The sequence below is a fragment of the Copadichromis virginalis genome, linkage group LG12, assembly GCF_057382275.1.
Source record: "Copadichromis virginalis isolate Kocher_CV1m ecotype Utaka linkage group LG12, C_Virginalis_male_GT1.1, whole genome shotgun sequence".
Lineage (NCBI taxonomy): Eukaryota > Metazoa > Chordata > Actinopteri > Cichliformes > Cichlidae > Copadichromis > Copadichromis virginalis.
The window spans coordinates 20901413-21045591 of NC_140629.1; the positions used below are offsets into that span (position 1 = coordinate 20901413).

Below are 144179 nucleotides of genomic sequence, written 5' to 3' on the forward strand. Positions count from 1 at the left end.
CCCAAATGTGTCTCAGTGTATCTTGTAGTGCTGATTGAACCGTTGGCACCGCCGGTGTTGTGGTAAAAAAAAATAAAAATCTCCCCCTTCATTTGATGGCAGTCAAGGCTGCAGTGGTGCTGCACCCAAATCACTCACTACTGATGCCTGTAAATGAGCCCACGGCCCCACTCCACCCTCTGCACAGGAGGATGAGATAGATCACAGTGGAAAAAAAAAAAAAAGAACAGCGAAACACATCCTGTATGATGGATGTACTCTCAAGCAGAAGCTACAATTAAAGGAGGGAAAAGAGAATCATCAATCTGATGATAGGTGGATTTTCTCACAGGGTTTAGTGTCAAACCGCGGTTTACTCTGAGACACTGTGGTTGACTACATAAAACACATGCAATATTATCAATGATTGGATGAATGCCCGTGATAATTAAAAGTCATCTGGCTGAAATGGGCAGACAATAACTTAAGTGATATTACTTCAAAAAGGGAAACTGGAGCTTTCAAAGGGCACCAGCTTCCTCCAGGGTATCCATGCAGAGAAATACTAGCGTGATAACTACAGCTCTGCCCATACGAATATATATATATCTATATATCTATAGATATATATATATGAATCTGTTTATAATTAAGTTAGAAATAGATTCTAAGCAGTCAGAAGATGGAGCCACCATCCTGGACAAAAGAAAGAAAACCACTGGGAATTTCTGTCACAGGTACTTTTTGGTATTCCTGTCTTATTGCTCCACACTGTATCTAAAACTTTTCTGTTTCATGACAGTTCTGTGAAGGCTGATCTGTTTATGCCGAATTATTCCAGTAAAAATATTTTGACTGCTGCCACTGTGGCCCACCTGTTTGCACAGAAGACCTTTAAATCACTTCTGCAGGGGCCATCCCAGACCATTTCCTGGGTGACATTCCCATTACACTCAGTCTCCAACTTTCCTGTCCAATAGAGCCTAAAAATCCTAAAACACACCTTTTTCTTTTTTTCTTTTTTTGAGTAAAAATAAAAAGTTAACCAAAATTTTGGGAGGCTTGCATCAGTGTCATGCTGATGGTATTTGAAGATAAAGACTGTCTTGGAAATGCAGGGCTAAATACTTGGACTCATGGAGTGTAGGGGGAGAACATGTTTTATGAATTGTGGTTTGTAGCAGAAGCTGAAGGTTTACTATTCTCAAACTTAAACAAAAGGCTCAAAAATTTGGGAGGATCTTCCTCCCAACCCTGTGTAGGTCCACCCTTTTGTGGAATGTAGATTTGGGGTTGAGGGAGAAGCACAGGCTTCTTAAAATATGCATAAATCAAGTTGACCAGCAGTTTTTAATTTCTAGGGTAATCTACTTAGTTCTTCTGACTTTAGATTGTCTCTTTGCAGACTGTACATTTTCTTGCAGGCAAAACTGACCATTTGTAATAACTTAAATTTTTTACAGATTGTAATTTGTAATGTGTTGAATTGTTTTTCTCATGGTCCAAAAGCTGTGCGTGTTGAGCATGAGCTTGCTTTGGTGATAGTGGTTTTTGGTAGTATTGTGATTGTGATCTCGGCTTGCTGATTTTTCTTCCTAAAGTCTCACCAACTCCTCAAATCAGTGTTTTAACCCCACTTGTATTCATGCGGCAAAGAAGCAAGTCTGTGGGAAGAAAAAGTACAGAAAGTATTTTCTTTTTCATACCAACATCTGCAGCACAATCGTCCTAACTAACTGTAAACTAAAACAGCTGCTTGTGTCGTCTTCTATTCACGTCCATATTTATGCAAACCAAAGCAGCCTTTGTACCTCTGGAACTTTTATTTTCATGTTTTAAGCCTAAAATAATTTAAAACATATTTTCATACACATATACCACTTGGTGACAGTGTGCTGTAGTGGTTAGCACTGCTGTTTAATAGCAGGCCTGGGGCATTTACTGTGAAATCCGTATGTTCTCCATCTGCCTATGTGGGTTTCCTCCAGGTGCTTGTGTTTCCTCCCACAGGCCAAAGCCATGCATGTTAGGTTTATTGGTAATTCTAAATTGACTGTAGGCTTCGAATTGATAGTTTGTGGTTGTCTCTATCTTTATGTGATGGACTGCAGTTGCCAACCACTTACCCATTCAGTTTGACTTAGTATGGATGTGTGTTTCAGAAAATTGATGCCTGGGTATATATAGCCTTAAGATATTGTTAATGTGGTCTAATATGTAGTGACACAAGTGGCTTCAGGAAGTTTTCTATAGCAAGTCCTCTATTTTTGACCAATTTTAAAGGAGCACTTACACTATGCTTTACATTAATGTCAAATGACTATTGATAAACATGGATAGCCTGGCTTCCCCTTAGATTTTAATTTATTAGTTCTCATTGATTTGTGTTACTTTCTCATATCTTATATATGATGCTTTGTGGATGTCAAAACACTTAGTTTAAGATTTTAACTAGACCTTGAGATCCATTGAATGACTTCCATCTTTTATATACAGTTTATGATATCTCAGTGTCTTTATGCCTCACATGAGCAAAACACAGAGTTGTATTCAACCAGCAGCCCATCACAATCTTCAATGAAAAACAAGACCAGCCCCCCCACCTCCCCAAAAAGGCAAAAGACTGCATTGACACCACACTGCCATTTATTTAGATCCCTGTGCAGTATTTTATCAGTAAGCCATGCATTAGTGCGTATCAGACACCTTGAAGGTTGCAGGATAATTATTTTTTTATGTTAGTAAAATATTTTTTTGTAATCACTCTTAACCATTTTTTGCTTTAGTTATTGAGTTATAGTGCCCTTTTCTTACGTTGCATAAATCACTGTGGCACATATTCACCCCGCTTTATGCTGTGATAACCTCCAGCTTCATAATTACCAGACAAACTCAAGAGTAATGATTCGATCATCTAACATTTGACAAGAAAGAGAATATGTGCATTTACCAAAATGTTGATCTGCTTCCAAAATATTTCTAATAAACATCAAAGCCTAATACTACAAATACAAAAATCTTCATGGTGAGACTCAAACCGCAGAGCCAGATTTGTTGAAAATCAGTTTTGTTGACCTGAGTCAAGATGCACGAGTGATTGCCAATGAATATCAGTGTCTGTTTGAAGCACATCCAAAGCCACACAGACCACCAACAACAGACAGAGTCATAAATTTACAACAGATAGCCCTGCAGTCCAGGCCAACTAACTAGGAAGCCTGCCGTAACCAAGCATCCTCTCAATTTATCTCTGTTGGTGTTTTCAGAGGATGACTGTTGCTTGTGTTTATGAAGATGGATAGAGCAGGCAACATCTAAAGCGCCTCCTTCCTCCCTCCTTCCCTCCTCTTCTCTTCTCCTCTGCACAGCGATGGGAGACACCATCTGGTGGTGAAACGTATCAGTGCGACTACAGTCCCCTCAAAAGCCTTCATGTCACATCCACAGGACAGAGAGCAACAACTAACTCGCTGCGGTTACAGCAGAAAATGTGGCAGCTGAACAAATGCACTTTGTGTAGCAGAGAACAGGGAAGATGCAATGCTATTTTTAAGGATTTAAAGGATAAAAATCTGCCCTGTGACCTGAAGGACTCACACCTGCAGTGCTTTGCTCAGTGATCCACTTGAGAGATCAGTGCAGGAATTACTGCAGCTGAACGATGGTTCGGTGTGTGTGCGCGCTGGTGTGTGTGTGGGGTGCAAACAGAAAATAACACAAGAGACATGACAAAGTGCGTTCTGCATGGAGCCGGCCACTGTTGCCACGGTGACAGTGTGACTCAGAGCAGTTTGATTTAGGTGCCCTGTTTTGTGTGTGTGTGTCTGTGTGTGTGTGTATAAGCATTTTCCTGCGTATACAGTATGTAAATGTTTTCATATACGGTTGCAGTTTGTGTGCTTTGTGAAAGACGGGGGGGAAAAAACTGACAAAATTTCCTCTGTGCTGAGAGTAATTTCCACCTCTCATGTCTCCTTGGTCACAGTTAGAGTCTTTGTTAGCAGATTGGCTCTGCCTGAGTCTTATTAATGATGCCAACACTTAGGTAATGTGCCTTTTTGATGAGAGTAGGCCACTTAATCTCACTATTTAGACTCCATCTCTCACACACACACGCCTCCCTCTCAATCCTCCTAATAAGCCTCCTCTTGTCTCCTGTAATTTGGCAGATGAGTCTATTATATGATACAGTCATATTTTATTAATGGACCCCCATAGTGAACACATACACCCCTTAGTGGATGAGATTATGTGGCGCACGGGGAGTGGTGTCTCAGTTTTAAAAAATGATTTCAACTCCTCTGTTAGTTTTCATCTGCGTCGCCCGTCTGCTGCGTTGTTAGTGTTGGGCTGGAAGGCAGAACCACAGGCATTCCTGCTGAAGCTGGCACTGTTCCTCCACACTTCATTACACTTCCATCAGCCCCGTGATAGCACGGAACAGCGCAAGCTTCAAAAGGCCGAAAACAGCAAAATAAAAGACAACATTCAATTATTAACTTTAACATTTCTGGGATTTAAAAAAAAGAGAAAGAAGATTTTTGTTCCATGTCTCTGTGTCTCGTTGTCTCTCCCACTTCTGCAGAGCTGTGCAGATAATTCATACCATATGTTTCAACAGTGCCAGGCAATTCGAGCAACAGTGGTGAAGCACGCTCATCCAAGACAAATTTTCTCCAATGCTATATTGCTTCAATGATATATTGTCTTACAAATTTGGGAGTGCATCAACTTTTCCTCTATGTGACTAAGTTCATTTAGAGTCTATGGCCACACAGAAGGCCTCTGTGTAAGTGTGCTTTGCACCAAATTGTAGTGTCATCAACCAAAGTCATGAGAAAATATTTTCTTGATATTCTTGATATATCAAATTAAACATTTCTAGAATTCAGAATTTGTCTCAAATGCTATCAAATGTTGGTGATATTTTTAGTAGTTTATGATATACAGTTGCTAAAAAGCCAATACAGAAAGAAGTGAATCTGAGAGCATTTGCATTACAGCATGCATGCACGCAATCTGCATTCTGAACGGTTTATTCCTTCTTTCTCATTTTTTTGGGGTGGTTGTCTAGTCCTGTTGGAAGTTATGAATAGATTAAGGTCTTTATCAGGCACTCATTCCCTTCTTCTGAGATAAAGACAGGCCTGCAGTGGCTTGTCTTCTGCAAACAATGACAAGGATAAGCCATCTGATTGCTAAATTCCCAGGAAACGGTAAACCACATCTCAGCAACAATATCTGTTTGTATGTTTGTGCGTGTAATGTTATCTGACTAAACCGTCACTTTTGTGAACGCAGCCGTGCAGATTTGCATTTGGTGTCAGGAGTTACATGCTGAGAACAGGCATATGATTAAAGTCACTGGACTGGAACTGAGTGGCTGCTCATTAAATGCATGGGACAATGTTTGGTTACGTACCGACATATAGAAACATTTTCAGGCAGTCGTTAGATAAAAACACCTGTGCAGACGCTTCAGTCTGTCAACACAAGAGTCTGTGACAGAGAAGGATAGTTGAAAACAAGAGCTCTACTCATTTTGATTTCTAGGCGAGATTTGGATATTATGTCCCCCTAACATTTGGATTTATAGTTCACAGGGTATCAGTATGACCACCGTGGGAATCCCCATTACTGTTGAGCTACTGACACACTAACTCATACAAATTCAGACTTGCACATACCAATATTATCCGCATTATAAGTTATCACAGAGTGGATTATATTACACTAATGCTAGTGGAGAACGTCAGAAACCTGGTTACTCATATGTTAATCCTCCTAGCAGTGTTAGCAACTGAACTGCAGATCAAAAAGCTTTAAATAACTCCAGGATATTTCAGAACCAGTTCCCCTCAGACACTTTTCCTTCAGTCTGTCTGCATTAGCTGGTTATTGTAGTGTAACAATGTGTGGTATGCACAGGATGTCAGCGGCAGACTTTCAAATGTCAGATTTATTAATCCCTAAGGAAATTACGTCTGTATGTATGATTAATGACAAAATACTTTCTCTCCTGTTTAATGCCCCTCCAGCTGGCGATGCCCTAGGTTGGCTGTCTAGTTAGCCTATAACAAAAAGTAGCCACACAGGGCAACATTAATGTGCAAGCAATCACGCAACATGAAAGAAATCATCCAATGCATCCAATGTTTATGGCTATTTCTGCTCTTTTTCAGAGATTCAGATTTTTAAGAAATGCATAGACTTTCCATAGACGGATGCCCATGCACAGGATGATAGGATATGAATCAATGAAGGTAAAATACATTTCATAAATAAAATGAAAACATTTAACTCAGACAATCCGGAGCACACACTTCCTGGATAAGCTGTTGTTATGTTTAAACCACAAGGGCATGTGTCAGATAATTAGACTGAAAATAATCTTAAAGGAAGAGCATGGTTTAAAGCTCCAGACAAAAACCCAGACTTCTGCTCACCCCGCAGTCCAGAATGAATGGGCGCTTTAGTGGGTGGCTCTGAGTCAGAGGATAGAGTGGTTTGTCTACCAATAAGAAGGCCGTGGTTCAATCCTCGGTTTCTCTAGTCTGCATGTAGAAGTGTCCTTGGGCGAAATAATGAACCCCAAGTTTCCCCCAATGCAATCATCTTAGTGTGAGTGCATGAAATGCTTCAAGACATAGAATAAACCACACTATGAATATATGTTTGGATTGGTGAATGTGGCTAGTGGTTAAAAAAAAAGAGCCCTCTGAGTGCTCAGTTAGAGTAGAAAACATCTGTGTAAGTACCAGCTCACTTACCATTCAACCCCAAAATCAAAATTTCATGGTCCAAACATGTTTTTGAGACAAAAGATGTTTTGATTTCAGGCATGAGGCTGTCACCTGATAGCAGTCACCTCTGTCCACCACAACCAGCTGCTTCTTATACACATGTGTAAGTTTCATCTGTGTTTATCTAATGTTTCAAACGTCCAGTTATCATCTGCAAACTGAAGCTATTGAGGGAATGTGTATAAATCATTAACCAAAAAATAAGCAGAATGTTGGTTTTCCTGTAAGAAAATCTCAAATGAAACTAAATATCAAATCAAAAAGCAGGTGTATATATTTATTGTATAGCTCCACTCACTCTCTTTCACTGATGACTCTCTAATGAAAGCGCTCTGCTGCAGTCCCAGCTGAATTGCAGCAAATTCTGCGACTGTGTTATTAATTAGGAAGTTGAACGACTCCTCTAGCCTGGCTCTGACGCAGTTCATTGAAAGCTAGTGGTAATAGCCACCTGTCAGTCAAAGCTGCAGAGGACCTGATTAAGCACAAGTTTAAGTCTAAACTACATTTAAACAGTTGTTTTAATGGGGAAAATTAGCAGCAGAGACCTAGACCTGTTTTTTTTTTGTTTGTTTGTTTGTTTTTTTGCTGTAAACTTAACAGTGGAGTCTCACCTGTGGAGCCAGCCTCAAGTGGCCCCTCAAGGAAGTGCAGTTTCTGACAGTTTTGCACTACCTTGTTATTTTTCACCTTGGAAATTATCATGTGGGAATGAATTGTACAACTTTTGTTCCTCAATCCTGCAAAACTAGTTCTCACTGACTTTTTGGAGGATGGAAAGGAGGTCAAGGGGTTGGAAATATATGAGTGACACTGCTATAGAAAACAGTAGGTCCAGACTGACCTTTACTGCCCCAATCTGTGTAACCAGAGGTGTTTTTCCTCCCTCTTTGCCTGTTGCAGTTCCAGCCCTCCCGGGCACATTACATAACTACACTATTATTTTTCCATCCCCTGCCTCACTCTGTCTGACTGACATAGCGGGGGAAATACAGATCCAAACAAGGCAATGATAATGACTCGCTCCTTTCTTTTGATCACACTATTTGTCACATGCTCTGCTTTCTGCCTTTCTCTACTTTCTGCTATACCAAACTTTCCTTGTCTTGGTCTCATCTCTCTCATCTGTCCCACCACAAGTTGGTATGCCTTTGCACCCAATGTGGTAACGTTGCTTTCCATTAGTTCATTTCCCTTGCTTTGAGAATGCACTTGCATGCTGTGTGTATGTGTGTGTATGGACTGTCTTTGTGCATGCATGCACACATGTGCGTGTGTCTCCAGAGTCTCAGAAAAGTATTATTGTAAACATATCATTTGATGGGGAGAGTGGTTCAGGTTGTTGGCCGGCTGCCCTGCTTTCATTTGGAACAGAGCTGCCAACATCTGGACTGTGTCAACACTCACTGACAGTGTTTGTGCATACGCAAGTGTGTGTGTGTGTGTCTGCGTGTGTACTGGGGTCCCTGCATCAGCCCCAGAGCTGTCAGGCATTGGATGGGGAACAGATTTGCTGAGATTAATCAAAGGTGTAGCATTAATAAAAGGAACCCTCTGTCTCCATGCCTCCAAGCGGCCATTTTAAGAGCCTGGGAGAGTAGCCTTACATCCTCCAGGATGAGCAGCAGACACAGGCAACCTGTGCTTTTATCCCAAACAGGTAAAATATAAGATACAAATGTGAACACTCCGGAGGTGAATGCAATCTTTTGTTTATTTGTGGTTATTCTTTGGTGCTCCCTCTAGACAGTTTGTGGCCTCCAGCCCCACACACACAAAAATTCATCTGCAACACAAGTGTCATGTATTATTTGTTATTTATATGGTAAAAACACGCACAACCTCCCTCAATGATTTATTTAAATATAGGTCAGGATGTGCAGCCGATGCACACAGACTCATTTCTCCTCTCTGAACTTTATCTCTGGCAAATGTTTTTTTTTTATGCTTGTGTTCATTGCGTTCATGCATGTGCTTCTATATGTGTCCCCTGAATATGTGTGCATATAGAGTGTGAGAAAAGCTGCTAATCTCCTCCACAGCTGAGGCGAAAATCTCTGTCCAGCCTTCAGTCTGGGCTGCTGGCTCTGGCTAGCCATCTGATCTCTCCTCACTGGGCTGAAGATATTTGGGTGAAGCGAGCGCTGATGTTATTCCTGAGCTCTGGTTAGAGCTGGGCTGGGATGTATTTGGGTTGGCTGGCTGAGGGATGAAGCCTGTTTGCCTACCGGGGCCGAAGACTCTGCAGGGGGCCCTGCCTAATCTGCTGCACCATCCGACAGCTTAATTAGTGTTTCACTGCTGCACTCACTTACAGTCTGCACACACACATTTCCTCCTTTTCCACACGCACACACACACACACACTAGGGCATAGCTCATTAGTCTAATAAAGAGCCATTAGAAGGTTAAATGTGGGTCTCATTAAAGATTAGTCATTTACTACCATGCATAATAAGACTCTCTTGTGTGATTGTGTGATTCTGATAACTGCTCGTATTGCTGTGAAAGTGAAGACCACAGTCAATGTTAATTTACCATGCCATAGCCTGGGATTTGGCTCGTCTCCTGCTGAGAGTATAAACACCATGAGAAATGGATCCAGTCACTTCCAGTCAGTGTCTGAGGGCTTAAATGTCATTACATGATGGTGTCTTTATGTTGCGGCTATGCTCTACACACTGTAAATTGTTTGAGATGATTTTGACGAGCAGTGATCCAAGGAGCTTAAAGAGGAAGAAGCTTGAGAAGGATAAGCTGTATGAAGAGGGGTCTAGATTAGCTTGAATGGATTTGGAAGCCCTTGTGGTAGTTCGCACTAAAGGCTGTATTGAAATGTCAGAGATAATAATTTTAGTTCTCTTGTTCCTGAACATCCAAGTCCTAATACCGCTGCCATCTGTTTGAGAGCAGAGAAGAGGACATCCATCAGCGCAAGAGAGCAAGAAAAAGAAATGTAGAGAAAGCCGCACGGATTCATAGTTGCTCTTTCCAGCCCTCATCAAGCTTATCTGATCCAAATGGCGCTTTTGTCTTAACTCGGACTCTAATAACATTATAGTCTTGGTCACGGCCACATAAAAAACAGATGAGCATGAGGCATAAAGGGGAAAAATCAGTTTTCAAGAAGGAATTAAAATATTGGAGCTGCCAATGTTTAGACTTAGTGGATAAAGCCCCCAGGCAACTGGGGATGGAGGGGGAGAGAGCAAGAAGCTGTGAGAATGTCAAACAGCAGACGGCTTTACTGACTCAAGACTTGGATTAGCCATCCGAAGCCTTGTTTTAGGAGTTACAGTATCAGTGAACAGCCCGTGACTAACCTTCAGTGTAAGACAAAGTGTTAGCTGCATATCAATTAGAGAGATTTTCTTTGTAGACTCTAGAACTGAAAATGAGCTGTTAAACTGGCAGACAGATTTACTTTTCCACCTTTTATTTCTTCTTCTTTGCCTTCCAAGTAAGAAAAAAAAAGAAAGACATGTTCACACTTGTAAAGCCTCCTGCTCCCTGTGACACTGACTTTGAAAATGCTTATGTCACACAGCAAAAGTAGAGAAGACACGACTGTCGGCTGCTCCCGTATTCACAAGAGGTCACCACAGCGGTGGCAGTTTTTACACTGGATCCCCTTCGTGATGTGGCCCCAATGAGATTTGTGTCTCTTCCCAGGACTGAACCAGGGATCCTCTGCTTTTAAGGCAAATTTTGCTGTATTTGCTTTAATTTGTAGTTTCATTCGTTGATAGACATTGCAAAACTTTTCTATATGTTTTAACAATCAGCTCATGGATCACACCTGTCCAGTCCATTCCTTCAAAAAGGGAAAGTAAGGGACAAACAGCAGAGGGAACAGATGGGCAGGGTTGCAACCAAGGAAGGAAGGAAGGAAGGAAGGCAGGAAGGAACTAAAAAAATGATCCCAGGGCTCACAAGTCATGGAACCGCATCCTCTGGAATGAGCTACTGGCACAACAGAGAGGCTGGATCCAGGGTAGCTTGCACCTTGCAGCAACGAGAGCAACAACCAGTGATCAAAGTTTCTGCTGAGACTGTTGTAGCTGTTTATTTAGTTTTTGCCTGCCAGTTGTTGTTTTTTAGAGTTGTAGTTTAACGCCTTTTAATTGAATACATTTGATCCTAGTTTATTTGGAATACTTGGTAACCATCCCCCTTTCTTGCTGTTCTTTACCCGATCAAAAAGGGACTTCCTTTTTACACCTACAAATAAAAACCCCCCAAAACCACAAACAAAGAAAAAAAACCTGTCCTTTAACTGGAAATGCCAAAGTGTCATCCTGAGAGCAATAAGGGGGAGCTGTTCAAGGCTGTGATGTTCTGAGTAATACAGTATTCAGCGATTTAATATTAGTTTCATTTTGGCAACTCATCTGTCTGCGTGCATGACGAGCTAATTTAACACTGTCATAACTGTTTGGAAACAAGCCCACACGAAAAGCAGGCTGATTTTTCCGTGTTTCTGTTTTTTTAAAATACAAATTGAAATGTCTGTCACCTCTTAATTAATCTTAATCGATTATTTGCAGCATTTTGTAGCAGTGCCATTGTTAACACGGATCTTCTTCGACTGTTCGCCATGTTTGTTTTCTTTATGTGAGTGTGATGTGTGGGGATAAATTATTTTGACTGACACGATTCACTTGCAGGCAAACTTGCTAATTTACTGTCTCTCAAACAGATGTCACATCACGCCTCCTGCAGTCAGATCGTCGCGAGCGTATATCACATCTGCCCATATGTGCTTACATCGACTGTCAGAGAGTCTTTGTCGCCGGGAGTTTGACGTCTCCAGCTGAGTTTCAACAACTCACAAGAGACTCATTACAACAGCATATAAAAAAGTTTTAATCATCAGCTAACTGTTTTCTGTCTCTATTAAACACAGACTATGTTCCTATTACTGAAGTGAGCTACTGGCCTAATATCATTCCCTTCATAATGCAGACGCTGGTTATCTGCACCTTAGGGGGAGATGAATTGCCTGGAAAGTCTCTGCTGCAAAGATACATCTCTAACAGAATTATTTTGGCCCCTCAATCCTGCAGGCGGTATAACTGCATTTTATTTATGTTGCACACCTTCAGCACTGAGCACAGGAAGGAATCTGCTCGTTACTGAGAGGAACAGGTCATTATTGCAATCTCACGAAGGATTTTTCACATTGAGCAACCGAGCATGTCACAGTTCCTAACATATATTGTCACAAACTACCGAGATCTAATGTTTATGGTGCACAACTCCCTCGAAAAGTGTGTGAATGTGTGTGTGTGTCTGTGTGTGTCTGAATAATATGAAAAGTTGGTTTGGCCAGGTGCCATGCAGCTGGAAGCCATCATAGAACCAATTACTTTCTGTCTTTTGCTCTCCTTTGCTCGGCCTCTTTCTCTTTTTTCCTTGCTTTGTTGTCCTCTTGATCTCTTCCTTCTGCTCCCATTTTCTCCGTCTGTCTGATTTTAATTCTTCTGCATAGTCTTAACTCTCATCCTCCTTGCCCCGACAGATTTAACCTCTCCAGCACCACCAGAGCATACTTCCACTCATGCTTTTGTTTTTCTTTTAATCCTTTCTTGCATGAAGACTACTTCACCTTCCTCACTGTTAGCTTAAATGCACTTTCCTTAGGTGTGATTCTCCTCCTGAAACGCGAAATGTTTGTGAGTCGCATGCTCCGCCAACACGGCAGACAAATTTACAGTAACATGTCGGAGCTGCAGCTCATGCCATGACGAAGGGCGTCAAGAGTGTAAACACTGATTACAGATTGTGGACTAAATGAATCGGAGGTGGGGGAGGGGGGCAGTGAAGGATGGAGGAAGTGAGAGACTTAACAGTGTAAACAAATGAGGAGTGTAATGAGGATAAAGTACCGCTGTGAACAAGCGAGCCTTTGTTTTCCCTTATACCTGCGGCTGTCCCTCGCTCTCCAGCTGTTGAACACACACACACACACACACACACACACACACACACACACACACACACATGGCTGGATCATGTCTGGGTTTCTGGGAACTGCAGTTTATTGAATGTTAAAGAAAGCGAACAGCATCCAGAATAATGTTTGTTTTGTTTTTGTTTAAATGGAAACACCAAAGTACTGGTCAGAGATTTTTGGAACAACAGATGAATTCATCCAGTCATCCAAAAGTCATTTATAATTCATGTTGCACGGCTGTAGATACAGATATTTTGTGGCAGAATGCAGATTTAGTTTACGTTAACATGCTATTTTGTGTTTATTATTCACTTGACCAGTCTGAGCGCCCATAGCCTTTGTTTTTTCTTGAATTTAATTGTTCTGCAGTGTTAAACAATTTGCACACACTTACAGTACAACCTTGCACAAGCTTTCTCATAACTCCAGTGTGCACACAGCTTTGGGTTTAAAGTACACTAAATATCTGCATAAGTGTTTTTCAGACTTTTCTGGAGTGAAAACCCATTTCTATCAGAAGACAGAGTTATTGAGGTGTCCACCCCACCCCCAAATTAAGTGTCTACAAATGCTCTCATAGCTTGTGCACTGTGCAGTGATACAACACTGAAGTTGTGTTCTTGACAAAGAAGGGCTGGAGGTTTTTTTATACAAAGTGTTGTCAAGTTTATTGTGCTAACTGCTTCATTCATTGCTTGTTTGCGGTCAGGTATAGTACTTTTAGCCTCAAGGCTTGTCTATGTATGATGCCACACATCAGCACAGCTAGCTCAGAGCATTGCAATTCTAAGTCTAAAATAGCAACACACTGCTCACCCAACTGTGCATTTTAGTAAAAGGTCAGCAAAGCAGAATATTCGTGGTAATCTTTCATAATCTAATCTGCCCTTAAACAACATATGCTTCTCAGACAATATCTGTGGTCACATCAAATTGTAAAGAAACACACCACACAGCAGTATCAGTGGTATCTGATCTGCTCTACCTTTCCCACATAGATAATAAACAAGCCTTGAATGATTTCTGCAGGACTCATATTTGACCAGACATTTTTCACGGTGTATGTTATGTTTTGCAAGATCCTCAATAACCTGAAGAGCAAAATGTTTTTCTCTCTTAATCTATTTCCACATATTCTTTTTTTTGTATTTTACTGTCAGCATTTTAGGATTTTGAGGAGTCATTTTGGTCATTAACCATAAAACTATAAATCAAGTAATTTATGCCATCATTTAAAAAAAAACTATTTTCTGCAATTAATTGCAAATTAACTTGCTTTAACACCCTTTCCTTGACCTTCTGGCTTTGTCTCAGACTCCCATGTTAACTCTCAACATCAAGCCACGGATCATTAGGATTATAATATAACAGCTTTCTTCAAGTAAGAACTCATTCCCTTGCAATTCCTCAAACTATTGAGTTAATCAATAAATACAACAGTCATGCACCTAAGGCTTACTGTCACATGATGGCGCTGAAGGTGTGTTACAGGTGTGGAAGGGAGCAGGTCTCTGATACTGGAGGGTTTTAGTGACAACAGCTCTAAAATTAAGATAGAGACTCTACACTCTATGAGAAGTTATAGCATGTTGTGTATATGTTAATAATGCATGCAATTAAAATGAGAAATATCTGTGCTGCAAGAGAAATCCAGTAACAATGCAGTTTTTAAAAACAGTCCATGCACGAGGTATCAGAGCTGATTTTTGTGCAACATGAATTTATAAAAGAAAGGATGACTTACCTGCAACCAGTGGTGGCGATGACTTTTAGAGAAATGCAGGTAGAGATAATAACTACTATAGCTGAATAAATATTTACTATATTACCAAAGAATAATTATTATTAGCTAAACATGACAAAGTAGGTGTTCTCCTAATGTTTTATTGCTTCTTTTTCTAAAGGAATGGTTTGAAAACATTTCTCCACTCACTACATATGAAACTGAATTATGAAAAGTTAAAATAATTATAATCCAGAAAAATGTTCCCCATTAGTGTTAAATAGATTAATATTACTGCTGCATAACTTTAGGGTTGAGCTCATTTATTTAAATATAAATTTACTATATAATTTAATACTATAATTGAGATTTTGTTAAATGTCCAGCATTATATTTTATAAATCATATGCCTGTGCTGTCCAGTGAGGAACATATATCTAGTAAAAAATAGTTGTTTGTAAGTTTAGAAAGACAGACCTACATTTGATTTTTTAAGGTATATTAAACTGTGTTTATTTAAAAAAAAAAAACCTGCTGGTTAAACTTATTACATTCAGACATTCTCACAGATGCTAATTTGAAACTGTTGGCTAAGCCTACACCTGCTCAACTTGCCTGTTTTATTAGATGGGACACGGTCAGAGCTGCTGTCCCCACGCTGTCATGGTTATAATTATCCTGGTTGATGGCCAAGCACGTTAGCAAAAGGAAAACTCGTCTGTTATAATGTTAAATCACTGAAGCTTGTTTAGTTGCTAATGGTAGCAGAGTTTCCATATTAGGCGCAGATTGTAACTGATCTCAGAGCAGCAAAAGCTGAGCCAGTGGCAGCTTGCCTCACCCTCCGGTTTTCCCTGGCTGTGTCCCAATTCAGGGTCTGCACGCTTGAAGTACGCATTTTAAGTGCGATTACGTCACCACCACGCGACGACGGCTGATTGAAAATGTGACGTCATTCTGGGGTAAAACCGCAAAGGATTCTGGGAACTCGTGTCAAGAGGTACTAGCGCACGCAGACTTTCAATTGAAATCAGTTACACAGCGATAAAAAGAAACACAAAAATGTCAAGAAGCTGTTGTATTATTAACTGCAATAGCCGGTCGCATGACAGCCACGGGAAGCCGACGGGTAAAGAGATCGGTTGTTATCGGATTACGTCGTTGAAGAGAAATTGTTCGAGCCATGTTTCTGAAGTAACAAAGAGCCACGGATGGCCTGGATTGCAGCCATTCAAAGACCAAATATAACGTCCCAGAACACTCCAGCTCACATGTTAGTCTGCTCCAAGCATTTCCACAAAGGTCAGTGTTTTGTAGTAGTTAATACGTCATTTTTATAACATAATTGGTGATATAGGTTACAAGCAAGTCTGGCGCTGAACAGAAATTGTCGCGCTATTCTCCTTTGTTTATTGTGCATAAATAGTGAATTGTCCTGACACAATATTGCGTTTCACTTCTGTTATTACCATGGTACACTGACAAAAACATATACTTTTATTCACAGGATAAAACAGTTTTTTTGTATCACTAATTGCACAGTAGGATTACAGCATCCAATATTATTGTCACTGCTACATTTCTGTGATGCTACCAGAAATTATTTCCACTACTAATTAATTACCGTTGAGCTCAAAGGTCCTATTAATAAACGGTTAACGATTGTGTATTTATGAAGACGATTTGTGAGGTAAACTTACCTTTGTTAGTACGATGGTCTTTCATTCTACACGGTGCATTTCAAGGTCCTGTACCCATCCGGCGGTAAACTGTACCTGGGCTTGTTGCAGTGACCTGAAGTTACTAAGCTTCATGAGTGTATGCACTCACTCCAAGAACTGTATAATTATAAATATGAGCGTGGTGAAAGTTGGGCAGCACGCTAACGTATTTTGTCCACTCTGTGTGCTCGTAAGGGTCTAAACCTTTCACTCCTTTGATTTTTTCCTCGTATCTTTTCTTTGCCTTTTCATCAAGTCTGTCTTTGTACGGACTGGCATTGTTCTCCTTCATTTTGTACATAGCTTTTTGGGGGGCAAAGAAAAAGCAAAAAGGGATTGGAACCGGAGAATGAACGTTTTGCGGTGCTGCAAATGCTTGCATTTGATGCGGTACTTGGATTGTTTTGCCACGAGTTCCCGGCATGCAATGCGCGAAAGTCACGTAGTCTGTCAATCTCTATTCGAAGTGTACTCCAAATGCGCTGTCGATTTCCCCAAATATCAAGCGTGGTCCGGTGCACGCTTCGTGGTCCCATATATCCCACAATTCATAGCACGGCGGTCGGTGTGGATAATTTTGCCTCAAAATATGGCAGAAGGGAGCGGCCGAAGAGTGAACTGTCAAAAGTAAGTACTGAATATGATGTCACTTATTTATGTGCGAATCTTTAATAACGAAGAGCATTAAAACATTGCTGTTGGTCACGTGTCGGCAAAGTTGTGTGACATTAGTGATGTTTGTACTTTCAGCGTTAACTTGGTTGTAAAGCCTTATACACACACACACACACACACACACACACACACACATATATATATATATATATATATATATATATATATATATATATATATATATATATATATGTATATATATATCATAATAATCTGACAATACTATAATATTGGCCATATTATATTTACATTACCACAGTGAGATGATTTTAGTCTCATGAACAACATTAGCTAATTGTTATTTACTAACTAATCTTAAATAACTGTTCAGCACTGAAATGAAGCCTAACAATCATGTTTTACAGTCCCGTGGTCTCAGCCTCAGATACTCAACTAATCACAGTGATGTCATGACAAAAATGAATGACCAACAAAACATTTTTCTCCTTCATTTCTGTCACACAAAGCTGTATGTAACGTTTCTCGCGGTTAGTATCATGGTTGCTTGGCAACCTGAACAGCGCGACGAAGGCTAGACCGTCCCGTTTCACAAGCCTCTCACTTCCGCACTTCTCGTACTTATAGTACGCACCGTACGTAGTACGCGTAGTGTGCGTACTTCAAGCGTGCAGACCCTGAATTGGGACACAGCCTCTGTTTCCTGTCAAAGGCCTGTTTATCCATGATGCACGGGCAAACCACCAGAAACAAGATGCTGCTCAGTTTGCCTAGCTCCAATAATTGTTAACACGAGATGGACACAAGACCTCAGAGACAAAGACAACAACACTTTGCTATAAGATTGAAATAAGCACAGACGTCAGCAACAATATCCAAAAGCGGTTTAAAGATGGCAGTAATGTCAAGGACGGATGCACATATTCATTGACAGGTGAGGAGCTGTAAGACAGTGCTGTCTGAGATGAAAGGAGAGGGTTCACTTTACTTTAGTATGTTTTAATTGACGTCTACAAAACGTACCAAAACACTGCTTGCCTTGCTTGTCCTCATGAAACGTCAATACAAAGAAGTAAGTAATAAATTAAATATAAATAATATTTTTACAGTCTGGTAATTGAGTATTTGACATCCTGAGGATGAAAACTGATAACTGTATTGGTTTCACCTTGATAAAAACGGTCAGTATACAGGATTTTAAATGTTTTTTGTTTTTTAAAAAAAATCTGGCTTCACAATATGTCTTTTTCCCCCCTGACTCTCCTGAGGAGGCGAAGGAGCTTAAATATTTGACCATTTTTGTCCTGTTATGTCTTTTTAGCACAGCACAAATATGTCAGGAATGCAGAAAGTGCTGGGAAGTTGTCATGAACACATACACACACATTTGCACATTTTTCAAGTGAGTGGTGCACCATAAGAATTAGAGGTGTCTTTCACTTTAGAGCACATTGTACAGACTTGCAATTATTCGTAGCAAAACTGTTTTCTTGGCTAGTTCGACTTGGAGAGAACTCATGCAGACATGGAGAGAACATGTAAAAACCCAGGACCTTCATGCTGTGAAGCAACAATGCTAACTACTGCAGCTGTCAGCATTGTTTCTGTTCATTGAAGTTTCTGGACATTCATTCGTCTTCTCTTAAAGTCCCACCACAGCATTTCAATCAGGTCACCCCTCCATCACTGTGTTTGACAGCTGGTCTGAGGTGTTTGTGCTGATATGGTGTTTGGTTTTGCATACTGTGCCTCTCGGCATTATGGGCAAACGTTTTCACTCCAAATCTATATTGTACCAGAATTCTGGTGGTTTCCTCAGATGCTATTTTGCAAACCTAAGCCCTGCTGTCATCTTCTTTTTAGAAAGAAGATGTCTTGTTTTTTTAAATTGTACAGTCCTGAACTTTTAACATTTAAGATAAAAATCAGGGCCCATAGAGTCGAAAATGTGACTCCTGGATTTATTAAAATTTCTCTGGGCATTGTGCGATCTGACCTTGGGGTGAATTTGCTGTTCATTCTTGGGAAGATTATGGCAGAGTGAGCCAGAGGAGCAAAGTGCCAAAACGGTTTTTATAGATGTGCTCGCACTTGCTGCTGATCAGTTAATCAAGTTTGATTAGCAGCTCATGGCTGCTACTTACCCACTTAATTCTTATGGAAACAGCCAGGCTTTTTCAAATGATCGTGGATAACACCAAATAACAGTTAAAGTTAGGATAGGTGTGTGTAAGCGAGTGAGTGAGTGAATGGCCTGTTTGTGTGTGTGTGTGTGTGTGTGTGTGTGTGTGTGTGTGTGTGTGTGTGTGTGTGGGTGGGTGTGTTTGTCTGCGTGTGTGAGAGAGTGTGCATGGCTGTTGGACGTAGTCAGAGAGGGAGGGGTTCACCCTCCCCGCTGCTGCCCCCCCTGGGATGCAGGTGCTTGTTGGTTCCAGGGCGCATGGCTGTCGTGGTCATTGACCTGCTCCCTTGGTGGTCCAGGGTGGCTTGGATCTCTTCCATGTCAGAGGGGGTGGCTCTGCAGGGTACTGGGCTGCCTGACACCCCGGGACCCTGATCTCGAATTACACTGGTATGGCCTGCCTCTAGTGGAGATTGCTACCCATGGCCGCTGGTCTTCTGGGAGTCCCACCCTTTGGTTGTGGCTGCACCATCTGGGGATTCCTTCTTTCTCCTGCTGGGATGGGCGCACAGATGACACCAAGATATGTGGCCGCAGGTCTTCGGTAGTCTTGGGTGCTGTGGATGACCCGGTTCTCCTGGATCCATGTCTGTCTGCCTCTGCAGCTTCACAGCTTTTTTTTCAAATACATTTCATGACAAAGACACAAGCACACTCACACTCTACTCTCTCTCTGTCTCTCTCACTCACTCACTCACTCACACACACAGTAACTTTGTTGATTTATGTACATCTGCATTTTCAAATTGTTGTGTTCCAGGTGTTGTTTATTTTTCTTACAGGTGCGGCAGATGGTGATATATTGTGCATTTCTATTTGTACTCCGTTCTTTTATTACATCTTCTCCTACCCCCTCCTTTTTTCTCTCCTTGCCTGTCTTTCCTTGGACATTGTCATACTGTATACTGCATATAATGTAATAACTGAAACAACACAAAGAGAAATGAAGAAATAAACAGATAAAAGAAACACCTGAACAAGAGAAGCCTATAGAGAATTTATAGAGCTGATCTTGGAAAAGCAAAATGTTTGGCACAACAGTGCATTCAGATCATAATTGTGATTGCAGAAGCTGCCAGACAGCACAGGATTTAAAAACAAAATTACAAAATAAATAGAAATAACCTTTAAGTTTGAAGTTGCATCACTTTATACAAGGTGACAGAACCAATAGAGGCCTGCAATAATATTTTATAAAGTATGAATATGGCTGTTTATGTTAGTCCTCTGTTTAGTCATAATTTAAAAACTGCCATACCTCTCACCATGAAATAACACTTACATACCTTTTAAAGGGAATTCTTCTCAATTCTTCTCAGCCATCAAGAGTCTGTTTTGTCGCTACAACTCTACTATTTGGCTTAATTTCCTTCCAAAGCATTGCAAATAAAAGGGACAGTGTGTTAGCAAAAGACTGAGGCCCTGTTCATGCTTACTATTAAAATGCATTTTCAGTGATCTGATCAGGAGCGAACAGCTCTCACTAAACAAAAGAAAAACAAATCGAACAAGCATCACACAAAGAATGTCTCCCTGTGCTGAAGGGGCCACTCATGAAAAGGGGGCAAAATAGTAACAAGTAACACTCTCATGCACACACAAACACACACAGATGGAGATGTGGCCGGGCGTCGGGCCAGACGCTCCGAGAGAAGGAAACTCACATTCTTGTGATGAGGAGTCATCAAGTATCAGGTTCCATAGACTCTGGCTGAGGCTGGAGCCCCCTCACCACCTCAGTGCGTGCACGCACGCACAAACACACACACACACACACACACACACACACACACACACACACACACACACACACACACACACACACACACACAGAGAGAGAGAGCGCGACAGAGATAAGTCAAAGAAAATAATAAGAAGAGATAAACACGCGCAAACACAGCCCACACCATTGTGTGTAGATAAAAATGCGCAAAAATCATGAACTGCTGCTTCTTGTAACCTTTTAAGACCTGTCTGTAGAGACATTAGGATAAAATGGTAGATTTAGTTATAATAGAGAAATGTTTATTTTTCTCTTTGAGTGTTTATACAATTAAAAAACAAAACAAGACCAAAGTTAAACAGGTTGAATGAATGCAGAGGAATGTGCCGGGTTGTTGCAATGGGAAGCATCCAGGTCAAATAATCATAATGGAAGGAGGAGGTAGAGTAACGAAGGACTGATGTGTGATTCAACTTGGTTCCACTAGATGTCAATGTCACTCTGTCTTTTGCTTTAATCAGTCACCAGGTTGAATTCTTTAAGTGTGTAGTGTGAGTGTTTCTCATTAAATGAGTCCTTTTATAAAAGATTTTGTACACAGTTAGGTAAAAAGTAAAAGATTTGGGGGATAGTTTGGTACTGTCCATGGATTTGGATGATGTCTAACATGTGCTATTTAGTTGTATTTTAATCTCAGAAACAGCAAATTTTGACACTTTTTTTTTTATAATTCAAGTATTTATTAGATTTTGCATTTTATAACAGCAAATACAAAGATGCAGCAACCAAAAGCAAGAAGCAAACAAACAAACAAAACAAAACAAACAAACAAAACTTCCCTAATGTATAATCCATTGTTCGACAATGTAGAATCCCATGTACCTTCATCCATTGTACGCCCTAGATCACTTTCCCATGCTTTTTTCAGGCTCTTATTTATATTATTTTTAATTCATGGGCAAATATTATACCATTTCGCAGCTGTGCACAGAAATGGGGGTAGTAGCATAAAATTCTCTATCGGGTTACTTTCACATGTTATTGTAACTCCTCCTTTTAAATAGTTTCTTATTTGTAAATACTTCCAGAAATGACTGTTACCCTCTAAACAAAACTTATTTTTAATATCCTTATATGACATGAAAACACCCCCTTCAAATAGGTCACTAACAGTTCTGATACCTCTTCTTAGCCATTGTGTCCAGTAAACAGTCTGCTTACCAATTTTAATTCTAGGATTATACCACAAGGGGGCATACTTCTGTACATATGGCACAAGTTTATATTTCTTATGCCCCTCCCCTCCAACCATACCATTTTCGACAATTTCAAAATAGGGTTTTGCGTCTTACCGTGATTATTCACTTTTTGTGATAAAATATCAATTGGTGTGAATGGAGATGCAAGCTCTTGTTCTAATAAAATCCAATCTATATTGTTTTTCCCTGCCCAATGTTTGCCTAATCTAGCCATTTCAAAAGAGATGCTATAATACTCTATATTGGGCAGGGCTAGCCCCCCTTCTTTCTTAGGTTGGGACAGTCGATTAATGTTAATACGGGGTTTACCACCCTTCCAAAGAAAATCTTTTATCATATTATCGTGCCCCTCCCTTCCTTCCCTCCCCATCTCCAGCTGCCTCCCTCTTCCCGCTCCACCACAACCACCCACACATGCAGGACTTTGGAGTAGGGGTATGTCACCAGGGTGCAGAGGAGGCTACCCCCCCTCTGTCCCCTTCTGGCTGCCTCTGCCTCAATTTTATCCCACAACTTAGACATTCACATTACTCACACTCTCATTACACATACATATAGGATCTTGGGGGTGGGCACGATACACGGAATCCAAAGTACCATCAGGGTGTACACCCCACCCCTGGCGTCGTTGCCCACCTCTCAAGGTTAAATACACGTAGACATTGAGGGCTAGCAGGAGGGACCATGCGCTTACCTGCTGCTCTCTGGCAGGTACAGTGGGGCAAAAAAGTATTTCAGAATCAGAATCAGAATCAGAATGGGGTTTATTGCCAAATGTTGAGCAGGTTTACAACATTAGGAAATTGCTGCGGTGCTTCAGTGCAAACATGGTGTCATAAATAACACTTAAATAGACATGGAAAAAATAAAAGTGGGGATAAGAATTAAAAGTGCTACGTGGAAAGATATGTGCATGAGATATACATGAGATATATACATGAGAGTAAGAATTAAGAGTGCTACGTTGAAAGATATATACATGAGTGCAGGTGGTGATCAGTGCCAAACATAGAATGATGCAGTGAACACAGCGTAGGGTCATGTGTTAGTGGCGGGGACAGTCATATGGTTATTGTTCATGTGTCCAACAGCAGAGGGGAAGAAACTGTTCTTATGGCGAGAGGTTCTGGTGCGAATGGACCGGAGCCTCCTGCCTGAGGGGAGCAGGTCAAACAGACTGTGTCCAGGGTGAGAAGGGTCAGCTGAGATCCGACCTGCACGCCCCAGTGTCCTGGAGGTGTACAGGTCCTGCAAAGATGGGAGTCTGCAGCCAATCACCTTCTCAGCAGAGCGCACAACACGCTGCAGTCTCTGTTTGTCCCTGATAGTGGCTCCAGCGTACCACACGGTGCTGGAGGAGGTGAGGATGGACTCAATGATTGCAGTGTAGAACTGCATCATCGTCCGTGTTGGCAGGTTGAATTTCTTCAGCTGCCTCAGGAAGTACATCCTCTGCTGGGCTTTCTTGATGACGGAGGTGATGGTGGGCTCCCACTTCAGGTCCTGGGTGATGGTGGTACCCAGGAAGCGGAATGAGTCCACAGAGGTGATGGGGGTGTCAGTCAGGATGATGGGGGGGAGTGGGGCTGTGTGCTTCCTGAAGTCCACAATAATCTCCACTGTCTTCTGGGCATTCAGCACCAGGTTGTTGTGGCTGCACCAGGACACCAGACGTTCAACCTCCCTCCTGTAGGCAGACTCGTCCCCGTCCGAGATGAGTCCAATAACGGTGGTGTCATCTGCAAACTTGATTAGCTTGACAGACTGGTGGGTGGAGGTGCAGCAGTTGGTGTACAGGGAGAAGAGCAGAGGAGAAAGAACACAGCCCTGAGGGGAGCCGGTGCTGATGGTCCGGGAGTCCGAGACATTCTTTCCCAGCCTCACATGCTGCTTCCTGTCCGTCAGGAAGTCAGTGATCCACCGGCAGATGGGATCAGGCACATTCATCTGGGAAAGCTTGTCTCGGAGATGGTCTGGAAGGATGGTGTTGAAGGCAGAGCTGAAGTCCACAAACAGGATCCTGGCGTAGGTTCCTGGGGAGTCCAGATGCTGCAGGATGAAGTGTAGGGCCATGTTGATGGCGTCGTCTACAGACCTGTTGGCTCTATATGCAAACTGCAGGGGGTCCAGGAGGGGGGCCGTGAGGGTCCTGAGATGGGAGAGAACTAGGCGCTCAAAGGACTTCATTACCACAGATGTCAGAGCCACGGGTCTGTAGTCATTTAGTCCAGTGATCCTAGGTTTCTTGGGGACAGGGATTATGGTGGAGGACTTGAAGCAGGCAGGCACATGACATGCCTGCAGTGAGGAGTTGAAAATGCCAGAAAACACTGGGGCCAGCTCGTTTGCACAGTGTCTGAGGGTGGCAGGAGACACGCCGTCTGGGCCGGGAGCTTTCCGAGCATTCAGGTTCTTAAACTGCTTCCTCACATCTGCTTCATGAATATGAAGAGTTGTGGTGGGAGGAGGTGGTGTGAAATCCTCTTTTGTGTGGGGTGAGGAGGGGGGTGTTGTAGGTGAACGGTTTGAAGGTGGTGATGGCTCTATGGAGGGGTGAGAGGTGGGGGAATTAGTGTCCAAAGTGTCTCTATTGTTGGGGCCATTGGAGGTGTGAAGGCTGCCTGATGGCTCGTCAAAACGACAGTAGAAGTCGTTAAGGGTGTTGGCCAAGAGCAAGTCATCATTTAGTCAGCCACCGATTGTGCAAGTTCCCCCACTTAAAATGATGACAGAGGTCAGTAATTTGCACCAGAGGTACACTGTGAGAGACAGAATGTGAAAAAAAAATCCATGAATTCACATGGTAGGATTTGTAAAGAATTTATTCGTAAATTAGGGTGGAAAATAAGTATTTGGTCACCTCAAGCAAGAAAAATCTCTGGCTCTCACAGACCTGTAACGTCTTCTGTAAGAAGCTTTTCTGTCCCCCACTCATTACCTGTATGAATGGCACCTGTTTGAACTCATCATCTGTATAAAAGACACCTGTCCACAGCCTCAAACAGTCAGACTCCAAACTCCGCCATGGCCAAGACCAAAGAGCTTTCGAAGGACACCAGGAAAAGTATTGTAGACCTGCACCAGACTGGGAAGAGTGAATCTACAATAGGCAAGCAGCTTGGTGTGAAAAAATCAACTGTGGGAGCAATCATCAGAAAATGGAAGACATACAAGACCACTGATAATCTCCCTCGATCTGGGGCTCCACGCAAGATCTCATCCCGTGGGGTCAAAATGATCATGAGAACGGTGAGCAAAGATCCCAGAACCACGCTGTTTTTCTGCCAAGGGGACAGGATGACTGATCCGTGTTAAGGACAGAATGAATGGGGCCATGTATCGTGAGATTTTGAGCCAAAACCTCCTTCCATCAGTGAGAACTTTGAAGATGAAACGAGGCTGGGTCTTCCAACATCACAATGATCCAAAACACACCGCCTGGGCAACAAAGGAGTGGCTCCGTAAGAAGCATTTGAAAGTCCTGGAGTGGCCTAGCCAGTCTCCAGACCTCAACCCCATAGAAAATCTGTGGTGGGAGTTGAAAGTCCGTGTTGCTCGGCGACAGCCCCAAAACATCACTGCTCTCGAGAAGATCTGCATGGAGGAATGGGCCAAAATACCAGCTACTGTGTGTGCAAACCTGGTAAAGACCTATAGTAAACGTTTGACCTCTGTTATTGCCAACAAAGGTTATGTTACAAAGTATTGAGTTGTATTTTTGTTATTGACCAAATACTTATTTTCCACCCTGATTTACGAATAAATTCTTTACAAATCCTACCATGTGGATTCATGGATTTTTTTTTCACATTCTGTCTCTCACAGTTGAAGTGTACCTCTGGTGCAAATTACTGACCTCTGTCATCATTTTAGGTGGGGGAACTTGCACAATCGGTGGCTGACTAAATACTTTTTTGCCCCACTGTAGCTCCATGCCCTCCTGGGTTTTAAATGCACCTTAGAACACACATGCATCAACACTACAATGAGTGGGTGGAGGGAGGTTTGGAGTCTTCACTCACCCCCATTCTCTGCGACCTGCTGGAGCGGGGGGGCTAGGAGGAGGAGTTGGCCGTCCGACTGCGGTCTGGAGTGTGGGGCCTCCCTGCTGCTGCGGAGTCGGGGCGGTCTGCCTCCCCCCACCGCAGGGAAAAGGGTAACACCACCTGGGTCTGGGTGCAGTTCCCCCCTCCAGGGGCAAGGGTACCTAGACCCGGTTTGTAGAGTACGCTTGGGGAGTGTGATCGTGTGTACAGCGTCTCTTTATGTCTGTCTCCACGTTGGTTGAGTGTGGAGTAAGTGCATATGAGAGCATGAGGGTGGGAATGGATGTTTGTATATGTGTGTGCCTGTATTTCTGTGTCTATATATCAGGTTGGGTGTCAGGCGCCACCTCTCTGGGGACATCTTAGGCCCTCCAAGGTTTGGAGGCCTATCTCCCCCTACCACCACTTCCCCTGCCAGTGGCGGACTCCCTCAGACATCGGTGCGTTGGTGGTTCTTTGTGTCCAGGGATGGGCGTCCAGGTACACACCGGCTCACTCCTTGGCGGCCGCTTATCGGGGCCTGGAGCCTGGGGCTCGCTCGGGCCACTTCGGAGGTGGGGTGCCCCCGGCCTCTCGGCCTGGGGCTCGGTCACTCAGGCACGGCTGGCTGCCGGCGGAGCTCACGGGCGCGTCACTGCAACTCCCCCTGGCTTCTGCTCCACGGCTGCTGAGTGAGCCCTCATCTGGGACTCTCTTCAGCTCTTTCTGGGACAGTGGCGCGGCTGCCCCTCTGTTGGTCTTCCTTGGTCTCTTGTGTTCTGGGGGCCTCTGGATGTCTGGAGTTTTGATCTCCTCCATACCTGCTTCATGCCCTGGAGGACGGGGCTGTGCCCCCCCACACCCTCTAGCAGATCATTACATGAAGGAACCTTTAAAAAAAACAAAAAAAAAACAAGCGCGTCCATGCTCACAGGTGTACACACGGGTGATCACACCCACAAACTACACCCTTTTTGGCTCCTACCTCAAAGCACACTGTGTTCTGTTGATCTTATGTGCTGCACAATAATGTTTAATATTTAGTATTTACTGTCATATTCCCATATATCATTGTGATGTTGTTTAGTCTATTACTCTTGTTCTCTTCTGCTTGTTTTCTTTTTTCTTTCTCAGCAGGTGATCCAGGTGATTGATATATGCATTTTTTTTTTCTGCCCATTCTGTTGGTTTTTGGTTTTTGCCCTTCTCCCCCGTCCCTGTTCTCAGCTGTTTCTCTTTCCCTCTTTCTGTCCCGTATTCAGTAAGTGAAAATAAAATAAACAATAAAAGGTGAATCAAATGGACTATTACAGCAAGGCTGGGATGGTCAATTTGGTAAAGTCAATCCGTTGGGCATCTTTCTTTGCCTTTAGACAACAATTCTGATGGCAAAAGAGCCAAACGGGACAGGCAAAAGGAAAAAAAAAAAGAAGGTTGGGACAGTCGATTTTTTGATTTAGAAATCAAAAAATAATCTATTCGGGAATATGTCTTATGCGAATGAGAGTAAAAGGTGTATTCTCTTTGCATAGGGTGAAACAGCCTCCAAATATCTACCACACTGAGATCTTCTTTTAAAGCATCTATCGCTGTCCCAGTTCTAGTACGAAGTTGCATTAATGGCACTTCTATCAATATATTCGTCCATCACATTATTAAAGTCTCCACCTAACAAGATCTGGCCCTTCATGTTCCCTAGCATCTTGTTAACCTCATCCATAAAATTAGGTTCATCCCTGTTTGGGGCATAAATATTGCACAGAACAACCTGAACTCCATTAATGAGAGCCTGCAGAGCTAACACTCGCCCATCTTCATCCCGGCTTTCCTTCAACAATACAAAGTTTAGTCTTTTATTAATTTTTTTTTTCTTTTGTGTCCCGTTTGGATCTTTAGCCATCAGAATTGTTGTCTTAAGACCAAGAAAGACGCCAAGCGGATTTATTTTACCAAGTGGATCATCATGGCCTTGCCATATTGGTCCATTTGATTGACCTTTATTATAATTATGAATTTATTTTTATTTTCAGTTGCTACAAACGGGACAGACATGACTGGGGGATAGGACAGAGAGAAAGAATGGAAGAAAGAGAGGGAGAGAAAGAAAACCAAAGGGGAGAAGAGACGGTGAGAAGGGGGGGATCAAAACACCTGGATCACCTGTATGGAGAAAAAAAACAGAAGAGAAAGCAAACAACAAAGAGCAACATAATAAAAAAAACAGCACCATCACAATAAACTAGCTAGCAGTAGATAACAGTAGATACTAAATAATAAACGATATTGTGCAGCACGCAAGATAGACAGCGCACAATGTGCTTTGAGGCAGCAGCCAAGAAAGGTGTAGTCCGCGTCTGTGAACACCCGTGTGTACACCTGTGTGCATACCTGTGTGGATCAGCATGCTTGTATTCCAAAGGTTTCTCCATGTAACGATCTGCTAGGGAGTGTGGGGAGCCACAGCCCCGTCCACCAGGGTATGAAGCAGGTATGGAGGAGATCCAGGCCCCAGATATCCAGAGGCCCCAGAGTACAAGGACCTGAGAAGGACCACCAAAGGGGGGGGGGGGGAACCGTGCCACCCTCCTGGGAAGAGCTGAGTAGAGCCCCAAAGGAGAGGTCACCCCGCAGCTACGAAGCAGAGCCAGTGGCGTGCCCGCGGGCTCTGCCGGCAGCCAGCTGTGCCAGAGAGGACCGAGCTTCAGGCCCAGAGGCCAGAGGCCTCAGTAAACCACTCTGAAGTCAAGCGTGCAAGTGACGGCCCAGCAAAATCTTTGAAAATGGGGAATAAACAAGTAAAATTAACACCTGATGAGGAATGGTTAGAAAACAACAAACCGAAGCAGGTAAAATAAGTGCAAATAGGTGGAGAAATCCTTGAAAAGCTAAAAACTGAAGTGGGAAGGGAAATGCAATCCCTCAGCTGTTACCCAGCTGAGAGCTGCCCTGATCAACAACAGCCTGTGCTACAGATCATTAATTTAACCAGTTGTTAACAGTAATCTGCATTAAGCTTACGGTTGCTCAAATTCAGTACAATGACATATGAGATGAAGTAAAGTAGGCAAATATTTAAACTATCCATCCATCCATCTTCATCCGCTTTATCCGAGGCCGGGTCGCGGGGGCAGCAGCCTAAGCAAAGAGGCCCAGACCTCCCTTTCCCCAGCCACCTCCTCCAGCTTATCCGGGAGAACACCAAGGCATTCCCAGGCCAGCCGAGAGATATAATCTCTCCAGCGTGTCCTGGGTCTGCCCCGGGGCCTCCTCCCGGTGGGACATGCCTGGAACACCTCACCCAGGAGGCGCCCAGGGGGCATCCTTGTCAGATGCCCGAACCACCTCAGCTGGCTCCTTTCGATGTGGAGCAGCAGCGGCTCTACTCTGAGCCCCTCCCGGATGGCCGAACTTCTCACCCTATCTCTAAGGGAGAGGCCAGCCACCCTTCGGAGGAAGCTCATTCCTGCCGCTTGTATCCGCGATCTCGTTCTTTCGGTCACTACCCACAGCTCGTGGCCATAGGTGAGGGTAGGGACGTAGATCGACCGGTAAATTGAGAGCTTCGCTTTTACACTCAGCTCCCTCTTCACCACGACGGACCGGTACAGCATCCACATTACTGCAGCTGCAGCCCCAATCCGTCTGTCGATCTTCGGCTCCCTTCTCCCATCACTCGTGAACAAGACCCCGAGATACTTGAACTCCTCCACTTGGGGCAGGAACTCATCCCCGACCCGGAGTGGGCACTCCACCCTTTTCCGGCTGAGAACCATGGCCTCAGATTTGGAGGTGCTGATCCTCATTCCCGCTGCTTCACACTCGGCTGCGAACTGTTCCAGTGCGAGCTGGAGGCTCTCACCCGATGAAGCCAACAGAACCACATCATCCGCAAAAATCAGAGATGAGATTCTGAGGCCACTAAAGCGAAAGCCCTCGCCACTTGGCTGCGCCTAGAAATCCTGTCCATAAAAATTATGAACAGAACCAGAGACAAAGGGCAGCCCTGGTGGAGCCCATCACCCACCGGGAACGAGTCCGACTTATTGCTGGCAATGCGAACCAAGCTCTTGCAACGGTTGTATAGGATTCGAATGGCCCGTAGCAATGGGCCAGACACCCCATACTCCCGCAACACCTCCCACAGGACACCCCGAGGGACACGGTCGAATGCCTTCTCCAAGTCCACAAAACACATGTAGACTGGTTGGGCAAACTCCCATGCACCCTCAAGTATCCTCGAAAGGATAAAGAGCTGGTCCAGTGTTCCGCGACCAGGACGAAAACCGCATTGTTCCTCCTGTATCCGAGGTTCAACTAGCGGACGAACTCTCCTTTCCAGCACCCTGGCATAGACTTTCCCAGGGAGGCTGAGGAGTGTGATCCCCCTGTAGTTGGAACAAACCCTCCGGTCCCCCCTCTTAAAGATGGGGACCACCACCCCGGTCTGCCAGTCCACGGGTACTGCCCCTGATCTCCACGCAACATTGCAGAGGCGTGTCAACCAGGACAGGAAAAGAGATCCGTTAGAGCAGCACAACATAAAGTCAATGCTGTCAAGAGTTCCCAGTCAGGTCGCTGTGTTTGCATCGTAGTGCACTCAGGTTTCTCGACAGCAGTTGTGAAGCACGAGGCATCAAATCACATTCCAAATTAGACACAGAGCCTTCAGGAACTCGGGGCGGACCTCATCAACACCAGGGGCTCTGTCACCAAGGAGTTATTTAATTGCCTCAGTGACCTCGCCCCCGGAAATTGGCGGGTCATTCCCCTCATCCCCAGACTCTGCTTCCTCCTCGGAAGACGTGTCAGTGGGATTAAGGAGGTCCTCGAAGTATTCCTTCCACCGCATGACAATTTTCTCAGTCGACGTCAGCAGCGCTCCGCCAGCACTATACACAGTGCAGGTAGAGCACCCCTTTCCCCTCCTGAGACGCCTGATGACGCCAGAATCTCTTCGAGGCAGTCTGAAAGTCTTTTTCCATGGCTTCTCCGAACTCCTCCCACACCCGAGTTTTTGCTTCAGCCACTGCCCGAGCCGCATTCCGTTTGGCCTGTTGATACCTGTCGGCTGCCTCCGGAGTCCCACAGGCTAACCAAGCCCAATAGGACTCCTTCTTCAGCCTGGTGGCTCCCTTTACCTCTGGTGTCCACCATTTGGTTCGGGGATTACCACCACGGCAGGCACCAACCACCTTGCGCCCGCAGCTCAATGCAGCAGCTTCAGCAATGGAGACGCTGAACATGGTCCATTCGGACTCAATGTCCCCAGTCTCCCTTGGAATGCTGTTGAAGCTCTGCCGGAGGTGTGCGTTGAAGATCTCGCGGACTGGGGCCTCTGCTAGACGTTCCCAACACACCCTCACTACGCGTTTAGGTGCACCAGGTCTGTCCAGCGTCCTTCCCCGCCACCTGATCCAACTCACCACCAGCTCAGCCCCTCTCTTTACCCGAGTGTCCAGAACATATGGTCGCAGGTCTGGTGATACGATTACAAAATCGATCATCGACCTACGGCCTAGAGCATCCTGGTGCCACGTGTACTTATGGACACTCTTATGTTCGAACAAGGTGTTCGTTATGGCCAAACTGTGATTAGCACAGAAGTCCAATAACAAAGCACCGCTCGGGTTCAGATCAGGGAGGCCGTTCCTCCCAATCACGCCCCTCCAGGTCTCGCTGTCTTTACCCATGTGAGCATTGAAGTCTCCCAGCAGGACAACAGAGTCTCCAGGTGGAGCACCTTCCAGCACCCCCCCCCCCCCCCCCCCCCAGGGACTCTAAGAAGGCTGGGTACTCCGAACTGCCACTCGGCGCATAAGCGCAGATGACAGTCAGGACCCATTCCCCGACCCTAAGGCGCAGGGAACAAACCCTCTCATCCACCGGGAAAAACCCCAACGTACCGGCATCAAGCCGAGGGGATATTAGAATACCCACCCCAGCCCGCAGCCTCTCACCAGGGGCAACTCCAGACTGAGACAGAGTTCAGCCCCTCTCCAGGAGACTGGTTCCAGAGCCCAAGCCATGCATAGAGGTGAGCCCGACTATATCTAGCCGGTACCTCTCAACCTCACGCACTAACTCAGGCTCCTTCCCCACCAGAGAGGTGACATTCCATGTCCCAATTGCCAGTCTTGGCAGCCGGGGGTCAGTCTGCCAGGGCCTCCGCTCCTGGCCGCCACCCGGCACACAATGCACCCGACCCCTATGGCGCCTCCTGCGGGTGGTGGGCCTGCAGGAGGATGGGCCCATGTCTCCTCTTCGGGCTATGCTCGGCCGGGCCCCGTGGACTAAGGCCCGGCCACCAGACGCTCGCCCTCGGGCACCCTCCCCGGGCCTGGCTCCAGGGCGGGGCCCCGGTAACCCTATCCCGGGCAGGGTAAACTGTTCCCTCGATTTTCTTTTCATATTTAAACTAATGAAGTGCATAGAGGCACTTGACCTGTTTGAAAGACTGTTATCCTAATATGAGCCATTGTTGAGATGTAGAGCACACCTACAAAACAACTAATATGCTGAACCCTGTATAAAACGGCTAAAACTACATGATGGAGAAGCTGAATTGAAAATGAAAGTGCAAGTCTTTGCCACTGTGGGCAAAGCACGCAACCACTCTGTGAGGTTGCGTTGTGGTGTCTTCTGAGCTGATGAGCAAGCTACACATTATCAGATCGAGAGCTGGCTGAAAACTCATAAAAGAGAGGGGAAAAAAACTATGATAACTATGATAACTGGAGTGTGCAGCATTTCTGTGAGCAGTTTTCCTGTATCTTGACTCATGTGTGTGGAGTGTTCATAGCATCAGCATCATGTTCTTGCTTATTTGTTTCGTTGGGTTGAAAAATAATTAAATAAACTTGTGATCATACTTATGGATCACCATGGCACATATCATCAGCCATGTGATTTATTTATGCAGATGAAAAAGTGAGTGTGAATGTGCCTGACGTCGCAGTGTGTGTGTGTGTGTGTGCGCTGTGTAAAAGTAATGGTCTCCAATTGTGAGAGCGGGGATTCTGCAGGTCACCATGCAAAAAAAAAAAAAAAAAAAGAGGAAAAAATTTACATTGTGGATGAAAAATAATAGGAAAAAGGTTTTGTGTTTATCAGCCAAGAACAACTACAATCTCATTTTCTGCTTTTAAGAAAGAAAGAGAGAGATGTGTGTGGTTAAGCAGTGATAATAATAATGAAAATGTCTTAGTTTGTCATTTTCAGGTGAAAAGCAGACCTGAATCAATTTTCCCACATGCAGCGGTCGGAAGAAAGTTATAGTTTAACATCATTGAAAACGTTCAGTCCGAGTTTCTGGCTGAATTATTTATAGCACCATGTGTCCCTCAACCTCACAAGCGAGCTCTCACTCCTCCCTGAAGACAAGGAATGCAGTTCCAAAGAGCAATAACATGGCGGATAAAGAGACAGCAGCAAAGTACTGAGCAAAGAGTCCCAGCAAGCAGCAGCAGTGTGGACAAACAGCATCAGAGAAGAAGAGCAAACCCATCATCCTGACTGATTGGATAAATAGCACTGTGTTTCCAACAAGCTGCAAATTCACTGTACATGTGAAAAGAACTTTTGAGGAGAATTGAGGAGACTGTTTGGAGTTTGACATTTGCCACTTTCAGAGTAAAATGGCAAGAAGAGACAGTGGAACACAGGACAAAGCTGAAGGAGAACTGCCGGCTATTGGACTGTTGAAATAGGAGAGGACAACAGAGTGAGAGTAGGTAGAACACAGAGGAATGCTGTTGTTTAATGTGGGAAATCAAAATTTGGGTTAGCAAACCTGGGAAAAACAAAACTGACTGATTAAGTGGGAAATTGTGAAGGAGTCTGAAACACTGCAAAAAGAAACATACAAAATCACACACACAAGCAGAACATGCATTAACCCTACTAACACAAACACAAGAGAGCTCATGAAGATTAGACAGCATCTTAAGCATGCGAGTCTGTTTATCATCTTGAACAAGTCACTTAGTGTGATGAAAAGTGATGCAAAGACCAGTGGACTCATAGCACATTAGTTAAGAAATGATCAAATAATAGCAGAGAATTGTGTAGGAAAGACAGCTTTAAGAAAATGCCCTGCTGGACATGCAGCTCCACAGACATCCATTAAACTCTGACAAAGTGTGTATACATCTGCGCAGCGCTAACATTTGCATTTTCTTTTCTACAGCAGATGTTATGGTTAACTTTATGGCCTTTTTATAGCACCTCTGGAACCTGTCAATACGTTCCTGATCACTAGGATTGTCCATGTGTGTTGCTAATGTTTGTTTTTTCTAAGAATGCATGTAGAGGATTCAGCAGAAGTGGACAAGTGACATGAGAAAAACAAATAAGAGATGCAGTGTTTATGGAATAGTTTAATATGGAGCTCATTAGCTGGCCACTATTGAGCTCCTAGTGATTGATGAGTTGAGTGACTTTGCTTAAGGGGAGTCACCGATTACATTAATGTTGACTGAGTACATGGGATGATCCATGTCTGAGGCAAATTATGGAAATAATTGTACTTTACTGATTTGAGAAAACCTGCACATGACACTTGTCTTGCTGGTAGAGATGGACCGATCCGATATTACGTATCGGTATCGGTCCGATACTGACCTAAATTACTGGATCGGATATCGGAGAAAAATAAAAAATGAAATCCGATCCATTAAATATCACGAAAGCACCTCACAAAACTTGCAAAACGCCGTAACTCACCTCAGAATGTTAGCACGTCGGAGCAGTTTGCATCACGTGATAGAGCGGCTGTGGCATGCAGGACCTGTCGGTGGTCTGGATAGCATTTGGAGCTTCGCTAGCAACCTGGCATTTCATCTCCGACAAAGTTATCCCCGAGAGAAGTAAAGCAAGTGTGTAAGTCCATCTCTGAATGTTTGTAAAGCATTCCCACGTTAAGCTTAACGAGCGACTGCCTCTCGCTCTCCATCGTGAAACTGCTTAAATGATCAGCTGATTGGCTTTTCTGTAGCGTGTCCGTCTCTCGTGTTTGTTTTTGGTCCACTTTGCGCCAGAAAGAGGAAACCAGGGGCTGAACAACAGCAGCACGTTTAAGCTTGATAAGCTGTAGTTAGAATTTATTTAATATTACTTTCTACACCAGGATCCTTTTCTACGTAGCTGACGGCTGGTAACTGTGCAGGGGCGGATCTAGCAAAGTTTAGCCAGGGGGGCCGATAGGGCATGAACAGGGAAAAGGGGGCACAAAGACATACTTTTCTTTCTTATTCTCATTTAAAATGTCTAGCTTTTAATAAATAATTATCTGACACCCAAAGTTTTAATTTGATGTAAAATGAATAGAAGTCCATTACTGTATATAGTAACTATTAAGTCTAATATATATACCCTAGTAAGCTATAGTACTTTTTACTTTGGGAAGGTACCATCTGTGCAGTCTGCAATTTTGTTGAAGAAAGATGTTGAATCTATTTAATATTTCTTGAAAAATAATTGATTTCTGTGCATTTTTTTTCACACTGCATCAAATTAAGGTTGATTACGTCGATTAAGCATCATGAGGTGGAGCGTGAGGGGTGGTTCCCTATTTTTTATTTATTTATTTTTGTTGTTGCTGGGAGTTGGAACCCTATTAGTTAGGTTGCTTAATATTTACGCTAAGTACTCTTTAAAATACCAGAATAGGGAGGATGGTGTAGGTCTAAGTTTATTAGATTGATCAGTATTGCTGAACTATGAAATATTTTTTTTGTATACAGGTATAACAGAATAGCTTTAGTGTAGTTGTTGTTTTAAACTTGAGTATGAACTTGCAGACTTGCAAAATGCAGCAAGATATTTTAAAAAACAGTTTTGTTGATTAAAAAACACTATATCGGATTCATATCGGTATCGGCAGATATCCAAATTTATGATATCGGTATCGGTATCGGACATAAAAAAGTGGTATCGTGCCATCTCTACTTGCTGGTGCTGAATACTTTATTACTCTTATGATACAATTGTTTATAAGCATGAAGTTCACTTCCAAATCTTGTTTTCCAGGCCATGATGGTGTGTATGCAGGCTCCTGGCGGAACCAGTTTTTAAGCAAACTTAATATGCAAAAGACACTAACATCTCTTATTGCAGGATTGTAGGTCCGGGGTGGTGCTGCTCTGGAGGAGGAGACTCCCTGATGTTGCCTGGGATGTGATCTAGCTAACCTTTTTCTTTCAGACAGGAATCTGGTTTTGATGAGTTGACTCATGGGAGTGTCCATGCGTCAAGAGGAGGGGGTCCAGAATTACATGAATTACATAAAACTATGTTTTCTAAACTATGTTTTTATGGTTGTTGCAGTGATTTGTGTGATTAACAGTTCATTAACGGGTATTAAACCTATACAAGTGGTGCATCCATGTTTTGATAAGGCTTTGATGGCCTATAAGTGAAGTTCATTGAACTAAAGAATATGGTTTGATGATTGTTGACATGCTTTCCAAATAGAAGTTTTTCCTCCTAGCAAGGAAATACAGGTGCAGCAGTCAGAATATTGCTGAAAGGAATCTCCTGAGAAATCTTCAGAGGCCCAGTGAGAAGCGAGAATCATTCCAGCCATAGCTGACAGCCCAGGCAGTGGTTGAGGTCAAAGGTCAAGCTGTTTGGGCTCATCATGAGATCAGATTTCGGAGCCACAGCAAGGACAATGAAGCTGCGTTAGAATGAGAGCTGTGCCAGTGAGCTTTCCAGAGGCCAACAGAGGAAATTGTGGACGACAGACGGGCACCTGGAGGATGAGGGGAGCGTGCCAAGCTCCATCGACAGCGCAGGGGAGCTCGAGGACGAACAAAAAGCAGCACCATCAAAAGAACAAAAGCAATGGCTAAAACACGGAGCAGTACTAGACACTGATGATATAATGAAAATAGCAGGAAAACCCATTCTTCCCAAATCATTACACAAAACAGCCGCTCTAGTGAGCCATGGTTTAAGCCATGTCTCAACCGGAGGGATGATCTCCATAATAAATCAACAATTTTATTTTGAAACTTCAGCAAAGGAATATGTGAGAACATGTATGACCTGCCAAAAACATAATACCCAAGGTTGAAGCCAGGTGATTGGATCCTTGTCAGAGTACTCCAAAGGAAAATTGGAGCTCGCCACGGTGCCAGGGGCCATACCAAGTGCTTCTGACCACTCCAACTGCCTGCAAAATAGCGGAGAGACCCTCCTGGATACATCAGAGCCACTGCAAAAAGGTTGAGGTCCCAGAGGATTCCACTTCCTCCACAGAAATCAACTAGTAGGGGAAAGTTTCACCCTCACTTGGTTGCTTCAGTGGTGAGGGGGAAATGCTGATTGAGCATTGCTTGCACTTCAACCTCCAGCCATTGGCCAACTCTAGAGTAACCAAGTAGTAGGGTGTGACGGACCTGTACGTAGCCATGGGAAGGTGGACCCTCCTGGTTACCTTGACTACGACGCTCACCCTTACAGGACCCCAGCTGATGCCGGAAACCGTTGAACCACGAGGCAGACAGAAAAGATGGACACACGACAACTCCCACCTAAGAGACATGACACAAGACCACATCCATCCGTGGATGAACAATGCCTGGTACCGTTATATCCACGACAGGACAGAGGCAGAATCGGCAAATACAGACTGTTATGTCTGTTCTCATATGCCCAGCACGTCAACACACCCCACACTATATGTGTTCCTGGACCAACTCCCAGGGAAGAACCACTCCATGATACTAGCAGAGAAAGAGGGACTTTGTGTCCTCTTCAACAACACCTGCTGCACTTACATACCAGACAATATGCACTCATCAAACATGACTGACGCCCTGAATGCCTTGAGAGAGATCCAGCAGGCCCAAAATCAGGACTAAGTAAGTGATACAAGTGACTGGTTTTCTTGGCTTTACACTGGCTCCTGGCTACAGGTGCTAAAAAGACTACTCATTGGAGTTGGAACATTTTTACTTTTATCTTGTGTCTTTGTAACATGTATCCTGCCATGTCTAAAACTCATGATTAACTGCATAATATTTTCCACTGTTGCTGCATACATAGCCGTGACAAATGATGACTCCGACCTGTTGAAACATAGTTTAATAGTTTAGTTTAATAGTTTAATTATTTATATAGCACATTTAATTACAACAGGAGCGTTGACCAAAGTGCTGTACAAGAATACAACATACATAATAAAACAACTTAGAGTATTAAAAGCAAACACCAAATATGAATTAACAAATAACAAATAACTCTCATGCTGTATTAAAAGCCAGTAAATAAAAATGCGTTTTAAGATAAGATTTAAAAAGATTGACAGTAGGAGCCTGTCTGATGTGTAGGGGTAAATTATTCCACAGCTTAGGCGCTACGACTGCAAATGCTCGATCACCTCTATGAACCAGCCTCGACCTTGGTACAGCTAAAAGCAAAAGATCACTTGATCTAAGAGATCTAAGGGGGGTATAAGTCTGCAAGAGGTCAGACAAATACCCGGGAGCCTGTCCATTCAGGGCTTTGTAAGTCAACAATAAAATTTTAAAATTAATTCTGAAGCGGACAGGGAGCCAATGAAGGGAGGCAAGTACCGGGGAAATGTGTTCACATCTTTTAGTACGTGTCAGAAGATGAGCTGCAGCATTCTGGACCAACTGCAGCCTTGCCAGGCAGGTCTGGCTGACTCCAGCATATAAGGAGTTACAATAGTCCAGCTGGGATATAATAAAAGCATGAATCGCTCGTTCAAAGTTTTTAAAAGATAAAAATGAACTCACCTTAGATAAAAGCCTCAGTTTGAAGAAAGACCGCTGTACAACTGAGCTAATTTGTTTTTCAAAGGTGAAATTGCTGTCAAGTATAACCCCCAAATTTTTGGCATGTGATTTGACAAAAGGCTCAAAACTGTGCAGGTTAAAATTAGAAGTGTTGGGATTACCGCTTGGTCCAAAAATTATCACTTCGGTTTTGTTCTCATTAAAGTTAAGGAAATTAGAGGCCATCCAGGATTTAACTTCACCGAGACACTGAAGTAAGGGTTCTAGTGAGGCAGGACTGTTTCCCTTCAATTGAAGATAGATCTGAGTATCATCGGCATATGAATGAAAACAAATGTTGTATTTTCTAAAAATTTGACCTAAAGGCAGCATATAAATGGAGAACAATATTGGCCCCAGTATAGATCCCTGGGGAACACCACAAGAAAGGGGAGCTGAGGAAGAGATAAAATCGCCAAAGCTCACAGAGAAGGTCCTGTCAGACAGGTATGACCTGAACCACTCTAATGGGGTGCCCTTTACGCCACAATGCTCCAACCGTGAAATTAAAATGCTGTGGTCAACAGTATCGAAGGCAGCGGTCAGATCTAAAAGCAGAAGCACAGCTGAGTCACCTGAGTCAGTGGCTAATAAAAGATCATTAAGAACTTTTAAAAGTGCAGTTTCTGTGCTATGAAGAGTTTTAAAACCAGACTGAAACCTCTCAAGAACATTGTGCCCATTTAGAAAAGATTGCAGCTGAACAAACACAATCTTTTCCAAAATTTTCGACAGGAAGGGGAGCTTTGAAATAGGCCTGAAGTTAGTGAGGACGGAGGAGTCAAGATTAGGTTTTTTAAGTACAGGCTGTACAACAGCATGTTTAAAACAGGCTGGCACAACACCTGAGCTAAGGCTGCTATTAAAAATAGCTAAAATGTCAGAACTGACAACCTTAAAAATCTTTTTTAGAAGATGTGTTGGAATAATGTCATTTGGACACGATGATGTCTTTGTGCCACTACATACTTCCTCCACCTGATCAAGACACACAGGCTCAAACTGATCAAAAACAGCAGAGCAGGTGAATATTTTAGACACGTCATGTGAGGGCAGGGCGATCATAGATCGAAGCTGTTTTATCTTATTGATAAAAAACTTCAAAAACCTTTCACAGGTGTCTGAGGAACTATTAATACAAGAAGCTGGGGAAATATTCAGGGCAGAGTCAATAATTGAAAAAAGAACCCGAGGATTATTGGAGCTATTCTCAATAGCATTAGAAAGAAACCTTGACTTTTCTGCTTTAACAATGTCCTGATACCTGTACAGACTGTCTCTCAACATGAGAAAGGACACCTGCAGCCCATCTTTTTTCCACTTACGTTCAGCCTTCCTGCACTCTCGTCTGGCTGAACGAGTGGCCTTATTTATCCATGGAAACATGAAGACTTTGTGTGATTAATGACGATGTGACAGAAAATGTACAAGGTGTTACATACTGATATCTCACTAAAAGTTATACTGACAACAGGAGGGAATGTCAATAGAAAATTGTACTTAGTAGTCAGTATAATCTTTTAATAATATAAATTTGCATATGGTAGTGATAGGATGTGCGATCCTTAACAGTCTGCAAAGGCTTTGTGTGCATTCCAGAGTGCTCTGGCATTCACACCCACATCCTGGGAGCATGGGAAAGGTTGTACCCTCTTTTATTGTTTTACGGTAGGATTAACGTAGCTATGTCAGTTTTAGTCTAAGTGCCTTTTTTACATATAGATGAACTGTTGGATTTTCCAGACCAGCAGGTTTAGGGAAGTCGTTTATGGGGTCACACTCTGACACACACACCTCCACATTCCAATGTAAGGAACAAACACCCACTGATGTATAAATAAAGACCAGGGCAGTCTCAGGGCCGCGAGTCTCTGAGCCCTCACTCTCTCGTGCGAGCACTCTGGTGACTGCCCTTGCTAGCAAGAAAACCTGTGTGTTTCTCCTCTCTGATTCTCTGCTGAAGAAGTGTTTTAGAATATATCTCTTAACAAGCATTATGAGACTTGAGGTAGCTAAGCACTTTTTTTCTTTTGACTGGTGTGCCACAGCCATTTATATTCCATGACACAATATTAACGTCCACATTCCCCATGACTATGCCATGTTAAGGTATCTATAAGCCTTATATCTTACAACCCATAACCATTTAACCTGTGCTGATAACCCTGCTTGAACCAGAACATAAGTTTAAACAAGAACAGTACCTCACCTATAGAATCTCTACCAAAAAAATAAAAAACAACGAACATAACAAAAGAAATAGCGCCGTCTAAAAAAGGAACATGACAGAGCAAAAGCCCCGTGGGCAAAACCGTCTCTGGTCCGTGATGGTCCCGTGGACAGTGAACTGCTGTCCTCCTGCTGTCCCGTCGACACCCCAGGGAGCCCGCCCCCATCTTATGAAATTATTAACGATGCGCTCCCATACACATAATTTAGCTTACTAACCCCTTACTCCACCACTTCCTGAAAGTTCTCACGCACGAATTTCTCTGCCGCCTCAACGCTGTCAAAGCTCTTCTGTTGGCCTTTCCATGTTAATCGAAGTTTTGCTGGATGTGCCAGGGTGTGCTTTATCTGATGCTGCCATAGCTTCTTCATTACTGGGGAGAAAATATCTTCATAAAATGACAAGCGGCAGTTCTCCCACAGTATTCCTTTCTTCTGCTTAGCGGTCATGAGAACTTTTTGTCGTGCAGTGTAACGGAGAAATCTCACCAGCACGATTCGAGGTGGCTGACCAGGTCTCGGCCGTGGTCTCGTACTTCTGTGGCATCTTTCCAGCTCATATTCCTCCCCTCGTAGACCTAGGCCATCCGCGAGTATATTCATCACATAATCATTTATGAGGCAGCACGGTGGCACGGTGGTTAGCACTGTTGCCGTACAGCAAGAAGGTCCTGAGTTCAATTCCAACATCAGGCCGGGGTCTTTCTGTTTGGAGTTTGCATGTTCTCCCCGTGTTTGCGTGGGTTCCCTCCGGGTACTCCGGCTTCCTCCCACCGTCCAAAGACATGCAGCTTGTGGGGATAGGTTAATTGGATAATCCAAATTGTCACTAAATGTGAATGTGCGAATGAATGTGAGTGCGAATGGTTGTCTGTCCCTGTGTGTTGGCCCTGCGACAGACTGGCGACTTGTCCAGGGTGTACCCCGCCTCTCGCCCTATGACAGCTGGGATAGGCTCCAGCGCCCCCCGCGACCCTGAAAAGGATAAGCGGAAGCGGATGGATGGATGGATGGATAATCATTTATGCTGCCACCACTTTCCAGGCCCTCTTCCAGACTGATAAGCTGAACATTCTTTCTGCGGTTTCTGTTTTCCTGGTCGTCTACTTGGGCCCAAAGTTGTTCAAGCTTTTTAGCGTTTTTGCCATTATCTTCTGTTATGCTCCTCATTTTGTCTTCCACATCTGAAATGCGGCCCTCATCTTCGGTCATCCGTATTTGGATTGCACTCATAGCGCTTTTAAATTCGCCCACGTCTGACTTGATGTGAGATACATCGGCCGCAACACTAGTTAGGATAGTTCCAAGCTTAGTCATTTCGGCAAACAGGCCGCTTATATCCATCTTTGGCCCTTCTTCTTGGCTAGCAGGGCTAACCTTGGCACTGCTAGCATTACTTTCCCCCGCCGCCACCGTGGAGATTCGGGTTTGCACGCTCTTCTTCTTAGTTCCTGTGGCCATGTCTCTCAATAAATTCGAGGACACTGATCTAGCAAGTCACCGCAGTGAGGAAATATATTATTTGGGAGCGTTTACTTCGTTTTAAAACTAATGTAGGGTCGACGGGGGTCAGAGACTCTCTATGGCGCGGCCATTCCCAAATGCTCCATCCGCAAATTTTGACACTTTAATATCTTTCGAGTTCAGTTTTAGTTTTAGTTTAGGTTTCCATTATCGAGTGACAAAGATAGATTACCATTACATTTTGAATTGGCGCCTGGGCCCTATTTCAGGAAGCCGGTTTAGAAAACTTAGAGTGAAAAACGATACTCAGGGTTGAGTAACCCCGAACTGTCCAACTCGGAATATTCGGTTTCAGAATGGCTGATAACAATTAGTTCAATCAACGCGGAGTTGCTTTAACCCCAAGTGAAGCGCGCGCACGAGGATACATAAAGCCCTGATAAGCGGAGCACAGAGTAAGCGAGTCACCATGGAGACGGAGGGAAAGAAGGCGCGGTCAATGTATTTTACAGCGCTTGAGGCCGAAATTCTGATGGCAGCATATGCCGATAACATGCAAATTTTGCAGAAAAAAAGGTAACACAGCCTCAGCTGCAAAAGAAAGGGAGCATGCATGGCAAAACAAAGCCGACAGAGTCAATGCGTGAGTGTTAATATAAACATTGATCTAGGGATTTCCACCCATTTAACACGTTATTTTATCATATGTTATTTTATTTGTTATTTTATACATTTTATGTTGTGATGTGATGTGAGCGCAGGTGCAACCCAACAGGCCCCAAACGTTCCTGGCAGCAAGTAAAAATGAAATATAAAAATATAGTCCAAACAGGTAAGGTGTAATTGTATTATGAGCCATAGTGCTTGGTCTGTTTGTCCGATGTAAATCGATTGCAGTTAGAGGCTACATTAATTTTCTTTCTGTAAGCACTTATTGAAATTATCTGAGCACATTACAAGTACATATTTGCTTACTCTGTATGCTCAAATGTGACCCGTTATAGCCAACAGAAAAAAAGCGGAGGCCCGAAAAACAGGTGGGGGTCCTCCACCACCACCACTCACAGAGGCTGAGCAGTTGGCCCTCAGCCAAAACAGTGGGCGCCCTGTGGCCGAAGGCATCTCTGTGGGGACATCCTCTGAGTCAATAACCCCGCAAGACACAAGTGCCGACATAAGGGGTAAATTCAAAATAATACATGATGTGCATACATCCTTTCTTCACAGTCACCTTTGCAGTGCTACTCATTCATTTGATAAACTCTTCACCATAATGAATTTGTTTGTAGTGAAGTTATTTTCCTACTGATTTTGCCTTCCCTCAGTCTTGGTTGTCTTTGAGAGCATAATGACAATGAAGTGTAAGCTGAGTGCTATATGTTTGTTAATTGCCATTTGGTCCCTTGTAAGTTATAAGTGACCTGTATAAACCTCATATTCTATCAGTTGATGGTGATGGTGTACTGCATCTGGTGCAGCCTCCTGTTGAGCCAGACCAACATGCAGTTGTGAGTAATACTCCACAGATTATATGAGTTTACAGTAGAACAGCAATGTTGTTTATTTCTTTACTGCAGGAAAATAATGAAGAAACATTGACAGCTGTTACAGAGGAGGAAGCAACAGAGACACTTTATGAGGTTTACATCTTTTAATACTTTGTGTACAGGAAATACAGGCGACCAATAAAGCCAGTTGAACAGAAAATCTGTTTATTCGTCTTTCAACATGTTGAGGTGATGGGTCAAAAGAAATGATTGTGACATATGGTGTCTCTGACTGCTCTTCCATCTTGTATGTCCGTGGGAGGGTCAGGATGTTCATGGTTTGGATCACTGCTGTTTGGTTCAGAAGGACAGTGTTCTCCTCTAATTGTGGCAATGTTGTGAAGAATCACACATGCCACAATAATGTCACATGCCCTTTCTGGGGTGACCCTGAGTCTTTGCAGGCACTGGAACCGGGCCTTAAGCATTCCGATAGTCATTTCAATTCTGGCTCTTGTCCTGCAATTAGCCAGATTATATCGCTGCTGTGGGCCCGGTTCAGGGTCAGGGTAAGGGGTAAGCAAATAGGGTAAACATGGATAACCCCTATCACCAAGCAAGTAGCCAGTGAACTCTCCTAAGACAGAAGGATACACTTCAGTTCAAATGTCCCTGTAGCAATTGGTCTTTATATATTTTAAAGTATTTTCAACTCACCATGTCCAAATTTTGTGCTCAGTGTACATTCACGGAATATTTGTGAGTCATGGACAGAGCCTGGCCACTTGGCTTCCACATTTGTGATAATGTTGGCAGCATCACATATGATCTTCACAGTGCAGAGAACACAAATTAGCATCCATTACTATAATGAAATAATTTGTTAGTTTGAAATGCTACAGGGAACTATGTACCTGTACATTAATGCTGTGGAAAGACTTCCTGTTCACATAGTCTCCTTCATTTACTGAAGGAGCAATGATTGGAATGTGAGTGCCATCTGTACAGCCAATCACGCCTGGGAACCGTGAAAATAAATGTAAAATTTATGTAGTAGTCCAAGCATCACCACATCATAAATTAAGTTTTGGTCATCCTGATACCTGCAATTTTGTGGCATCCCTCTTTGATAAATCTTGTGGGTCTATGACCGGGGAACACCACAAACCAGTACAGGAGACGTTTCAGTGCAACTGTAACATTCCTGACTGCCCGACAGACGGTAGCCTTGGAAACGTGCTCAGCGTCACCAATATTGTACAGAAAGCTCCCGTTTGCAAAGAAACGGAGTGCGGTACAAAGAATATGTAATGGACTGAGCGCATGTCCGCGATGTGTCACATGCGTAATATATGGCCTGAGGATGTTATCCAAATAACTTATTGATTGTGCTGAGAAACGGTAACGTTCGCACAGGAAATCATCAGGTAATGATAAAATGTCCAAACGCGCTCTGATCACTCTCTCCCGGCGGAGAGCTCTGCGGAGTATTTGGGCTTCAAGATCTACTGGCTCTTCAAGGAAGGGACACGCCATGTCTGACACTTCCTACTGTCAGGTTTCCGACAAAGAGGCGGGGACAGTCAGGGTTAGTTGTAGTAAACCTGTTAGGGGGCAGGTTAGCTTCACGGAGTGTGTCGTCATAGTGACTCACTCAGGCTTCAGCTGAACTCGCTTTGTGAAACCGAAAAACCAGAGTTTTCGTTAACTCAGGGTATACTTAGTCAGACTTGGCACTAAACCGGCTTCCTGAAACAGGGCCCTGGTCCCTAAGTTGCGCGTTTTTTTCCCTATACATAAAGACGTGTACCACAAGTCGACTGTCCTGTAAATCTGAAATCATGCTGACCTGCTTGTCACAGCCCACTGAAGCCGTTACAGTACATGCAATAACAGGTCCTGAAACGACAGATGAGATACTGATGGAGAACAGGGTGATCTGTCTACTGCTGACACAGATTCCTGTAATGTCACCTTACTCATTCAATATGAACATTTAGTCTGAGTAAACTCAATGAGCTCAGAGCTGGAAAAACATTGAGCTACTTTAACATGGTGGGAAATAGTAGAAGCAGCTGTGGGTGGACTGGCCAGAGTTTCAGGTTTTTTTGTTGTTGTTGTTGTTTTTGGCATTAGATTAGAAGATTAGCCTATATCAGAAAAAAGTACCAAACGAGCATTTGAATAACCATTCCTGGAAAGTTCTAGTGTGTTCTGTTTTGACCAAAATATTTTACCAAACCTGTTTGTTGTTCATTCATGCCCTCATCATCAAACTCGTCTTTCATCTCCAGCAATGCGTAAAACTCTGCGGCGGCAATCAGGGCTGCTAATCATCTCTGCAATTACATCATAATTGTGTTTAATGACAAAATAAATGCTGAAGGAACAAACAAACAAACCGATCTTCAGTTCCATCATTCATCTTTAAGTGTATGTGTGTCAGCTGGTTGTAGTAATGCTACTTGGATACGCAGTGACGGCGCTAAAGTGTAGCAGATTAAACTTAATCAATTCAAGCACAGTGGGAGTCGTGCTGTGCTTATCCTTAAATTACTTTACATTACAAACTCTTGTTTTTTAACTTAACTTTTAACAGAATGATCTCCTATGTGTGTTATGGCCCATTGCCAGTCATTCAGGAAGGTGGAGTACTGTGACTTAAAACAGTTTTGTTTTTTTATTGTGGAAATGTTACAGAGTTTTTCTTCCTTTGGAATTGAGGACTGTTTTTAAGCATGTCCAGGAAGATATGAGTGAGGCGGTGACTATCACTGCTGAATTCCAATGATTCCTGCAGAGGATGCACGTGAGATGAAGAGATGGATGTGAGGGAGAGATGAGGTGGAGTTTTCTTTAGAGCCTGTAACTACAGTATAAAAGCCTTCAGCTGAAGGATCTCTAGAGCAGCTCTAGAGAAGCTGGGAGCCGTCTCTGCCTCTGCCTTTTCTGGGACAAATGCCTGGACCGAACTGCACAAAGGTAGGGGCACTGGTGTTTAGCAAAGCCTCTGGAAGTCCAGCAGGGCAGTTAATGATTTTTCTTTATGAGATTAACAAATATCTGTGGAAGATTAGCGGTCTAGTGTTAGCTCAGTCCATTTCATTAATTATAAGACAAAATTGATCACAAACTCTTGAACAGAATGTGAAATATAGCAATGTAAAGGCACTTTTATTGCCAAAAGAACAACGAATCATGTGGTAAAAAGTAACAAAATGTCACGGCTGCTGAGGCGAGCCGTGTGGTGTTGGAGGAAAGGAGAACCCAAAATGCAGGTGATGACTGATGATTCGAGTGATGTTTATTTACAGGGTGGTGTAGTGGCAAAGAGGCAGTGAGGGATGACAAGGAACTAAACAAACCTAAACTGGAAAAAACTAAATAAACCTGAGAACACACGAAACAGGGAGTGAGGCAGACGCGGAACAGGACACCGTGGAACACAGACGAACCGGCAACAGGCAGGAGAACACACAGGGCTTAAATACACACAGCAGTAATCAGGGGATGAGAGACAGGAGGACAACACACCTGGAAGAAGTCAGAGGTGACGGGACAGGGGAAGCGTAAACTGAACACACTCACACGAGACAGGGACCTTCAGAATAAAACAGGAAACTCAGACACAGAACCAGACACTGAACTAACTAAACAGACAGAGTGACACCATAAACAGAACACAGAAGTGAGACCAGGGTAAGCACAGAACAGAAACCTAACAAAATGTAAATCATAACAGAATACATACTCAGGATAAACAAAAGCATAAAGAAACACAAAACACTGAGTCGTCAGACTCAGGACCATGACAGTCAGCAGGAGGCTGGACGGGCTCCTCGGGTCCCCTGGCAGGAACAGATCAGAACCAGCAGGCACACGGGCCTCTGGCAAACACATAGCAGACTGCAGCTGCGCGGAGCATTGACTCTGCTCAGGCAGCGACAGCCGGGTGCAGTCCTCAGCTGGCTTCTTAAGTTCCAGGGGTCCAGAGTCAGCTGGGGGCTGAAACCCAGCCTCTGGGGAGGCCCTGGAGTGCATCACAGTCTCAGATCTGGCCAGTAGTGGTGTGTGATACTGCATATTTTGGTATCGATCTGATACCAAGTAAATTCGGGCCAGTATTGCCGATAACAATACCGATACTTTTCAATAAATAAAGTGGATGCCTCATTGAATTGCTAAATTGCAATTAATTTTCATGCCTTTAAGTGTTTTTTGTGATTTTTCCTTTTGTATTATTAATTACTTAAAACCCAGGACATAATTAGGAGAAATAATTTATTTATAATTAAATAAAAAATGCTTTATTATTGTGGCGGGCCGTGGTCTGTGATGCTGCTGCAGATGAGATGGACTCACCTTCACTGCATCTACAATCATGCCTCACCGGCTTAAAACCTGTGCGCTGCTTGTGCTGTTGTTGTTTTTGGTGTTGATGTGTACGGCTGCCAGCGGGAGAGCTGCAGCCATTGAATGTACTGTTACAGCAACCGTGTGATTATTGTAAGAATAAATGATGTGGCGAAGCATGAAAATGCCATGGGGTCTGCCGTGGTGGCGCTCTTTTTTTTTTTTCCCCTCTTTTTTGTTAATCTTAAGTGCAGGCAAACCAGTAAACAAATTAAAACAAATACTGTTGATAAACTATAATACAAAAATTACAATTAAAATTCTCAACAACAAAAACAATTGGTAAAAATATATTTAATATGTAAACTTAATAACCCCCAAAGTGTCTAAGTCACGTGACGTGTCAGCGCAACACCGAAACATAAGGGGGGGGGGGAGGGGAGGGGAAGCAAAGTGTGCCTGCTCTCCGCTGACACAGGAGCGGCGAGTCCAGCGACCTGGCTGTTTCGTTTTTGCCGAAAGCACAGCATAGCAAACAAGCAGAACTCCAAGTAAAGAATCGATCTAACCAGGCTAGTATCGATCCGATACCGATCCCGACTTGGGATCGATACTATCGATCTTCTGCCAACTGAGCTACAGACTGGGCTATGGACTGTAGCATAGTCTGTAGTAAGTCTGGCTGTGACTGTAACTGAGCTATGGGTAGTGAGGCTGAATGTGGTGGAGGTGGCGACTGGGCTTCAGGCCGGGCGGCTAACAGAATAAACACAGCCCCAGAATTAACAGTCCCAAAGTCTGGTGAAACAGAAAGAGTGTCTTTCTCACTCACCACAGCCGGCAGTTCTGAGGTCCCACCATCCGGCTGTGGGGTGAGGCGCCTATGACTAGGGATGGGTATCGTTTAGGTTTTATCTGATACCAGTACCAAACCGGTACTTTTGAAACGGTGCTCGAACCGGTGCTTAAAGAATGGAGAACACAAAATTGGTCCAAAAACCTCTTATGTTTAGCTGTTTTTTGTAAAAAGATAACAATGTTAGCCTTTTCCACAGCTATAGGGGATTTATGGCATCACTCTTGGCTGGAAGCAGTGCTTCAACCATGGAAAAAAAAAAACAAAAAAAACTTTATCCAAAAACCTCTCATGTTTAGCCGTTTCCCTCTTTTTCTTTGGCCATCTTAGCCTTTTTGGCCAGGGTGAAGGGAGTATCTGCCATCAAACAAGAAGACAGCCGCATGTAGCTATGATGGTGTTTGCTAGTTCACCTTGCATGCATTAATGTAATAACGTGGTTAGCCTACTCAACGTAAATTACACACGAACAACATTAAGCTACTCACGCAGAGAAGAACGGCTGCTGCTGCGATCATCATCGGTCATCATTTGTGCTAGACTGGCAGGGCTAGGGGCCAGGACTCTACTCTTCGGGTTTTTGGGGGATGTTGCTAACTCCAGGTCAGATAACAGGCAACCCACGCGCAGTAGACGTGCGCAGTGTGAGGTCTCGCAGCAAGTTATCAAATACGGCGCATTTCTCGGCTTTTAACAAAATGCTATATGTCGCCAGGTGTTTCATCAGATTCGAGGAGTTACCTCCTTTGCACAGTATCACCTTAAAGCACTTATTGCAGGCTGCTGAGTTTGAATCTTTTGCTGTGAAGTACAGCCAGACTTTGACCACTTTGTCTTGGGCATTTTTAATCTTTAGCTCTGCTCTAAAAGAACGTAGGTACCTGGGCCCGCCTACTACGCTCGCGAAGGTAAAATGATTGGCTGGAATCCAAACTGTATGACATCTCAGGAAAAAAAAAAAAAGCACTGAAATGTGCGCTGCTTTTCGGTCTGGTTACTACCATTTGTGTCAGAACCGGTACCCATCCCTACCTACGACGCGAACGTTGCTTCCTCCTCGGAGATCGCTCCAACGGGCCAGGTAACTCCAAATCATCCTACCGTTGTTAATAACAGCTACACACATACTCTGACGGGCAAAATGAAGTGGCAAACCATTCTGGCTGTATGCATATGAGCTACAAGCATACTCTGATGGGCAAAGTTAAGTGGCAACCCATCATACCTACTTAAATTGGTGCTAGGATTACTCTGTGACAGCAGAAATGTGCGTAAACTACTTACGGTAGGACGTTTTGCCAAAGTAGGATGGTTTGTCAGAACAGGTGTTCTTACTGTCACGGCTGCTGAGGCGGGCTGTGTGGTGTTGGAGGAAAGGAGAACCCAAAATGCAGGCAATGACTGATGATTCGAGTGATGTTTATTTACAGGGTGGTGTAGTGGCAAAGAGGCAGTGAGGGATGACAAGGAACTAAACAAACCTAAACTGGAAAAAACTAAATAAACCTGAGAACACACGAAACAGGGAGAGAGGCAGATGCGGAACAGGACACCGTGGAACACAGACGAACCGGCAACAGGCAGGAGAACACAAAGGGCTTAAATACACACAGCAGTAATCAGGGGATGAGAGACAGGAGGACAACACACCTGGAAGAAGTCAGAGGTGACGGGACAGGGGAAGCGTAAACTGAACACACTCACACGAGACAGGGACCTTCAGAATAAAACAGGAAACTCAGACACAGAACCAGACAAGACACTGAACTAACTAAACAGACAGATTCACAAACAGACAGTGTGACGCCATAAACAGACAGAACACAGAAGTGGGACCAGGGTAAGCAAAGAACAGAAACCTAACAAACTGTAAATCATAACAGAATACATACTCAGGATAAACAAAAGCATAAAGAAACACAAAACACTGAGTCGTCAGACTCAGGACCTTGACACAAAAGTAAAGACACTGCAAAAAAACGTATTGTAATCCCCTCCAGTAACACTCAAGTTTAAATACAAATTTAAAATAAAGGGTTAAAAGGGCTGCATTTAATGGAGCATGTAAGGAAAGAAGGCATTGATATATATTAAAATTTCCTAAGATATGAGATTGCATTTTTCTTTTTTTACATGTTTTGATAGAACAAAGGTACAGACACAGTAATTAATCATTTATTGTCCCTCAGGGGATATTTCAAAGGCCACACTTAATAATGATGTAGAATGACTTTGAAGCACAGAAACGTGACCGCCACCAATATAACAGTAATCATACTGAAAAACAAAACACATTCACGAGTGGTCAGTATGTATACCTATGGTGTACCTTGTTATATATAAATGGAGGAAGAGTGTGTTTGCTCCTGAGTAACAGCTACATCTCTGCACTGTCAGGAAGTTCAGAAGATTACCAGCAGCTCCAGTTCTGATGTGCTGTCCTCCAGTGTTTCTGCCACCACCTTCACTGTTAGTCAATATTCATATTTCACCTCAACTTATCATGACTCAAACTGTAATTCTGAAATTAATTACTGAACATGCTGCTGACTGCAGGAGCTCCAGCCCCTGATGGCACACCCTTACTTACCATCTCAGAATGGGAACTCCCAGGAGGACAGGCAAGAGGACCGAGTGCAACCTGCAGGAGCAACAGCCCTGCAGAAAGCCAGGGCCCGTTTCCTCAAAGGAGTGTCCTACTTCTCTGGAGACATGGAGGTGTTTGGAAAATGGATGGAAAGTAGGTTAACATCAGCAGCTTACTTCAAATTTAAAGTTTGGAACTAAATAGAAAGTAGTTTTGCCAACAGTGCAGGTGGTATAACAATCTGGGACATAAGATAGTTGTGTTAAGTAAAAAAAAATTTGGTCATGCTATTTTGTAGAAAACTTTCTCACTGCTAATGCCGCCTTTTCATAGGAGCGTGCATGAGTCAGTTAATCAGCGTGTGGGTGTTGAAACTGGTAGGATTACCCAGTTAGCTTCTAAAATAGTGAAAAATACCAACTGGCATAACTGAAGTACTTAAATCAGAAAACATCAATAAAGCACTACCATGAAATTCCATGTATGACAGTATTCCCCAGCAGTGGCAAAAATCATGACGGGAACTTGAAAATGTGCCCTTGAGACAAGCAGCACTATCGAGTTTAATGTGTAACTACAGACAATGTGTAACTATTTCCCTCCATACATGTGAGAGTTTGCATAGAAGAAGATGATTATGTTAGTAACCCTTTCACAGCCTTTGAAGATGTGAAGTGTTTGCTGGCAGTCAAATATCTCTCACTGTCGCATCTTTCAGAGCAGTTCTTCCTGCTGCGGCTGCTGGATTGGGTCTTGCGCGGCGCGGCCCAGGTGATGTTTGTCAACAACCCCCTGAGTGGCCTTGTCATTTTTGCCGGCCTCATCCTGCAGAACTACTGGTGGGCCCTAAATGGCTTTGTGGGCACGCTCTTTGCAACCATTTCCGCTCTCCTATTGCAACAGAACAGGTGTGAGCACTCAGGTGTTTTTTTCCCCCCCTAACTGATGCTATCTTTAAATACTGTCAGTCTTAATGCCAGAAGGCGGGCCGAGAAGTCATTCTTGATGATTATCTGCTTGGCAGTAAAAGAAAATTTATCATTTGGCTTGAGCTAGAAAAAAAAATTGATTCAAAAAACTTTCCTTCAGGGGTGCAATAGCTGCAGGGCTGTACGGCTACAACGGGATACTGGTGGGTCTGCTGATGACCGTGTTCTCTAACGCAGGAAACTGGTACTGGTGGCTTCTTCTGCCGAACATCTTTATGTCCATGATGTGGTAAGACCGAGAAATGGTGAAACTGTGCACTAGGTTTGCATCATAAAAAGTGAAAGGTAGATAAAGAAAAGTAGATAAGCCAGTCACGAATCATGAATGCCATCAGTTGTCATTTTCTGTGTCATAATAGGTTACGTATTGTTCTGAGACATTGTAATAAAAGCAAACAAATGAATGAATAAATAAATAATACAAATTATTTGCTGTAGTTAAGTAGACAAAAGAGACCATATCAGTCATATACAGATCTGTCATCTCTGCTCCTAAAAGCTGGAAATGTGTAAAAAGAATGATTGCTCTACATCGATGAGTCATAACAATAAAACTACAGGATGTCTGGGTGCCTCCTGTAGTATTTAGCACTGGGATATTAAGAGCACTCCCTGGTATTATGGATCGGGCTTGTTCCAGGGCATCACGTTTGATCAAAGTGCAAAATCTTTGTCAAACTCTTCAAAGCATTCCTGAGTAGTTTCTATAATGCAGTGGGGTGCATTGTTCTGCAGTGAGAGGGTGTTCCTGTCAGGGTGTGCTCCATCTACAACAATATTTTGGTGGGCGGTATGAAGGCCAGGACCCAAGGTTTTTCCAGAAGAACAATACAGGTGTTATTTACGCTGCCTTTCCGTGATTTTAACATTAGCGCAGACTGGTGTGATTGAACATAGATGTACTTGGGTTATTTTGTAAATGTGAGTTAAATGTGGAGCAGATTTCTGATGTGATGCCTTTTCATGTCCAGCCCCATTGTGTCCAGCGCCCTGGCATCTATCAACAGTCGTTGGGATCTTCCTGTTTTCACCCTGCCCTTTAACATCCTGGTGTGTCTCCACATGGTCGCCACCGGCTACTACAACAACTACTTCCCTCAAGTCCTCATTCAGCCACGCTCGGAGCTGCCCAACATCACGTGGGCTGAGCTTGACGTAGCAAAGGTAGCTGAAAGGAAATGATAACATGCAGATTTCGCAGCCTTTTTAACTTCAGAAGTCATGGTCTTGTAGCCGAGGTTTTAGCACATGCTTTCAGCTAACAAGTTAAAATAATGTGGACCTATGTTGTTAACTATATATGCAACTTTAAGTTGTTCACAAGTTAAATACAGCTGCACATCCAATAAAGCGGGCTTTACATTTCTGCCTGTACACTTTCAGCTCTTCATGTCAGTGCCAGTAGGAATAGGCCAGGTCTATGGCTGTGACAACCCTTGGACTGGAGGCATCTTCATCATCTCCCTCTTTATCTCCTCCCCCATCACCTGTGCTCATGCTGTCCTGGGATCTGCAGTGGGAATGGTTTCAGGTGAGAGGATGTCACAGTGTCTAACCAGGCATCCGATATTGTAAAAAAAAGGACATGCCATGTAAAACTTGTTCTGATCAGGAGGGTTTTAATTTACTAAGATAAACCAATCTTTGGGTGAACTCTTCTCTGGTAACAGTAACGAAATATTTTGCAGGTCTGGCCCTGGCGGCTCCGTTTGGAGACATTTACTTTGGCCTCTGGGGGTACAACTGTGTGTTAGCCTGCATTGCTATTGGAGGAATGTTTTATGCTCTCACCTGGCAAGTGCATCTGCTTGCTATCACATGTGGTGAGTAAAAAAAATTACAAAAATGCATTCTCTTATCTGCAAAATAAGGCCAAATGACAAGCAACCATGTGCAACCTTACCAAACAAAGGCAGTTATTTGTAATCACACTTTATCATTTACATCAAACAATTTTTCCCTCCTCCTCTGCAGCTTTTTTCTGTGCATACCTTGGCTCAGCCATCGCCAACATCATGTCCAGGGTAAGTACATTTTATTCTCACTCCTATTTTTATAAAAACTGTTAAAAAAACATTAAAATATGTTTCACAACTGTTTTTTTTTTTTTTTTAAATCCACAGTTTGGTCTTCCAGCCTGCACCTGGCCTTTCTGCCTGTCTGCCCTGACTTTCCTTCTCTTAACCACGGGGACCGAAAGAATCTTTAAGCTGCCACTGGCCAAAGTGACGTACCCTGAGAAAAACCTGAGATTCTTCTGGAAGCTGAAGAAGCAGGAAAAGATGGAAAAGGCTGAAAAAGAGAGGAAAGAGAGAGAGGAGCAGCAGAGAGCTGTTGAGGAAGAAGTGATAATAAACGAGAAAGAGCAACTTAAGATAGAGCTAGAAAGAATGGAGCAAGGGAAAACAGAAAATGAGGCTCAAGAGGTTAAAAATGACTTGACGGAAGTTGAAGTACCTTAGACAGCCGAGGGACCTGGAGATGAAAGAAACACGGAAAATGATTTGATCGAGGTCACGCTCACTGATTATCTTTAAAGCTAGATTTATGTATGAGTAATGTATGAGTAAATATGCGGTAAATTTCATTCAGAGATAATGTATGTTTCAATATTCTGGTGGTTCTTTGCAATGTTTATACAAATATGTGTGGTTTTATATATTTAAAAGACCTTTTTTTAAACTAAAAACCTGGTGTGTGTGTGTGTGTGTGTTTCATTCAGTGCTTAATAAAAACAGAAAAAAACGCCCTAAAGTCACATCAAATATACTCAGGTTTTGCATCGGTCAATCCCCAACTGGCTAAATACATTGGTCAAGTAACGAAGCTGTTAAAAAAAGAAGGACTTCTTAGTTATTTTTCTCCTTTTTTAATATAATGTAAAGAAGTTCACCCACCTTCATTTCAAGCTGTTAAGACTACAATGATCTAGATGACTGAAAATCTATGCAGACATAAAAAAACTGTTTTTCATACAACAGTTGTTGGAGTTCAGCTTTTTAGAGTAGTGTGTTTGATCAGTTTGAACTGTACTCCAGCGTTTCGTGATAAGAACTACTCTCTTATCACAAAGCACTTCCTCTGCTCTCTTAAAGTTTAATGGAGTTATCTAGGTTTAAGTTAAATATCCACATTAATGTTAGTTTCAGAGCAAGTAAAGGCTACGCTGATCTCCAGGGTTCACGGCAGATTTGTGGATTTGCTGTTATCTCGTGTCTGCTTATGTAATTGGGTTACATAATGAGCTTTAAGCATTCCAGAGCTTAATGAAGCTTGCAGTTCCTGTGTTGGACTGTTGTACTTGGACAGTAAAATCTCCATTGATCTGAGGACGCAGCATGTTGCACTTACACGTGATTTAAATGACAGAGGTACTGGTGCAACTGGTTATAACCCTGGTAAAATGTCTGTTAATGCAAATCTGTTAATGCAGAACCCATGTAGGATTGCTGGTTGGGCCAGTCAAAGCAATAAATAAGTAAATTATTAATTTCCTGACACTATTAAGACTAGACTAATTGAAGGTGGTTTATTAATGTCCTTATGAGGGGAAAAAGGGGGAGGGGAAAAGTCAGCTGCAAAATATAACAGAAAAAGGTGGACTGATCCATGGTGGTAAATAACTTCCAATGAGGAAGTTATTTACCACCATGGATCACTTTTACGACACTTTTTATGAGTAAGGTCGCAAAATTTAAGTAGTATTTCAAACTACAGTCAAGGTAAAGAGAAGTATGCCTTCAGTTATTTCCAAAGTTTTACATATCAGAATATGAGAAAAATAACCTGGTCCTTGGCAAGTCTTAAGCTTCAGCTGTCAGACAAATGACCTTGCATTTGACTCTGGAATACTTTGATAGGAAGAGGAGCTCATGGTCAACTCCAAGGTGACCATGTCCAAGGTCTCCAGATCCATGCTTGATAGTTGCAGATATGGTGCGTTTCGTCTTCACCAAACACGGTCTCATCTGTCCAAAGGACATGGTTCTGTGATGATGAGATTTCTTTTTAGAGAGAAAATGCATTCTCATGGCAACCCTTCCAAAACAGCCTTTTTCTAAAAGAATAAACTGTCTGCTACTTAACCTTCTTAATTCCTATGGAAGTAGTAAGGCTATACCACTCCTGTGTTTACACTTGCTTGAGATTGTATTTACCTAATTACATTTTTTTTTTAATTTAATTGTACTTTTGTAGTATTATTTTTGTTTTGATAGCAAAACCCTGCAATTTATTGAGGGTGTACTTTCGTTTAACCTGAGATTATGTAACTTTAACCTTTCTAGAAGCTTCTGGTGCGTTCTTCCTCGAGCCAAGAATGTGAGATCAAAAATAAAGATAGTTCTTAAAAAAACATCAGATAGCTGTAGGCATGTATGCCTACTCGGATCCTTTCAGCAGTCGGTCCAGAACACTGATAACAAAAGTGCCAAGTCCCTTATCTCAAATTCAGTGGAGCCAAATATGAGACGAACAAAACCATCTCAGGAAGATTTGACTGGATTGTTTTCTGTTAAATATTTGTGATTTCAAAGTAATGTTTTACATCATGGCGTGATCGCACTGTCACTTTAAAAAAAATCTTGTGCAGTCTCAATCGGCGTAGTATTTTAACAGTTGTTTGTTTGTCTTTTTTTTCTTCGCTTTTGTCTAAAGATTTTGCAAAAGTAACTACTACTGGAATGAGTTACTCTACATAAAGTGAAACTATCTAGAGGTGACTGAGCGTGTTTGTGATGCGGGTTTTGAAAAACAGCCCTCGTGACTTTGTAATTACATAATTTTATCTGATGTGGAACATGATTACTGTGATCTGAAATGACTGCTCTTGCTCATCTGATCTACTGAATATTTCCACAACATTTCCGGGTGTCTTTTAGATGACAAATGAGTGTTTGTCAGTGTAATTGCACGGCATGATCTGAACATTAAAATCTTTTTATTTTAATGTACTGTTAACATGGCATGCACAAAAATGTATTTGCTTACCAAAACAGAATCTTTACACCACATTATTAGGTACGCCTGTTCAGCTGCAATTTGAAGAAAATATCTAGTCACCCGATTATGTAGCAGCATCTGCATGCAGGCATTTAGACATGGTCAAGATGATCTGCCGATGTTCAAAATAAGCAACAAAAAGAAGAAGAAAGGTGATTTAAGTGACTTTGAACATGGCATAGTTGTTGCTGCTAGACTGTAATTCAGTAATTCAGAAACTGCTGATCTACCCAGCCACCTGTGGGTTTTACAGAGAATGGCCTAAAAAAAGAGAAAATATACACTGAGTGGCAGTTCCCTGCATAAAAATATTTTTATGCCAGAGGTCAGAGATGAATGGCAAGACTGGTTTGAGCTGATCAGAAGGAAAAAGTAAGTCAGATAAAACCAAGTACGCAGAAGAGCATCTCTGAATGTCAAATTCTGAAGCAGATGGGCTAGAGCAGCAGAAGACCACACCAGGTGTTGCTGTTGCAACATTCAGCTGGCAGGGTCACAATTTAGTGTAAACAACATGAAAGCATGAATCCATGCTGCTTTGTATCAACAGTTCAGGCTGCTGATGGTGGTGCGATGGTAAATGGCCTGCATTTGTATAGCGCTTTACTCAGTTCCTAAGGACCCCAAAGCGCTTTACACTACATCCAGTCATTCACCCATTCACACACACATTCACACAATTTGTGCCATCGTTTCTTGGCACAAATTGGATCCCTTTTGGATACCAAATGAGGATTGTTTTTAAACCCATAGCCCTACAGTTCACCAATCTCCTGATGGCTGATTATATCATTCCAACTGAGCACCTTAGGGATGTGGTGGAACAGGATATTCCCATTATGAATGTGCAGCTGACCAATCTGCAGCAACTATGTGATGGTATCATCTTAATATGGGCCAAAGTCTTAAAAGGAATGCTCCCTGTTGAATCTATGCTATCTTTGATTAAAGCAGTTCTGTCATTTTTATTGTGCAGTTTATTGAAAGGCTTTTAACATTTTATTTCATCTGCCTGTTCAGGGTAAAACCTCCCACAGCATCTGCTAACACCTTCTCATAAAAACACATTATTATTGCATCCTGACCATGTGTGTCATCTGAGTTCAGGAAGCTGCTCTCAGATCACTGCTTCCTTGTACTCTAGTGTAGAACAAAGAAATGCTAAAACTCCTTCATTCCCTCGGCTATAACACCTTCTTTGTTCAATTTTAGTTTTTGTTATTCTATTTAATTATTGTATTGTTAATTTTTATTCTTTTTTAAACATTATTGTTTGTTGAGCTTTGCCTTGACATGCTACAGTAGTTATTGCTTGGTGTCTAAGGACTCTAGATTGTGTGAGTAAGTTGTGCAGGTAACCTCCAAGCAAATTGCCTTTCTTTGGGATTAATAAAGTTATCTGAATCTGAAAATGGGGTTCAATCCAGTACTAGCAAGCTCTACCTAGTGACTGAGTGAAATCTAAAATAGTTTTGTCTCTGTTACTCTACCTTATTAAATGTGCTAATTTGCCATTTAGAAATACATCAATTTAGACTGATATGAAGAGCGGCATAGTTACATAATTGTCAATGAAAGTCCCCAGATACCAACATAAAGCTTCACATGTACAGTTCTTCATGAAAAACAACATATCGCCATTATTCAGCAGTGATCTGACACCAAAAATGGCAGTTTAGACAAACACCCACATTAGATGACGAGTCTTTGCCATTGTCTCACTGAATGAGGACCTGCAGCACCTGCATCCCCGGTTGATGACATTTTACATTCTCAAAAGCTTTCAGCAACTTTCAGCATCTCTGCTGCTTTGATTTCCTCACCAACTGTCACTCAGCACTGGATCCTCACAGGGCTGCATTCTCAGCCCCCTGCAGTTTGCCCTGCACACATATGACTGTACACCAATCCAACCAACCAACACCACCTTCAAGTATGCCGATGACACCATCGTAGTTGGGCCCATCTCTGATGGAGATGAGACAGCATACAAGGTGGAGGTAGAGAAGTTGTCCTGCTGGTGCTCAGAAAATGGCCTGAAGCTAAACGTCCGCAAAATGAAAGAACTCCTCATGGCATCATGGCAACACCATGGCCCTGGTAAAGAAGGCACAGCAGCACCTGCACCACCTGCATGTGTCCATTCAGATCAAGTCATTTCTTCGCACTAATTCCAAGCACTTTGCAACCCTTTACTTTTAATGTGTGCCTTTTCTATTGTTTTGTGTATATTCCCCTTGTTTTGTGTATATTCCTATTGTTTTGTACATATACGTATAATTTTGTATATATTCCTGTGGTTTGCTATTTATTCCTTCTGTATTACTATTTATATTTTATTCCTGCACAGTTGCTGTGGAACACTCACAAATTCATTGTACATATACAATGACAATAAAGAGATATTTGTGAGAGGATAAGGCTCACTTGTTAAACATAAAAACAGTAGCAGTCACAAATTCTTCAGAAAAGAGCAACTGAGAAGAAAAACAAATAGATGCAGGTATTAAAGAACAGAAGTTTGGATAATTAGCAATAGTTTGAACGTGTCTGCTTGATAGACTTCTGATCAGTTCGTTGTGTTGCACACGTCACTCACATTTCCGCATTCATAGATCATACAAGAGATCAGAGTTTATCTAATGTTTTCTCGTGAGTTATGTAATGTTTCGAAGTGCTGATTGAACTTGTGTAACGCTGATCCGGTGACTGCATCAGCCTCTCCTTGTCCTCAGTTGGGCGTCATTGGTCACAAGGTTGCTGTGCTTTTGAAAGATCAGATAACCTTTTAAATAAATGAAACATATGTGGTCATGTGACCTGATAGTCATCTTTGGTCTGCATCTGTGCATATGTTGCTTTGATTGCACTTTATGTATCAAAACATCAACAAAAAAAAAAAGTCACCTGGCCCACCTGGGTCTTAAATTTTTACATAATTTAATAAGCCAAAATGCAAAAGCAGTGTGTGAAACAAATAAGTGCAACCTCAGTGCTTCCATAGACATCGGGAGGGTAAAAAGCATCTAGGTTGAGCGTATCAACTGCCTCTATAAAAGCTTTTTCAGATGTGTGTTAACACAACGCCCAGAAAGAGATCAGAAGTGAACTTAGTGAAACAATTGTTGCTGCCCATCAATCTGGGGAGGGTTACAAGGCCATTTCCATATATATATATATATATATATATATAAAAGAAAGATTTTTCACAAGTGAAAAACATTCAAGACAATTTGCAGCCTTCCCAGCAGTGGTGTTCCAGCAAATTCACCCTAGCGTCAGGCCTTACAATGCTCAGAGCAACTACATCTCACATTCTACAGGCCTTACTTAGTATGTTAAATGTTAAAGTTCATGACTGTGCAATTAGAAAAAGACTGAACGAGTCTGACTTGTTTAAAAGGGTTGCCATGACAAAGCTTCTTTTGTCTAAAAAAGGACATGACAGCATGACCTAGGTTCACAGAGTTGCATAAGAAAAAAACAACGAGACTTCTGGAACAATTTCCCTCCTATAGAGGTGACCAACTTGGAGAGGTTTTTCCTACATGCACCGCAGAAATGTTGGTGAACCCAAACACAACGTGTCAGCACAAAAACCTCATACTAAATATCAGCACGGTGGTGGAGGAATGATGATTTGGGCTTATTCTCCAGCCTCAGGATCTAGGCACTTTGCAGTTGACCATAAACTCCTCAGTATACAAAAATATTCTAGAGTCAAATGTTTGGTCATGTGTCTGACAGCTCAATTCCAACAACACCATGAGCCAGTCAAAGCTCGCAAACCTCAATGAATGAAGCAACGTTGTGTAGAAGAGTGGGCCAAAAATCCTGCACAATAATGTGAGACACTGACAAAGTCATACAGAAAACAATTACTACATGTAATCACTGCCAAAAATGGTTTTACAAGCCACTAAACAACTGGGTGCACTTAGTTTTTGTGTCTTTGGGCTTGTTGGATGGATGGAAATAATGACACAGTGTGTGACATGTGTTCACCTGAAGTTGCATTTGTCTAACTGTTAGACCTGGTAATGGATGGATCATTTTTCATTATGTTCTGATATATAAAACCACAAAAATGACAGAAGCTGCATTTTATTTTTAACCATGACTGTATAACACAGAAATACTTCAAATCTAAAACTTTGCAGTGATAGCTGTTTTGTTTAAAACACTTAAGCTTCTTTTCATTTGTGGTATGAGTACTGCTGTATAGAGAACAAACTGGAACACTAGTAGCTTCAACACAAGCACTGTAGGTATGCAGATTTTACAGTCATGTGACCTGATTAACCTCAATCCTATCAAACTGGGTACACTGTCAAACCCGCATTTCACGTGTTCTTTATACTACCCTAAAATCAAAAACATACCTATAATTTGCGAGTTTGGGACCTATTCAGTTCAATCGGTATCACACAGTATATCGATATGCAAGGTACACCAAGTTCTCGAAGAATGCTTGATTTAAAATAAAAATGACAACTGAAGTTTGAATGGCTGGATTTATGCCAGTTATTTTATATATGGAGCCAAACAACCAAACAGTCCTGTTTTACCTTCCCACTGTAAGGATCGGGCATCTGGGTTTTACATGAATACATCCAAACATAGTCAGTATCAGTATCAATCAATCTCGGACTGTAAGAGCATGAATTAGGGCAGGTAGAAACATTTACAGCAGAGCTATGATGGCCTCTGGTGGTGCAGCGGAGAAGTATCATTGATGACTTCCGGTTGTTTAAAGCTTCCAGGTTTCCAGGCTGCTCTAGTGCCTGCTGTTTTCATACTGCCATTCGTCTGCACATCAGAGAACATGCACTGACTCAGAAACCAATTAGATCAATGTTCTGCTCATCCACAAACCCTTCCTGGTCGCCGGGCAGACTTTAAGTTTGACTGTAAACAGATCTTATACTTTTCTTAATACTGAGCGAGCTTTAGTGCGATTTTATATTCTATTCGGATCTGTCCCTACATAACCCTAAACTGAGAGATTCTCTTTTACCTAAGCCATGTACGTAAGACTCAATGGTGCAAGCTTATTTCATAGAGTTACTTTAATTAAATTCACTACAGCTGTCAGTGATGGTCTGAAGAGGCGTATTCACAGAAGGATGCACAGACCTCTGCAGGCTAGGCACCAGCACCCTGTCTGCCATTAGGTTTCAGGATGAAATCCTTTGATTGTCATAAAAACTTCTGAGTATCATTTGGTTTTGGTTGTTTGACTTTATGTAATGATTTGGTATCCTTTTATTACTAACACATTACCCGGTCCATATCTGCATAGATATCCAGCATGCTTTTCTTTTTAACCACTGAGATCTGATGTGTTTTCAAAGTGTTTCTTAAACGTTTTTAAACAGTATATAAACTATACAAACCTTTTGGAGGAAGAAAAAAAAAACCCTTTATTATTTATATTTTTATTCAAATGAAGAGCAACAAAATGATAAAAGCATCTACAGCATTTCATTAATGTGCAACAAAAACAAAGACAGTCTGACTGGCTTTACTGCACATGTGGTCCTCTACAGTAGCCCTATCATCACATACTATGATTGCCAGGACTCTGACAGAAAATGAGACATGAAAATCAAACTCTCCGGCTAATGTAACAAGATAGTAAGGCCTTTCTAAGGAAAATGAGCCAAAATCATCAGGAGGATAAAAATGCAAGGATTCCAAAATATTTCTGTAAAGTCATTATAGATATAATGGAATAAATAAAGGGGGAAACTTTACTGGTAAAGTGTAACCAAATCGGTACCATCTCAGTTCTTCACAGTGCCGTACACCATCGTTCTCACCTGTTCACAGGAATAGTTGCATTCTCCGAAATAAAAAAAAGGCCACCATTACCAGCAACTGTGCACAGATGCCTTTGTAACAACAGTCTGTTGTTACTGTTTTGGACATTGGGTTTTTTTTTTTGTTTTTTTTTTACACATCAATGGAACAAACAATATTATGACCACCAAAAAAGAGATGCAGGCCTCCTGAATGTAATGATGATCACATTTCACCTGCCAATCATGGCAAGCAATAGAGTGAATAAGTACCGCTTTGGCTGAGGGTACAGCTGTACTTAAATAACATCTTGTTGCAAAACTGGAGGAGCTATCTCAAGACAATAAATAGTGAACATACAGAGGTGGTTAACACTGGACCAACTTTAAACATTCCTATTTTTGGCTGACAAGTAACAGCTTACTGAGCAAACTATCAACATGGATTGTTCTTCTGTATACTTTGGATACTTAAATATGCACATTAGCCCTTAAAACACAACATTCATGAGCAAATGACCTCCAGGTGTTGTCTCAAATCAAGAGATGCAGTAAAACACTTTAACCAAGACTCCTGATCAGGTAGATGTGTACAGTCACACACACACACACACACACACACACACACACACACACACACACACACACACACACACACGAGAAAGCTAATTATTAAAATGTTTAAAGTTTAGATGTTTAAAATGGTACATCCAAAACGGCAAGGGAAAAGGCTTTGGGGTTGAGCATATCTACACTATAATTACAACTTTACAAGCGGAAAAAGCCAAAGAGTGAGTCTGTAAAGTGACTTCATTGCAGGAAAGTGATCCAAATTTAAAAAGAAAAAAAAAAAAAATTAAAAAATTGTTGATTAAAGCTTGGCTGGGATTAAAGTTTGGGGGAGAGATAGAAAGGAAGGAAGAAATGAATGTTTAGCTCCAGTGTGCACTGCCTGCTCTCACCTAAGACACAATGGCTATCATTTTAAACCTGCACTATTTTTTGTACATCATCTACAGTACACAGTGGGATATTTTTGTCAGTACATTCATTCAATACCAACACACTGGCATCTACTCATCAACGAACAAATCTTGTAGCCCAACCATGACTAGTATAGCAAACACTTGGGATCGCATGAATAATTAGTACAGGCTGACAGGTAGATATTCTTCCAACAAAAAGACACGTGGTTACTTTAACTCTAAGGATAATCCTATCTATCAAGTAACATTAATTTAAATTCATCATTGCTGAGAAATCCCTGACAGCTGCATCTTCACATACACAGTAATATTGACATTAATCATACTATTGAGTTTATTTTAAAGTGGCCGTTTTACAGCTCACGATGAAAGGTGCCTGAGAGGTGGTTGGGCCAAAGGAGTGTGGGTGAAAGCATGATTGTCTGCTCAGGCGTGAGGTTTAGATGAGAACTGCGGAAGAGGTTTGGTCAACAGCATAAAACATGAGGAGTGTGTATTGCATCTGACGACCCCCTGTCACAATCACACACACACAATCAGATCCACCCTGAGCTATCATGTACAACTTACAGGACCAATCTCAAAAATTAAAACAACCTGTCCAACCAGCTAGAGCACAACCACTGATTAGCGCTCTGGTCTGGATGAGGGGAGGTAAAGGACACAGTCCTAAGATAGTGCAAATACTGTTGTTGTCTCAAAGAAACAGCCCAGTTGCTTGTTACTGGGGTGGAGACTTGTTGGAGCATCTGTGTTACAGCCATTTTCGGAGTGTAGGCAGGTTCCTGTCCATCCAGCGCTGATTCAGCTTTATGGTTTCCAAAGCTTCCTGCACGCTCCTCATCTGAGAGCCACGCTCCTTCAGACCAGAGAAGAAAGCCTGCACCTATAAGACATCAAAACACACAAGCTCAGCTCACGAAACAAGTACACTGAGAGTCAAACAAATGCATTCTCATAAGAAATGACTTAAGGACATACTTTATGAAGTTGTGCCTGTGTGGAGGACTGGGAGGTAACAGATTTGATGATTGCCTGGATGGCAAAGGAGCCAATAGGGAACCTGCAGCCCAAAAGACAAAATCGTTGAATTTTCAGGTGAAATTATCTCAAAATGCTATACAAAGGGAAACTCTGAGACTAACTTACTTCTCTATGAGGCGGTCCCAGTTCTCTTGTATGAAGTCCCAGGCAAACAAACAACCAGCAAAGCTCTGACACATAGTGCTGATAACCAAAGGCAACTCCTGAGTCTGAATGAGACTTCCCCTCAGACCAAACGACAGAATCCTAGAAAGAAACCAAACATGTCAAAAGGACCCTGATTGTAACTACACAGCGTGGGGATCAAACAATCTTTAGTATAAAGAAGTACATTTTGAAAGCTTTAAGTTGAGATAGAGGAGAATTTTAAAAAACTGAAGCCATAAACCAAAGTGTAATGCTCTTTGCCGCTCTCCCTTAAAAATGTGCCAGAAAACAGAACATAGCATTACTTCAAAATAACTGGGAAGTCTGTGGTCATTACAATTCCCAGATCAATGTGAAAATGCACAAAATCTTCATTTGCTGACTTCTTGTTGAAATCTAGAAACATTTTTTATACTTTCACTCCTGTATACTAATGCTGGTATTATCACAAAAGGCTTAACAATACATCCTATTGAAAATTCAGGGGAGTTAATGACTTTACTGTAAAGCCATCCAGTGGGTCGAATTGGACCCTTTGGTGTTTGACACACGTTTGACACCACTGCCGTACATCTCAAAGGTTTATAACTATTATATTAACAGGTTTTAAAACAAATAACTTCTAATATACAAATCTCAACCTTTTAATAACAACATTTTCACGACTTGTTAAATATCCATGATAAATAAATGCAGATGTACAGAGAGACAGGGCAGTGTCTAGCAGATGTTGCGATTCACCAGTCACATCAATCTATGATCTATGTCCCTGCTCTCACTTATGATCACAAGCTCTGAGTAGTGACCAAAAGAATAAGACCGATGCAAGCAGCAGAAATGATCTTTCTTTGAAGGCTGTCTGGGGTCTTCCATGGAGACAGGACTCAGTGTAGAGCTGCTACTCCTCTGTTTTGAAAGATCCCAGCAGAGGTGACTAGGATCCCTTCTGGGCCCCTTTTGGATGAGATGTTTTGTGCCTGTTCTACCAGTAAGAGCCCCTGGGGCAGACCAAGGACATGCTGGAGAGATTACATCTGGGAGCAACTGAGTTTACACCAGAAGAGCTGGTGGAGCAAGGTCTGTGCTTCTCTGCGTAGGCTGCTGTTTATTCACACCCGCATGGATGGAAATAAATGGATGGACTTACTGAAAAAGACATCAGCTACATTCTAACATAATCTAGCATCCCCAAAATGCAGTCTAATCAACTTATTGAAGATCAGTTTGTTTAGATGTGTGGGGCACCATTATACATTACAGTATAATGATGCCCCAAACGCAGAACAAGTTTGAAGTAATTTAATAACAGTTTTCCACCTGCTGAGTCAGTAAACATCAAGATTGCTTATGCCAGAAACAAAAAACAAACTATAAATACTTCGCAGGGTCAGTAACAATTTTTACATGTAAACTACAGTAATATAACTACAGCACTGACAAGGTGAGTAACTGTGAGACCTTGAGTATGTCAAACTTTTGCTCTGGTGGAATCAAGTGAAGTCATTTTAATGGCATCGCAGGACTTTGAGTTGCAGATGAAATTAATGGGCGGGGAAACGGACTTTGTTAAAATAGCGCATAATTAACAAATGCAAAAACAAAAACAAAAAAAACTTACTGTACTAAACGTTGTGGGTTCTGAGTGGATGCTAGGCCCTTTAGCATTTTCCGCTTCTCTGAATCGTACGTGGCATGTACATATATGTTGAAAAGAGCGTCCCAGGTTTCATCAGACCGGCCAGCCACTGTAAATACAGTCTGCTGCAGATCACCAGGAATCCTATGACAATAAATACAAAAGAAACAGACTTTTACTTTTGCTACTCAATTCTAATTTTCTGATTCCATTAGGTCCCATCACCTTCCATAGAGATTGAAAATGTGGCGTAAAACCGCAAAGGATTATGGGTACGAGTGGCAAGCGGTACTAGCACACGCAGGCTTTCACATGAAAACAGTCACACAGTGATAAAAAGAAACAGAAAGAATGGCAAGATGCTGTTGTATTATTAACTGCAATAGCCGGTCGCATACCAGCCACGGGAAGCCGACCGGTAAAGAGATCAGTTGTTATCGGATTACGTTGTGGAAGAGAAATTGTTTAAGCCATGTTTCCGAAGTAACAAAGAGCCGACGGATGACCTGGATTGCAGCCATTCGAAGACCAAATATAATGTCCCAGAACACTCCAGTTCACATGTTAGTCTGCTCCAAGCATTTCCATAAAGGTAAGTCTTCTGTTTAACATGATTGTTGATGTAGGTTACAAATAAGTCTTATATTGATTTGAAATGAATTCGTTACGCTATGCTGCTTTGTTCACTGTGGCTTTGCGGGCCAATGTTTGTTGTGTTTTTTAGGAAAACCAGCCTACAAAATGCTGGAATACAGACTGGGCACCCTCTATCAACCTGGGTCATACTGATTTTAAAGCTGCTACCACAGCGGGATTTGATCGGTTAAGAGAGAGAGAGCTCAAAACAGCCATGAAAAGTCCCACATATATGTGCCCAAGTGTTGTATTGAAGCAATCAAGTGATGAATAACTGTTTTCCAATATGTTGTTTTAATATGGTTTTTTGGCATTGTTGATTTGTTTTTCACCGAAGCAGCTAATAAAGCATGATGGAATACAATGTTGCGTCTTTCCTGTAAGATTCTATAATAGAATGAAACAATAATGCCAGTTATAAATAGAGACATTGAATTGAATGAATTCTTATTTTATTTCTATTAGATCTGAAAATGTTGTGTAATACTACAACCTGAAATGACAAATAGATTGCGTTGGCCAGGAGATAAAGAAAAAAATGTAACAACAGCTGTGAAATGGAATAGTCCAAATCACCAAAGTAAACTGGACCTGGGCTTGTTGTAGGGATCTGAAGTTTTTAAACATTTTGTGAGTGCATACACTCACCGTCGTTTTGTACACAACAGTTTTGGGGGCAAATAAAATGCAAGTAGGGATTAAAACCGCAGAATTAATGATGCTGGAAATACTAGCTCTTGATGCAGTGTTTTGATTTTGTTGCCACTCCTACCCACAATACAATGCGCAAAAGTCACGTGGTCTGTCAATCTCTATTTCTAAAATGATGTTTGACTAATACTGTTCACCGTGTTACCAGCTTGAAACGAAGCAGAGTAAGACAATGAAATGTTTGTTGTGCTCTGGACGTACCTGAGGGTACCATTTGACTCCATGTACTTTTTGAACAGGGACGTGGCCTGCTGGGTGCAGTTTTCATCATTCAGATTACAGGCCATCTCCAGCAGAGCAGAGCGCAGCTCCTGTTTGGACACATTCTCTTCTTCTTCCCATGTTTGTTTGGCCGTCAGATTACGAAATTTGCTCATAATAAAATTCTGTCAAAAAACAAACAAACAAAACAAACCCCAAAACAAAACACATTCATTAGCATGATAAAGCCAAAACGCAGATGAACTAGGAAAAAGACTTGCTCTGACCTTATCAAAGATACGTTATGTGTTAAGTGTCAAATCAAAGTCAGATTTTTTTTTAGCAAATTAAAGTTTTATCACGTAATATGACGTAAAAAAAAAAGAAGTAATGTTAAAAGATGTAGATTAATAGTGAAATTAAAGAACGTCATACTGGCCGTTTTGTGAAATGTAACAATTGTGTCAATCGTGTTTACTGTTGAAGTCACTGCTGCTAGAAGAAGCAGGAGGAATTGTAAAGTGTACAGGGCTATACTCTCTGCTCAGATCCAGAGAAATGCGGCAAAACTGATCAGAAAACTCTTAACAGTATAAATGGATGACAAACCAAAGTACATTGCAAAATCAGTCCAAGAAAAACGAGGCATTCTTCAATGGCCAAGACATTCACCTGATCTCAATCAAATAGAGCAACTTTTCAGTCAAACTGAAAAAGAAGACAGAGAGACCCACAAATAAGCAGCGGCTGAAGGTGGCTGCAGTAAAGGCTTAGCAGAACATCTTAAGGGAGAAAACACACCAACTGGGGATACCTGTGAGTCCTAGACTTCAGGCAGGACTGCAAAGGACTTTTAGCCAGGTATTGAAAACTACCCCAGATACAGCTAATGTAAAGTTTTTTATTAAACCCCCTGAATTAAAGATTCAAGTCTGCACTTCAATCACATCTTGGCAGTTTGATTTAAAATCCATTGTTTTGGAGTCAGAAGCAAAACTTTAAAAATTCTGTCTTTACTGAAAATCTAATTTCTTGGGTGTGAGTTCAATACCTTCATGCGGGATGCAAGATTAGACTCCTGTCTTTTTTCAAGCTGTCGGTAGATATTATTGAGCTGTAAAAGGGCCTCTGTCACAGGAGAAGTCTCAGTGTCCGCTGAGACATATTTCAGTAGATTTATGACCTGCAGGAAGGACACACGTCCCAATCTAGTGACGACACGGGACAAACGAGGAACAGCAGAGCATCAAAATGAAGCAGAAGAAATTTAAAAAAGACTTTCATCACTAAATGCAATTAAAAGACTTTGATACCTGGAGAGAGCAAAGATGTTATGTATAAGTGAAGCACGGTCCTCGTGTGTAAGAACGCCGACATTTGAGAACAAAGCTTGAGCAAGAGCAGACCAGCCATCCTTTCCGTAGTCCACTATGTAGAAGCCTGTATTTTTGTAGTTCAACTTCAGCCAAGTTACATTTTTTGACAGCTTAAATGTGTCTGAAAATACAAAAAAAACAAACAAACCCCAAAACAAAACAAATAAACACATGAATACACTTAAAACTTTTCATTCGAGAGCAGCTCAGCCAAGGACAATTAGAATAGGTTTCTATTTTAGTCTTTTACCTGATTTATTTTTCAGAGTGAAAACCTGTCTGCACTCAGGGGCCAAACTACAGCTGTCGTTCACGTACGTCACTGGAATATGCCACAAGCTAAACAGAGTGCACACTACAGTTAGCACGGTGGTGTCCTTATGATTTATGTGTGTCTGTCTGTCTGTGTGGTAATGTGTAACCCACCTTGACGTATGCGTGGTATTGTCAGATGTGAGCAAGAAGTGCTCCTGTGCGAGTGTCACCTGGTTTCCCATGAGGTTCACAGTGACCAGTGGGAAGCCTTTCTGTGATGTCCACGATGTCATCATCTGCGATACATTCATGTGGTGCGTGGACTTATCGGTCTGAGGATAGGAAGGGGAATATTTGATCTGTGTGTGCAGCCAAATGTCACGCTTTCATTTTTTCTCCACACATGAGAATTAGTGTAGAAGGGGACTCATATTTTGCAGCTATATTCTCAAAATTTGTGCAAACAATTACAATTTCTAGTATCCAAATGGCAACAAAGTGTACACTACTCACAGAATCTATCCAAAAAGATCTCTTTGATGAACAGATCAAAGATAAACTCTAAACTATGAGAGACTTGTTGATCAAGTTGTTAGCATTGTGGCAGACAATAAGATGACTAAGCAAATGAAAGCATCAACTTTAACTGAGGTCATTAGGTTGAAACACTCTTGTCACAATTATATAGTCTTTGCATCTGTCTTGTGCTCTGCCATCAAAAGGGAATAAGCAAGAGAACAAGCAAGGGAACATTCTATGTAGAGCATATTAGCTACATTTGAATTATAGATTGACTGCAATACCTCAGCAAAGAGTAAACAGAATAAAAATATCTATTTAAAAAAAGAAGTTCTAAATAATCTCCATTATGAGACTATTTACCAAGTTAGAAAACAAGGTAATATAACATATCTATATTTAACAGGACTATTTTCAAAAGGCCTTATAAGAGCCTACTCAGGACTCATATATAATCATCTGTATCTTGCATAGTTGCAATGCTATCCACTAACAAAATCTTTCCTTATATGCAAAGACGTAAACAGTATAGTACAGATAAAGCACTTGTAGTTGCTGCTACAGTAGATTAGAGCCCATCAGGCATTATCTATTTACTAGTTTGATATCAGCAAGTATAATGTTGATAGATGACAAGTAAAAAAAAAAAAAGTAAAGCAGGGACAGGAGAAACACTCTTTAACCAGGTTATGAGTGTTGGTGTTACATAGTTTGTTCACCAGAGGGCACTATGCATCTTCCTTTTTGGTAACATGGGTGTTTGGAACTAGGATACATCCTGGTGACTAATTTTCTAGCCGTTTAAATGAGAGAGAAAAACTTTGTTTACTCAACGAGCCCAAAGGTCAGAACCTTCTTACAAATATTTCATTTGTATTTTAAGGGCTATATGAACCCATTAATCATATTTCTTATTAGACAATCATGTTTTAAATGTTGCTTAAAGGTGCGGCACTTTACATTCTGTATAATGTTGTAAATATGCACAATATCAGATTAACTTACAGCCTTTGGCTAGCCATAGCAGAACTAGCAGCAGTAGCCTCAGTTTCTTCCTGTCTAGCTTCTACACTCCAGTTTACTCCAGTTTATTCTGGCAAAACCAACCTACGGCTGCTCATGCTTTACTATAAAGTACTACAGATAAGCGCAGGCAGCACTCTGGCAGCCATCTGTTTTACTTTTCCCTCGTTCATTTACAATTTCCTTTCACGGACACACAGAGAGGTGTGTGCAGCCAACTGTAAAGGCTGCAGTCTGACAGTGCCCAGCGGTTGTGTAACATCTTTGACAATATCTTCCATTTAAAAAAATAAGAATGCTACATATAGCCAACTCTTATTTCTAGCAGCAACGTTTGAACTTCTAGTCAATTAGTCATGCACATCTTTTAACACAACAACCAGCTGATCCATGCAGATTTAGGGAGAGTGTAAATGAGTAAATAAATAGGTGTTGTGCGACAGAAAGAGAAAAAAAATTGATTTTTAAATCAACAAATATTGGTATTGGTCTTAAAAATACTGTATTGGTCAAGCTCTATGGTAAATTTTACCAAGGCTACATTTTGCCACAATCCCACTTCACAAAGGGGAAAAAATAACCAGCCACTGTGTCAGTAAAAACACACATATGCATGAACATAAAAAACACACCACTAATACCTGTGTGAGGCTGTTCCAGAGGTCATCAGTGTCTGTATTTAATCCACTGAACTGTTTGAGATATTCAATGATACCCTTTCTGAACTGTTGATCTCCGGGGAAGGAAGCATTCAGCATTAGAAGAATGGATGCACCCTGGAAGACAAAGAATAATAAACTAGCAATAAACTATCAAGAATTCATGTGAGGGTCACTATTTCCTTAAATGAACAGCTAGAAATCAAAGTTAAGTGAATTAATGAACAGCATGTGATGTACTTATAAGTCAGAGTTTACCTTTTCATAAGAGACAGAGTCAAACATCTCCTCTACTTGTTCTGTTGTATTAACGTCTGTCGACACAGCGTGCGAGGAGTTTAGTGCATCTTTGTCTAGGGCTCTGAACCGCACTGAGAGGAATAAATTACCCTGCAAACAAACAGGACATACTGCATATGTAGGAGCACATAACATTATCTGATTTAAAACTATGACAAATAATTTGGCAAGCTACACGGCAGAACGTACAGTTTCCAGGTCGGGCGACACTTCCTGCAGTGACATGTACTCCATGTAAGTGGCAAAGCCTTCGTTGAGCCACAGGTCATTCCACCATGTCATAGTCACCAGGTTTCCAAACCACTGTAAAACAAAAAAAAACAAAAAAACATTGGACATGTGAACATATTCACTGTTTCTTTTCACAGATACAAACACAAACAAAAGTACCTGATGAGCAAGCTCATGTGCTATGACAGAAGCCACCACTTGTTTTTCCAGGAGAGAAGACTCTTTGCCCACTAACAAAGTGGTTTCCCGAAAAGTGATTAGCCCCCAGTTCTCCATGGCTCCTGCCAGGAAGTCAGGAATAGCTACCAAGTCTGACACCAGAGAAAGACAGCATATGGGGTTGTGTAAAAACGGGACAGGGGGAGAACAGTTACACAAGGATAGAGCACAGAGTGTGTATAATTAAATATCCATTGGTTTACTCACCTAGTTTTTTGAGAGGGTAATTAATGTCAAAGAAGTTATTGTAAAACTCCAGCAGTTTAGAGGTTATGGTCAGAGCATACTCAGTGTGCCCATTTTTCTCTGGTACAGAGTAGACTGACACCTAACACAAACAATAAAAGGTATTTATATGTATACACATATATATAGTTTATCAACAACAGCACAGCCTCACTGAAAAATACATTTAAAAAAAAATATTTGCAGAGGCTGAACTGAAACAGAAAAATATTTCTCTGCTAGACCTACCTGGGTTTCTGAAACATTTTTGGTGTTAGGGGTGAAGTCAGCAACGATGAAGGCCACCAGGTAAGTGCTCATGTTAACACTGGTCTTTTCAAACTCATCCTGCACAAGGCCATTGGAGAGATTTGTGGATTTTGCCTGAAATACACAAAACAAGGATGTATTGAAGTCCTCTGCAATAAATCAGTATTGTTGACTTATTGTGGATGAATACAGCAGTGCAGCACACCATCTGGTAGTATTGACTGTACCCCCACCGTGACCTGAGAAGCCATAGTGGTTACAAGAATTACAAAGTCTTCAGGACAGGATATTATTATAATTATGCTTTGTAAACTGTGGTTACATAGTGACAAAGCACAATTGTAAGTTTACTGCAACTGACAGTATCTTAAAAAATCGAAACTCTGTGAACTCTATAATACAGTGGACAAACCCATCATGTAAGCCTCCTCAGAAGAAAGCATATTTCATTTTGTACATCCAAGCCGGTATGTAACAGCTGGCATTAATTTAAAATTGTCACCATTCAGCATCTGTACAAAAAAAGACGAATCACTTCTTCAAAAGCCAAACCTCTATTAGGATGTTAAACTCTCATGCTACTGTAACCAAATGTAATTCAAACCTTGTGTCAGTTTTCATACATTTAAATCTAGTCGGATACTGCCAAAAATAACAAATGAACAAGTGAATAAAAATAATTCAACCACATATGAATGAAGCCTTATAAAACACTGAGTAGAATGTTTCAACCATTAGTATCATAATGCAAAACTCATTCATTTTAAATTACCTTGGGCATGTTTGAAAGAGTCATGTAGGTTTTTTTTCTGCTGATTTTAATCAGGAATGTCGCTTTGAAAGCTGGTTCATCAAAACAAGGGAAGGTTTTCCTGGCCGACAGCGGCTCAAACTGTGTTGCTGCTAGGACTCTGGGGAAAAGAGGGGGTGAACATGACCATGCTGGAAATGTTTAAACTCCATAAAACATTTTCTTTCTGTATTTGTTATTTTTAAAGCACTCATTTGTTAGACTGTGGCGATGAGATGAGCTGACTCCATAGTCTGTACTTATGGCAGAACCAATTCAATTGTTCCTATATAGCACCAATTCACAACAATAGTCGCCTTAATGTGAAGTATATTTTAAGTGTAAGACCCTACAGTATTAGAAAAAAACTCCAACAAGACATCCCCGTGTGAGCAAACACGTGACAACAGTAGGAAAGAAAAAAACCCTTTTAACAGGAAGAAACCTCCAGCAGAACCAGGCTCGGGAAATGACAACTATCTGCCAGTTGAGAGTGAAGGGAAAGGGTAGACAGCAGAGAGAAACAGGTCAAAAGGAAAACTATAAGAGAAAAGGCAGGAGTTTTATAAGTACTAATGATTAAATGCACTAGTAGTGTATAAACACACAGGGAGTGAAAAGAAATGAGTGAAGATGAACTTGTCAGTGCATCATGGGAAGCCCCCAATAGCCTACGCTTAGTACAGTATGAGTCAGGGTCATTAGACCCAGGCTTGACTGTAATCTTTATCAAAAAAGAAAGCTTTGAACCTAATCTTAAAACGTAAAAGTAGAGTGGGAGAAGCCGTCTGTCTCTTCAAGTCCAAACTGGGTGCTGGTTCCAAAATACACGGACCTGATCGATGAAGCCTCCGATTCTACTTTTAAAAACTGTAGGAACCAAAATTAAACCTTGAATCTGAGAGCAAAGTGCTCTAATGAGGTGATATGGTCCTAAGAGGTCTTAAAGATAAGGTGGGACCTGATTATTCAAGGTTTTGTATATAAGGAGAAAAATTTTAAATTAAATTCTGGTGCCAATAAGAGAAATACGGTCTTTCTTTCTAGTCTCACAGCAGCATTTAGAATCAAATGAAGGGTTTTCGTGGACTTTTAAGGACAGCCTGATAACAATGCATTACAACAGTCCAGCAAGAAGTAATAAATGCATAAACTAGTTTTTCAGCATCATTCTGACAGGATGATTCTAATTTTAAAGATCTTGTCCACATGAATGAAGGCAGTCCTATATATTTGCTTGATGTGCACGCTGAAGGACATATCCTGGTCAAAATGACTCCAAGATGACTCACAGTGTTACTAAAGGTAACACTATGAGGCCATCTGAAGTAAATATCCTGTTAGATTTTTAGGGCTGAGTACAATAACCTCAGTTACATCTGAATTTAGAAGTAATTTAGGCCTTTATGTGTTTATGACATCCCTTTAATTTAACTAGTTGATTTGCATGACCTGGCTTCATGGATAAATAACGCTGTGCATCATCTGCATAGCAATAAAACTGTATGCAGTGTTTTGTTATAAGGTTGCCTAAATGAAGCAAGTATAAAGTAAAAAGTATTGGTCCCAGCACAGAACTCCACGACTAACTAATTGGAAATCTATCCAACAGATATGACTCAGACCATTGCAGCACAGTTCATCTAATACAAACAGTATGTTCTAATATCTGTAGTAAAATCTTGTGGTCAGTGGTAGCAAACACTGTACTGAGGTCTAACAGGACAAACGCAGATATGAGTTCATTGCCAAAGGCCATTAGAAGATGTTTCATAACCTTCACTAATACTGTTTCAGTGCTATGATGCACTCTCAATCTTGACTGATTAACTAGTCTAGTTAACTAGTCTTTCAAGATTCTTTGAACTAAAAGGAAGATTAAAAACAGTCTATAATTAGTTACAACAGCTGGAACAAATAAGAACTTTTTAAGTAATGCCTTAATTACCGCCACCTTAAAAGCTTGTGGTAAGTAGCCTGCTAATAAACAGCCAATGAGCAAGGGGTACCTTTTGTTTTCATCCTTATCAATGTAGAAGCTCTTGTAGAAACCATCATATGCGTTTGAGAAGTTGGCAGAATATTCCATTGTCAAAACACAGTACTGGCCTGCTTTCAGCTCCTCTGAGAAATTAACAGCTAACTGCTGTCTGGGTTTGTATTCCAGTACAGTCACATCACTGGCCTGCCCATCACCCAACTGGAAGAGAGAAAGTGTTAGTCACAGACTAGCAGACAAAAAAAAAAAAAAGTAAATTTATTCATCAGAACACAAAAAATTCTCTTCAAACCCACTTTGAAGGTTGCTTTGGTAATGTTGAGATTAGCACCATGGAATACAATGCGGTTTGTGCTGTGAAGTATAGACATGCTGATAACAGTTCTGCCCGTGAAGGTCATTTTGTCGAGGTCGGGGTTCAGGGTGAGGTCATAGCTGAGAGGTTTTATGCTTTGAGGGAGTCGGAGCTGTGCCCATGGAAACAATTCACCATTTGTGGAGATGGGGTAGACTGGCTCAATGGGATTGGTCTTGTTTGGCTTATGACAACCTGCCTGCAGAGGATAGAGAGTTGGAGTGAGCAATGAATGTGTGACTGAGCATGGAGAAAAATAAAATGTTTTTGCTCTGAAATTGATATTCTTGAAGACTAATTAATATTTTCCTTACTTTAGTAAAGGTGCAGCCAGGTAGGAAGTAGAATACCATGGTCACTGAGGCCACTATCACGAGGAATAACACACATACAACTATGGTACGTGATGAGGGTCGTGAACATGACCTGAAATCAAAACGAGATTAACATTACTTACACTAACTCATTTTAAATATGAAGAGGATCTCTCTGCTAACTTGATTGTCAAGTTTTGGTTAATGCGAGCTTTCATAACCGGCATTTAGACAGCGAGTATAAAAATGATCATCTTTCAGTATGAGACAGTTTGCCGGTGAAAGTTGAAGCCTTCACATGCGAAAGTTTTTTATTATGTGACAGGATGTGGTATCTGCATACAGCTTTTTTTAACATTTACCTTATGTAGTCAATAACAGTACTTTGAGGTTAACCTGCACAATTATTTTAACTATGACTTTGCTATATTTAATGGTTACTTTTTTGATCCGGAAGCACAACTCAAACTTAGACCATCTTAGCCTGTGTTGTCATTGCTGTCATTTCATTCTTGGCACAATGACATAATATAGTTTTAAAACAAAATTGGAATTGTAGCCACAAGTTTTCTGACAGGACTCCTAACAGCATGTCTCTTCATAAATATATATTTGTTTTTCAACAGTACTAACAACTCTGCTGGGCAAACAGGGACTACCAATGTTGTTGTACATGCTGTACTTTTATCTTCCGACTCACTAAGTCAAAATTTGTTTTCCAAAAATACTCAGATCATATAATAATACTAAAGTATTTATGAAGCCCTATATGCCACAGAGAAAAAATAATTTTTTAAGTAAACTTGCTGCACATTATCCCATACTTTACCTTGGTGGTGCCTGTCTGGTGTAAGGAGAAGAGTTGGATCTGTGAGCAGAGCTTCGGTTCATAAAAGACATGCCCAACAAACGTGCTGAAGACTCGCAGTCCTCCTCATCGTCATCCATGTCGTTTTCCCCCAGGCCTCGCACAAGTAACCGTGAACTACGGGGTTCATATGTCACTTCATCTGGATCAAGAGCAGGAAACGTCTGGAGAGAGCATATCCAGTAGGTTCTATTATCCTCTGGTTAAATCATGCAGATTCCTATTCATTGTATAGACTTTCCATGTAAGTTAGTTAGCACGGGGTAAAATGTCATATGTAGAGGGGGTGACGAGACTGAGTGCAGAGAAATGAATGATAAAAACAATAATCAGGTAAGAGAAGAGTCCAGATAACAGGTAATGAAAGAAGATGTGTTTTAATAATGATTGTAGCTGTCCTTTCTGCAGCTGCAAAAGGATCGAGGAGCTTTAAGAGAGGATTTGGTGACTATTAGAGAATGAGAAAGTGTAAAGACTTTATCTATAAGGCTGTATGATGCAGCATCACTGCGGTGACTGAAAACTAAAACTGCATATGAAGTATTACCATGATGAAGAGATAGCATTGTCAGACAGAAGCAGCTTACAACTATTTGCCCCAATTCGCTCACATTATCAACCCTGACATACTGGCATACCGGAAAGGCTGTGGAGTCTTTGGCTAAATCCACAACATCGGGCTCTTCTTCAAACATGCTGTTCTCAATCATGTTCCTCGGCAGGCTGGCACGCTCTGTAGCACAAAGAGGAAGAGAAATCAGACAGATGCTGCTAAAAAAAAAGGGAAATGATTGAAAGGAGAGAGATGTAACAGAATTAAGATGTAGAATTACAGAGTAGCAGAAGAGACTATCTGGCACAAAGAGCAATGTTGTCACTGAATGCGCTTTCAACACAAAGCCACGTTTCATAAAGTGCTCACAGAGTTTTTGCAATTTCCCGTTAGAACACCTTCTTCAGTATTTCCTGCTTCTTTTATCTACACAGAACAGGTTTATCAGGTTGTTGAAAGACTAAACTGCAGACATTACAAACCTGGAATAACTTCTTCTCCACAGGGAAAAGAAGTGAAAAAAGTCCCCAAATAGGAAAACGCTAAAGCAAAGACTACTCATCACTAGACCATGTCACATGCAGTTTTTAAAGGCGTGCATTTCCTCAAACTAACCTGCATATGCAGCTTTATGACAAGAGAAGGCCTTGTTTTACAAACTTTAAGTCACTGCCTGGAAGCCAGACTTTCCCCACAGTAATTCCTGAAACAATCAGAGGCATGTTCAACTTCCTAATTCAATAACTAAAGTATTAAAATGATGAACTGTGCAACTCTGCAGTTTCAGCCCCACAGTCCATTCATGGTTTTACAGCCTAAACAGTTTTCACTTTCCATTTCATGGCTGTAAGTGGAAAGCACAGAAAGACACTGAACACCTAAAGTGTTCACTCAAAAACAACTACAGCAAACAAAGATGAGCTTTAACTCCCAAAGAAAGTCAGCAGACCAGAAATGTCAGAGGTGAATTATTTTGCTCCTTGTGTGCTCAGTACAGTGTTTCTGATATGACAGCGTGGGTCGACACAGTCTCCCTGTCTGGACCACACTGCTGCATGATGAATATCTATAAATAGGTTAGGAGCTAAGCAATGGGCAAAGTGGAAGGTCTACAAGGGTTTATAAGAATAGCAGTGACTAAACACGTTAAACAGATATTTCATATGAGCAAAATGACATTCTCAGAAGAGAGAAGTGGTTATGGTGATGGTTATGATTAAGCAGGATAAATGTAAAACACCCACAGGTCTGTGTGTAAATACACTAAAGCAGTCTATCGGCAAACTGGGGTTTTCCTGTTTATGCAAAACAAGTACAAACCCAACAGCAGACTCACAGAACTACAGCTAAATATGTGCCTGTGTTTGGCAGGTGTGTCCCCAAGTAATAAAACACAGAAAACACACTGCAAAATGGCTCACTCTTTAAAGTTTATAGGAAGGGAGAATATGTAAACGTTTTAACATCATTATCTGATGAAAATGTGATTACGAAATACAAGTTTGGTCTCAGAAAATCACCAAGTCACAATCAAACCTCCTTACTTGCACGCAAAGATACACAAAAACAGGAAGTCAAACTACAGTGATTTTGCTGCTGCTGCTACTTTCCTCTGAGCTGTTATAGTGTGTACACAGCCCTCTCTTTTGTTTGCTCTAATAAAACAATGCACGTCCTGGGACCATAACAGAGGTTATAAACAACATGAGCGGCTGGGAGCGTGACTTATCGGCGCTCCACGTCAGGAGAAAACACAGCAGCTATCAAACCAAGCACACTTATATCGAGCGAACAGTGCTGCTATGCTGTTACAGATAACTTGAAACGTAACAGGGTGCTGTGTTAACACAACCTCTGTTCTTAAGCTGTTAGAAATGTGTTTCACTATCTTTATTTCAGTTAAAATATTTAAGCAGCCCACTGATTGATGCTTATGGGGAAATGAAACTCGTATGCAAATGTAAGTGTCATGTCACGGTAGGACTATCAACAATCAACAAGATCGATTGAGAGTAAAATTAAGGAAATTACGCAGCAAAGACAAAGCTGCTTTAATACAGTTTTTAAAAAGTCAATCGCAGCATGTGTCCTCGGGTGAATGTCACTCCCAGCCAAATGTCCCGACAGTTATTAGCTGGCCTGCTGCTGTTAGCTTGCTCTTTTACTGTACCCTCTGCCCGTGTCTACTTACCTGAACTGTTACTGTCAAACAAATCCATGGTAAGATATCTCAAAAGATCTTGTCCCGTCCAAAACAAAAAAATTGGGAAACCTCTGCACTCTCAAAGACGCTAGACAGCCGAAATGATTTTATCGCTGGCAACAACCCACCGCAGGCTCCCTGACACTACACTAGCGGTAGCTAACTACGTAGTAGCTAGCCTGAAACTAGCCAACTTCTGACAATTGTAACCGACTGAAATACATTCAGTTAGCTAACGTTAGCCGCTTTCCATAACTTTATCGCCCATAGCTGTTTATTCAAGTTAAAAAGCGAGTAAGGGGCGGTTGTCGTTAACTAATACACCTTGAGCTAAAAACACATGAACTACTCTTGCTCGCTAAAACGCTCGGCAAACAACAAACACACGAGCAAATGACACTTTTCCTCCTCTCCGATCAGTTGTTGACGACCTCCCGTCAAATTACAATACTCACATCTGATTGGATGTTCCCACCGGGAGGCGGGGCCACGTGCACGACGGATGCTTGCGCCCCTACCAAAATAGGTTTTTTGGTTCTCCTGAGAGGACGACGTTCGTGTATATGGTAAATACAGCGTTTTTATATTCTATTTTGGATGTGTATGCATGTTTGTGTAAAGTGGGGGAAATAATTATTCCATTCCCTGTTGACTTCCAAAGAGATGACCAGTGCCTAGATTTTATGATAGTTTCATTTTAATCGCGAGAGACATAATATCAAACTATAATCAAGAAAAACAGATAAAAGTTATAGGTTGATTTTCATGTCATTGAGGGGACTATTTGATCCCAAGCAAAACAAACCCTTCTTGACAAGCACAGCAGTAAGATGTTTTTTGGAGTTGGTCAGCAGGTTTGTTCCCTCTCCTTTAGGGTTCTTGGTTGCTGTTTTTCAGCTCCCTCCACAGATTTTCTGTAGGACTGAGGTCTAGAGACTGTCTAGGCAACAGCATGATCATAATTTGCTTCTTCTTTAGCCACTCCTTTGTGGACTTGGTGGTATGTTTTGTTTTGGTTTTATCATCCACGACCCATCTTTAGTATTCCGGCTTAGGGAAGGAGGTTTTCATCCAGATTTTACAGTGCCGTCCATCAACCCTTCATTGTAGTTAAGTTGTCCTGTACCCTTAGCAGAAATGACCCCAAATCTTCTCTGGATCATTTAGATGTTCACTGGCAAACTTAAGACGGCCTGTACTGTGCCCTCTTGAGCAGGGAGACCTTGCAGGCACTGCAAGATTTCAGTCCATTACAGTGTAGTGTGTTACAGAAAGTGTTCTCTGTGACTGTGGTCCCAACTGCCTTCAGATCATTAACAAGCTCCACGTTTTGGACTATGTGTGTGTTTTTGTTGTTTTAGTATAATAACAACAAATAAAGATTTATGATAGGACAGAACTTAAATAGGAAGTTACAATGATGATTATACTAAACAGTGGCGATGTGGTGGGAATAATAAGCTTATACTTCTTCCTACTCCTTTATTCTCTCCCTTGTTTTTGTTGTCATGCTATTTAAATTGTTTTACTTTCATTTACAGCCTAAACCCTAATGATAGGCATTAAGTATTTATACCAAGACCCTAACATAATATAGGCGTACACAATCTACACTCAAGACATAAAGGATATGTTTCAGTTTATGCAACAAAAACGCAGATACAGGAAGTACAACAAACTCTTTTATTGTCCATGTAGTGAACCGTGTTGGAATCTGGCCATTTGTATAGATGTGGTCAGGGTGAAACTATTACTTACACTGTGGTGGCACTGTTGTGCATTCTTTTTCTCATGTGTGAAAATGTGGGGAAAACAATCTTCATTTAATTGCTTTTTCATGACATGGCTGTAATGTTTTCTTTCCACATGAGGGCATAATAAAAAATCTTGAAAATTTACAAAGTTGATTTCTTTTTATGTTGTTGATATATATAAAAAATTACAGCTTAAAGCAAACAAGTCATTGCATTTGATTTGAATACTGAGGAGCATAGCTGTGCATTAACTGTTGTGTTTAATAATTTGATTTTTGTAAGTACTCATTTAACTGTTCGTGTTTAACTTCAAACCCGTTTGTTTTGATTCTGATGTTTGTGAATGTGTAACAAGGCTTCTGTTTCATTATATGACTCCTTTAGATAACTGGCTTCTGCTCATTGTTCTTGTTCAGGCACATAAAGAATATGGTAAAGCCAGGAACTGTGCAGTGCATTGGAGGGTCAGGAAGAACTCCATTCCTTAAAACATAATTTAACTACTGTTTGCTTTTAATAAGAGTCCGATCTTAGCTATATTTTTCCAGTTTATTTATGTATTTACTAAATTTGACAAACTTGTTTAACTCTTTTCCTCTTTTGGTTTACTGTCATGTGACCCATCTTTCTCAAATTCTGCAGACTTGCCCCTTCTGATGCTGACATTGCTTTTTTCGTTGTTTGTTTTTTACCAGCTTCTCAAATTTTACTTGCGTGTGGCTGATGTCAAAGTCTGTTTGTGTGAGAACAACTGTAGTGAAAAACTAAAAAAATATATAGTCCCAACTCAGTGTGAATTCTGATTATATTTGTGGCTCCCTAATGACTTCATCACTGGTTGCAGTGAGTAGTCAGACTTTGGTCTGTTGTAGCCGTTGCCACCCCTGGCCACCCATGGGCTCCGCCCCTGATGGTGAAGCATCCATTTATGCTGTGTTTCTTGCCTCTTTGGAATGAATCTCTTTGTTTCACACACACTAAAAATAACACAAAACTTATTCTTATACAAACCATTACCACTTAGCTGCCAGTAATTTTTAGTTCTTGTTTTAATCAACAAATTCCCTGAAATTCACATGTTTTGTATTTACAAGTCTGTCAACCCTTCAGTGATTTCAAGCATATACATTTCTGAATAAAAAACAAATAAAAAAAAACTGTGAGATAGTCCCTCTGTGGTATGTTAAAGCCACCACCTTTGTCCCTGCTGTCTTTCACTGCATCTGCTCATTCAGCCATTTTCTCAGCGTCTCCAGGTTCCTCTGAACCCAGCGGACATTTTTCAGTACATTGTCCAGGGCAATCTGAGTAGCTCTCAGCTGAGAAGCCTGTTCTTTGATGGACTCAAAGAATGACTGCACCTGGGGGCAAAAACACAACTATTTAAGTGAAAACAGACAAAAAAGTTCAAAGAAATCTACTCGTTCAATTATAACTGCAACAAGGCTAGCACATATTAGTTATTTGACCTCTCAGAATATCAATATATCTAAACTTCTTTGTGGAATATAAACCATGTTATTTACCTCAGTGAGTTCTTCTGGAGAGGAAAACTGACTTGTGGTGCCAATGATGATGTTTCTAATGCAAAATGAGCCCAGCTGGAACCTGGAGACCAGAAAGACAACAGACAAGAAGGTCAAGACAAATATATCTGAATATCCAGACTGTGGTGCTTGTATGATATGGTACTTTTAAACACTACAACGCAAATCTAGATCACAAGGCCAGTTTGAGGGGGGAAAAAGATTTCACTGAATATGCTATAGTTAAAAATAGCATTAAAAACTGCATTTATATGGCACGCTTTTAGGACAGTCTCTGTTATACTGACTTCTGAACTAGTGTGTCCCAGTTCTTTTTCACAAAGTCCCATGCAAGGTAATGTCCTTTCGGATTTCTGGCTACCATCAGTATGAGAGTGGACAGATCCTGGGATCGAATCACCTTTCCCTCCAAACCCAGCTCCAGCAGGCTGTAACAAAAACACAAACATGAACACAAAGACTACTAACTAAAATTCAATTTCAGCTTACCATACACTTCAATAAGTAGGCTCAGACTTTGAGGTTACTAATCCATACATGCCTCCATATTTACCACAAGGTGGCAGCATTTCTGCTATATTTTCCAACAACAGCATGAAGACAAAATACCCTTCAAGTTTGCTGGTGTCTTTGCTGCTGGCCAAAGCATACAGGATCTTGTGCTTTTGTGCCTCAGAGAGGGAAATCTTGTATGTGTGTAAGAGCGAGGCCCAGCCGTGGTCATCCTGAGCTCCAACTGAATACACAGTCTCTGCCACATCAGTGGGCAGGCTGAAGTAAACACAAACACAGACGTGCATATTAGGGATATGGTGACATATCAGATTATATGAGCTCTCTTAGCACAGGAAAGAGCAGTTGTTTATGTGAATCATATATGTGAATGAGTGTTGAAGTGTAGTTTAGATATACTTGAGGGTTCCGTTGGACTGGAGCCAGTCGCTGAAGTGCTGACGTGCCCGCTTCACACAGGGAGGGTCATCCAGGTGACAAGCCAGTGACAGGACCTCAGTCCTAAGACGGCGCTCTGATACAGTGCCGCTGTCACTCCACGTCTGCTGGTCGATGATGGCACGGAAAAATCGCAAGATGTATGCCTGTAGAAACACAGGACAACAGAAACAACAACTCACATTAAACTAATGCCATAATGACATAAAAAAATCAAACTGTGTCCTGCGTTCTTACCCCCAGGTTATGTGTTAAAACTGACTCATCTCTTTTCTCAACCAGATGGTAAAAAGCTTCTAGATATCCCAGTCCTTGGAGGAGAGGCACTGTGTGCGTTTCCAGTAGCAGATAACCGATTAAGTCTAAGGCTTTATTGAGCGGCAGATGACCAGCGCTTTAGAAGAAATAATTATAAAGAGAAGATTATTGTTTTCTATTTTACTTTTAGTAATCAAAGCTGTTTTCTTATACAGAAACCTCTTGCTAGCTCACGTAAACCACAAACAGTTACACACACAAACATATACTTACGTGACCAACTGAAAGGCGTTGTGTATCAAATGAGTTCTGTCTTTGTAGCTCAGAGCAGTGTGGTTTTCACTCAGCAGTTTAGTCATCACATCCCAGCCACCATCCTCATAATGAACCATGTAATAGCCCGTCATATCAGAGTTTACCTTAACCCAGCTGGCTTCCTCTCCTATATGTATACTATCTGAATAAAACATATACAGTAAAAGTTGGAGCAAAGACCAAGATAATGGCAAAGAAAAGCTTTATTCAATTTTATATTCCCCTCTTACCTGTAGGTGATGTCATCAGGTGTCTGTGGATGGTGCTGGAACTGTCTGTCTTATATGTCAGAGGAATATGCCAAAGGAAACTATACAAAAAAGAAATTTATACTCACAAAAGATACAAATCCTTCATCTTAAACAGAAGTCATGGTAGTAATACATAGAGGAGTTACATGTAGAGTAACATAACAATGTGTTAAATAGTAGAAAATTTTAGAAAGGCATGTGCGTATTTACCCCTTCTGTAAAGTGGACCACTGAGGGTCAGAGGGCAGCACTGTCTTCAGGAATCTGTCCTGTCTAAGCAGCAGACGAGCCCCCTTCCTCGTCACAGTTACCAGAGGGATACCTTTCTGCAGAGTCCACGTGTTCATCATGGCTGTTAGGTTCAAATGTTCCCCAGCAAACAGGTACTGTAGGAGACAGTCCACTGAAATTAACATGCAACCACAATCTTATAAACTATGTGACATTTATATGAGGTAAGCAGCGAAGACGACCCAGTGAGTTTATTTTTAAATGTTTGCTCACTGCATTTTTGGAGGCCTGGCTACTGCTGTAACAGTGTTTCCCTGAGATGAAGTCCTCCTCTGAGCAGGTCTGAAAAACAGAATGAAAGGGATGATTTTATGCTGTCTTTGAATTTTTCTACAATCAGCTGATTTAAATTTGTGTGCAGGATGAGGAACATTTTGGAGTAGGTCTACGGCTTTTGAGCGAGGAGAAATTGACATTACTTTTATTTTTATTCAAAGAAAGGACAAGAGTGCAATGGTGAAATATCAACTGCGTCCAAGACAGAAAGAACTGCTTTATAGTGCTAACAGACCTTCGGCTCTTTGGAACCCAGAGCGATGTTAAAACCGAATGCATGCTGACCCCAGTCCAGCAGCCAGAGCCGGAACTTCCACAGGTAACAAAAACAGTAATGAACAGAAAGGCTTGTAACATTGTAACCTCTGTTGCTACTTGTACCGGTAAATGTCGCTACAGTAAATTCATCTTGGCATTCGCTTTATGAACTCTTTCGGATGGTTTTCAGCTTTGCTTTGGGTTGTCGTTTTTTGTGTTCATTCAGGAAAACTAAAAGAAAGCTCTTGTGTGTATACTCATTAGGATAGGGATTTGTCTTGGTGTGTGGGACTGTAGCCTAAGAATTATATTGCTAACCAGTAATTATGTGACAATGCATTTCAGGTAATTTTACAGAGAAACATGAAAATAATGTAATGTAACGAGTAGTGTAACAAATTACTTTCTTCTGTGAGTAATTAAATAAAGTAACAAAGTAACAAGCAATGTTTATTAAATTACTTTTTTGAGTGACAATCCCAACACGGGTTATAATACACTACAGTCATGGTTCTTGTTATATATATATATATGGGTTTTGTTGTCTCAGTAGGTGCTCAGTCATCCAACGCTTGATAGTCTTTAAGATGAAAGCAATTAGACTTAATTTTCACAAACAGTTGCCTTTATTTCAACTGCTTAAGACTGCGGGTTTTGTTGTCCCTGATCTTGTTCCAGACTCTGTGTGAGTGTTCATGTTTAGTTAGTTTTAATGTTTCATTAGTTATTAGCCTTCTTGGTTAACAACTGTTTTATTCTGGAAGTTTCACATTTTCTGGATTTACTTCCTATTATTTTTCTGCCATGCCAAACTGTTTCGCCCTATTTAGTTGTGTTTAATATCATCACCTGTCAGATTGTTTGTCCTTAATTTTTCTACCTCTTGTTTCTGGTCTTTCTTGAGCTGCTTTTTGATTCCTACCTTGTTTTTTTTTCTAGCGAATTAGACTTTCTGTATCTCAGCTTTTTTTGTTTATTTTGCCTTCCTTGTAAATTTGGGACCTCTCTCTAGCATATCCTGACATGTATTTCATTTAATTTTTGGATGTGATTGTTATAATGGGATTTTAAATTTGCTTGACATTGATAATCCATTACAGTGTACACTGTGATTGCTTTTTTTGTCTCTTGTTATTTTTGCCTGGAAATGCAATGCATTCTTTTTTTTTCAGTCAGTCTGCACTCATTACAGCTTTACCAGGCACAGACAAAACACTGACTGCAGTAAAACAGATTTAATGTTCATTTTGTTTATTACTTTAGCTACTCTAAGCAACTTTAAAGTCTGGGCTAATCGATTTTTGCACCATGAAATAGAAAACCTTAGCTGTTTGGAACGAAAACAAATAACAACAGATCTATAACACTGCTGTTACCAGAAGTTTAAAATGCTTATTTGTAAAACCTACATTTTTATGGGCTACATTAAAAAAAAACTAAAGACTATCATCTGATGGAGTCCCAGCTGTTACAGAAACCATTATAAGGGTAGTGTATTATTAGTCAACAAAAATCTGAGACAGAGTCACGTACTCTGGGTCCCAGTATTCCCTCCTCTCCTCTACTTCATCCTGCCTCTTCTCAGCGATTATGGTTAAGACTACAAATCTTTTTATACTGAAACCTTTAAGCTTGTCTCTGCAACTAGAAAAAAAAAATCCTTTTATATATTGAAATTCTGGATTCTCATCCCAAAATTTCAAGTCAGTAACCCAAAGTTTAAAGTTATTTTCTCAATTCAATTTGGAGTTACTTTCTTAAAAGTTACTGTTTGTATGTCAAGTGTTGTGTTAACATAACATAACTGTGGATCTGTCACGATCTGCTCTTTCATGATAACGTCAAGATGACAAACTATCATAAAAAGGTGAGTATTTCAGAAATAAAAGGACAAGCAGAAGCTTTCAATGAATATTTGTTCTATCTACCTGTAATCAAACTCTTATGTCGCCTTTTTAGTTTCATGATCTACTAAAATAGTTTGGACCACATATGGGGAAAAAAGCCAAATAATGTAAAATATATCTCTGTCAGGCTGCGTGTTACTTTGACCATCTCTCATAATTTACACAAAAGAAAACGGTGCCTTTTGACACAGTTAGCGTAATTTGGGTTCTTACGTTGGCCAGACTGTCCCACAGATCCTGATTGTGTGCATTTTTGTAGCTGTACTTGCGGAGGTATCGCACAATCCCTCTCTGAAACACTTCATCTGTCAGAAAGTGTCGCAGCATGTGCAGGACACAAGCGCCCTGGTAAGAAAGAGAGAAAAGGTCGGGACAAGTCCTGGAGGCTCAAAGGAGTGTTTACATCAAGAAAATGGAAAAAAAAGGTTTTGAAAAGATTTTCTGTCAAAGAAACATTTTGAAACATGCAAAGACAAAGACATACTTTGTCATAAGAGACTGTGTCAAACATCTCTTTGATCTGAGTGGGGTTCTCTGCTGGGCTAGATATTGGCCGAGAGGAGTTCAATGAATCGTGACCCACAGCTGCAAAGCAGGTGTGCAGCAGATATTCCTCCTGCAAGAGTGAGCACACAATATGAATATTAATCTTCTTTCTCAGGTTTAATATTAATCTGTCAATCAATGATTAAAGCACATACCACTTTGAGGTCCGGGTAAGTGGCTTCCACAGAAATGTACTCCATGTATCTGGCAAATCCTTCATTCAGCCAGATATCGTTCCACCACTCCATGGTCACCAGGTTGCCAAACCACTGCCAGCAAGAATTATAATTTTGACTCTTTCTGTAATAAAGTGATTGCCTGACAGCATTTAAACCTACATGTCATTACTGTATGCATACACTGTCATACTCCCACCTGATGGGCGAGCTCATGGCCAATGACCATTGTAACCCAGAGTTTATCAGAAACAGAGGATGTGAGGGGGTCGTAGAGAAGACTGGTCTCTCTGTAGGTGGTCAGACCCCAGTTTTCCATAGCACCAGACTGGAAGTCTGGAATGGCTATCAGATCTGAAAGAAGAGCACATGGATCAGGATACTTATAGTTTATATTTCTGGCTTTGTTCTCAAAGCAAAAAATAATAATAATAATTACCTTGTTTGGGTAAAGGATAGCGAATGTTGAAAAACTCCTCATAGAAGTCTAGCATTTTAACAGCAACCTCCAGGGCATAGTGGGTTTGTTGCCACTTCTCTGGGGCTGCATAGATGGAAACCTGCAGTGAAAACACAAGAAACAGGCACTTAGACTGAGAAAGTAAGGAAGAAATGAAGGCATTTCATACGAGACATTATCATGTAGACCACACCTGCACCCCAGAGGATGTTGTTCCAGTGACAGACTTAAAGTCACAAATGACAAACGCCACGAGGTAAGTACTCATCTGTACACTTGGAGCAAACTGGTCCTCAAGCAAGTCACCGCTGACTTCAACTGTTTTGATCTGAAAACCACAAAAACTCAAATGAAGTGCTTTTGTTTTGTTTTGTTTTCATTTGAACATTTGTGACAACTGGCACATATGCAACACTTACTACTGGCATGTTGGACAGAGAAATGTACTCGGGACGTCTCCTAATTCGTACAGAGAAATTGGCTTTGAAGCTTGGCTCATCGAAACAAGGGAATGCCATTCGAGCACTCGTAGGCTCAAAATGAGTTGAAGCCAAGGTTCTAAGAATAGATATTATCAGATTTTTAGAAAAGACACTTGTAGGTATGTGTAAGATAGCTTACAGTCCATGCTGTGGAATAGTACACCTGGTCTCACCTGGTCTCTCCTGTACTGGTTCTGTAGGTGCTCTTATAGAAGCCATAGAAACCTTCTGCAAGTTCTGCTCCAAACTCGATATACAGGAAATACTTCTGCCCACTGCTGAGCACTCTGGGAGAAAAAATGCCTATCTGCTCATGGGAAGGGTTATGAAGAACTGGGAGGACCTGGAACAGAAGGAGATTGATGGGTCTGATGTAGGCCACAATGACAAAAGAGCTGATGTGCATTCACAACTACCTGTTCTGATAGATGAGTGAGGTTCTGGTCTAATATGGTGGCTTTGGAGATCTGAAGACCCTTGCTGTGTAATACGACCCAGTTTGTATTGTTCTGCACATCAATCTGAATCTGCACTGAGCCAGTGAAACTTAGACTTGTGTGGTTGGGGTGCAGGAGGAGGTGATAGTGAAGAGGAATGATGTACCTGAGATAAATTAAGACATTGACAAATATCCATCAGCTTTCTTGTTATTGATTGATTTATTTTAATACAATATTTAAAAGCGAGTGCAGAACTTACTTTGGTAGGCGAAGGCGACTCCAGGGGAAGGACAGGTTATCGATACTCAGAGATGGTTCCCCTGCAGGATGAGCAGGAGGGCTTGAAACCTGTTGTGAACTCTCTGTGGGCTGAGACCCAACCAGAGACGCGCTAAAGAGGGACAGCACCAACAGCCTGGCAGAGACCATTGCAGACTAAATGAATTTCTACAACCTATTAGAAAGATGCCAAACTCTGACGTGACAGGCTGACAGATAGTGTTAATATCACTCTATCATATCCTGAACACAGGGAAAAAATAAGAGGGAGCTGAAGTGACTGTCAGATGATGATATTGAGGAAGCAAAAGCAAGAACAGCAAGCTCTTGGGACTTCTTTCCTTAAACCTGAAAGACACAAATGAAAGATCATGACCAGATGAGTCTCTGGGACGAACCCTTTATTCTTCTTCTTATCTGTAGAGGTCTAAGAAAGTCCTCCTTCCAAATATGGCAAATGGTTTCAAAGGTGCATGCTGTAAAATTTGGACAAACTGTAATTGATGAATTCTGTGGTTTTTACCTATTTCTACTACCAAAAAAAGATTTTTCAACACTGCAGGACTTAAAGTGACTTCACTTGGAACCCCTGGTCTGATGTTAATTTCTCTTCCTCGCACAGCGAAGCAGCAATTAGAGAAAGGGCTTACAGTAATGGTGTTATACTGAACCACGCTGCTGGATGTTAGGCTACAACATGTCTCGTCCTGAAAGAGAATCCAACATGTGACAAAAAAGCCACATGACTTTCCATGTGGACAAAACAAAATAAGGACACAGCTATAACTGTAAGGTGACAACAGCTGCAGGAGCTGCAGTTCAAATCGGGTTACCGAGACATTAGTTGTGCTGTACCATAGTGAAAAGGTAAGGCTGCTTGCTGCAACCTCTGAGCTCACCAGAAATGCACCAGACGGTGGAAGAGCGTTTAAATGTTGGAGTGTGCTAAAAAAGCCCCGTCTAAAGTCTGCTTCAGATGTAAAGTTTTAAAGAAATGTCAAAATGCGTTACCTCAGTCATTTTAGCTTCATCATGCTTCCTTTAAGGCCCTGCTGTAACTTTCACTTTCCCTTTTAAGTTTCCACCCACTAGTGATGACACAAAACTCTTTGTGTGCGTGTGTGTGTGTGTGTGTGTGTGTGTGTGTGTGTGTGTGTGTGTGTGTGTGTGTGTGTGTGTGTGTGTGTGTGTGTGTGCAGGTGTAACCTACAAGAGTTTTGTCTAATGTTCTGGGTTTGGTGATATTATCAGTTTCTCACCTCAGATCTAACAGCTGCGAGCAGGTGTGTCTCTCCAGTTACTGCAGCTACTCTCTGCTGCTGTCCAAAATACTCTGTCCCGTTCTCTGTCCTGTCCTCTGTTTTGTCCTCCGTTTTGTCCTCTGTTTTGTCCTTTCTCTGTAAATGCAGATAGTGCTTTACATATCCAAAGCTCACACAGTCCTCCTGTCTCTTTCTCTCTGTCCCTGTGTCTGTGTGTGCATGTGTTTGGGTTTTGTGCAGGCATTTGGGTGGGGGCAAAGGGGTTCCATTGTTAGTATAAGGTCACAACAATGAGACATGTGAGTCCCCCACAATGCAATGCTCCTGCCAAAGCCAAATGGCATGCCCCCATTTAGCACACACATACACAAGCCACACAAACACATACACTAACGCACAGAACGATCAGTAATCACAAAAGTCACTCTAACTGAAGCTGACATGACTGAGCCATCCAGGGGTCTCTTCTACCTTCCTATCATCTATTTGTGGACAGGTAAGAAGTTTAAATATATTTTAAAATATATCTTTTGAATCAATATGAAAGAATAATTAGTCTTAAATGATCACATGAATCATAAATGTCCACAACACTGACTTTAAAGAAGGATTTCTAGGAGTTTGGTTTTAAGAGCTCTCCTCTGTAACTGTTGCAAGTCAATAAAAGTTAGTTTAATTATTCACACAGAAAATAGCAGGTAGGAAATATCCTTCATCTCTGGTGGCATACATTAATTTTAGCTCCTGGAGTTACTACATCAAATTCAGAAATACATGTAGTACATATAAACATATCACCACTTTGATTATAAAACATATATGTGTGATAAGAACTCAGCAACGAGAATAATTCATCACTGCAAAGATTCGCACACAACTTACCTCTGTTTTTGATTTTTTTTTTTATTTGATCTTCTGTGCTCCACCTGAATCAGGAGGGGTAGAGGGCGATGTGCTGGCTTCACTGGCACCTCCAGTTCACCTGTCAGGGGAGAGGGTTGGTTGGACCCTGCTGGTGTGCATTGTGAATGACTTCAGGAGAGGGCACTTGGAGGTCAGCTGGAGCTCAGCGTCAGAGGGTCACATGCCCACCACGCCATACAGCATCGCTTTAACCAGGAAGCACAATGTCCCCAATGTGGTGGCTGTTATCACTGTGACAACCAGAGACTGGCCATCATACAGTTGCTCAGTAAGTCGCAAGAGACACTCAAAAAGCAAGAGGAGACGCCGCATCACCTCATCAGGTAAAGATGAGTTCATGTGACCATATCTGTAAATTTGGAGCTGGAATTTCACATTTTATCTTTTCAGATCATCAAGACAAACTGTGCCATGAAGAAGAAAAAATTAAAGGTAATTTGTTGTTGCTCAAAAATGAAAAAAAAAAAAAAATCAATAAATTGACACACGAGGATATCTTATACTGGTCTGCATGGTTTGCTCTCAGGCATTGATGTGTGGACAAACACAGTGGTTATCCTGGTTATGAGGCTGCTTCTCATGAAGATCCTCGCCTTTGACACTCTGATGACCATTTATGTTGTTATTAAGTGGTAAGTACCATCATGCAGTACACAGATGTACCTTTGCATGTCATTGATTATTATACGTATGTAAATCTTCATGTATTTCTATGAGTGTAATTCATTTGATTTTATTTAATTATGTAAGTCTGAACGGAGTATTTGACTTTTCAGATCGATGGAAATGGGTTTCTCATGCAACATATGACCTTGACAAGGAAACTAACCTAGAGAGGATAACTGTTTCTGGTCTGAAGTCTTCATAGAGGAGTTTTCTTCACTGGAAGATAATGAGTATGTTCCCACTCGTGGTTGATTTTAAGGACATGGTTTGACGGATTAAACGGGAAATGATCCATTGCCAGGATGACAGGAGTATGCTGTAACGCTTAAAGACGCGCCTTTTTCAGCCTTTTCACAGAGACATCCAGGTGTCGCTGCCTTTGGCAGTTGAAAACAGATCGTGTTTGTGAGGCCAAACCTGTTATCTGATCAAAAGCTAACCACAGACAGATGGCTTAATGCTTCTGTGGGAAGGTGTGTGTGTACAGTCTCGCTCTTATTTAACTCTAAACTCCTGTGGGTGAATTTCAGCTCAAAGTTTGTTCATTTTTTTTTGTTTGTTTGTTTACTCATTAATACTGTTTTACTTTATTAGTATATTCATTTTTCTTTTTATATTCCTGTGAATGTAAAATTAATAGACAGTAAAATCGAACTGTGTTGACTTTCATGTTTGTTCGCTTTTTTAAATAAAACACTCACACAGTTTATTTCCTTTTTTTTCCTTTTTTGAGAGCCTTGAGTAACACACTGACATATCAACAGATTACCACTAGGTGGCAGTACAATCACATCTGACATTTTTTAAATTATTATTTAACAGCAAGAATATGGAGCTTAACTTCCTCTACGGGGCACTACGTTCATAAATAAGTTAAGTATTTCAACATTGATCAGTCACTCTTCACTCACACATGTTGTAAGAGACCACAATGCCAAAAAAACAACAAAAAAAACTGAGATGAACCAATATCGTCAAACAAATTTGGCGTTCAAAAGGCTCACAGGCTTTTTTTAAAGGTAGAAACTTCTACCAGGTATCAAATTCTTAAAACACAACGCTGATGCAGAAAACACAGCCTAGCGTGATAAGGTTTCTTCAGTAATTTGCACTGCTTTCTCTCCAGTATTTTACATGTATCCCAACAAGGAGCAGCTTGTCAGTTCCAACAAAACCAATCTACAGTAGTAAGTTTAAAAACTAGGGAGAAAAAGACTCCGAGAGGGTGGAGGGTGCTGGTTTGGTGTTGAGTTTTGATTTTCGCTGCACAAGAAACAAAAAAAAATAAAATCTGTCTTTGGCTCAAATTATACGAATAATAAAAAAAAGTAGACCGAGTAAAAAACACGAGCCTGTAAAGTCACAGCGTCTTAGCAAAAAGGCGGGACTTCTTCTAATGCAAATCAGCTGAAATGAAAACACTTTGACACATTAAAAGAAAAACACTGAAGCACCCACAAACACACAGACTCACACAAGCAGTCAAAGTCAGGCATGAGAAAAACAAAGTAGTACTGATGGCATTCGCTGTGACGAGTTTCAAAATACATTCAACAGAACAGCTCACATTACTTAAAATAAAATGCTGAAGCAAATCAGCTAGTACTTGTTGCACTTAAAAATAAATGACATCTCCTATTGTTCTACTTACTTTTACTGTGAAAGGATCCAAAACCAAATCACAGAGCTCCAAAGTTTGAGCTAGTTTTAATGGAGGACATGAAGTGAAAGAAAACAAAAAAACACTGATGTGGATTTGTGGAAAAAATTAAAATAAAGTGCATTTGTTAAAACAAACCTCCTCATCTGAGGTATTCAAAAAAAATCACATCAAATGGCACAAAAACAAACTTGACTCCATTACACAGTGCACTGAAGACAAAATGAACTATTTACAGTCAATTTAAACACACAGAGACATTTGTGTCATTGTCAGGTGCGTTCTATCCAAAGTTGAAGACAGATTGTAGAAGCCGTCGTGACGTCTTGTTTATTTTATTTTGCATTTTTTACCTCCAGAGAGCTGATTCTCTTATAGTTAGTGACACCAGCATGTCCTGCGTCCACTGGGAGGTCTTTCACCTTTAAAGAAAATTAAAGTCCTAATAACTGCTCAGGCTGCTGGTTCCTCACTGCAAGAAACAGGTGCCAGTGTTAAGTATCAGTGCTCAGCAAAAAACTTCCAAACCATTTATTTGTAGTGCACACACATACCCAGACCTACACACATACAGGCGCACACAAAGACTCCCGCTATTACATCAACACAGTGCTCAGAAAACATGGCAGGAGCAGGGCAAGCCGTTTGAAATTTTGAGAATCAAAGTGTAAAGAGGAGGTGGCAAAACTACGGGGGTAGATCCTCCAGCTGTCCCGGTGTGGATGGAGACTCTCCATATCCTTCTGCGCACTGTATGCTGCCACTGTGAAGTTAGCATCCCCGGTGGTCAGGAGGTCAAACACACAGGAGTGGAAGTAAATGTCCTCTACCTCCAGTTGCTCCCTGCACCGCTCCCTCGCCCCCTCCACACCAGAGACCTGCGTGGAGCCGTAGGCGGATGTTTGTGTCTGTGAGGAGTAGCTTGGCCGACGTAGCTGCTGAAGCTGCAGGCCAAGCGCAGGAGGGGAGACGGGCAGGGGAAGATGCCCCGCCTGGTCGATGCGCTCTGCGCTGGGGCAGCCGTTCAGGCAGAGCTGCAGGTCCTGGGTGGCATCGTAGGCCTGAGCCAGCTCCTCTGGGATCCGCACCGCCAGGGTCAAGTAGCGCCCCAGTTGGCGAACAATTACAGTCACGCCGATGTAGCCAGCGTGCAGCTCCACGTGGCGCCCTGGGCTGCGCTCGGAGATCCACAGAGCCCGGACCTTCCTGCTTGCTCCGTCTGCACCAGCAGAATTGTGCATGGGGTCGCCACTGCTCACGGTTCCATCATCAAAGGCGGCCGGAAGGTTGTCCGTGACGGCCTGGTAGACCCTCTGGTCCGTACAGCCCTCGTAGGGTTTGAAGATGATGGTGATCTATAAAGCAGCAGAGCATCAGGTAACTTAGAGGAACACTTCAAATGTGTTCAGTTTACAGTTATTGAGACATTTCATTAATTTCATTTTACATGATAGAAACAATTGTAATCAAAAAGATGAATAGAGCAAGTAAATTAAAAATAAATTAATCACCAACTAATTTAATAATTTCCTAATGAATTTCAGTGGCTTTTGGACCCTGTCAGTGAAATATCTTTAGCAAGCAGACTGCTAGTTGAACAAAACAGAAAATATGAATATAGCTGCACTTTGGTTGATCAGGAAGACAGAAAATCCTAATAAATCATAAAATAATAATAAGCTGCAATTCCAACTATCTGGTTAGTTTAAACCTTTTAAACAAATGTTTGATACATTTCCCTTTTTTGTGTTGTAACTGAGCATCCTGGGGTTCCTAAAATAAAAAGAGTCAATTTATTCAGTTTAGTTCATTTTATGCACTAAACTGTTAATAATTGAATCAAGAAAAAAAAATCTCATGACAAGCAGAAGAAATTTCCATCTGTCTGTTTTTCACAAATATCAACACTCACCCACTGCACAGGTCACCAACTCTCATCAGGCTACATTTGAGAAATGACTTAATGACTTTTTAACAAGTTGTAATTTGACACAGCTATGCAAACATGCTTACACATGCACGCACACGAACACACAGGCTGGCAGAAACACACACACACACACACACACACACACACACACATAGGGATCCAGTGGTGAGTGGAAGCTGGAAGTGGTAGATGCAGGGTGTGGTGTGAGCATTACGGTTAGCACTAGCATCATAGTTCCGGTGAATGGCTGCTTTGTTCATATGACAGCCGTGAGGAATGAGACCTGGCAGGCCATTAAGCCTGGAGGGCCGTTAATGTGTGTGAAAGAGTGTGTATGTGTGCGTGTCTGTGTCCTTAATAATCGTGACTAATAACTTGCCCCACCTCTGACACAAGGTCAAACCTACAGCTCCAAAGTGTAGCAGCTGTACTATTTGCTTAATGTGTGTGTGTTTCTGCGAGTGTGTGCGTGACTAAGTGTATGCACGGGTGTGTATGTCCTTTAATAATTAAAGCTATCGACTGTGCTAGAAAGTGCAGATGATCGCGGGGAAACAACATTGCTTCTTTAACACCACAAAGATCACCTTGTGTGGTTCGTCATCCATTTAGTGGTGTGTGCCTGCGTGTGTGCTTGTGAGTGAGCGTCTTCTGCACTGTGTCCTCTAAGACACACAGTGCCGTAAGCAGAGCGCAAGGAGTGCCACTCGTGAACTTATGAGACACACGCACAAGTGCTTGCAGACACACACATAAGTAAACAGTGGGTCCTTTCACACATCTCATTTCATGTTATTAAAGGTCAGGCTGTACGCAGACATTAACCAAGTTAGGTTTCTAACACTGCTTCAGTCACAAGAGTTAAGAGTCACAAGATTGAGGCTGTTTGCCTTACACCTGTGAGTCTATGGGAGCGAGAAACACTCAGCATGAGAGTCAAGGAGAGCATGTTTTCCAGTTTGACTTTGATAAGATTTCTTATTCTGACGTGCATAAAAGTAGCTTGGACGTCATTATGGAAACCCAAACAAGAGATATATAACTAGACTGTTAACCCTGCTTGCACTTGTAAGAGTGTTTCAGCTTCAAAAATGGAAAAATAAGAGCCCAAAAGCCAGTTTCCGGTTCCTTACCTTATTGGTTGCTGTTGCACTGGAGCCAGGAACCACAGGAACATTAGTGACCTGCACTGAAAGGTAGTCGTTATCAATAAGAGGCCATGCTCCCTCCACTTTACAAGTCTGGAAGCTGTCCTTGAATGTCCTCAGGTGGGGGTCACCAAAGAGCCCACAAAACAGGTACTCAGCCCGAGAGTGGCTGTGGCTGTGAGTGTGTGAGTGTGAGTGAGCGTGTGCATGGGATTGCGTGTGGGCGTGCTGAGTGCGGCTGTGATAGTTGCATGGCTCAAAGGGAATCTCAGGGTGTGTGGGAGAAGTGGGGCCGTCTCTGGAGCAGTTTCTCTGGCTCATTAGGTCTGAGATGCCCAGAACAGCCGAGTGGAAGACCAGGTTTCCACGGCAGGCCTTTGCTGTCCTCTGAGTGCAGGCCGAGTACGCACGCAAAGCCTTGCAAAATTCAGTGTGAAAGCCATCCACCGCAGGGTTCAGGTGGGAGGTCAGGGAGACAAAGTCGGTGGTGCACTTCTGGATACGACACTGAGGTGTGGCCACCTGGCACTGACCTGAAGAGGACACACAGATAGAGTCTGGAATACTAATATATAATACACACATGTCTGATAATTTAGGCATGAACTAGACACAGTTATGTCTCAGTGGAAGTGAAAAGGTTGTGCAATCACACAAGACTACCAAGGTTACGTGTGAAGAAAGCTTTGATTTTAAGCACGCAGTGATATGAGTCTTTTTACAGTCTAATAAAAACCTAATAAAACTAGAAAAAGAACCAGCTGTTGATTGAAAGTCTGGATCAATCATCAGTGCCGCTCTGTGAGCGTAATAAACCTGAAGTGTAATAAACCAAAGAGCAACCGGAGAGAGGGAAGACGAAGCATGTTTTACCACAAGCAGTGAGATAAAAGTGCCCATACAGCCAAGGAGCACACAGCATATAGAGCATTATAGACAAAGGGAACAGGGCAAAGCAGCTGTGCTGTGAATACAAACACAACACAGTGACTTTTTGAAGCTAATAATCTTCGTCAGCAAGGTGCTGAATAATTGTGTTAGTGATCCTGGGTGGCTTCTGCAGAGGAAAAACATAATCAAAAATGCACCTCGTGTAGCCATCAGAAACAGATTTCCCTGATGTTTTATCTTTTTCTGCGTTTCTAAATGTAACGAGGGTCAAAGTCGCCTTTTATATCATAGATCATCGGAGAGAGAGAGAGAAAGATAGAGCGAGAAAGAGATTAGAGACCAGACCTAATGCATTAGTCACAACGTGCTCCAATTAGATTAGGCCAGAGAGAGAGAGGCTCTGCAGTGTATGAGCAGCTACACACACACACACACACACACACACACACACACACACACACACACACACACACACAGCAATAGCTATCTTAGAAAGAATGCTGCTTGTACTTCCGTTAACCACACACAGTCGGTGATCTTTAGATGATGGTCTCTTAATGGCCAAGAAAAGGCTGAAAGTGCAAGAGTTTTTACAGAAACGATCACTCAAACGTTACTCCATCACTTAACCAGCTGGCAGCACACGTCCGCTATTCTCTGTCGATTTATCTGATTTTAGAGCATGAAGGAGTGTGATGCCACCAAATGGGGGCAGTAATGCTCTGAATTTTGCTATTCGGGGTGCAGGTACGGACCCTCACTCACACTGCGCTTTAGAATCTTTCTCCTAACTGTTAAATACTGACACCAACCCACAGACACACACACACACAGGCTGCCTCCTATGCCAACCACCGCTGCACAGACAGGTCTGAGTACTGAGGACACATTGTGTCTTTGACTGGTGCACCAACAGCCTCCTTCTTTCCCTCCAATCTAGCCTGCAGTACCCAAATGCGACTCCCAATCTAATCAGAGCAGTTTGTTCTCTTTCAGAAGTTATCAGGATCATGAGCTGCTGCACAAAAAGCACTTATTCACTAATATTTTCTCCGAAGGATAACTTAGCGAGAAGCAAGCTGACCCTCTGACTGCAGGGCTCTGGCATTAAACCATCGATCTGCAAAACCTTACTGACGGAAAGCTTCTGTTGAAGTTTACACCACTGTGTCGCTCCCATGCTGACCCTGCACTCTGACCTCTCGGAAATAAAAACTAGGATTTCCATATGATGCTTAATAACGTCTGTAATATTTACACGTTACATGTTAAAGCACAATTTTCTTATTTGCTTCTGAAAACATTCATGTGATCTCCTTTGTAAACAGTTTCTCTAAATTAGCATATTTTTTGCCAAGTAAAGCCGAGGTGATGAATACTGCGGTGGCTGGCAAATACTATTAAGAGGAGAATACACAACTCCTCGTGTGTTTAAAATTGCCTTCAACATTGCTCCTTATCCTCTGTCTTCCTCGCGTTCAATATAATCCCACAGGACTCGAATCTTCTTCTCTCTCATATCTTCAGTTTTCTCTCTTTTTTTTCCTTTGTAGCCTCATTCCCTGGCCAGCCTCACCTCCTTACTGCCTCTCTTCCTGAGGCACCTTCTCTACCATCAGACAGAGGTCATAAGATCAACCAGCTGAATCTCAATGGCTCGGTTTAGCATTTTTTTTTTTTTTGCCTCCCAATCTCGCTGCCTTCAACTCCTTTGATCTCTGGAGATCAGGAAAGGATCTACTGGGATCATTTCTCAACCAAGGGAATAGCTCCAGAAGTGCTTATTGATCACCTTGTTGTGTGCACTCTCTCACACGCTGAGCTCAAATCACACAAACACCCTTTCCATAGCTTTAAGCTGCAAAGCTTTACAGGAGCTCACTCTCTCTGTCGTCGGCCAGACACTGTGAACAATAGTCAACAATTCAGACCCTCCTTCCTCCCTGCCTAAACAGACACATGGGGCTTACAACAAAGAAATGTATCTAAATACCCCAAAACATGTACAAGTTTTAACAAATAAAACATTCTGTTTGGCTGGACAAACTAAAAAAAGAACAAACAAAAAAACACATTCTTTCCAGGTGACGCACGTGCAACATAGGTGCCAAGAGGGTCTTTAATGTGAAGTGGGTCTCTCTCTGTGTTCCCATTTTGTCCGACTGCCTGTGCTGTGTTAAACTAATTACTGGAGGTGTGACTGCTCTACAGACAGCCGACCCCCTGCACAGACAAAAACACTCAGACTCAGCCAGATTTGATTTTTTTTTTTTTTGCTGCCTTTTTGCACCAAATGTAAAATGCTTCTGTATCTTTACGAGACAGAAAACCAGACCAGCAAACAGTTTCACAAAAAAGTAAAGAGCTCTGCAAAGCCACAGAAAACAGAAGTATGTCAAAACTGTCACATTTGAGTTTAGTGTCAGAAATCCTTGCAGACACCTTGTTAACGTCCAGTTAACAGGCTCTTCATTTATTAAATTCATTGGGTTTTTTTGTTGTTGTTGTTGTTTTTCTAACAAGCCTTGGATGATTGTAGGGGTTTTAAAAGATAAACATCCACAAATATAAAGAGAAATATGTTGGACATTCAAGAATATGTTCTTAAATTAGATTATCTGATCCTATTTCTTACAATAGACATTATTAATCAGCATCAGCTCAACATTACATGTTTATTTAGGTTTGGCCAGATTTAAATCACAGCACAACTTCCTTTTACATTTTATGATGTGCAGCGGTGGAATAGATTGTTTTGTTTTGTTTGTTTGTTTTTTCTGTAAACGAGTGCACTAAAAGAATTGGTTTATATGGACAAGAGGAGAGGTAGCTCGCTCCTGCCTTCTCTCCCCCTCCTCCATGAGCCATTAAGAGGCAGACAGGAGAATGACGGCCCAGGAGAGAGGAGAAACTCGATCCGTGCTCAGACTGCTGCACTGCCGCTTTAGAGAGAGCCATTGTCAGGCAGCACTGGGCCCAACACAAGGATCAACCGCACAGTGATTACAAATGCTTAATAACTAACAAAGTGTTTCAATCACCATCAAGTGATGGCGACTGAAAAGAAATGTTGTTACTATGGTTATAGCTGATGGAGTCCGCAGTAATTAGTTCATCACTGAATATGAAAGTAGATAAATTACAGATCAGTTGCTACTGTGACCCAAAGAGATTCTGGGTGTTGCAGTGTTGCAAGTGTGATTAGTTACCTATGTGAGCACCGCAGCACAGAGCGATGATCAGCAGTAGAAGCGGCCGGAAGCGGCGCACCATAGACGGGGAGGTGAGGCGCTCAGCCCCGCGGCAACAGCATCCGGCTCTCCCCATCCCCGTCCATGCAGGGCCAGGAGGGGAGAGTGGACAGACCTCCAGAGGGCGAGGACGGGTGGTGTCCAGGCCTTCTCACTACTTCTTCTGCCCCTTCTTCTTCACTCTTCTCTCCTTCCTCTCCTCCACGGGTGCGCAGGGGCATTAAAACACAGCTGCTCCGCGGAATGCAGGGCGGAGGGGGAGGTGGAAAGGCACAGAGAGGAAAGAAAATACAAAGTACAACCAGAAGTCACTTCGTCGACACTTTTACTTTTTTCTCTCCTTTACAAATCCAAACCCCACGTGATTAGAGTGCGCTCCCGCTGCAAGCCGGACTTTTGCCTTGATTATGATCACTCTCCTCTCTCGTCCAGAACACGCACAATCATATCCCTCCCTCCCTCACCGGCCAGGCGGAGGTTTCTCCTGCTCTCCTCCCATTTCACTTTCTCCTCCTCCTCCTCTCCCACCCCAGCAAATCAATAGAGAATCAACCAAACCCTGCTGGCGGAAAACCCGCCTATACCACATTGATAGAGAGAGAGAGAGAGAGAGAAAGAGAGAGAGAGAGAGAGAGAGAGAGAGAGAGAGAGTATATAAAATAGGACAAAAACAAATAAATAAAAATCTGATAAAAGTTATGAAGTCTAGGTAAAGCAGCACTGTATAAACTAAAAATAATAATGAGCTTATTGATTTATTCAATTCACTATTTAATTGCGCACGAACAGCAAGAACATTAGAACAAAATACAAAAGGAAGTCGAACATTTGACGATGAACAAAAATGTTATTCAGAAAAAAAATCTTAACTCATGTTTAAAATGTAAAAGGAATAGAAATACTAATGCAAACATGTTGCAAAAATAAGGGAGGCTATTCAGTAGCTGTGGAAATGTTAAAGGATTTTACAAGGTGTAATTAGAATGGCATTCATTCACAGGTAAATAAGCCTCTTAAGAGTAACAATAAAATCACATTTTATATTTTAGTACTGATAGGATTTATATCATTATTAGTACTTCTAGTTTGCACAAATACAGGTAAGTGCAAACAATTTCCCTTTTATTTTGTATGTCTGTTGTTTCTGAAATCCCACATCAAATAAGTGTTTGAAAATTAACCATACTACACTCGAAATACTCCAAAAGGACACCTCTTAATCTCATAAGTCATATCCAGCCTACCCCATGTGTTCCCCATGGCTATAATAGAAATCATAAATCATATAAATCCACTTATTAAACTCGGGGATATACAGTATTGGGCAAAAGTCTGTCTTTATATTTTTCCAGGCTTTTTTGTGATTTTTTATAAAGTGGTCTTGAGCAATGCTTCTCCAGGCTTTCTAAAGATCTTTCACAGTTTTGATTTGTTTTGGACATTTTCTGCTTTTTTACTTATTTTCACTTATTTTCAGGTATAGTCCTTATACCTGATCATTTGTTTGTTTGTTTGTTAAGCAACTTAACACTGACCTATGAATCATTCAAGCACAAACTGGTATCTAACACCAGTGTAGTGTCTACACTGTAACTTTAGACACTTGGAAACTAGCAGTTTGATTCAAAAACACAGCATTTGTTTTAATTTCTTTAGTTGACATGATGTGCTGTGTGTCCTTAAATTTGGTTTTTTTTTTAATGAAACTGCACAAGTGAAAGACCTTAAAAATGATCTTCAGCAGACGAAAAGTATCTAAAGTCATGTCTTTAAGAAACAGGAACAAATCCAGCAAAGACCTGATACAAGACCTGACAGATGCATCTGACCCTGCACTCCATCCATCTACTGTTTGCTTAAGTCTCATCAGATATGGTTTCAGTGGAAGGGTGGCTGTCAAGAAGCTATTCTTAAGAAAGGGAAACCGAGAGAAAAGGCTGAGGTATGCCAAATTATACAAAAACTAAAGACTCAAGGCCTTTGCACAGTATTGTAATTAATAATTAATTAATCAGTGAAATTAGCTGGATGTTTTGTGTGCTGTTATTCAGTCTGTATTCAGTGACACAGTGGCTTAGTCCATGCTTGAGTTTTTATTTTGTGCTTCCTAAGAATTAAACAAACTGAATGGAAAAACATGTAGCGTACATTAAACTTGATTTAATAAGTTTGTATCCTTCCTTACCTTATTGGAAAAAATAAAAAAAATAAAAATATGTTGACAGACACAGAACTAAACACAATGCCCAGATGATGTCTGTAACACACCGTCCAAACATGTTCACACCGAAACCATCGTAATGCTGTAAAGTAAAAAGAACAAAACTGCCGAAAGTTCAGGAGGGAGTGTAAACAGAGATAATGACAGCCACTAAATATATGCAAAGTAACTTGTGCCTTGCTATCTTTATTGTTCCAGCTGTAATTCATAAATGAATAACTTTCTGAAGGTTGTGGATTTAAGATCTTTAATAGCAACAAAAAAAGAAAAAAAAATGTTTAAACAAGTACACACACACACACACACACAAAACACAGGATCCTATTCATGAACATTAATTCTATATTCTGTACTAATTCATTTAATCAATTACACCACAGCTGAGACCAGAGATCTGAGCACACCGAAATTAACTCACCCCCCTCCAAACACACACACACACACACTTTGTCCAGTAACACATGCATTCACACACCCGTCCATGAATGCATGTGTTACATACAAAGGCCATCTGTTTCCAAAACTTCCAGCTTGTCTTCACCTCCACACCTCTGCCTCCCATCTCCACTTCTGCCTTTCTCCACCTCCGCCTATACCTCCCCTAAACCTCTCTACTGCAAACAGCCTATCATTCAACAGCTCGCACCACTCACCATAATACACCTGTGTGTTCATGTGTGAGTGTGCCAGAGTGTGTAAGTCTTGACAGCTCGCATTGTTGCAAACGCATCAAAGGCACAATATCAAATTACTCCCACACTTGTGCTTTTTTTAAAGCCATCAGTGTAAAATTAAACCCTTATTTTTATAAGCTCAACAGTTTAAAATGAAAATCTCATGTTTTCAGCACACACACACACAAAAATACAGCTGTATATTATAAATATATTATCGATTATTTTTATGTGCTTTACCCGCAGGGTGTTGCTGTGCACTTTATCTTGAAACACATACATTACATGGCAGCATCAGAATGATGAAACTCAAAGTGCTTGCATGCATAAATTCACCCATTTACACAAACATATCATCTACATATGATTTAAATTTGAATCTTACATTCAAACATGAGAACATAGGTTGATCTGCTCTACAGCCTGAGCCAGTTTAGAAAAACTGAATAGCATTTTTAATGAGTTGGAATATTTACATGTTTTGAAGGGGTTAGGAGGATATTATAAAGTCAAATGTGGAAGCGGAATCAAGTGTATTATAATTTGTGTGAGGGCATCACACTCTTTTATTAAAAACAACAACAGTATCACACAGTGAAATGATCAAATGATGCCATGAAAACACTGTGAAACACAATCAGACAGCATTATGTAAAAACAAAAAAATGAACAAGTAGCCCAAAATTGGACTTAATCACATTCCACCACTTCACCGTACGCAGCATTGTAATAAACTGTGCCCTTCTCATTCTCTGTGCCAGCCACCAAAGCACACGCACAAAAGCTCCACACACCTGATTCCTGACTCATAGATGTGTAGTAAAGGTAAGAGGAGCGCACAGGTGTGTGTGTGTGTTTGTATTCCTGATGTGAGACGATAACAAAGCAGATAAAATCCAGCTATCAAAGCCTCTCGTAACGCAAGTAGAAACCAAATCCTTTAATAGCCTTTTTGATAGCTGTTTCTCTCCCAGGCCGAACTCATGTTGTGTTTTACCTGAGTTGGCCTTATCAGACCATCCTGTGTCTGCCCACTCACAAAAAAAGAAAAGGCAAATGAGGCTGAGGGTGGTTTCAGGTGCCTCAATGCAGAAAGTGTCAGAGTGGAGAAAAGCAAGAACTGTTATCGTGGGGTAAGTTTATCTTTTTAAAATGCTGAAGAGAAATGTAACGTCATCAGAGAACTCAGATCAGCGGGAGGGAATTCCTTTAATGGAGGCCAGAGTGGGAGATTATCACATTGATGCTTCTCTCCTTACACTCTCAGCCCCGGCCTCTTTATCCCCGCACAGTCCGTCGATGTGTATTGACTGAGTGGCATTAGCATAAAACCAAAATAAAAAACCTGCCTTCCCTTCTCTCGCTCTCTCTTCGTGCTTTCTCTGCATAAGTACAGCTTTAAGATACATTTACTTTATTAGCATTTTTTTAAACTTCCTTATTTTGTATATATAAAATATTACGCCATTGTGGCATTGATCAATCTATTAAAAATGTGAAGTAAAGATAAGATAGCTTATCTTTAAACGCCTTCACTATTGAAATGTGGTTTAGATTTGAAGCATGCCTCACCTCCCCACACCCCTTTTGTTTTGCAACTGTTCATACTCATAATGGAAGTGGTGATGATGGTAGTAATCATGGACATATGATTATTTATCATTTATGAACGAATAAATCCATTCTGCCTTATATCGATGGCTTAGACTGGTGGTGGTGGTGTCATTTTCTTGGCACGCTTCGGCCCCCTTACTACAAACCAAGTATTGCTTCAATGCAGCAGCCTATCCAGGTATTGCTGCTGACCAAGTTAATCTCTTTATGACCACAGTGTATCAATCTTTGGATGGCTGCTTTTAGCAGGAAAACGGACCATGTCAAAAAGGTCCAATCATTTCAACCCGATTTCTTAAAGTTGACAGTGAGTTAACTGAACTCAAACAGCCTACACAGTTCCTGGATCTCTATGCAATAGAGCACTTTTTGAATGTGGTGTAATGAGAGATTCCTATTACAGATGTGCAGCTGACGAATCTGCAGCAACTGTGTGACTCTATCGTGTAAATATGGACCAAAATCTCTGAGGGATGTTTCGAGCACCTTTTTGTATCTTCCAACCCCCTACTGTAACTAATACTGTAACTAATAAAATTACTGGTGGGAATATAATATGTGGAATGAAATAATGTCCTAAAATGCATAAGCACGCTAATAGATAGCATGAATTTCATATTACAAGTCTGTGGATGCCACTCTTAGATGGCAAAGATATTTTTAAACCAAGTTATAAGTTCCTAGGGATGTAAATATTTCCTCAACTACTGCTGCTGCTTAGTTTGTGTTCATTAAAGCTCAAATCAATATATCAGCATTTTAGCCCAGATTAATTTTAGATCAAAACAAACACTGGCGTTCGAAATATGGACTTTCTAAACACTCGTGTTATCAAATGTTTTCCTGCTCCGCTGGGACACGAGCCTGTTCTAGTGATTTTTCATTTTTTTTTCTTGCCACAAATGGAGTAAGAAAGATGTCATGGATAAACCTCAGATAAACAAACAAGAGAGTTTTGTCAAATTCACACATTCTTTTTTCTGTTTTCTTCATCATTTTCTCTCTTCCTTTCACTCATCTATCATTTCATCCTTTGTGTAAAAACATCTGAAGCCACACAGCTGCATCAGACGACGCGGTGACAATGAAGCCTCTATTTTCTCTGGGCAAAAACACACACATTTGCACACGCAGAGCAGTGAAGAGGAAACAGCTGAGGGATGTAATAGGGCAGATGAGGATCATGGGGTTGCAGTTTGGTTTGGGTCAGGGTGAATGTTTGGCAGCTGCGAGACAAAGACGCGCTATTTAAACTGCCTCTCTCTCGCCTCCAGCTCGCTCTGCAGCTAAACTTGTTTTGTCAGTCGGTTTGCCAGCTCGCATTGACTTAAAAAAGCAGAGGCCTTGTGATTCTTGAGCAATCATTTCAGGATAAAGAGACACGCTTTTGTGCACACCAGCGCAGCGCTTCCAAAAACTGGGAAATTTTAAAGCCTGTGAATCTAATCATAGTGATAATTGTTCTACTACTTTGATCCCGTTACACACATATACACACAAGCATATCACTCATCTCTCTCCCTGTCTCACACACACCCACACGCATCCAAGTTTCTTTGATGGGTTTCCACACATGAATATAAATGTGTAACACTGAAGCTTCTCAGATATGTTGAGTCTTGTGGTTTACACACAGCTTACACCTACTGCTGGGCCGTGCACATCATCGAGTGGTAGACACTAACCTCCATCAACACACACACGTACAGAGAGAAAAGACATGGGCATCTATAAATCACTCACACACCCGAGCCATATGCTCATACCTGTCTGTAGCCCAAACACAGGTGAGCCCCTCACATTCCAGCAGCTCATATCCTGACGGAGATATGAGAGAGAGGGTGAGAGGGTGGAAAAGCCCGGTCTCTTTCCTCTATCCAGCTGTGAGTGCCTCCCTCTCTTCTCCTCCCATCTCTTCCCCTTGGGATAGAGTGCTCACAAAGTGGCAGATGGGTGGGATGCATAATGCATAGACTATTTGGGGGTTGGAAGGGTTCTGTGTGTGTGTGTGTGTCTGCGCGAGTAGTCAGTCCATGGGGAGTAGGCTGCGGAGTCATTATAGATCTAATGGTTGTGTTTTAGATGCTGCACTGTGCCAATCTCATTTGAAGTGCAAAAGCCAAATGAGTGTGAAGCGTTTCATTACTCATGCTCTGTGTGCGCTCACTTCCCCTCAGTTTGAGTGAGACAACAGATCAGCAACGCTGTCACAACTTCCTGACTGACATTTTGGAGCAGTCTATGTAAATATACATGTGTGCACATTCGTGTTTGTGCTTTGAGGGACATTTAAGGTGGATGTTGGAGCAACTGGATTGGGTTCTTTTGTTCTCCACAGTCATGGATCTTCTGCCTCCTTGCCCATGTAGACCTCATGTAGACATTATTTCCCTAATTACTGTGATTACCACACGATGAGGCCAATGTATCATAATGCTGTGTAATTATGCAATCAATTGTGAACTAACAAGGCCTCCTCAGGCATAGGTAATGGATTTTAGGCAGACAAGCTGAGCTGAGGCATGACTAATAAACCACTGGTACTTATAATTAAAAGCTTTTCTAGAAGGAGGTTCCCTCTCACACATGGCAGAAGTTTGAATCGCATTCGGCAATGACGAGAGAGAAATTCAGCAATTTGTCACACCCCCATCAACATCAAGGTCTCTCTTGGGCCATTTACTTCTGTGGGAGTCAATGAGGAGAGTATAAGGTGGACACTCAGAAGAGAAGAAGGGAGCTTGTTAGCTGATGGAGGCAGAACCGGCTGCAGCAAGAGAGGCAGCGCCAGTTTAAGCAGACAAACAGCAAGAGGAAGGAGGGGTGGGGGGTGCAAGAAGGTAGAAAACTAAGCGAGAGAACAATGGAGACAAGACAGAACAAGAGAGAGCTAGCAGGTAGTGGGTCTCTGGAGATTCATTAGGCTTGTCAGAAATTCTGGCTGTGAATATGCTTGCACAGCAAGCTCCTCGGTGGGTACACACAAACATACAAAAATACACACACCGGGTGAGTTGCTAGAGGTGTACGAAGCTCTCATCTGCTGACAGTCAGGGATGAAAGCTGGATTGGGATGGTGGGATTTGGATTCACACTGTGAAGACAGCAGGCTGCGTGTCTCCAAATGGCTGCAGCGGGAATTAACATATTCCAACTGGTATTAAGTTTTGTGCTTTGTGGCATCTCAAATGACGAGTGAAATATTTATTTTGTGTAAATGTGACCTGTTATCAGAGGTGTCTTCTTTTTTGGGGGGAGGGATAATGGTGAACACAACATTAGCTTATGCATCAGCTAAAGTAAATTGTCTGTGTTATTTAGGAAAGCTGTCACACCATCTCTTTGTGCTTCAGTATCCTCTAATACTGCACGCTTGTTTGAAGACGGTTTGAGTATGACTTGTTAAAATGCTGCTGAGTGAAACAGAAACAGATTGAAACAGCAGGTAACAAAAGCTGCTCGAACAGAAACCAATTTCTACACGAGAGACTGTGCTCCTCACTTTTTCCTTTTTCTGAAATCAATGTGCGTATTATGGTTGTTTGTTTAAGGTGAAAAGCTTAGGATAAAAAATGACTAAGAGATGATGAAATCACCTGAAAAGTGTGATGCAAGCTTTGGAAGTTGGAGAGTCCTTTGTGTGAATATGTGCTTATGATTGCATGCATATGCATGTTCTTCTTGGCACAAGAGTGCTGTGTGTCTGGGCTTTGGGCAGAGTGTAAATCCCAGCATTTACTGTAGGAGGAAGACAGAATCAGTGTCTGAATCCCCAGCTGTTCTCTGAGCAATTTCTCAGCCTAACCGAACACAAAGAAATATTTACTGTACACACACAAAAGCACTTTTAGACTTTTAGGCGCGAAGACACATGCAGAGCTTGCTGACAATTATTACAATTTCTTCCTCGCTGAGAAATGTCCAGTGCACGAAGTGCCAGCTGCCAGATGCAGCAGAGACAGAGAGGATCCTAGCGAGAGGTTGAGAAAAGCTCCACACTAGCAGCTGGAAACTAGATGACTGTTCCATGTGTTCATGTCTCGCTGGAGATCCATAAAGTTTGACCAGTGCAGCCTGGGACCCATCCTGTGTGTTGTGTGCTCTAAATGAGAGAGACTGAAGGAGGAAAAAAGCCAGAGGCAGAGACGCACCTGCATGTATTCATCAGTTTGAGGCAGGTATTGTGTTTCCTCTACATGTGGCTCACGCTATACACCACATAATATTTTATACCATTTTCTGTCAGCCTTACTAGCACTGTGCTGCCAGTGGGCACATATAAATAGTCTTTTACTCTCTAGAAAAGACATTTTTTTTCATATAGGCACTGACACCATAGTTACACTATTTGTTTTCTTCTCGGTTTCTGTTGAAATGATGAGACTGCTACAGGGCATCTCTTTCTCTCCCCTCCTCCAGAGGGGACTCAGCTGTGGGCTCGGGATCATGGGACTATGTTTCCGTGACAACGAGACATCATCATTGAATGCTGATGCTAAAATAACAGACTGAATAATTTAGACTGATCCATTTTTAAACAGCATGTCAATTCACATCACTGGCCACAGACACCACTTTTGGCACCCCGCAGTCAGACCCACCCAGGCCGAGCGAAGGGTGGGGAGCGAAGGGTGTCCGAAACACATTTAAATGCCCCACTGTCCTTAAAAACGGTCAACAAGGTCAGTGCTGACTGTTGATTTTTTTATGTTTAATTAATATTTGAATAAAAAAAATGAACATTCTGATACAGTAAAGCTGGGTTTAGACAATACTGAGATTCTGGCTGGATACTTGACTTGCTTTAAGAGCTATGGGGAACGCCTGTCATGAAAACCGAAGCAGAAACAAATGTGTCCTTTCTTCTAGTCGTTAAGATTGTTGTTCAATCTAAAATTCTGTCTGCCCATGATTATGTTGATATTGTCTGAACAATGAAACTGGAAAAACTGGATTTAACTGCTTTAAATTGAATGAGCTACATAAGGATAAAGCTAACACCTCCTGTTTCACTGGAACATTTTAAGGTTAAATTTGTATCAGCAATCAAATTAACATGTATAATGTGTCTTACTGTTTACCGCCTTTAAAGTATTTAGTAATAATAATAACTTTTTTTTTTTCTAATTGATGGCCTCTATAAACAATGTGTGACTTCCACATCATTAATCTGACTTGAGGTCTCATTTTTCAGAACTTGTTTAGTTGTTTGGTGTTTATGTCAAGACAGATGAAAGCAGGCCAGTTTAATGAAAGGAGCAAATGGCTCCATGATCAAAGCTCAAAAGGCGTCATCCATCAGGGATAATTTTCATGTCTGATTTCCTCATTTAAATCCATCTTTAAAAAAAGACACATAAATTAGCATTGAGGACTGACCATTTATCAGGATGAAGCATTGGGGCAAAATGATAATAAGCCGGTTTAATTAATTGAGACAGATTTGAAACGCATGTTATATCACAAAGTAAAATCTGGACTAAATGAGAGCTTACTGCCTGGGGAGGGCAGCGAATTTTTTGAAATAAAAGCTGAAGTTTCAGTTCATGTATTTTTATAAAATCATACATCATTTTGAATATTTGGCCCACAGTTTCATGTTGCATTTTATTACACTACTTATTATCATGTATTTGGGCAGAAATGACACCAACCACGAGCGCTCAGACTTTTTCTTGAGAAAAAACACATGGTTAGCCTTTCAGTTCATAAATTTCCACAAATATAACTGAAGCCAAAGCAAAAACGGACACATGCATGTTCACACGTCAACCCACAGCTTTCGCTGATTGCTTATTCAGATGGCCTGAGACCCAAATATCTGCACACATGATTTATCCTGCTGTCCTCAAGGCCCGAGTGTTGAGAAATATTCAGACACCATTGTGTCTGCACATGGTTGCAAGAGTGTATGTTTTTGTAAAGCTGCAGGATGCACGTGCATGTGTGTGCGCATGTGTGTTCTCCCGTTATTTTACAAGCTCATTCACAACCACACACACGCCCAGTCACCAGGGGGCTAAACAGAATAATGGAGCAGGGCAGGCAATCGGCCTTGCAGGTGTCTCCCTTCTCTCTGTATCTTTATGTTTGTGCAGCATCTCATTATCTTCGCTTTTCAAAATCATAAATGTAGTCCACGTCTTGAAAACAATGGAAAAACCCACGACTGTGGGTTTAAGAAGAGGGAAACTGACACAGAAATGACAGCATGAGAAGCTTATGACCATGTGAATTAGAAAAACTAAAACAAAGAAACATACTGATTATATGTTTTTGTTCTCTCCCTGCAATATTCAGTACAGATTATTCTTTCTAGTGATTGAACAAATTTTGGTAAAAATTCCAGTGTCAGTTCTACTGATCAGTATTTGCATAAAAATGCCCCCAGTCTGCATTTTTTTTTATTCTTTCTTTGTTTTCTTTTTCTTCGTTTTTTTCCTTCACACTCTGTATTTTGAATTTGACCTCCTTCTTCTGGGGTTTTGGGAAAAAAATCCCCCTGATGTACCCTGTCATCTTTTCAGACACACTGAGACACACGGATACACAAATTCTCTGCTCACCCCACCAACCTTCAGGCGGTGCACCTGGGTACAGCTCTCACACTCACACATGCAAACACAAACCGATGTAACACACATTCACATTCCCCCGCGTACGAATCCATGGTGCACACAATAAAAAAAACTAAAAACTGCTTGGGCAGTATGCAGACCCTAAGCTTTGTTGTCAGGTGGTCTCTCATTAGGTCTTATAACAGCTACAACACCATGACCACCTGCAAAATTACACACACAAATACACGCAGCATGAAAACCACTCAGAGATACACAGCGGGATTGATCTCCTTCGGTGGTATTGATTAGCCTACCCCCAACTCAGACCAGAAGATACCAGCTGTGTCAAGCCATTTACTTCCTGAAGCTCTCTGTCTCCTGCGTGGAACATGAAAATAATGGTGCTGTGAGTTTCTTCTCTCAGAGAAATTGTGCTGGCTGCAAAAGGGCAAGAAGTCCACAGGGAAACGGTTACCTCAGATGAAAGTCGCTCTGAGCCATTTTTAACCCCTGCCCTGGTCCTACTGGATGTCTGTGTGTGCGCACTGATGTGTGCGCACATTACACCGTACACAACTTGAACTGTGGTTGGTTTGCAAGTGCATAGTAGGAATTGTATACACTCATGCATGGAGACACTGGGAGCAGCATGAAGGGATCTCTATATTTATTTTATAGTTTTGCAGTATTTTATTGTGGACGATGGAAAAGTTATGTTACATTATTGATAAAAACATGAATTTGTCTCTTTTGCAAAGCTACAAGCTGAAGTCTTGGTTGTATTATTACCACGCAAGGCTTTTTAATCTTGAATATGTTTTGTTTTTTTCTGCCTTTGTCTGTTTCAGCAACTTATCTTCTGAAATCATTTGTTCTCTCTATGATCAGATTATGGCACTGCAGCTAAAATCGGGACAATGAAAAAACCGACAAAAGATTAAAAACTGGATTGACAAAGGGAAAGATGAAAATTGGATTTTATCAAATTCAAATTCAAAACAAACAAAAAAAATTATTTGAAAAGAAAACTTTTAGAAATTATTTATGCACCTTGGAGAAAATTCGGATGTATAAAGGAAGCCTGCATTATGAAAGCAGTGAATCATCTATGTGTCAAATTTGAAGCTGAGTAATTGTTCGATTTTAAAGTGATGATTCCAATCGTATGACTCATATTTCAAAATAGGATATTATTTCCTGTAATTTCGAGCAGTGCAGTGTGCTTTCCTCCATATCCCTGCAAATAAATTATTCATTTTACTGAACTACTTTAAATAACCATGTGAAAAAAATACAAAAAGCCAATACCGAAGTCCACAAATTGCCCAATAGATTTCCTGCTGTGCACTAAGAACTCTACTGGAGTAAACGCTGCTCCAACCCAGCTTCAGTTTGGAAGAAAATGCACATAAATGCATGCATTTCATCAGGGAACATGTACTGTAAATCAAATGAGGTCACCTGTGGCCCTGCAAGAATTTGTGTGTATTAGGGGAGCATTCAGAGCTATCAACAAACCCATTTATCACGCCATGCCTTGAAGCCAGTGCTGTGCATTGAACTCATTCATGTTTTCAGAGAAAGGTTAACTGAACAAACAGAGTCTGCAACTGAAGAATATGACGTGAGTCTTGTTCGCTCAAGCAGCGCTGAATGGGTGCCATGAAGTGTGTGCTTTGAATGCAGTGCACTGAAAGCAACATTACAGCTTGTTTGCTCGGCTGCTGCCAGTAGCTGTCCACATCATGCACCCACCAGCAGTACTGCTGAAGGGAGTCCACATGTACAGTCATGAAAAAGAAAGCTAAGTACACCTTAACTGCTTCCACAGGAATTAAGATGGTAAGTAGCAGCCAGGCCCCGCTAATCACATGGAGTCGATTTAATGATCATCAGCAAGTGTGACCACCTTAAAAAAGCAGAGGTTTTGGGAAGCTGCTGCTCTGGAGCATTCAGGTCTGTGTTAGCATAATGTCAGAGGTGAGAATTAATGAAGTACAAAAACTTTGTTTCTGTGCTCAAGTATAACTTTCAGGTATCTATACTTTGAGTATTTTTTTTCCTAACAACTTTTTTTTTTTTACTCCCTACATATTCTGGACAAATATCTGTACTTTCTACTCATTACACTTTCAATACAGGCTCGTTAGCAGTATAATTTATAGCGTTTATACTCGGGGATCAGAGTGTGCTGGAATGAGTGCAGGTGTCTGTAAGTTGTGTGATACTTTAGCATTTAGCTAGCCCTGCCCAAGAGGAGTGAACGTTAAGGAAATACGTTTTTTTTTTTCCGATGCAACATTTTTATCAGCTCAACAAACATCAGCAAACACAGAAACTGTTTGTGTGCAGTCTGTTGCAAAGTGTTCTAGTAACTAAAGGGCCAGCTGCCGTATTTAACAGGGAGAGAACAAAGTGCAAGTTAAGTTCAGCGTTTGTGAACAGCAGTTTTTCAGAATTTTGAGCAATTATTTTATAGAGCAAAAAGGAAAAGCAAAAGGGAACATTTATTAATTTTTATTTTATTTTATTAGTATTTTCCTTAAATGTGTCAAATATATATTTTCTCATCTAAATGTCCACTGAGCTGTGAGCCAGGGGACGGTAATGCGTTATGAGTTATAAGATATAATCTAAGTCATAACATTGCTGTATGGAGCTGCAGATTTGGTTGCAGGTTAACATAGCTGGACTGGCCATCGGGCATGCCAGGCATATGCCCGGTGACTTATTTTTTATTTATTTTTTTGTAACGGCATAAACAATGAGAGGTGGTGGATTGGCCAGATGCAGGTCGATGTGTAAAAATAACTCAGTTGTTTGGTGCTGGCTATGGCGGGGCTTCCACAGAGGCCAGCAGGTGGATGAGGGAAGGGGAGGCAGGAGGAGAGCCCCGAGGCAGCCGCCAGTCCGAGTGTCAGGTGAACTGAACTTCAGGTAAGAAGTTATGACCTGCAGTCTGTCTGGGTCAGATATAAACCAAGTTTAGGTGGAGTTTATTTTCGTTGTGCTGACTTTTTACCCTCAGTTGCAATAACTCATACTGCGTTCTAGCCAGCTTGACGGAGTTTTTATACAGCTGGGTATTTTATTCATAAGGTTAGTTAGTAGAGCTGCCAACGACTCCTTAAAAAAATGGAATGGTCCCTCATTCAGAGAAAATATTACGCGTTTCGTATTGAGCTGAGAAGAAACACAGTTTGTCCCCGGACTTTCGCTATAATGAAAAAAAGGCACAAAGCTGGAGTTATTCTGTCGTTACGCTGCACAGCTGCCTCTTCTCCTCTCATTCTCCCCCCCTCCCTCTCCTGTTGCTACTTCAATCATGAAACTGATCAATGATCAGCTGATCGGCTTTTCTCTCGTTTGTTTATCGCCCACTTTGCGCCAGAAAGAGGAAACCAGCAGATGTCGCGCTAAACAACAGCAGCACGTTTAAGCTTGATCAGCTGTTCTTAGAATTTATTTAATATTAATTTCTACTATCAGCTGATGTTTGCTGGAGCCACAGCTGTAAAGCTGCTGGTCATGATATCGGTTTGGATATCTGGTGAGAGGGAAACAAGAAGATGAAACCAGGAGATGTCCTTACTGAATCATCAGAGCTGAACAGGTGATGGAGAAACAGGTTTACCTTTTAGGTGACATGAATGAGTTGAAGGGAAGTTATGAACTGTTTCTGAGAGACAAATAACACCAGGATCCTTTTCTATGTAGCTGACAGCTGGTAACGTTGCAGGGGCGGATCTAGGAAAGTTTTGCCAGGGGGGCCAGGTAGGGCATTAACCGAGAGAGGGGGGCACAAAGAAATACTTTTCTTTCTTATTCTCGTTTAAAATATCTAGCTTTTATTAAATAATTATCTAAATCTTACAACCAAAGTTTTTATCTGACGTAAAATGTATAGAAATCATACATATACCAACAAGACTGTACATCACTGTCACAACAGCATTTGTTTTCATTCAAAGGCTTTATGGCTTTAATACCTGGTGGGCCGGTCTGTAGTCAAAATGCCCGATTTTTTGTCCCAGTCCAGCCCTGCAGGTTAATACTGGCAGTGTCACCATGCCAGCTGACTGTATTTCATCATCAGTCAGTGTTGTTCTTTATCAATATTACCAAAGTTTACCATAAGGCAGTATAGAAAGTATTTACTTGCTTTCAGGTGTTATTCAAATGTTAGTCTTTTCAGTTGTTTCCCCACTTTTTTCCTGTTTCAAAATCAAACACCAGTTTGTGAGAAGATTATCTTCTTTTTTTAATAGGCAGATAAAGTTTCACATTGGAACTGGCTAATTTGTCAATTGTTTGTTACAAATGTTCGTATTTTAATATTCAAAAATGTTTTTGCCCAAAACATATGTGCACTATATGTCAGTAAAAATACTATGCAAATATTGCTCTCCTTGAATGCTGAGTAAACACTGACAAAGCACTGATTGTATCTCTTGTACTTTATCAACGCAGTATCTAAAAACTTTGCACCGTAGTGGTTAAAATCTCATTCTAATAAGAGTTAAAAGCGCATTCGGTTATTAGGTTTATAGGGTTATTGAATTATGGTTAATGGTTGGTAGACTTTTTTTTTTAAACATTATCTGCCAATTACATCTGCCACCCTTCTCCAAATCTGTGCCCCTACCTGGCCCCCCCAACAAAAATTTTCTGCAGACCACGCCCCGCCACACACATTAACCAGGTAAAATACATATTTAGGCAGAATTTTGCAAATATCTATTTTTCATCTTTTAGCAGCATAGTGCTTTTTTTCCAATTATTTTTTAAAAGTCAGGTCAAGGCTCCAAAAACCCAAAGGCTATATGAGGGAGGCGGCTCACAACAGTTTTTGTTTGCTGGATCATTTTAGTTCAGCTGGGTGTCTTTCCTTTTGTTATATTTCTTTAAGAGTTCAAAATGTGTTAATTACATAAATAAAATGTAATTTTCTCTGTAGCACTTCAAGGATTTCATAAGCAACACACCTTAGTTGTTCACACAAAGCATAAAGGTAAAAAACAATATATACAGTGTTATCTTAATTTTAGATGTCAAAAAGTATTTGCGGCTCCCAGTGTTTTCGTTTGCGTGGAAACCGGGTCCAAATGGCTCTTTGGATGTGAAAGGTTGCTGACCCCTGGTCTATGCTACGATTCAGCACAGGAAGGGAGGGGGTGAGTGAGTCAGTGATTCGTACTTGTTTGAGCTGTGAGCCAGGAGGGAGGGGGTGAGTGAGTCCTGAGTGATTCGCTTACTCTATGATTCAGCACAGCAAGGGAGGGAGGGAGTAACTCAAATGTGCTGTTAGCATGTTAGCTGAGCAATGCTACTGTGAACCGAGGAGCTATTGTCTTGATGTGAGCTTCTACTCAGGGTTTTTTCTTCCAGTTCAGAGCAGAAATGTTTTTGTTAAGAAACTGGCTGTTGTCTTTTCCCCCCACAATTTTAATTATAAGCTAGATGTATTTCTACTAATGGAATTAGTTTGCTAACAGCAACAGGGATGAGTCAGTGAGTCAATTGCGCTTGTGAATCATGATTCACGAGTCAGTAAAGTGATTCTCGAGCATTGAACGTTTCGTTCACGAATCGAACATCACTAGCTCTGTGAGTTTTTGCAGCAGCTCTACCTGTACTAGATGCACCTGCTCCTTGTCGTTTCTATCTCGGACTTTGTCCTCTAGAAGATTTTGGTTTTTTTGCTAGTTCTTCAAATGTTCAATAAAAACATGTATGCTAATTCATAACAAAGAAAGCTTTGTAACTATCCCCACTAGTGACGACTGTCATTTCCAAAACACTGCCCCCTCCGCGCTCCGCAGCGCTGTTGAAAAGGCTGTGGAAGTCCCTGTATTAGGCACGTAAACCAAAGGTGATGGTGATGAAGGAAAACGCTGGGCTGGCATGTAAAGGGGCATTTATTCCCTTCAAGGACCTGAAGCTCCATAAAGCACCCCTCCAATAGCCAACCCCATCTGTTCTCTGATTGGATAGTTAAATTTGTGATTGACATGACATTGGCCAATCAGATGAAAGGAAGAAAAGTAGGGTCAAAATTCGTACTTGCAACTTGCAGAGTTTCACACGTATTTTTTTGGGCTAAGTCCACATACAAAATCTTTTTTATGCACACACAAATTCTTTTTACACATACAAATCTTTTTTATGCACACACAAATTCTTTTTACACATACAAATCTTTTTTATGCACACACAAATTCTTTTTACACATACAAATCTTGATTTGCAAGTACAAAACTGATTTACAAATACAAAATATTTATGACCACAATTTGAGCCCATAGGTTTATTATCGTGTGATCCTTCGAGCACACTTCAGTTCTTCTTGCTTTGTAAGTGCAGATTGCTGTTCGAGCTGCACCTGTATATAAGCATTTTAAACATCCCTCTGATCTGACAGACTGCTGTTTGGTTTGAGACAGAGGTCCAGCTCTTTTCCCTCCAACTCAATATGTTTGTTAGCTGCTCTGCAGTCTCTGCCTTCCTCTATGCTCTGCCCCCATTTTCCCCCCCCTCGGCCTTTCAGTATTTTTGACAAGCTGGCATACTCAAAGGGCATTGTCAAACCATAAGTTATGAAATATAGATATGGAAAAAGATGTACAGAGACTGAGGAAAAGTGGTAAAGATGATGAATAGAAGGAATGTGAGAGAAGTGTGAAAAAGAAGGAAGATGGAGTGAGAGTGTGAGAAAAGAGATATGAGCTCTCTGTGGTAAAAGACAATAAAGTGTGAAAGGTTCTCCCTTTGTTGGATGTCCTCCCCTCAGGGGCTCTATGACAGAGAATGCTGCAGAGCTCCAGTTAAAAGAGGAAAAATGACAGGAGCCATTCTCTCCTTTTCTCTCTATGGTCTGTCATGATGGTTGTCTGTGTGTCTGTATATGTGAGTGTGTGTCAGAGAGGGAGAAAGAAGAAGAATATGAGACAGACAGAAAGCAAGCAGGAGGAAGCCCTTGGGGTCTAATAAATCAGGCCTGCATTGGACAGGAGAGTCCTGGAGAATCTTGCGTGGGAAGACAGGTGTCCATAGCATTCTGGGGCAAAGGTTAGGATCAGACACATCACTCATTTTATACAACACGCACACACACACACACACATACAGACAAGACTGAACTTACTCAGAGTCAAACTCATTTCCTCCTCATGTACCTCATTACCATGTCAAGGCACTCGCTTCATATTTGGTTCAGTTTAAAATGTGAAATACTCCTGTGATCAAATACTGAACAAAAAGCAATGAAAGACACTAGCGTTTATTGTCTCTCACAGTGTTCCTCATTCGCTTTGCAAAGAGACAGAGTCTGACACCTTAGCACACAGCTGTGGTGATTTTCTCGACATTAGCATAACAACAATTCACAGACTGAAGTTAGGAATAAAATAGATATTTTTAAAATGTTTTTTTATTCTGCAGCAGAATTACAATAAGTTATCTGCATGTAACAAATAGGAATTAAAGTTTTAGCTGGAATTAAAGTATTTGAGTGTCCAAAAGAATTCCACCTTCACAATGCTGCCTCTGCGCTGTTTGTGTCTGCATGCCATGTGTTTGTGAACACATGTTCATATGTGAGAAATATGTGGGTAAATTGTGGAACCCTGGATCGATATTTTTTTTGCTGTTATATATACAGGAGGTCCTGGCAAAATGGAAGTTCATACTTGCTTCTGGGATAAAGCCAGAGAAGCCATTTCTGCGTGCATGCGCGTGTTGCATGAGCACGCCTCGGGGTTACGGATAGGGGAACGTTGCGTGCCTCTCTTCTCTGTCCTCCTTTTCACCCTCACAGATGTGGAGAAATGGAACTGCTACATGCCACAAATACGCACAAACACAAATTGTGCACGCGTGCACACGCACACCCAGGCCCAAATACACACATGTGCACATGTGCAGACAGTCAAAAAGTGAAGGGTCCTGCAGAGTTCATGAGCTAGTGAATAATAAAAGCTCCACACTGACTTGGGCTGTCTGTCTGCTGTAAAAATGGCCTGTCTATGACATGAATATGATTTTTGAGTTTTGTGTGTGTGTGTGTGTGTGTGTGTGTGTGTGTGTGTGTGTGTGTGTGTGTGTGTGTGTGTGTGTGTGTGTGTGTGTGCGTGCATATGTGTAACTAGATGAATTATTCACTGTTTACTGAAGAAGAAGCATTTATGTTCCCAGGAGTGGTGTTCAGAGGCAGGCCTCACCTCTCTCATCTGGCCCTCTTCATTCCTATCATTGCCTCCTCTTTCTTCTTTCCTACACAGCCCCATCACACTTTCATTAACTATTACCTTTATTCGAGGGCTTGTTTCTGGCATGCTGCTTCTGTGGGATAACAGCACTGCTGCAGTTCTTCCTTTAAGTCCTTCTATGCCTTTAGCTCCATATCTATGCCTGTCTGATTCCACTGACCTAGTTGAGAAACAATGTTCTGATAGTGAAATCTCTGAATGAGGAATCCATTTGCATGCATTAAGTAGAGGGATGGGTTTCATCTCCTCCTCTTTGGGGCTACGTTAGCTGAATTAGCATCACTTCACTGACTAGAATCGGGCGCAAAGATTTAGCCTCAAAAGTAAGCACAAATTGCTGAAAACCAACTTTAATCTCTCTCCTATACACACACACAGAAGAGGGCGCGAGCAAATTCACACACCCACAGCCACATTGGTTAAAACACAGTTAAAACACCCACTAATCAAGCTCCCGAATTACCAGGAAGAGGCTTTCACACCTGGGGACCAAACTCCTTGCATCTAATTGGTCCGCTGAGAAAATTGCTAAGCTTCGCACATCTGCAGGGATACATACGCACAAAAATGCACACGTACATACACACATACACATGAATACACACAGAGGCGGTCACTCTGAGCCAATCAGCAAAAAGCTCCTTGGGCAATGTGCACAGTTCCATCCTTTCCTTTATCCATCCTTTATCCCCTGGTTCATCCCTTGCTTTCAGCTCCATCGGTCCCAATTACCACAGCCAGGCACCCCAATCCCTGGAACAGAACCTCAACACACTAAAACACACACCGACACACACACCATCACATGCACACATAAATACAGTGCACTGACCATAACCCAGATTCCACCATAAGAAACCAGTGGTCCAAATTTTAGCCTATATTCTTATCTTTACTATGTGGGTGTAGTGTTCTGCATGGGTGTGTGTGTGCATATGTGTGTATATGTGTGTGTGTACGGGAGTAGGTGGTTTCCCACCCGGAGCAGCCGTTGTGCTGCTTATTAAACAAAGCCTGTTTAAAGCTGTCCTAATCCTTTCCCATAGCTATCCCTGACTACACATATAGACACACACAGATTTCTGCACAGATGTTGAAGTCCGGTGCTCAGCAACACATTGTGTCCTCTGCAACCCCAGACGACAGAGAAAGAAAGAGGGAGAGACGGAGAGAAAGAAAGGGTTAGCTGTGCACACAAGCTCATATAAACACACACATATACACACATACACTCCACACTGCTACACCAGTGGGTACCGGAGGGTTATCTTCAGTCCCAGATGGGCGACTAGCTGCCAGACCCTTAAGAAAATAGTGTGTGTGTGTGTGTTTAATATTGTTAAATGTGCGTTAGAAGCCCTTGTACAACCCAAACCGGCACACCCAATGCAACACAACTCCAACAAAAGTCTGCATCATCTTTTAAGTAGTACTTATCAAGATAATTTCATTGCATAATTAATTGTGCACACAGTGAAATTATCGTGACAAAAGAAGCATGAGCAATAAAGTATATTGCTTAACAGTAAAGCTAGATTCTAGCCTATGAAGCCAACTTGTTTGGTTTGATTAAACTGTGAAATATATGCTTTGTAACAAGTAGGAAATCCCTGATTCTATTTTTTTGGCAATCGAATGTTAAAAATATTTTACATTTTTACGTTTGGTAAATTTGCAACATTGCAAAACAACATCTATGGATGCCCTGGTCATTTAAAACATATCACTGCATGGCATTGACCCTTAAATTTGCCAAATGCAGTTCTGATTCTGTGATCATAGTCCCCTTCAATCAAAAGTGATGATTTCAGTTTGTTACAGTTCTTACTATTTGCTTAGATCATCTTATAAAACTGCCATCGAACCAGTCAAATCTTCTACAGGTGCTCAAACTGTAAAGCCACCTCCTACATTTCTCCTGTATTAGATGTGGGTGATAGCAGACTGTGTGTGGCTATGTAATCAACATAAATAAAAAATAAATTATTACAGAGCAACGTTACATGCCATCAATCATAATAAACTTATGTGGTGGTACATTCTAAACTAATAGCTCAATAAACTAAATTATTCAAATTAATATTCAATTACAAATCCTTGCATTTAACAAACATTAAATGGTCCTGTTGAATGAGCTTGATTTGAGTTTTACAAACTGCTGTTAGGTGATTGCTAGGCAACGTGGTGATATCATAATATAATCATGCATAATGAAGGTTTTGTGGCTACAAATGAGATGTCGCTGTTGGGAAATTAAAATGACACAATGCTTTTCTCAGGTGTTGTAGGTGCAAAAACATTACAAAGCTTGTGAGTAGGTTACTATGTGGTTGCTAGGCAACATGATAACATCTTAATATCTGATATAAAGAAAAACCTCCAGGAGCCTAAGATGCTTCTGTGAGCTCAGTTTGATTAATTAATTTATTTTCTTATTTAGCAGAAATCACAGCAACAGTCACATCAAGGTTCTTTTTATTGTAAGGTAAAGACCCTGCAATACTAAAGCCCAACAATGAGACAACCTTCTATAACCAAGCACTTGGTGATAGTGGGAAGGAAAAACACCCTTTTAATGGGAAGAAACCTGGGGGAAAAAAGTTTATCAATTGACTGACCTGTTTTTGAGTTGGATTAGTTTGTTAGTACTGGGTGAAAAGGTGTAAACAGAAGCTATTGGCAAGTCACGTCGCACAAGCTGCATGAAAGCTGGAGTTTACCACACACATCTGTTGGAACTGGCTGAGAAGACAGTAATGGAAGTCAGTGTTTGAATAACAACTAAGGAAGCTCTGAAATGATTTGACTTGCTGATTAAATTTATAAAACAGGCAAGCATTAAAAAACGAATATATTTCAATTCACCTACATGTTAATGTTTTCCTTGCACCATATACGCAGTGCTTTGCTACAATGTACAATTGTACACTGTATACAAGCAGCTAACAACAATGACCTTGACTTGGGTTTCAGGTTGGACCTGGAAGGTCTGCTTGACACCCAATAAGAAAATCACCTCTTTATATCTACATCTCAGACATAGTTGTTTAGCGTGTGTGTGAGTATGCAAATGCAAATGTGTTAATGAGGCTTATGTTTGGAGCTGATCACTCACTAAATGTGCGAATATGACATTTGCCCACATCTGTTTGTCCACAGCTATTTGCTGAGGTATTTCCAGCTCTGGTTTGTGAGAGCACACTGTGACATGGGAGATAATTGAAGCACATATGCCGACCCCCACTGAGTGCGAGTGTGTGTGTGTGTGTGTGTGTGTGTGTGTGTGTGTGTGTGTGTGTGTGTGCAGGCAACATTGACCAATAGACATAATTACCTCAAAATGTGTCTGCGCTCTTGAGTCATCACTTATGTAGATTACATCCCCAGACATGTTCTGTGCAATAATACACATGCGCACGCGTCTCTTTAACAAGCGCAAACCGAAGTAGAGGTGATTTGAGGAGGTCTGGGGCCTGTTTGAAGAGCTGCTTCAGAAAACATTGCCAATAATTGCAATGCATCTCAATGAAGAGTCCTTAACATGGACGCAGCTGTCAAAGGCATACACACAGACAGACACACACACACTCACAGTTAGAGCTGTCTTTTCAAAAGTGTGTATTAGTATGTGCGTGACCACAAGGAGCGTGGCCACAAGCTGCTCTTTGTTTCGAGACAAAGAGCGGGTCAAAAACATCATTAGTCTGAGACTACAGGACACCCACACTCATACACGTTGAACACACACTGTTTCCCCAGATGCTAATACTGATGCCAGCAGGGGCTCTGTACCGCTGTGAGACCCAGTCAGGCAATCGCTCAACACGCAGTAGGAAAAGCATCACTTCTCTTTGATGCACATAAACTCACAGAAGCATTTTTAAATTACATATTTTTTATGAAACTGATAAAGACAAAGAGGAGGCAAGAACAGACCTGTGCTACGTCTGTTGTTTCAGCTTTGACAAAGCCACAAAACTGAGTTGTAACGAATCAAAGCATAAATCACTCTTCATTGTGTTCGTTCACCTTGGTGAGGCGTGAAACAGTGCAGTCAGCACCTATGTGCACACCATCACCTCATACATACACACAAACATACACATCCAGCACTATTCCCACCCATTCAGATGACTTTCCATTCATTTAGAGGTCCTCACACTATCTCATATTCATCACCTACTGGAAACCATCATTGCTGCTTTCTTAATCAAAACTCTACATTTGAACCTAATCTTAACCCAACTTTAAACAAGCTTTAAACAGTTCATGCTGAGCTTGCTGTTTGTCCATAAAAGAAAAGCCAATAGCCCCCCCCCCCCCCACACACACACACACACAATGTGGCTGTATAAATAGATTATGTCTTCACAACCTGACCTCAACACTCAAAACTGACATTGGCCTAATGTAAAGCTCTGACATCAGCTTTTAGAGGCCTAAATATTTAATCCAAAGCATTTTTTTTCTTGTCACAGCTAAACATTTTATGCTACAGAGCTGGAATATTTGTTGTTTTATCTCAGCTGTTACTGAAGTGAAGCTGAGGTGAATTCATTCATTAGACACCTTTATTTTTATGCTCCTGTTTAACTTTTCCTCTTTCGCTTTTTGTTTATTCTGCCCTCCCTTTCCCCTGCATGACTGCATAATGTAATCCCAATCAGGGCAGAGGAATGCTGTGATGCTGTGAGCCTGTCCATACAAAAACACACACATGCACGCAAAGTACACCTCTGCCACCATAAACACACCGAGCGGAGCGTCAGGTTCGTGCGGAAAAGAAGGGTGATGACAAAGAGATGTTACACCTCTCTGTCTATCCTCCTCCACCTCCTCCTGCAACTCTCATCCCTTCCCCCATCCTTTATTTCCAGTCACCAAGGTCGGGCCACGTTACAAATGAAACACTGCTCCACCTTTCTCTTATCCACCCCGCACGCACACACACATAAACACACATGTAGGCTGATAAATGCCCGCTGCTGTAACTCACTCCCAGCTGTGACATCATTAATACGACATACTGTCCACTGTGACATCATTAATAAAAGCCAGGATGCTGACTCTCCCTTAATGGCTCTCTAAATATGACAGGCTTGACATATTGTCCGTGTGGTGGTCCTGTGTTTGTGTGTGCATGTGTGAGTATGTGTGTATAATGAACAGAGAGGCCTGCGCATACACTGTTACCTGATTTACACTGCAGGCAGCTGTTTGCAGGGTGCAAGCAAATGTCAGCCAAAGCAGGCTTCCTGTCTTTTTCAAGCAATTAGGGAAACAGTTTCTGTCCTACCGTGTGACACATCACCGTGCGCACACACACGCACACACACACGTATATGCAGACTCTGCTAGTTTGATGGCCTACACTGAGCTGAAGATGGATTTTGAATAATTAGGGAGATAATTGCCCAGGCTGGGGAGCTAGAGAAGATCAATGACTGATCTTTGAGCAAGGTCGTGTGTGTTCCCCTGTAAGTGGGGCAAAGAGCAAATATAACTGTATACATGGTTAAAAATCAGTTGGGTTTGGCTGTTATAAAATGCTGCACATGCTTTCAAAACTTCAGACAGTGTCCTACTTAGGAAATAAAAATCAGCATGGACGCAAAACGATGGTAGCATGTATCACAGAAAAGTAGGTGGAAAAGTGGGTTTTTGAAGCTGTGTGCACAAAAGGCAGTGCTACTACAAAAGAGTGTTTCATCCTGTGTCTTTGTTCAGCCTGACATCAGGAGAAACTGACTTCCTTGCCTTTGTTTGTCGGGGGGGGGGGGGGGGGGGGGGGGGGGGGGATAAAATAGGAAAACCAGAGTGATGCAGTGGGGAGAGTGCGGCAGGTCAGCCTGCACCTGCTAAGCAACGGATATATTGTCATGGCAAAGCTGCTTCCCTCTTGTTCTGTCTCTGACGCACACACATAGACACACAAATCTCTGACAAAAAAAGAAAAAGCTTGATCAGAGCCTCCTGCTTCCTCTTAAACTTCGTCCAAATCTTCATCTCTCTCACGCTCACGCTGCTCTCCGTCTGCATTCCTCCCTCAGACAAAGGTGAGCACATGTCAGACTGACAATCAGACTTGGAGCTCGAAGCGTGCATATAATTAGCACGCGCGCACACAAAGCGCAGACTGACATACATGATGAGTCGCAAACCTCCCATGGCAGCCAAACAATGAGCCTTGCTGACATTCATCTCCATCATATTTATCTCCTGAAGGACTAGAAAAACGCGGTCTGCTCTTCTATCTGGGACCTCTTTTCTTCTCATTTTCTCTGTACTGCACATTTACATTTCAGGCCTTTATCGTGCTGCCTTATTCACAGTTGCTGGATTTAGAATCATTAATTTAGTATCTAGGCTACCAACAAAGGCAAACAACTGGGACAGCATCACTGTCATCACTATTAATAGAGGTTCCTCTGCGCTGCGTGTTGTTATTAATATATATGGAGCAGACACAAAGGAAAACAGCCTAACAGAGGAGGAAGAGAGGAAGACAGAGGGGGCGGCTGCAGGTGTAATGCTGTACCATATATGCAGTGGCAGGTCCAAGCCTGAAGTCGTTAGCTACATCTCCATATGAAAAGGGCTCTTTGCCACTCTAAACACTATGTATGCATTTGTAATGCAGCTCAAACACAGGACTGGGAATTCATCCACTTGTGTGTGTGTGTGTGTGTGTGTGTGTGTGTGTGTGTGTGTGTGCGTGCGTGCGTGCGTGCGTGCGTGTTTAAGCAGGTGCTCAGAGGACATATAGTAATCAATCTGATTTCAACCAGCCCTATTTCCACCTGGCACACAAAATAGCCATCAAATCGAACGGCCCTGAGCCCCATCACTCAAATGACAAAGGACACAGAACTTCAACGATATTAAGAACTGACTTTATGATGTCCGCATTACTTTTGCACAGCATGACACCTACCCTGTTTAAATCATACACAGAAAACCTCTGGCAGTGCAGGCCGGTGCGTCTTTGCGCCTCCATGCCTGTCAGCTGATCCATGATCTCAGACTGGAACGGTGCTGCTTTACAGTAAAACTGGCAGCTGACTGACAGCTGAAGTCAAAGAACATGAAATATGTTATGTTTTAGCACTTCCTGACAGTCGCCACGCTGGGGAAGGATAGTTAACCTTAATGGTTTGTTTGGTTTGGAGGTGTGTATGTGTGTGTATGTGTGTGTATGTGCGTGTGTGTTCCTGCATGTGTTTATTTTGAAGCATGAGGGCATTCAAACTGCAGCAGGGCTGTGTGGGCTGATGACTTCACGCACAGTTAATTGGCCAACTCGGTTATTTCCGTGCGACGCTTACTTCCACGGGCAGACCTGGATCTACCACACACACACACACACACACACACACACAAGCAACACACACATGCTGAAATCTAAACATAAAGTCTCTTCGAGCCAGATGTTACTTCCAAACTTTACTACTGGCATATGAGAGCTGTACTGATGTGACACACTGTCATGCAGTCTTGAGATACTCATATGACACTAATCTCCTTTTTCAAGTATGGAAAACATGTCTGTCTGCGGAAACCAATGGAAGAGTGTTCAGCTACTGCAGCCAAATTGTTCCCTTAGAGATTCAAAAAGTGTTCAATAGATAGAAAAATCTCCTGGGGAGCTTTATTCATTTAGCTCTAAAGGGATGCGGCACATTACTTTTTACATGGCGAAACATTTTCTGCAAAGTGACATTTCTGAGTTTTGAACAGGGCCAGAGGTATTATTGGAAACTCTATCAAACCTGATGGGTAAAATAGCTTTTTCAGCAGAGTAATGTAATGTGCATGGGGAACTGTAAGTACGTACTGCAGCAAAAAAGAAAAAAAAAGGAAACCACACACAGTGACAGAAATGAGAAATAACACCATTATGCCTTCTCGGGAAAACACAGAGGGCCGTAATGGAATAATCCGCTAAACACATTAACTAAACATTATACTGTCACAAGGTGGTTGATACGCTATTAACATCCACCACTATTACTGAACTGTACGGGCAGTATGATCATCTGTAGGGGTTCTGTGGCTGCAAAAGTTAAAGTCCTGAGGGATTTATACACACACACACACACACACACACACACACACACACACACACACACACAAGGGTACAGTTTATTAGCTTCTTATTTTTTTGTGTTTTTCTGTCCATAACAGATCTGTCAGAACAACAGAACACAACAGACTGGCAAATCCAGTTATCCTCCATCCACAGAGGAAATGACCTGGACCAGGCCATCTGTGAGTGAAGTGCGTGTGTGTGTGCTTTAGCGAGGAAGAAAGAGTAGGACAGGGCGGGGATAAGAGTTTGCCGTTGATTCTCATGTGTTATTCATGAGAGCAAGGAGAATTTGCAAAATAAAAGCTCTTTCAAACATTAAGCAAAAGAGAAAAGAGAGGATGGCAATGGAAGGAAGTGTGTGTGTGTGTGTGTGTGTGTGTGTGTGTGTGTGTGTGTGTGTGTGTGTGTGTGTGTGTGTGTGTGTGTGTGTGTGTGTGTGTGTAAGACTTCACTTGGCTTTTTGCTGTTTTATCTCTCTCCCTCCATCTTCTGCTCTGCCTTTTGTTTCCATTCTGAGGCTGCCAGACAGAGGACAGCAATGTAGGGAACTGGAGGAGTCCCAGTCAAGCAGAGGACAGGGAAAGAAAGGGAAGTAGACAAGGGGGAACATTTATGGAAAGGCCAAGCAAAGGAAATGAAAATGGGTGGTGAGAGGCTAAGAAAGAGCTACTGGGAGGCAGATGGGTTAAATGAGGACAGCAAATTGTGTGACATCCCAAAACAAATGAGCAACATGCTGTTATACTGTTATTACTGTGGTCAGGTCTAAATTACATTTCAGGAAACTGGGGACAAATTGGCTGTCTTGGTCTTTTAGAAAATCTCACAAATTTAAAGCTAACAATTGTCATGCAAATATTAATATAGAAACGCGATGAAAATAAGACAATATCTAATCAGACATGAAAATTATATCGCCACCACCAGCAGCACGTAGCTGGAAAGTAGTCATCTGTGCAGCAGTTAGAAACCTTCAGGCTAATATTTTATGGAACATTAAGGTAATAGCGCTGCATTTAAAAAAAAAAACAATCGTGCTAATTTTAAGTTTGACATGCCAATTTTTTGTCTGGCAGTAATTAAAATGTGTAATTAATTAAATTCCAATTAGATTCAACTAACTAATTTCCCCTCCAATAATAGAATTTTTAATTGCTGTGATTGGGCTCAAGTAACCGCCGCAAGGCACATGTTCATGATAAATGTTGCTATTAAAGTTTTTCCACATACAAAAAACACTAAAAGAAGTGCAATCAAATGCACAATCACTGTCAAACACTGATAAAACCAAACAATGTCTTAATACAATTTGTTTTAAGGAGGATTTCACTGACTTTACATAGTCTGCTTATAGAGTACTACTTCACATGTAATAAAAAAAAAACAATTTAAAAAAACCCTGATAACTTGAAATTTGAAAATCACTCTACAACCTGAAATGGTTTGAGGAGAGTACACTAATGTGTGTTTTTTCTATACGTTTCTTATTTCTTTCTTTACATTGTGAGATGGCTAACACCCTGAGACTGGTTCTTTCCTTTTAAAAAGAAGTCTTTTAGCTGCAGAACCACAAAGAACCATCTTGTAGCAGTCTTAATCACCTTAAATCAGATTATGTACATTAGCTCTCTAGCAGTCATTTCACTAGCATGTTTCCTACAATCGTTTGACAGTAGCAACAAGGTTTGGAGAGACTGGGAACAAACATTGCAAAGAACAGCTGTCTAATTTGACCTTTCATGCTTTTTGTTTTCACTGAGGTATTGGATCCAGCAGAAACACAAAGGGACTTAATAATTTGGTGACAGCTTTGCCCTTAACATCAAACCAAAGCATGCCAATAATGTAACGTTCGCAATTCTAAATCTGTGAGAACAAAGTAAGAGTAACAATGAGGAGAGTTACTCATTGCTTTGACATATATTGTCTCCAACTCTTTGGCCTCATACACACAGTGACCATCTGGCAACTGCTGCGAGTGGTTGCTGGAGGTTTCTGGCTGGCTCTGGGTGAGATCAGTCACACTATTTTATTGCAAATGCATTTGCAGCCAAGTCGGTGTCACCTGAATGGAGTCTGCCATGTATACAAGTGACTGCAGCAACCTACAAGCAATCAAAACAATTGGAGAGAGGAAGCTTTGTGCGCCTCTTTGCAGCTAGTTTCACACTAGGTGTCAGGAACCAGTTGCCAACCGGTCACAAAATCCACATTTTTCCGTAACAACCACTGGCTGTCATATGGTCACTGACAAGTTTATAGGCTTGAGTGAATAAGGCTTTATATCAGTCCATTTCACAGCGACTGCCAGCAACGACTTGCAACCAGTTGGGGAAAAGAAATTTTTCCCTCATGACACAAGTCTCTAGGTTTGTGTTGCTGGGGGCTATGGTTGGTTTTTGATATCAAAGTTTGGGACAACATGAATCTTGTTTTCTTTTTAGCTTCTGATAGTTTGCTTATGTTACAGAAATTAGACTTGTTCTGAATTTAGCCACTAATTATAACAACAAGGTGTTTTTTAGACCATCATGGAGCAGTTTCTTTCTCCATCTGGGGAGTTTATTATTTTAATGTAGACAAAAACCACAACATTAACAGGAATTAATAAAGGCAATATTTCTGGTTTTCCTGCATTCATTTTGATACTTTTCACTCTGCTGTCAATCCCAAGATTGACAGTATAAGAACATTGCTCAGTCTGTGCAGTACTCTTAAAATCCCAAACAATACAGCTACACAGTAATCTCAAAAGCACCTCGCTGCCTTTTAAATGCCTTAAAACAGAACAATCAGTGTCTGGAACCACGAACGAGTAAACTTATTTGCACAATGATGTCAAATAAAACAAACTGCTCTGCTTCAGGCTGCACATGCTGTTTTTCCATCTCACTACCACCAACAAACTGAGTGCATTAAACCTGCGTCTGGAGCACAGCGAGTGTGTCTGTGAGGTCAATCCCATAAAAGTGCACCAGCAGGTGCCTGCTACAGTACATCACACAGAATTACACATTCAGTCATACACAAACACGGATGAGTGGATACATCCAGATGTCTGGCTGTAGGGCTCATGGATTGTAAGAGCTACTTGCTCCCTTAAATCATCCTTTAGGGAGAATTGTTATTATTTTTTGCTTCCTTGAGAGTAGGATTATTCAGATCAAATAAGGTGTAAGGCACAATTTACCAGATATATACCATTTAGAAAACCCAGACATATGACAGATGAATCTAATAGCTGCAGCTTCTCCGTTTGATTTAGATGATACACTGTTATGCTGTTTCTGCCAGGGGGAGGTCTGGTGAGGACTTTACTACAAGCTCTGTGACTGGCTGGCCTCTGGGTGACCTGGAGCTGCTGTGAGTCTAGAGATTCTGAGGAGAGCTACACGTGAAATGGCACAATGTTCAATGTTACAGTAACATGTTTGGATTGGTGGGCATTTTTATGCTTAAGGGAGAAAAAAGTGGGGCAAGAGCCTGCACGCCATTGTTGTGGGGAAAGTGTGTGATTGTGAAAATTGGCTGCTTGTGTGACAAATGTATTCAGAGCTGTTCCACAATGCCACAATGCTTCAAGGTGAAAATGCTCATTTGTACTAGAGATGGACCGATCCGATATTACGTATCGGTATCGGTCCGATACTGACCTAAATTACTGGATCGGATATCGGAGAAAAATTAAAAATGTAATCCGATCCATTAAATATCACGAAAGCACCTCACAAAACTTGCAACACGCCGTAACTCACCTCAGAACGTTAGCACGTCGGAGCAGTATGCATCACGTGATAGAGCGGCTGTGGCATGCGGGACCTGTCGGTGGTCTGGATAGCATTTGGAGCTTCGCTAGCAACCCCGCATTTCATCTCCGACAAAGTTATCCCGAGAGAAGTAAAGCAAGTGTGTAAGTCCATCTCTGAATGTTTGTAAAGCATTCGCCTCTGTCAGTGCGCCCCAGGGTGGCTGTGGCTACAATGTAGCTTGCCATCACCAGTGTGTGAATGTGTGTGTGAATGGGTGGATGACTGGATATGTAAAGCGCTTTGGGGTCCTTAGGGACTAGTAAGGCGCTATATAAATACAGGCCATTTACCATTTACCATTCCTGCGTTAAGCTTAACAAGCGACTGCTTCTTCTTGCTGCTACTTCAATCATGAAACTGCTTAATGATCAGCTGATCGGCTTTTCTGTGCGAGCCTGTCTCTCTTGTTTGCTTTTGGCCCACTTTGCACCAGAAAGAGGAAACCAGCGGCTGAACAACAGCAGCACGTTTAAGCTTGATCAGCTGTTGTTAGAATGTATTTAATATTACTTTCTACTCGAGGATCTTTTTCTACGTAGCTGACGCTGGTAACTGTGCAGGGGCGGATCTAGCAAAGTTTAGCCAGGGGGGCCGATAGGGCATTAACAGGGAAAAGGGGGCACAAAGACATACTTTTCTTTCTTATTCTCATTTAAAATGTCTAGCTTTTAATAAATAATTATCTGACACCCAAAGTTTTAATTTGATGTAAAATGAATAGAAGTCAATTACTGTATATAGTAACTATTAAGTCTAAGATACCCTAGTAAGCTATAGTACTTTTTCCTTTGGGAAGGTACCATCTGTGCAGTCTGCAATTTTGTTGAAGAAAGATGTTGAATCTATTTAATATTTCTTGAAAAATAATTGATTTCTGTGCATTTTTTTTTCACACTGCATCAAATTAAGGTTGATTACGTCAATTAAGCATCATGAGGTGGAGCGTGAGGGGTGGTTCCCTATTTTTTATTTATTTATTTTTGTTGTTGCTGGGAGTTGGAACCCTATTAGTTAGGTTGCTTAATATTTATGCTAAGTACTCTTTAAAATACCAGAATAGGGAGGATGGTGTAGGTTTAAGTTTATTAGATTGATCAGTATTGCTGAACTATGAATTTTTTTTTTTTGCATACAGGTATAACAGAATAGCTTTAGTGTAGTTGTTGTTTTAAACTTGAGTATGAACTTATATAAAATGCAGCAAGATATTTAAAAAACAGTTTTGTTGATTAAAAAACACTATATCGGATTCATATCGGTATCGGCAGATATCCAAATTTATGATAACGGTATCTGTATCGGACATAAAAAAGTGGTATCGTGCCATCTCTAATTTGTACACCTCCTAAAGATCCCTTCGCTGCTTTGAAATTCAGGCGCTCTACTCCTGTTGCTATCTCCTAAGAAGTCGAGACTCAAAAACAGCCATGTCCAAGACAAATGCACAGTTTGGGTGAAAATACATCAGGTGACCACTGTGTGTAGGTTTCACAAAAATACTCTCAGACAGGGATCGACATCAAAATTTCCCATCTATTCGATATTAATTGTGTTTCTTCATAAACTGCTACTAGTAAGAGTAAATGATACAATTAGGACCTAATTGAGGAAAATGAAATTGCCCAAAGCTGGCAGCAGTTCTTATGAATCGTGGACAGATGCTTCGCCATCACAGTGAGTCAAACTGAGCCAAACAGCACCTTGACTTGGCATTATTTCATATACCAGGTCATAGACATAAACGTGACATAATTGGGTGTACATTGGGTGTACCTGTTTACTGGTGGTAAACCTGTAAATAACTCTGTGTTTTATTGTTGCATGCAAAAATTTTACGCAGATATGTGTAATATAATGTAGCACTCTAAAGTCAACTCAAGCATAATACAGTTTGCTGGCAGGGTTTTTGAAACAAAGGCACAATGAATGCTCTCGCCAGCAGTGCCATAAATGGATAAACAGACGAAAATCCCAGATGCAAAGAAACTTAGATTTCAGATTTAAAAACAAAAAAACATCAGCACAACACAGTTGAGAGCACATTTTATTGATCTCCAGGAAGAACACTGCAAAAAGCAACTCAGCAAGGATCACTACACAAAACACTGACGGCCACTTTCAGGCTCATGTATGCCTTTGATAGCCGTGCTACTGATAGCACTACTACAGAGGACAGTGCGGCTAAGTACTGAAACTACATGACTGTAAATAACAGCTATTCTGACAGACCTGAAAAATAACTACCAATGAATACTGTTCATCCATGCATGCATGTGCGTAAACATTCGTAGAATCAGTTCATTCATGCAGGCAGTGAAGGCAGTGAGCTGCTCTCCCCTGGGAGAGGCATAGCTGCTTCCTGCAGCCTTCAGTCATATTTTAATGCCAAGCCTGAAATTTGGGCTCCTCTTGTTCCCCCAACACATAGAGAGAAAGTTTGAAAGCTGTCTGAAATTGAAATAAAACCGTGCAGGATGCAATGGTTTGCAATGTATTTTATTTTGCTGTACATTACTGCAGAAAAATTGCACGCACTGCATATCAGCAGCGGTGACCTCACACATATCTCTGCCTCATTTCTAGTCTCCTCATTTCTCTTCTTCCCCATTTCTTTATTCAGAAAAACATGTTTCTTCCACATAAAAGCTCACATCTCGCCTCCTGTAAAAGCTGGTTATTTTTCCTCTCCGTAGCATCTTTTTTTGTCTCGGCCTTCCTTTTGTCCCTTATCACTCTGCTCAGCCTGTCGCTTTTTCTTCCCCTTTAATATCACCCCTCTACTCTCCACTCTGCACCCCTTTCCTTCGCCTTCACATATTTTCACATTTTCTCATTTTCACTCAGTAATGTCACGCTGTCCTGTAGCAAATGTCTTTGTGTAAATGTGTGGATGTGTGTGACAGACAGAGGGAGAGGGGGAAAAAGTAAACTGTGATCAGCACAGATGGACGGACACCTGCTCTGTAATGGTGTTTTGCTCCCTCTGTCACTTTCATGCCCACACACACATACAGCTACTTCAGAGAGGCAAAGCTGGGCACAACATGAAGGGACATCCTCCTCCTCCCATGGTGCAAAGAGGCAGAGTGACTGATGGGAAAGGAAGGAATGGGATTCAGATAAAAGAACAATATGGACCCATCGATGCAGGTCCAAAGGGAGAGGGGGAGAAGAGAGAGATGGACAAACGTGGACAGACAGGGAGTATTTGGCAGATTTGGCAAGTGAAACTAGCCGTGATAAATCCACAAGACTGGGCTTATCTGTGTTCACTTGTGTGTTTCCCTGTGGTGCGTGTTGTCCTGTATGGCTAAGGGAGCAGATCTGTCCAGCTACAGGCCAGACAGTGATATATATCACAGCGCTTACATGTCAGCGCCTGAGACTGGACCTGATTCCTGTGATGTTGTTTTTGATTTCGAACATTTATTAGTCCAAGATAAGATTGCAAGTGTCAGACTTCAAATTAAGCTATGAATGAATACTCAAACTATCTAATTTTTAGTATTTCAGGCAGAAAAAAAAATCCAATAGACAGAACTTGCAGTCGGACACACAGCTGACTCCCTCTCTTTCATTCAAACACACATCCAAGTTTGATTACCTGTGCTCTACCAATACAGTAGTCTTCAGTCACAAGTTATTTCTTTATATTTTGCTTAGAATTTTTAAAATAGAGAATGGGGTCACAATCTACCAAAATATGGCAAATATGAGCTGATCCCACACTGCTTCAATAATGTCGAGGTCTGGGCTCTCTGGAGGCCAATCCATGATTTATGGTGTTCAGTTGTATGTTTTTCTATTCAGCTATGCTCTTATTGCATTTGCATTGTGTTTGTTGACCTGAAAAAAAGAAACCATTGGCAGTCAGATGCTGGGTTGTAAAAAGTTGATTTCTTAGAAAAGTGTAAACAGAAAACACTTATCCAATGAGCTTATGGTCTCCATTGCTAAGTCTTCTTCAAACAGCACAATCATTTTATATTATAAATTATGGTCCCGTATAATGAAAAAAATGCATGATAAAGCGTGTATGCATTAGGGAATGTCTACCTTTTGATTGACAAGTTGCAACCCTACAAGAACACATTGTCCTTTGTTTCTCAGTCAGGTCTACCCCTCAAATGTTATTGTTGTTGTTATTGTTTAAAAAAAACAAGACAGCAGTGATTAGATTTGCTGTATTCAAGGCTTTACAGCAGTTATCACAGTAGCTATCTCCAATTTTTATACTGTGTATTATTCTCATTTAACAAATAAGATATAATGTATTAATTAGTCAGATTTAGCGGTGTTGATAATCAGATTTTATTACTGATGGGTTGAGTCAGACATCCTGTTTTTATGCTAAGCTGAGCTAACCATCTGTTAGTTTTAAATATGATAATCCTATAAAACTCTACAAGAAAACTATTATACGTTTCCCAAAACATTAAACTATTGCTTGAATGCTTTATGAATGACGCATACAGTTCATCAAGTGCATCTATTCTGCATGTTAATGCAAATGTCTAATCAGCCAATCACATGGCAGCAGCTCAGCGCATTCCGGCATGTACACAATAAAGATGAGCTGCTGAAGTTCAAACGAGCATAAGAAGAAGGCGGATAGGTGATTTAAACTATTTCTAACGTGGCATGGATAGATGCATTTCTTTCTGTACCACACAACCATCTCTACAGTCTGAAAAGGAAACAATATCTAATGAGAATCACTTCCCTGATTGAAAACGTCTTAAAGTCAGAGGCAAGTAGCCAGACTGTTATGAGCCAATAGGAAGGTAACAGTAAGTCAAATAACCAACAAAGGTATGCAGAAGAGCATCTCTGAATGTGCAACACATTGAACCTTGAAGTAGATGGGCTATAGCAACAGATGACCACACTGACCAAACTGAGGCGACATTTCATGCGGGGCTCACCATAATTAGACAATTGAAGAATGCAAAAACATGACCTGGTCTGAGTCTCAATTTTAGCTGCAAAATTCAGATGGTAGAGTCGGAATTTGTCTTAAACAACATGAAAATATAGATTTGTCCTGTTTTTTTATATACAGTTCAGGCTGCTGCTGGTTATCTAATGGTATGGAAAATATTTTCTTGGTACACTTTGGGCCACTTAGTACTAGTTGAGCATAGTTTAAACACAAAAGTCTGAGTATTCCATCTGTTCATTCATTTATGACCATGGCAGCTTCAGTAGGATAACACACTATATCCCAAAGCTCAGATCAACTCAAACTGATTTATTAAACATGACAATGACTTTACTGTTCTCATATGCCCTCCACAGTCACCAGATCTCAGTCCCATAGAGCTCCTTTAGGATGTGGTGGAACGGAAGATTATCATCATGGAAGTGCAACTGACAAAGCTGCAGCGACTGTGTGATGCTATCATGTCAGCATGGACCAAACTCTATGAGGAACATTTCCAACACCTCACTGAATTAAAGCAGTTCTGAGAGCAAAACTGTGTCTAAGCCAGTACTACAGGGAGTGCAGAATTATTAGGCAAATGAGTATTTTGTCCACATCATCCTCTTCATGCATGTTGTCTTACTCCAAGCTGTATAGGCTCAAAAGCCTACTACCAATTAAGCATATTAGGTGATGTGCATTTCTGTAATGAGAAGGGGTGTGGTCTAATGACACCAACACCCTATATCAGGTGTGCATAATTATTAGGCAACGTCCTTGCCTTTGGCAAAATGGGTCAAAAGAAGGACTTGACAGGCTCAGAAAAGTCAAAAATAGTGAGATATCTTGCAGAGGGATGCAGCAGTCTCAAAATTGCAAAGCTTCTGAAGCGTGATCATCGAACAATCAAGCGTTTCATTCAAAATAGTCAACAGGGTCGCAAGAAGCGTGTGGAGAAACCAAGGCGCAAAATAACTGCCCATGAACTGAGAAAAGTCAAGCGTGCAGCTGCCAAGATGCCACTTGCCACCAGTTTGGCCATATTTCAGAGCTGCAACATCACTGGAGTGCCCAAAAGCACAAGGTGTGCAATACTCAGAGACATGGCCAAGGTAAGAAAGGCTGAAAGACGACCACCACTGAACAAGACACACAAGCTGAAACGTCAAGACTGATTTTTCTAAGGTTTTATGGACTGATGAAATGAGAGTGAGTCTTGATGGGCCAGATGGATGGGCCCGTGGCTGGATTGGTAAAGGGCAGAGAGCTCCAGTCCGACTCAGACGCCAGCAAGGTGGAGGTGGAGTACTGGTTTGGGCTGGTATCATCAAAGATGAGCTTGTGGGGCCTTTTCGGGTTGAGGATGGAGTCAAGCTCAACTCCCAGTCCTACTGCCAGTTTCTGGAAGACACCTTCTTCAAGCAGTGGTACAGGAAGAAGTCTGCATCCTTCAAGAAAAACATGATTTTCATGCAGGACAATGCTCCATCACACGCGTCCAAGTACTCCACAGCGTGGCTGGCAAGAAAGGGTATAAAAGAAGACAAACTAATGACATGGCCACCTTGTTCACCTGATCTGAACCCCATTAAGAACCTGTGGTCCATCATCAAATGTGAGATTTACAAGGAGGGAAAACAGTACACCTCTCTGAACAGTGTCTGGGAGGCTGTGGTTGCTGCTGCACGCAATGTTGATGGTGAACAGATCAAAACACTGATAGAATCCATGGATGGCAGGCTTTTGAGTGTCCTTGCAAAGAAAGGTGGCTATATTGGTCGCGGATTTGTTTTTGTTTTGTTTTTGAATGTCAGAAATATATATATTTGTGAATGTGGAGATGTTATATTGGTTTCACTGGTAAAAATAAATGATTGAAATGGGTATATATTTGTTTTTTGTTAAGTTGCCTAATAATTATGCACAGTAATAGTCACCTGCACACACAGATATCCCCCTAAAATAGCTAAAACTAAAAACAAACTAAAAACTACTTCCAAAAACATTCAGCTTTGATATTAATGAGTTTTTTGGGTTCATTGAGAACATGGTTGTTGTTCAATAATAAAATTATTCCTCAAAAATACAACTTGCCTAATAATTCTGCACTCCCTGTAGTAAGTTATAGCTAATTATCTGGCCAGTGAATGTATGACAGACTCCATACCTCAGCTGCTGTACTGTCAGATCTATAAGCAGTTTTTACATGAACATATAGCATGCTATAGCTTAGTGCACTTGAAAGTAGATATTTGAAATAAAACATTAAATAATTACAGTTTGCATTTACTTCAAGTGAAGGAAAAAACATGTTTCGGTGCAAAGTTAAAATTGGATTAGGTGTGGTGAATTTTCAAACAATATTTTAGTTCTCAGTTGTGAGGGGCAGTGCAGCCCAGCAGGCAAATACGCAGTAAAACCCATTACCAGTAGTTCAAATGAGGTCCCTGACACCATGCATGTCAATGAAGAGAGGCAGTGTGTGAAAACACAGACATGCACACACACACTGTCCCAGCACACTCAGACAAGGACGCGAACACTCTCACTGACAAAAAATCAGGCAACTCTCAAAAATACCCATAATTACGCATGCACTTCACTATCTCGTTTTATTCACTTTTGAGCAGATTCACTATAACATAGCCCACAGGTGTCATTAACATTTCAAATGTGAAAAATTATGCAAACACCCTGCCACGCTGTGGGGGCAAGCAGCTCTGCTCATTTAACACACTCCTCCAGCCGCTCAGACGGAACCCTTTTCTCATCTGTCAATGTTCCACAAAAACAAACATCTTGTCAACATCGTGCACTCTCGCATTTACATTAACACACAAGCAGACATCAGGGGTGGCAAGACAGACAAAAAAATAGCACAACCACTGCTTCTAGGGAAAGCCAATTTCAGGAAACAACACACACATATCAACATCTCACACATGAAAGATGGTATCAATGAACATTTTCTGCTCCCATCATCTTTTCTGACCCTATTGGATAGACTGTCCAATCTTGTGCCCAGCAAAACCAATCTGCTCTTATTCTTGTGCTTGGATGAACTGACCGTAGAGTGTGTCTCCATGTGTTTGTGTATGTGTTCATGTGTGTTTTTGTGTGTGTGTCCATCAAACCCAGTGGAGGTCTATGTGTAGGCCTTCAGAATATGAGGTAATCAATCACATCATATGGCCTTAGATTAGAGCCACATCGATCTGGTCTCAGCTCTGACAAACAGCCTGACCTAGAATACGTCCACCTGGACAGGGCACACACACACACACGCACACAGCGTCTCTTTTTTCACAGCATTTCTAGACCTCCACACAGCACCTCCTCCCAGGGGTAGAAGGTACCACATGCACACATACCAAGAATATTTAGTGTGAACCGCAGTCTCGCACAGTACAGTCCCTGTGCAGTAAACATCGAAGGTGGGATGATTTTCCCCGTGGGTGGCTGTTCATTTGTATGCCCCTTTCACTGTCCATCACCTCCACTGCCCCTGTCCAGGAAAGCAAATACTCGCTGTCACATTTTGATGTTCACATCATAATTTTCAGCAGAACTGGAAATGTCAAACATATTTCTACCTGTGTGACTGTGTCTTCTCTCAGGTAAATGTGCTTGTTTTATTTACTAATGCTGTGTATCATCCCAATCAATGGCCAGTGTTTTGATGAAGGTCCTTGCCTGGAGGGATTGACCAACTGGAAAAGGCTTTGAGATGTGCAGTGCTCACAGAATTGCTAAATCTGAGCTCATGTCTGTGTGTTTGTGTGTGAGTGCTGTGTGAATGTTGTGCTTAAAAAGTAATCATTAGCACTAGATACCCAGTGAAGGTGTGAGAGCGTTTTTTTAAGCTCTCTAGATGCTTACCCTGTAGTGCAGATTCCAGAAAATCAAAGCGGTGTGTGTGTGTGTGTGTGTGTGTGTGTGTGTGTGTGTGTGTGTGTGTGTGTGTGTGTGTGAGAGAGAGAGAGAGAGAGAGAGAGAGAGAGAGAGAGAGAGAGAGGTCTTCCAGCATCCCCCTGCAGGGCACAGACAGAAAAAGGGGGCTGAAGGTTGTCCAGCACCTGTTTTACAGTCTAAGGCAGTCAGCAAACAGTACAGTTAATTTTAATATTTGATTCAATCACTGCATTCTAAGTTAGTAACAAACCGCTTTGCGAAGGTTTTAGAGGTTTTCATAACGGGATTTTTCAAATGCATCTGAAATTTAATACAAATTTGATGCAAGAGCTGTTTTAAAATTATAAATGAGTTGTTTTTCTGTTTGTTTTGGGCTTTAACCACCAAGTGAAAGTCAGTTACAATGCATAAAGTAGCCGACTAATATTCACAGTGAACTTGAAACACCAGCACAGAATGTGAGAAGAGTTCATGAAATCAATGGTTTCAGCTTATTTTGTTTCTTTCTCCAGGATAGGTAGAAAATAGACTGAGCGAAAAACACTTTAACAGTTTATATCTTATTTGTTCACAAATCATCTCGGTAATGCCAGTTCAAGTTGTTTTTGCATTTTGGTTTTGTATGGATTAAACAAATAAAACACAGCTGGTCAATTAATCGAATCTTGGCAGTCAAGAGGATCTTCTTTTGGGACATATAATATCACTTCTCAGCTTGCGAAGAAGCCCATTAAGAGATAGATACTATAGTTCTGATCACTTCAATACACAGCTCAAGTTTTAATAAACTGGTACTCTATTCCACTCTGGAATTGCCCTCGGTGAGAGGCAAGGACCAGACATGAGTATATCTGAGGGCACCAGTTTACTGTCTGTATGTTAGCATCTTCCTCAGGTGATGGAAGACTTGTTTCTATAGACTTATGAATCAGGGAACAAGTCACGACTTTTGTTTCGAATTGCTGAAGATCAGTTGTAGTAATATCAAGTCCCTGGTTTGGGTGCTGGAAGCTGCCACAGCTGGAGACTCCACTGGAGAACATGAACCTACTGGGAGGAACAGTCTGCCCCAAATGAACCTAAGCAGTGCAG

General features: G+C 41.5%; 5 protein-coding genes and 1 long non-coding RNA gene across 6 annotated transcripts; 2 read left to right on the forward strand and 4 right to left on the reverse strand.

The window, feature by feature from the left end:
* Positions 1–44191: 44191 nt before the first annotated feature.
* LOC146696915 (uncharacterized) lies at positions 44192–45737 on the reverse strand. Its single transcript, XR_014923346.1, has 2 exons — positions 44705–45737; positions 44192–44624 (listed from the first exon to the last, which is right to left on the reverse strand). It is a non-coding gene; the product is annotated as an uncharacterized LOC146696915 (long non-coding RNA).
* Positions 45738–46879: 1142 nt separating this feature from the next.
* slc14a2 (solute carrier family 14 member 2) lies at positions 46880–55472 on the forward strand. The gene is made up of 10 exons (XM_085475269.1): positions 46880–46969; positions 51594–51665; positions 51753–51936; positions 52502–52691; positions 52873–53001; positions 53744–53936; positions 54156–54303; positions 54461–54595; positions 54747–54796; positions 54896–55472. Exons 1-10 carry the CDS (start codon positions 46946–46948, stop codon positions 55232–55234), a joined length of 1464 nt encoding a protein of 487 aa, XP_085331395.1. The 5' UTR covers positions 46880–46945; the 3' UTR covers positions 55235–55472.
* A 7723-nt stretch (positions 55473–63195) lies between these two features.
* On the reverse strand, positions 63196–81534 carry lnpep (leucyl/cystinyl aminopeptidase). The gene is made up of 22 exons (XM_085475271.1): positions 81083–81534; positions 78977–79071; positions 78300–78502; positions 77471–77582; positions 77098–77355; positions 76812–77002; positions 74785–74923; positions 73992–74126; positions 73725–73845; positions 73458–73609; positions 73257–73370; positions 73026–73157; positions 72750–72884; positions 70738–70898; positions 70562–70650; positions 70249–70432; positions 69987–70143; positions 68936–69120; positions 67370–67531; positions 65710–65850; positions 65542–65623; positions 63196–65446 (listed from the first exon to the last, which is right to left on the reverse strand). The coding sequence occupies exons 1-22, from the start codon at positions 81108–81110 to the stop codon at positions 65315–65317; spliced, it is 3108 nt and encodes a 1035-aa protein (XP_085331397.1). The 5' UTR covers positions 81111–81534; the 3' UTR covers positions 63196–65314.
* Positions 81535–82763: 1229 nt separating this feature from the next.
* On the reverse strand, positions 82764–92355 carry erap2 (endoplasmic reticulum aminopeptidase 2). The gene is made up of 21 exons (XM_085475272.1): positions 92297–92355; positions 91266–91633; positions 90983–91169; positions 90740–90909; positions 90504–90642; positions 90278–90412; positions 90064–90184; positions 89824–89978; positions 89604–89717; positions 89387–89518; positions 89116–89247; positions 86675–86743; positions 86381–86556; positions 86150–86229; positions 85878–86061; positions 85584–85740; positions 85308–85492; positions 85005–85166; positions 84683–84823; positions 84375–84456; positions 82764–84209 (listed from the first exon to the last, which is right to left on the reverse strand). The coding sequence occupies exons 2-21, from the start codon at positions 91433–91435 to the stop codon at positions 84063–84065; spliced, it is 2838 nt and encodes a 945-aa protein (XP_085331398.1). The 5' UTR covers positions 91436–91633; positions 92297–92355; the 3' UTR covers positions 82764–84062.
* Positions 92356–92936: 581 nt separating this feature from the next.
* Positions 92937–94684, forward strand: LOC146696919 (uncharacterized). Its single transcript, XM_085475274.1, has 5 exons — positions 92937–93043; positions 93483–93794; positions 93862–93903; positions 93998–94103; positions 94248–94684. Coding segments are annotated over exons 1-5 (516 nt in total). The 5' UTR covers positions 92937–92988; the 3' UTR covers positions 94249–94684.
* A 1154-nt stretch (positions 94685–95838) lies between these two features.
* On the reverse strand, positions 95839–103484 carry rgmb (repulsive guidance molecule BMP co-receptor b). Its single transcript, XM_085475273.1, has 3 exons — positions 102976–103484; positions 98861–99408; positions 95839–97152 (listed from the first exon to the last, which is right to left on the reverse strand). Exons 1-3 carry the CDS (start codon positions 103091–103093, stop codon positions 96394–96396), a joined length of 1425 nt encoding a protein of 474 aa, XP_085331399.1. The 5' UTR covers positions 103094–103484; the 3' UTR covers positions 95839–96393.
* Between the last annotated feature and the right edge of the window lie 40695 nt (positions 103485–144179).

Coding starts and splice junctions, on each gene's coding strand:
- slc14a2 (XM_085475269.1), top strand. CDS start 46,946: ATGCCTGGACCGAACTGCACAAAG. Junction 51,666..51,752: donor TTTCTGCCACCACCTTCACT/GTTAGTCAATAT, acceptor TGCTGACTGCAG/GAGCTCCAGCCCCTGATGGC. Junction 52,692..52,872: donor CTCCTATTGCAACAGAACAG/GTGTGAGCACTC, acceptor ACTTTCCTTCAG/GGGTGCAATAGCTGCAGGGC.
- lnpep (XM_085475271.1), bottom strand. CDS start 81,110: ATGGATTTGTTTGACAGTAACAGTTCAG. Junction 74,127..74,784: donor CTCTTTCAAACATGCCCAAG/GTAATTTAAAAT, acceptor TGTGTATTTCAG/GCAAAATCCACAAATCTCTC. Junction 67,532..68,935: donor GAGTCAAATGGTACCCTCAG/GTACGTCCAGAG, acceptor TTATTGTCATAG/GATTCCTGGTGATCTGCAGC.
- erap2 (XM_085475272.1), bottom strand. CDS start 91,435: ATGGTCTCTGCCAGGCTGTTGGTGCTGTCCCTCTTTAGCGCGTCTCTG. Junction 90,910..90,982: donor TCACTCATCTATCAGAACAG/GTAGTTGTGAAT, acceptor CTTCTGTTCCAG/GTCCTCCCAGTTCTTCATAA. Junction 90,185..90,277: donor CAACATCCTCTGGGGTGCAG/GTGTGGTCTACA, acceptor TTTTCACTGCAG/GTTTCCATCTATGCAGCCCC.
- LOC146696919 (XM_085475274.1), top strand. CDS start 92,989: ATGACTGAGCCATCCAGGGGTCTCTTCTACCTTCCTATCATCTATTTG. Junction 93,044..93,482: donor TATCATCTATTTGTGGACAG/GTAAGAAGTTTA, acceptor CACCTGAATCAG/GAGGGGTAGAGGGCGATGTG. Junction 93,795..93,861: donor ACGCCGCATCACCTCATCAG/GTAAAGATGAGT, acceptor TTATCTTTTCAG/ATCATCAAGACAAACTGTGC.
- rgmb (XM_085475273.1), bottom strand. CDS start 103,093: ATGGGGAGAGCCGGATGCTGTTGCCGCGGGGCTGAGCGCCTCACCTCC. Junction 99,409..102,975: donor GTGCTGCGGTGCTCACATAG/GTAACTAATCAC, acceptor TGTCCTCTTCAG/GTCAGTGCCAGGTGGCCACA. Junction 97,153..98,860: donor GTGCAACAGCAACCAATAAG/GTAAGGAACCGG, acceptor GCTGCTTTATAG/ATCACCATCATCTTCAAACC.